Source organism: Globicephala melas, chromosome 9 (genome assembly GCF_963455315.2).
Source record: "Globicephala melas chromosome 9, mGloMel1.2, whole genome shotgun sequence".
NCBI classification, from domain to species: domain Eukaryota; kingdom Metazoa; phylum Chordata; class Mammalia; order Artiodactyla; family Delphinidae; genus Globicephala; species Globicephala melas.
In genome coordinates, this window is record NC_083322.1 from 62848240 (window position 1) to 62992418 (window position 144179).

Below are 144179 nucleotides of genomic sequence, written 5' to 3' on the forward strand. Positions count from 1 at the left end.
CTATTAATGGAAAACATATCGAGTAACTATGTGAACTTATGCCACCCACCTTCACTCCCCTGAGCCCACTACCATGCTTTATTTTATTCTCTTCCTTAGAGAAATGTCCACTAGGATAAGGATTACACCTTCAAAATAGGTAAATAAATAAATAAAAGGAGTGTATCAGTTAAGATAAAATAAAACTTGAATTAAACAAATGCTCGACTGAAAGTGCCTTACACAATACAAACAGCCATTTTCCCACATTGCAAGAATCCCAAAGTTGGACAATTCCAGAGTAGTAATTCAGGAATGTTAACATGAGCCCAGCTCTTTCTCTTTCATCATCTCTGATCTGTATTCTTCAATGCATCAACAGTGTGTCCTGCCAAAGTCACAGCATGTCTGTCTCAACTCTGGAAACCACATTCTCACATACCAGGAAGGAGGAAGAGAGAGAGAAGCAATTGTCTCTCCTACTTCATTTTTTAGCAGCAAGGGAAATCTTCCTCAGTAGTCACCCAGAAGACTTCTTTTATTCTCATTGGTGAAAATTGGGTCATAGGCCCACCCTGAAATGAACCACTGGTAAGGGTGAATAGGTCAACTCTAATTGCTTAGCCCAAAGTTTACCCCCTATCGCTGGGGGAGGGGCACGCCTTTACTGAGCATATTGCTGCCAACCTAAAATCAGAATGAACATATGTAAGAAAAAGAATGACTGTTGGATGAACTGCATACCACTTCTGTCACCAGAGCTAAGCAGTTTAAATTCTCATGGACAAACTTGTTTGGGAAAGGTAAAAAAGCAAGGATGGAGAGTTGATAAAGATGGCATGCGAGGTGAATGGAATATGAATTTTCCAAATACATATTATGATAATGCTGAAATCATTCTCAGAAAAAAAAGTTTCAGCATAATTGATTTTTCAAAGTTTATCCCACATAGGAAGATGATATGCATGCACGGGGAAGGAGGAAATATAAATCTTTGAGAGCAGCGATCACACCATTGACTGCCTGTAGGTAAATGGAATCTCAATACTTTATCAGTATTTACTTCCATCCTACTTTGTCTAGCCTTTTCATTTGTCAGAGCTTGAAAACAGGCTACTCTCCATAGCCTGACATTATTAATCTGGTCCTGACCAACATTTAGAGGTTATCTCCTTTACTACACCTGTCCATCTTTCACTTTTCTAAATTGTACTAAAATATACATAACAAATTTTGTGATTTTAACCATTTTTAGGTATAATGTTCAGTGGCATTAAGTACATTCATATTGTGCAACTATCACCACCATTCATCCCCATAACTCTTTTCAACTTGCATAACTAAAACTCTATATCCATTAAAAAATAACTCCCAATTCTCCCTTCCCTCATCCCCTGTCAACCACTATTCTATTTTCTATCTCCATAAATTGGCCTACTCTAGGTACCTCATAAAAGCAAATTCATACAAAATTCGTCATTTTCTGTCTGGCTTATTCCACTTAGCATAATGTCTTTGAGGTTCATCTATGTTGTAGCATGTGTAAGAATTTCCTTCTTCTTTAAGGCTGAATAATACTCCATATATATGTATATATATCCTTTTTGAATACTTGCCTGGAGGTGTAATTTAATAGAAATTTGGTTGCTGTTTTAGTCTGTTGATACTGGTAATATTTATATCCTTGTAGCTGAACTGGGTCAGAGATTTGATTGTAAAGAACAACTTGTCACTGAGGTGTTCCTATGATAATGGGTACCGTAAAATATTGTATACTTGTACACTGAATCCTGAACCAAGGGAGGAGTTACAATATCACATCTTTGATAGCCATACTGCACGACTGTGTGCACTCCTCCTGGCAACTTAATCAAGTGGCAAGTACTCTCAATAGCAGCTTCAAGAAAGGACAAGGAGGTATTTTTAAGAAACAACCAGTACTTCCTTGCACCAGGGCCAAAAGTATCTTGCAACTATTGAAAGTTTGTAGAGAAGAAATTAAATTACTGCTTAGAAGTCTAAGGCCCTGTTCCAAACCTAATGTGTTGGTCCCTGTAAAGTATATAAGAACAGAGGTTTAAACTCAAAAATCAAGAAATAATATTAGATTTCCATTATCCACTCCCCCTAAAAATAAAGACAAATCCTGAGTTACATAAATCACTTCCATTTAGCATTATACTAACGAAGACTTCATGATTAACTTATTGTGATACTGGATAATAGTAGTAATTGGAGAAGAACTGATGAAGAATCTACTTTTCTCCACTTAACTTGGTTAGCAAATGACAACATAGATGTATAGGAGATCAGTTCCGAAGATGTGTGGTGCAAAATTAGACACTGAAATAGCAAATGCCACTTAGCTTAAGTGCACTAATATATTTCAACAGCAAAACACATCAAAATGTATTAAGTATATGAATGGCAATTTCTTCAATTTTTTGTTTCGTCTGAAGCCCAAAGACATCATCTACTTCCATATTCCAAAATGGTATGCCAGACCCTCTAGGGCAGACTTTTGAATTTATTCAAAAGTGAAAATTATTTTCACTTTAGAATTTATTTAAAATTATTTTGAATTTATTTTGAATTTATTTAAAAGGCAAGAGTCTGGCTAAAGCAACACATACCAGCAGACTAGAGGGGCAGTTAAAGGCCACACAAAAAGAAACAGTGCAGAATTGTTTTATATTCTTTCAAAGAAAGCCATCTGCAAGAGAAAGAATAACTCTATAGACAGATGCTGTGAGGTCTACTCACTACTGGTTGTCCAGAGGATATTGGAGGCTGTTCTGCCAAAAAGGGGATGGTATATGTGAAAACTACAAAGCCTCCTTCCCCCCAAGAAAGAAAGAGTGACTTAGGCACACACCCAGCAATAAAGTGCCAAATCCAGTCTACAACTGAAAGGTTAAATGAGAACTCCCTGGCTCATTGTCTCTTATTTCTCTCCCCGTGTTTGATGCTGGATATGTTGGAACTACAATTAGCAAGCTAGGAAGAAGTGTACGAGTAGATTTGAAGAGAAAGAGTAATCTGATCACTTTCCTCTTTCCTGAGGCAGTCTTGCTGCACGCAGCTGGTTCAAACTGGGAAGGGGATTAAAATTAAAATAAAGGTTAGAGTATTGATAATTACACTGAACCAGACATTATTATTGAACAGATTGATAATTGATTTAAAGTTAGAGAACTTTTTATTATCTGAGAGTGATGGGTAAGTTATGATCCATATTAAGACCATATTCAGAGCCAGAGAGTGAATGAGTCATACAGAGTGGGTCCTACTGGCCAATGAATATATGGGGCACTAGAGGTGCTCATTGCTACTGAAATGACATCGCTTCAAAGCCCTTTTATTGAGTAAAGCTAATAAATAAATAAATACTGATATTTCCAATTCCATGTTCCAGTTCATACTAGTATTTCCATGTTCCAAAATTAAGGACAGGAATTTTTTTTTTGTCTTCTTGATTTAGAATGATGTAAAATTGTGTTTATAATTGAAAATGTTAAACATGTTTTGGTCTACTGCATTATTTTAATGTTTACTTCCACAGAGGACAATTGACAACACTTGTTCCCATTCGTGACACAGGTACTAGGTCTTCTTAAAATAAGTGTATGTAGATAAAAATGTATCAATTTAAAGATAAGCATTTAGTAAATTATAGTACAGATGATGAAATTTGACAGAAATTGTGAAGATTATGTTCAAGTGACTGAAGTGTGAAAAATATTGGTTGACTGAATATATACTCTTACCTGGACCACATTTTCAACAGATGTGTAATGAAATCACTCTTCATCCCCAAGTCTGCTCTTCTTGCTCTATTTCTTAGCTTGATATATTGACATTACCATCTATCCAGTCTAACGGTGATTCTTCTCTACTCCTTTCCATTACTGTTGCCCATTCATTGTGCTAATAATTCATAATTTGGTCTCTTTCTATGTCTATGATACTATATTTGATCTCTATCTGTATTTATGGTATTCTAACTATAATATCACTAGAACATGCACATAGTTTACATATTCATTTCCATTTCTATATCCTCAGCTAATCCCCATTATTTTATTTAAACTAATTATTAAAAACCTTCTGTCTCATTTCTGTGTAACTCACATCGTGCATCTAAGCTACTCTCACACTGTCCCCAGAGCTGTCATTCTAAAACACAATTCTTATCACATAACTTTCTAGATTAAAAAGTCTTTTATCAATTTTTCATTATCTATAAAATAGAACTCTAACTCTTAGTATGGTAAATGGTGTCTCATATTCTATCCCTGAACTAAATGTCCAACATCATCACTTTCTTCACACAAATCCTAATTTGGCACTCAGGCACACAAGGTTTTGTAATAATAATTTTCCTTTGAAAAACTGCTACCTCTGACAGAACTGCCTTTCTTCTCTACTTTAGTTGTTAAATTCCTGCTTCCCCTTTATGATGTAACTCTCTTACCATCCCTTCTATAAAACCTTTCCAAATTCCTAAAAGCATATTTCAGTATTTATTCCTCTACAATACCAGTTAGTTCTTTATTATAGAACACCCTGCATTGTATTATGCGATACACGTATATTTTCATTTTTATTACTGTAGACTCAGTCTTACTCATGAGAGGCAACTCAATACATCATTTCAGATCTAATGTTCTGTGGTCAAGCAGACCTGGGTTAAAGTTCTAGAGTATGTGGATTTCTGGTAAATGTCAGAGGAATGAATGAATAAATTAATAAAATGAGCTGAGAACCATCCCATACATCAATCTATTCTTTACCCAAAGAAATCCCTCTCCTTTCAAAGGACTAGTGCATTCCATGAAGGTCTCATTCCCTTTTATTTTTATTTATGAATTTAATTTAATTTAATTTTGGTATTCTTTTCCTTCTTTTAACATCTTTACTAGAGTATAATTGCTTTACAATGCTGTGTTAGTTTCTGCTGTATAACAAACTGAAGCAGCTATATGTATACATATATTCCCATATCCCCTACCTCTTGCATCTCCTTCCCGCACTCCCTATCCCACCCCTCTAGGTGGACACAAAGCACACAACTGATCTCCCTGTGTGATGCAGCTGCTTCCCACTAGCTATCTATTTTACATTTGGTAGTGTATATATGTCAATGCTACTCTCTCACTTTTTCCCAGCTTACTCTTCCATCTCCCCGTGTCCTCAAGTCCATTCTCTAAGTCTGCGACTTTATTCCTGTCCTGCCCCTAGATTCATCAGAACCCTTTTTTTTTAAGATTCCATGTATAAACCATATATACTATGGTATATTCCATGCTATACCATGCTATACCGTGTTAGCATATGGTATCTGTTTTCTCTTTCTGACTTACTTCACTCTGTATGACAGACTCTAGGTCCATCCACCTCACTACAAATAACTCAATTTCATTTCTTTTTATGGCTGAGTAATATTCCATTGTATATATGTGCCACATCTTCTTTATCCATTCATCTGTTGATGGACATTTAGGTTGCTTCCATGTCCTGGCTATTGTAAATAGTGCTGCAATGAACATTGTGGTACATGACTGTTTTTGAATTATGGTTTTCTCAGGGTATATGCCCAGTAGTGGGATTGCTGGGTCATATGGTAGTTCTATTTTTAGTTTTTTAAGGAACCTCCATAGTGTTCTACATAGTGGCTGCATCAATTTACAACCCAAAAGTACAAAAGTTCCCTTTTCTCCACACCCTATACAGCATTTATTTTTTGTGGATTTTTTGATGATGGCCATTCTGACTGGTGTGAGGTGATACCTCACTGCAGTTTTGATTTGCATTTCTCTAATGATTCGTGATGTTGAGCATCCTTTCATGTGTTTGTTGGCAATCTGTATAGCTTCTTTGGAGAAATGTCTATTTAGGTCTTCTGCCCATTTTTGGATTGGATTGTTTGTTTATTTCATATTGAGCTGCATGAGCTGCTTGTAAATTTTGGAGATTAATCCTTTGTTAATTGCTTAGTTTACAAATATTTTCTCCCATTGTGATGGTTGTATTTTCATATTGTTTATGGTTTCCTTTGCTGTGCAAAAGCTTTTAAGTTTCATTAGGTCCTGTTTGTTTATTTTTGTTCTTATTTTCATTTCTCTAGAAAGTGGGTCAAGAATGATCTTGCTGTGATGTATGTCATACAGTGTTCTGCCTAAGTTTTCCTCTAAGAGTTTTAGAATGTCTGGCCTTACATTTAGGTCTTTAATCCATTTTGAGATTATTTTTGATATGGTGTTAGGGAGTGTTCTAATTTCATTCTTTTACATGTAGCTGTCTAGTTTTCCCAGTACCACTTATTGAAGAGGCTATCTTTTCTCAGTTGTATATTCTTGTCTCCTTAATCAAAGACAAGGTGACCATATGTGCGTGGGCTTATCTCTGGGCTTTCTATCCTGTTCCATTGATCTATATTTCTATTTTTGTGCCAGTACCATATTGTCTTGATTACTGTAGCTTTGTAGTATAGTCTGAAGTGAGGGAGCCTGAATCCTCCATCTCCGTTTTTCTTTCTCAAGATTGCTTTGGCTATTCAGGGTCTTTTGTGTTTCCATACAAATTGTGCAATTTTTTCTTCTAGTGGTCTGAAAAATGACATTGGTAGTTTGGTAGGGATTGAACTGAATCTGTAGATTGCTTAGGGCCGTATAGTCATTTTTACAGTGTTGATCCTTCCAATCCAAGAACATGGTATATCTCTCCATCTGTTTGTATCATTTTTAATTTCTTTCATCAGTGTCTTATAATTTTCTGCATACAGGTCTTTTGTCTGAGGTAGGTTTATTCCTAGGTATTTTATTCTTTTTTGTTGCAATGGTAAATGGGAGTGTTTCTTTAATTTCTCTTTCAGATTTTTCACCATTAGTGTATAGGAATGCAAGAGAGTTCTGGGCATTAATTTTGTATCCTGCTACTTTACCAAATTCATTGATTAGTCCTAGTAGTTTTCTCGTAGCATCTTTAGGATTCTTTACGTATACTATCATGTAATCTGCAAACGATGAAAGTTTTACTTCTTCTTTTCTGATTTGGATTCCTTTTTCTTCTCTGATTGCTGTGGCTAATACTTCCAAAACTATGTTGAATAATAGCCATGAGAGTGGGCAACCTTGTCTTGTTCCTGATCTTAGAGGAAATGGTTTCAGTTTTACACCATTGAGAACAATGTTGGCTGTGGGTTTGTCATATATGGCCTTTATTATGTTGAGGTAAGTTCCCTCTATGCCTACTTTCTAGAGAGTTATTATCATAAATGGGTGTTGAACTGTAGAAAGTTCTTTCTGCATCTATTGAGATGATCACATGGTTTTTATCCTTCAATATTTTAATATGGTGTATCACATTGATTGATTTGTGTATATTGAAGAATTCTTGCTTTCCTGGGATAAACTCCACTTGATCATGGTGTATGATCCTTTTAATGTGTTGTTGGATTCTGTTTGCTAGTAGTTGTTGAGGATTTTTGCATCTATGTTCATCAGTGATATTGCCCTGTAGTTTTCTTATTTTATGACATCCTTGTCAGGTTTTGGTATCAGGGTGATGGTGGCCTCATAGAATGAGTTTGGGAGTGTTCCTCCCTCTGCTACATTTTGGAAGAGTTTGAGAAGGATAGGTGTTAGCTCTTCTCTAAATGTTTGATAGAACTCGCCTGTGAAGCCATCAGTCCTGGGCTTTTGTTTGCTGGAAGATTTTTAATCAGTTTCAAATTCAGTGCTTGTGATTGGTCTTTTTATTTCTTCCTGGTTCAGTCTTGGAGGGTCGTGATTTTCTTAGAATTTGTCCATTTCTTCCAGGTTGTCCATTTTATTGGCATAGAGTTGCTTGTAGTAATCTCTCACAATCCTTTGCATTTCTGCAGTGTCTGTTGTTGCTTCTCCTTTTTGATTTCTAATTATATTGATTTGAGTCTTCTCCCTTTTTTTTCTTGATGAGTCTGGCTAAGGGTTTATCATTTCTGTTTATCTTCTCAAAGAACCAGCTTTTAGTTTTATTTTCTTTGCTATTGTTTTTCTTAATTTCTTTTTCATTTATTTCTGATCTGATCCTTATGATTTATTTCCTTCTGATAACTTTGGGGTTTTCTTTGTTCTTCTTTCTCTAATTGCCTTAGGTGTAAGGTTAGGTTGCTTATTTGAGATGTTTCTTGAGGTAGGATTGTATTGCTATAAACTTCCCTCTTAGAACTGCTTTTGCTCCATCCCACAGGTTTTGGGTCATTGTGCTTTCATTGTCATTTGTTTCTAGGTATTTTTGGATTTTCTTCAGTGATCTCTTGGTTACTTAGTAGCATATTGTTTAGACTCCATGTGTTTGTATTTTTTACAGTTTTTTTCCTGTAATTGATATCTGATCTCATAGCGCTGTGGTCAGAAAAGATACTTGATTTCAATTTTCTTAAATTTACCAAGACTTGATTTGTGACCCAAGATATGATCTATGCTGGAGAATGTTCCATGAGCACTTGAGAAGAAACTGTATTTTGTTGTTTTTGGATGGAATGTCCTATAAATGTCAATTAAGTCCATCCTGTCTAATGTGTCATTTAAAGCTTGTGTTTGCTTATTTATTTTCATTTTCGATGATCTGTCCATTGGCGAAAGTGGGGTGTTAAGTTCCCCTACTATTACTGTTTTATCGATTTCCCCTTTTATGGCTGTCAGCATTTGCCTTATGTATTGAGGCATTCCCCTGTTGGGTGCATAAATATTTACAGTTGTTATATCTTCTTCTTGGATTGATCCCTTGATCATTATGTAGTGTTCTTCTTTGTCTCTTGTAACAGTTTTTATTTTAAAGTCTATTTTGTCTGATATGAGAATTGCTACTCCGGCTTTCTTTTAATTTCCATTTACATGGAATCTCTTTTTCCATCCCCTCACTTTCAGTCTGTATGTGTCCCTAGGGCTGAAGTGGGTCTCTTGTAGACAGCATATATACGAGTCTTGTTTTTGTATCCATTCAGCCAATCTATGTCTTTTGGTTGGAGCATTTAATCCATTTACATTTAAGGTAATTATCGATATGTATGTTCCTATTACAATTTTCTTAATTGCTTTGGGTTTGTTATTGTAGGCCTTTTCCTTCTCTTGTGTTTCTTGCCTAGTGAAGTTCCTTTAGTATTTGTTGTTAAGCTGGTTTGCTGGTGCTGAATTCTCTTAGCTTTTGCTTGTCTATAAGGGTTTTAATTTCTCCATCAAATCTGAATGAGATCCTTGCTAGGTAGTATAATCTTGGCTGTAGGTTTTTCCTTTTCATCACTTTACATATGTCCTGCCACTCCCTTCTGGCTTGCAGAGTTTCTGCTGAAAGTTCAGCTGTTAACCTTATGGGGATTCCCTTGTATGTTATTTGTTGCTTTTCCCTTGCTGCTTTTAATATTTTTTTCTTTTTTTAAAATTTTTGATAGTTTGATTAATATCTGTCTTGGCATGTTTTCCTTGGATTTATCCTGTATGGGACTCTCTGTGCTTCCTGGACTTGACTATTTCCTTTCCCATGTTAGGGAAGTTTTCATCTATAATCTCTTCAAATATTTTCTCAGATCCTTTCTTTTTCTCTTCTTCTTGGATCCCTATAATTTGAATGTTGGTGTGTTTAATGTTTTCCCAGAGATCTCTGAGACACTCCTCAATTCTTATCTTTTTTTTTTTTTTTTATTCTGCTCTGCAGTAGTTATTTCCATTATTTTATCTTCCAGGTCACTTATCTGTTCTTCTGCCTCAGTTATTCTGCTATTGATTCCTTCTGGAGAATTTTTAATGTCATTTATTGTGTTGTTCATTATTGTTTGTTTGCTCTTTTGTTCTTCTAGGTCCTTGTTAAATTTTTCTTGTATTTTCTCCATTCTATTTCCAAGATTTTGGATCATCTTTAGTATAATTACTCTGAATTCTTTTTCAGGTAGACTATTTCCTCTTCATTTGTTTAGTCTGGTGGGTTTTTACCTTGCTCCTTCATCTGCTGCCTATTTCTCTGACTTCTCATTTTGTTTAACTTACTCTGTCTGGGGTCTCCTTTTTGCAGGCTGCAGGTTCATAGTTCCCATTGTTTTTGGTGTCTGCCCTGAATGGGTGAGGTTGGTTCAGTGGGTTGTGAGGCTTCCTGGTGGAGGGTACTGGTGCCTGTGTTCTGGTGTGGGGCTGGATCTTGTCTCTCTGGTGGGTAGGGCCGTGTCCAGTGGTGTGTTTTGGGGTTCTGTGAACTTAGTATGATTTTAGGCAGCTTCTCTTCTAATGGGTGGGGTAGTGCTCCTGTCTTGCTACTTATTTGGCATGGGGCTTCCAGCACTGGAGCCTGCTGGCCCTGGGTGGAGCTGAGTCTTAGCATTGTGACGAGATCTCTGGGAGAGCTCTCACTGATTGATATTACATGGGGCCAGGAGGTCTCTGGTGGTCCAATGTCCTGAACTTGGCTCTCCCACCTCAGAGGCTCAGGCCTGACACCAGGCCAGAGCACCAAGACCCTGTCAGCAACACGGCTCAGAGAAAAGGGAGGAAAAAAGAAAGAAAAACATAATAAATAAAATAAAAATATTAAAAGAAAAAAAATAGTAAAAAGAAGAGAGCAACCAAACCAGTAAACAAATCCACCAATGATAACATTTGCGCTAAAAACTAAACTAAGATAAACAGAAAAATCAGAAACAAATCAGTCATAGACAGCAATCCCCAAATCTACAGTTGTTCCCAAAGTCTACTGCCACAATTTTGGAATGACTCCTTGTCTACTCAGGTATCCCACAGATGCAGTGTAGATCAAGTTTATTGTGAGGATTTAATCTGATGCTCCTGAGGCTGAAAGGAGAACTTTCTCTTCTTTGTTTGCACAGTTCCTGGGGTTCAGCTTTGGTTTTGGCCCCACCTCTGTGTGTAGGCTGCCCTCAGGCATCTGTTCCCACCCATACAGGATGGGGTTAAAGCAGCGGCTGATTATGGGGCTCTTGCTCATTCAGATCAGGGGGAGGGAGGGGTACGGTAGTTATAATTGGAATGTAGGGCGAGCCTGCAGCAGCAGAGGCCGGCAAGACATTGTAACAGCCTGAGGAGCACAGTGTGCTCTCTCAGGGAAGTTGTCCCTGGATCACAGGACCCTGGCAGTGGCAGGCTGCACAGGCTCCCAGGGGGTGGGGGGAGTGTGGTGGATAGTGACCTGTGCTTACACACAGGCTTCTTGGTGCCTGCAGCAGTAGCACTAGCATCTCATGCCCATCTCTGGTGTCTGAGCTGATAGCCACGGCTCATGCCCATCTCTGGAGCTTGTTTAGGTGATGCCCTTCCTTCTGTGGGCAGACAGGTAAGGAATCCCCTCTCATTGTGCACCCTGAAACAATGGTCTCTTGCCTCTTAGGCGGGTCCATACTTTTTCCCGAACTCCCTCCTGGCTAGCTGTCAGGCACTAGCCCCCTTCAGGCTCTGTTCACACAGCCAACCCCAGTGTTCTCCTGGGGTTTGACCTCCAAAGCCCCAGCCTCAGCTCCCAGCCTGCACCCATCCCAGCGGGTGAGCAGACAAGCCTTTTGGGCTGTTGAGTGCTGGTTGGCACCAATCCTCTGTGTGGGAATCTCTCTGCTTTGTCCTCTGCACCCCTGTTGCTGCACTCTCCTCAGTGGCTCCGAAGCTTTCCCCCCACGCACCCCCTGTCTCTGCCAGTGAAGGGTCTTCCTAGTGTGTGGAAACCTTTCCTCCTTCACAGCTCCCTCCCACTGGTGCAGGTCCTGTCCCTATTCTTTTGTCTCTGGTTTTTCTTTTCTCTTTTGCCCTACCCAGGTATGTGGGGAGTTTCTTGCCTTTTGGGAAGTCTGAGGTCTTCTGCCAGCATTCATTAGGTGTTCTGTAGGAGTTGTTCCACACGTGGATGTATTCTTGATGTATTTGTGGGAAGGAAAGTGATCTCCACGTCTTACTCCTCTGCCATCTTGATGGCCCCCATCTTTTTTTTTTTTTTTTTTAAATGAATCTCACTTAGTGTATAGAGATGAAAAATGAATTTAGGAAGACTCTACCAAATGCCCATTTTGCACTTTTTGGTAAAATACTACTTGTTAAATGAGTGGATTGAACTAGGCAATATATGGTCCCTCCCACTTCCCACAGTCTTTGACATCAAGGGGCATATCCCTGCTGTGTGGTAGGCTTATGTTTAGCTGTGCCTTATAAAGATTTTATGACATCATTAAAACTAAAATTGTGCATCATCTAATTATGTCATTAGCACATACAAATTATGTGATTAGAGCCATTTACATTAAACATGCAATTAGATCAAATTATGCTAATAGGGAAATGCAGGATAATTAACTAAAATTAATTTTAAAAGCAGAGAAATTAACTCAGTTAAATTACATTCACATATCATTACATATTTAGAAATAAGCAAGTAAATGCTCCCGTTTTTCTGTACTAGTTCAGGCCCTAATCAACATGTCTTCCTGCCTCCTTCTTCCCTCTCCAATTCCAACTCCATATATAACAGAGTTACGGGTCCAAAACACAGATCCAGCACATTTCTTCTGTGCTAAGACTCTTCAGTAGACCTTTTCCTTGTTAGATACCATCCATACTTCTAATCTTTAAGAGTAGGATTGACCTTAACTTTCAGTGAGTCTTCCTAGTGAATTATCAGACCTGAGGGTGGTTTGGGGAAACTTTTGAAATCTTAGTTGGCTACAGACGTTAGGGGACTCTTGTGTGGATTCTTCCCTCTAACTCTGCCATTAGATTTTAACTCCTAGCTCTTGGAGTCAAAATTCTTGGGCAGTCTTGGCAGTATGGAGGATTGTGTCCTTAACCTTGAGTTTGACTAACTCTGGGTAGTAGCTACTGTTCAATTATTTGCAATCATTTCAATGAATGAAATTTATTCCTCAGAATACTTCTTAGGTTTCTTCCTATAGGCTTTAATATGTAAAACTACCATTGCAATTCTATTGAAAGCAGTTTGTAATTCCCCAACATTATCCTATTAAGGGTTTCCTTGAATTTGTAAGTTTGTGTCTTTTGCCAAACTTAGGAAGTTTTCAGCAACTATTTTAATATTTTTCTAGCTTTTCACTCTTTCTTCTCTCCTTCTGGAACTCTCATGAAACAAATCTTAGAACTTTTGTTATGAAAAAGGTCCTGAAGCTCTGTTCATTTTAAAATATACTTTCTTGTAATATTCAGAGTGGATCATTTTTACCGATCTGTCTTCAAGATCACTGAATCGCTCCTTTGTCATCACCATTCTACTCTTGAGTCCATCTGTAAGTTTTTATCTGAGATTTCTAGCTTTAAATTTTTCATTTTATTCTTTCTTATGTATTTTATAGCTTTGCTGATAATTTCTATTTTAATTTATTGAATGTTTGTGATTGCTCATTTGACATTTTTAGAATTGCTGCTTTAAAAACTCTTCAGATAATTCCAATATCTATGTCATCTTATTTGGGGGAAATGTTGATTTTCTTTTTCACTAAAAGTTGAGATTTTCATGATTTTTCTCATCCCAAGTAATTCTGCATTGTATCCTGGCCATTCTGAACATTACATTATGAGCCTCAGGTCCTGTATAAGTCTTATGGATAATGTTGATAATTTTTTGTTTCGATGGGCAATCAACATGTAGGTCATGATGGTTTGACAAGCAACAAACTACAAGTTCTAACCCCCTTCTGTACAGTGGTTCCAATGTTAGTTTAGTTTTCATAGATTTTGCAATACTGTTCAGATTTCTCCCATGTATGTACCACTCAGTGGTTCATCAGACATCTGCATAAAATCTGTGTATTAGCTCAGTCTTAATGTCTTTAATATATAAATTAGGTTCAAGTCTAAGAATGTATAAACTGGAGTGAACCCAGAAGTTCATTAACAACTTTATGGGTCATTCACTTTCTGAAATCATGCTATCATTCTGATAATTTGTTTCCCTGCTATTCTTTTTTTTTCCCCCCCTGAAATTCCTCTGGCTAGAAACCGTTCATTTCCACAACTGTGTCATGCCCAGGGCCAAATGGCAGGAGAATAGAGAGTAACAAACAAACAAAAAGCAATGAGGTTCTGCCCCGCCCTTTTGGAACTACAGCTTCTTCCTACAGAGGGAGGGTCCATACCCTCAGAGTTTGGGGTCCTGCAGAAACTCAGTGGCACCATTCTTACTGCTGTCACAGCTGTCACCATAAAATTGCTTTGGGGCTGGGATGTAAGACAATAGAGGAAAAAGAATGAGAATAAAACAAAACAGAGGATTTTCCTCTACTTTTTCTGAGCTTGAGAGTTCCATTTACCATTCCTTGAGCCAGGATTAAAAGGTTTCTCCTGAGGCTCTAACTCTACCACAGTTCTCATGTCCATATATCTGAGAACATTAATGGTAAACTCAATGTTGGTTTGGTGGCACATGAAATTTTGGCGTCCTTCCTCAATTTACATGCTTCTGATTATTTTTCAGAGTTCTCAAATAGCAATCAATCAATCAATTAATTAATCAATCAATAAACTGGTAAAATTTTAAATGGCATCTAAATATGGAAACTGTAGTGACTGACAAACTCCAATAGAATTGTGAATAATAACATGTAGATAAATTATTTCCATGACAAATTTTATGGAAAATAAAATTCCAAAATTGACTGAATAATTAATATAAAACACACAATTATCTATAACTTCTTTATAATTTTAATCAATAGGTTTAAAAAATCCACCCCCCGAAGCACAAGAATTTGAAGATTTATAGGTAAATTTTACCAAAACTTCAACAAATTGTCCAAAATCTAGGCAGAATCTGAGGACTTTTAAACTTTATATATTAAGCTTATCTTACTTTAATATCAAAATAGGTCATGGCAAGAATACAAAATGAAAAATGTAGCCCAAATTCACTTGCGTAATAGTTGCAGAAGTCCCACCTAAATATTAGCAAATCAAATACAAGATGTACACTTAAAAGATACTATGGTCGGGGCCTCCCTGGTGGCGCAGTGGTTGAGAGTCCGCCTGCCGATGCAGGGGACACGGGTTCGGGCCCCGGTCCGGGAAGATCCCACATGCCGCGGAGCGGCTGGGCCCGTGAGCCATGGCCGCTGAGCCTGCGCGTCCGGAGCCTGTGCTCCGCAACGGGAGAGGCCACAGCAGTGAGAGGCCCGCGTATCACAAAAAAAAAAAAAAAAAAAAAAAAAAAAAAAAAAAAAAGATACTATGGTCAAGTAAAATTTAATCCTTGAACTGTGAAGGTTATTTAAACTTAGAAAATTTAATAATGTAATTCATGCTTTTAACAGAATAAAGGAGAAAATCCATTTAATTATTCTAAAGTATGCAGAAAATCACCATCACTAATAATAAAATCTCTTAGGAAAAAATGAGAATATAAAAGAACTTCTTTAGTTTGATAATTGGCATCTACCCAAAACTTAGAGTAAACGTCATATTTAAAGTCAAGAAGAAATGTATGTTAGCCATATTGTGCTACATACATCCTATTGATTTTTTACTAGTTTACATAATGAAATACTATGTGTACATAAAGAAACCTTTTTTGATCTACTTTAATATTAATGGTTTTCTATCCTGTTTTCAGTTTGGGGACAAATTCCTTAGTTTCTACACAGAAGTTTCTCTTTGCTGGATCTAAGGAATAAAATTGTATAACACTGTCCATGCTGTTTTTATAATACTGCATGGGGCTCTATGTTATTTAATGAGGCATTTCTCTTCATCAATCTGAGAAGCTCTGAAATGTTTTCATGCTGCGCACAAAGATGAAAATTTATAGAATATGCTTGACTAAAATTTTTCTCTATTTTTATCTCTATATAAATCAATAGATTTGAGAAGTTGATGATCTACTTAGCATTTAGCTCACATCTTGCTCATAAGGATTTAGATAGGTTACTGAGAAAAATACTCACGTACTATTAAATTTGAAAAATTATTCTAATTATATAGATTTCCTTTCTCCTTTGCCATGCCAAAAAGAAAAGAACAAATAAATCGACTATTGTGAATTCAGAGTTTGAATTCTTCACAGATTTTTGTGGTTTAATTTCAAATATCTTCCTAATGGATATTATCTACATGATGGAAAACATGTTAGCAGAAAAATATAGCACAGTGTAGTTACAGATACCACTGTCTCAGACTGCAAAAAAGAAAATGACACCCAGGTCTGACAGATATAGTTTTAGACTGCACACAATACAACTAAATCAGCTGTATAGTAATGATAAGCATACTGAGCTAAATTCCTTTTAATGTCATTCATCTGTCCACAAATGGAAAGAGTACTAATGCAGAAAAAGTATTACCTTCATTTCATTTCATTTTTACTTGCTGATGAAGCTTTATTTCATCATATATTTAACTTATCTAGTTCCTTATAGACTGTGCTCCTGTATTCCATGGCTAAGACAGACAAAACACCATCATTTCAAATGTTGGCCCTTTTATATCTGATTCAAATGACTTCATGAAGCACCTCTGTTCAGAGCTGGGTAGGGGTGCAGCTGGGGGCTGGATCACCGTACATTTTCTATGGTGGCAGAAGTCAAATAAACCTTTTATGCATAACTTAGTCTCTTCCTTATGAAACAAAACACAAAGGCAAATTACATTTTAGATGTACAAAAATAGCAAGCAGACAGTGGATTTTTTAATAGCATCCATTTTGTTCAATTTCTACACTGTCTTAAGCTGAGGCAACGAGGTTACAAGGCTTAATAGCCAGTTAAGCCAAGAATGCTAGTTGTGGTCAAATGAGTCACTCATCATCATTAGAGTACATATGCAGGGAATTTGGTCATTGTGCTCCCAGCTGGCAGCTTTTACTAACATCTGGGTTATTAACATCAGAATCAGCAATCTAGAGAATTGTTCCTTCTAACACATCCAGCTAATCCTGGACCCAAATTAGTTCTCTTCCAAACCCACCTGCAGTAAAATCTAGCAGTCAAGAGGATTACCCTTGCACAGAATTGTTCGAATTAAATGTAAGTGTATATTAGGATTAAATATTCCAGAAGAATCCAGGCCTGGCTTTCTATCTGCAGAGACTTTCAGTATCATGTTCTTGGAAAGTGAAAAATCAAGATGCAAAAATTCACTTATCAGTGAGAAAATTCAATGAATATTCAGAGATTCTAACTGCTACTTAACCAAAGCTATTTGAAAGAAGGGACATTTTCCTCATAGTTGAGATAAGCAATCACAACTTGAGAAGTATCTTATCATAAATATTTGGACAGTTTTGTAACTGTTTGCTTGTATGGAATACACTCATAACAGGTTTAAATGGCAGCTTTGATATACTGTTTTAGCTACTTGACTTGAAGATGGTTACTGCTTTGTTCTTTAATCCAGATTGAGAAAATGTTTACAATGTAGTGAAAGGGATCTAAACCCTCTTCTGATTTTTTTTTTTTTTTTGCAGTATGCGGGCCTCTCACTGTCGTGGCCTCTCCTGTTGCGGAGCACAGGCTCCGGACGCGCAGGCTCAGAGGCCATGGCTCATGGCCCCAGCCGCTCCACGGCATGTGGGATCTTCCCAGACTGGGGCACGAACCCGTGTCCCCTGTGGATCTTCCCAGACTGGGGCACGAACCTGTGTCCCCTGCATCGGCAGGCGTACTCTCAACCACTGTGCCACCAGGGAAGCCCCCTCTTCTGATTTTATAACTTAACTTACTGTATTTACAAACCATTAAGATAGTTTAATGTCAGAACATTTAAAAATGTGATTTCCCAAATGGGTTCTTAAGATTTAGTTGATTCTTCCTGCTAAACTCCCTGAGGGAAGGGATTACTATGTGACACATACATTTGCACATAATTTGAGATTCTGGGTGATCCTACCATAAAACAGTGTGGGTTTTGTTTCTAGTCTTGCAACATGGCTTGCATCATTGCCATTTTCTCTGATCGTGTATTCCTTACACAGAAATGTGTGTTCTTTCCCACTGAACATTGATTTTGGTTCAAGCACACATTTGACCAAACTCAACTCCATGCTATTTCTATTAGATTTCCATTCATGAATATTGTGTCCTGATCGAAAGTTTCTCACATTGTCCCATAGTAGTTAAACAAATTACAGTACATTTGTATCATGGGATTCTAGTCATTCATCAGAAAATCATTTCAAGTGAATCTTTGTTTATGTGGAAATATGACCAAGAAAAACCGTTAAGCAAGAATGCAAAATATTAAACACTAAACAGAGCATAATTGGGTCTGTTCCCGTCACTGTGTTATGTGAAATATATATATGTATATATGAATGCACACAAATATATGTTACATATGTGTGTGTGTGTGTGTAAATACATGTTTTTCACTGACAAGAAGGATATTCACCAACATGTTGGCAATAATTACCCTTGAGTGGTGGAATCATGGATGTTTAACTCAATCTTTCACCTTAATTTAATTTTCAAAAATTTCTCTAATGGAATTAATTGTTAATATTGAAAAATTGATAAAGTCATTTAATTTTTCTTAAAGCTACTCCATCCTGCAAGTCTTTCGTGGTTCTTTCAGATAGAGTTAAATGGCTCTTTCTTTCATCCTCTAAAGGAACTTTGTTCACTTATCATATCAGTATAAATATATGTTTCCTTGACTGATTCTACTAAGAGATTTTGAGTCTCTGAGGAGTAGGGGTTGTGATAAAATTGTCTCTGTATTCCCTAGAATTAGCACAGTGCTTGACTCACATGGCACTAATCATAATTTGGGGAAGGAATGAATGAATAAATCATCAAGCTAAGTTTGACCAAATGCATAAAAAGAGAACTGAAATTGTTCAGATTAAGTCTAATTATCAAAAACTACTTCATGTTAAGCTAAATGCCACAGGTATGTAACGCATTTCTACCTTTTAAATTAAAATAGTTCATCCAGAACCACACATACTATGAGACCTCAATTGGTATTGATTGAGATAATTCTCTGAGAAGCATGACTTGGCCCAGTAAATGACACAGAGAATCTTAATTCAGATCATGTTTCTAAATGATAACTAAAGCTTCAAGTGAACCTGTTAGGTGGCAATTCTATTTAGAGAAGAAAATTGGGGCTAGGCTTCTAAGTTATTTATTATTTATATATCACTCTAAATTAAGAAAATCTGCAGTATATTATAATTTGAAATATCCTTAAGTTTCATTCTAGTATCATAACATAAAACCATAGATTTGTACATGCTTAAAATAATAATAATTGTAATAATAATATATACTATATTAGATCTCCTAATTATATTTGTTTATACATATTGGAAGTTTAAAATAGAACAAATATTTCTTTTTTCACTGTTTATAAAGCTTAATCCTGGCAACTATAATATTAATTATACTTCATCAATTTGTTTGACTAGGTCCTTGCTAACTAATTTACATGTCTTTTTGATCATCTTAACAATTGCAAGAGTAGTTATTATATCATGTACATTTTACAGATGAGAAAACTGTGATACAAGAAGTACAGTTTCTCCAGGATCATAAAGACTGGTCTTTAGTACTGAGGCTGCCTGATGTCAGTATCTGTGCTTTTAAATGCAATGCTAAAGTGAGAAAAATTATTATGACCAGAAATATAAAATTCTCCACCTGATGGAAAATATTCAAGCTTGAGTGTTACATGTCAACTAGTAAATTTTTTACATAGTTAGAAATTAATTCTCTATATTTTAAAATTATTTATGTCAAAATGATCTGGATCAAGACTTCTAGAACACAATAAGGATTAATTAAATGATGTCTGAGAGGTACTATTGATTCCTTGTGAAAAAACAACATATAAAATGTGAAAGGTATTATATTAAAATACTTATTTCAAGAAGGGAACCATAGGTAAATGTTTAAGAGTATATTTTTTCCTAGATAACAAAGATAATGCATACCCTAAAAAAATAAGAATTATATATTAAGTATTATAGAATTTTTTCAAATTCCCATATTATCCTACTCAGAGAATTTTGGTCCACCAGAGATAGTCTCTGAAAATAACTATCACTAGATGTTTGTAAAATGAGATAAAATGCATCTTGGGAATGGAGCCTACAATACAAAGCCAAGATCAAAGGCACTATCATTACTTTACTAAAAAAGCAAAACAATCTGCAACAAGGAAACTTTCATATCTTAAAAGAAAGGTGAAAAAGGATCTCAGGAACTAGAAATGGAGCTGTGTTTATCAGGCTCCAATGATAGAATGTTGTTAATGTTGTTCAGACTTTTATGTTGTTCAGCCATTAATGTTTTAATGTTGTTCAGACTCAGCATCAAAGAATGAAAAATCCCAGCTGCTCTCTTCATTAATTATGAGAAATATAACAGTAGTCCTTGCCTAAAATCTTGAAAAGAAAGCCATGTATTTGTTAGTAATATTTTTAAATACTCCCAACTATTATGGGTTTCTAGGTGAATCTCAAAGTGTTGATAAATATCTTGCTTGTCTGAGTGAGTGTTAGTCCACACACCAGATGGGGAAAGGGGATTATGATAGGCAGTGGGATCTCTTAGAATTAACTTCTGACGGGGATGTAAGCAAAGTCAAATTTGACTTCATGTACTGCCATATATGACACCACCTGTAATCTGGCAAACACCTCCAGAAACCTGAAAACATCTCCTTTTCCCAAGTGAAAAGATTTCATACGTTTTACGAAAATTGTTGTTTGTACCCTAAGTATTTTTTACAGTTAAATACATTCAGTAGGGCCTTATTAAAATAATAAATGTGGGCTTCCTTGGTGGCGCAATGGTTGAGAGTCCGCCTGCCGATGCAGGGGACACAGGTTTGTGCCCTGGTCCGGGAAGATCCCACATGCCGCGGAGTGGCTGGGCCCATGAGCCATGGCCGCTGAGCCTGTGCGTCCGGAGCCTGTGCTCTGCAATGGGAGAGGCCACAACAGTGAGAGGTCCATGTACCGCAAAAAAAAAAAATAATAATAATAATAAATGTGAGAAATGAGGTAAAGATATCTAATGTAGGTGAATTATTGAATTAAATATATATCCATATGCTAAAAAATTACACAGCTTACACAAATCTGTCTAAAATCATTTTAATGACACAGGAAAATACTCATATATTCCAAATAAAATACTATGTATCAATAATTTCTTAGATGTTTCCAGTTTCACCATCAACCGTGGCAGTTAGCTTCACCACTATGGTACCCTGTTATCTTTCATGACTAACATATAAAATTCCTCAGGAGATAAATTATATCACCACAGAGTACAACAAAGAGGAACTGAGAAGTGAACTTTAGACATTTAGTCAGTTCACTTTCAAAATTTCGAAATCTTGCACACCTGCCTTCATATGGGCACTATTCAAATGCATGCCTCAGCTAAATTATAAATTTTCACCAGTCATGGGCTTTCAAGTTTGCTAATAAATGCATGAAAGTAAAAATTTTATATTTATGAATGCCTGAACCATTATGAAAAATATCCCTCAAAACCTTCTCTAAGTCTACAGGAAAATTTCCTTTCTTTAATTTTTTTTCTATTTGCACAATTTCTGATGGGAAAAAAGTGTATATTAATATACACCAATGCTATCCTGGAAGAGGCTAACTAGCAGCAGGTAAATTCAGGACTTTCAAGAGTCGTGCTCTTAGTTGAGCCATCCTGACCTTTGATTTTGCCAGTGTTTTGGAGGGGATGCTGACTCATGTTCACAAAGTTCCTAAGAAACCAATGTTTAAGACCACTGTCAATAAATTCATTATAAGAGAAATAAAGGAGTCAGATGGATTGAACATTTTTGTTAGTCTAATTAGTAAATTCTGTCTTTGAAGACAAGTTAAGTAGGAACCTTATTTATTATGAGATGGCTTGAAACAACCCTCAGAACAGAGTAGTTTTCTGATTCAAATATGCAATGACTCCAGAGAACCTGGTGTCTCCCACTCACTAAGAGGGATGAAGCTGAGAAGACTTCCAGAGTTCAAGTCTCTGATGGAACATCTTCTTCCAATGCCATTGCTTAGAAGAATGGACATAACCAAAATGATTTTTCTGGCTTCCGTTTTCCTCATTTTCCCTTACTAATGAATCACCTCTCAACAAACACTCATATACATATTTATTTGAACCCTTTCTTGAGATGTGTTAATATCATCAGTCCACTCTTTATATATTTCTGTTTAGAGCCATTAAGTATTGTATTTTAGAAAGAAAGAAAATATTTACAAAGAAAATCTAACCTAATTAAAAATTAACAACAATAACATATAGTTTCTGCCATTGAATAAGCTACTTTCTGTAAGTTTTCACCAATTCTAACATTTGAGGTTATCCCTCCATTGCTGTAAATATTATACTTTCTTCAATACAGACCAAGTTTTTATTGTTTTTGTTTCTATAAGTCCTGCTCTTTTGCTCTTTTCATAATAAGATCATTTAGTCTTCCAGTCTCCACATTTTTTCTTAATTCTTTCAGATTAATCTACCACAGCACTCAACTCTGCTTATTATTTCCAGTTTTCCTTTCAAACCTGAATTCTGTGTCAATACAATTGGATTTATAGCTGAGGACTGAACCACAGTTGGGCACTGATACAATTGCATTATGTTCACAACAACTTAACTGTAGAAGCCATTTGAGCCCCATTCATCCTGAAGCCTGATTCTCAATTCTGGCACACCAATGGTGCCTCCTTTGCTTACTGCCAGAGCCTGTTGTCTGCCAGTATTTTAGACAGAGATTACACCTCAGACAAAGGGAGAGCTGTGTAACAATGATATTACAATTGGACCATGGAGATATCTAATTACGCTTTTCATCTGAGAACTTCAAAGAAACCTACTAACTATAGTTAATGAAGCCTCAGGGTTCCCCAGGAAGACTTGAACTTGGGTCGTATGCCTCTGAATGCTATTGATGGTCTGAATGAGGATTCACTTCTTCTCTTTCACCTTAGCCTAACATTGCATCAAGTGTTGATAAGTCAGCCCTGTAGTAACATTTAAGAAAATAAATCATGAAACCCTTGTCTGTATGCAACCACGGAGACCTGGTCCAAATACTTGGGATCAAGTACTGAACTACTAAAATACTAGGTATCAGGTTGAATCTGATACTTCTCCCTTCAACAAGAAACTCTCTTCCTATGTGTTCACTGCCACTTTGAGAAGATGAGCAATAATATCAAGTACCAACAAAAAACCATTTGCTTTTTTCCTGTCTAACTCAATTATTAAATGATCCGTTACAAGATTGCCTTTTATTCTCTCATAGCAGGTGTTTCAGACTCAGATAATGAGCCTTATGGTGCAAGAATTGCATCTTTAATTCCAGTTAAAAGCTGGACTCCCAACCAGCTGGGCAGAAGGGTGACTATGGTAATTGACTAGTGACTCAAATCGGAGGAGGAGCTTGGTGAGTCATCCATGACTTAATGCTAAGCTTCTTATAACCAGTAGACTATTTTAGCAATTTTAAGAGAATAGTCTACGAAAGCATACTCCTGCTGGTGCTGATATGACAGTTGAAGTAGTGAAAGAAAGATCTGGAGTCTTTGTGAACAACACCAAAATATCCTAATGAAAAGGGAAATATTCAGCCATTTTTGACTTTTGGTCTTCTATGAGGAAAGCATCAAGTGAACAAAATTTGTTTCACTCTTCATCTGAGTGTTGAGGCAACATAGGACAATTCTTTTCTAAACAAGAGAGTACCTGTGATCTTATTGGGCTGGGATGTTGAATTTTAATAAGAAAAATGTATTAAAATATATAAATACTAGATTTTTTAAACTGTTAGTTAAAAGAAAGTGATTCTAGTGATTTAAAAATTCCTATAGTATGATGGCCAGAAAACTCACCTGGGCTACTTCAATATTTATTTTGGATAATATATGCTATATTACAGAATAAAAGAAGAAAAATGAAAAAAATAAAGAAAATTTCCTTATGAGAGAGATTACTAAATAACCAGAAATCCTCTGAGACAAAGTGGGAAAGAAATTTACCTATAAGCAAATATTTTACAACTAAAAGGATGGCCGCTGAGAGGGAAAGAAGACAGGACAGAGGTGGGAAGAGAAAAGGGTGAAGAGTGATGTTTTTTTATTCCTTCAGAGAACATTATCATTTTTTCATCATTAAACCCACAAAATATTTTCAAAGTGTTTTTATGTTACTTCTTTCTTTTCTTCAGAGTAGGAAATACAAGCTTAAAAAGGAAACTGGCAAATAACTCCTCTTTTTCAAGGAATTTAGAAATTCTTAATGACAGATTTGTATCTCTGGAAAGAAAGTAGATTGACATACATGAAATCACTAAGATAATACAACATTTATAAGGCTTATGGAGTAGAAAACATCAAAAGTTTTAAAATGTAGATATCAGATCACTCTGAGAATAAGGGAGAGGCTTGGCTTAATCTAAATGAAGGATATCGCTACAATGAAAATTCTGAAGTGAATTTCAAGTTTCTCTTAATACAAACATGTTCTCATGCTTTGGAAAATCTAAGGATCAAGTTGAATAAATACATACTCCTGGACTTCCTAATTTTGCTCAATTACCTTTCTTTTTTCTCCATAATGCTTCAAAGAAATGCTGAACTATAATCATAAAATGTTATATTCTATGGGAACTTTAGTATGAAACCACAGTAACTTAACAGTTTATGTTGTTCTAAATAATAGTTTTATTATCAGAAAAATAAATATTTATTGAGGGCTAGATTTCAGAATAAAACCAATATGACTCAAGTGATGCTTATTTTAATATAAATAACGTGGTTCACTTTACTACTTTTATACATGATGCATATTTTAAACTTTGATTGCTCCAGAAAAATCCAGAAAAATCTTTATGATAGAAATTTTAAATAATCTTTACCTCGTACCAGGGCCACAAGAATAATAGTTAAATGGTTCAATAGTTAACCATTTAGTTACTAATGGTTTTACAATAGTTAAAGTTTATGTTGTATAACCTCGTGGCACATTACAATTTCCAATTTTAAATAAAATAACAATGAAGAGGGGCTTCCCTGGTGGCGCAGTGGTTGAGAATCCACCTGCCGATGCAGGGGACACGGGTTCGTGCCCCGGTTCGGGAGGATCCCACATGCCGCGGAGCGGCTGGGCCCGTGAGCCATGGCCGCTGAGCCTGCGCCGTAGCCTGTGCTCTGCAACGGGAGGGGCCGCAGCGGTGGGAGGCCCGCCCGCGTACCGCAAAAATAAATAAATAACAATGAGGAGAAGGAGAAGGAGGAAGAGGAGTCAGCAGAAGAGAAAGATGGTAACAGCTGGTATTTGTTAAGTGCTTACTTGTCTATGGGCTCTGCAATCAGAATGTCTGGGTCTAGTTTTGACTCTGGCACTTACTGGGAAAGTGACCGTGGGAAAATTTGGCCTGTAGTGACAACCAGCTCTATATTTCATAATTGATTTGGCCTTGCTCCTTCCCCACTTTGCTCCACTCCACCTCCCTCTCCAGTAATGAGGTCACATACCCGCCTTTGCTTCAGGTTCTGTTTTCTAGGGAACCCAAGCTACCGTGGTGGCTTTGTCAGTACAATCTGCTACCAGGGCACATTGAAGCCCACCAGAATTCTAGCACTCAATAAAAATCCCTTAAACGTAACAGTGTTCCTGGTTTTTTTTTTTTTTTTTTTTTTTTTTTTGCGGTACGCGGGCCTCTCACCGTTGCGGCTTCTCCCATTGCGGAGCACAGGCTCCGGACGCGCAGGCTCAGCGGCCATGGCTCACGGGCCCAGCCGCTCCGCGGCACGTGGGATCTTCCCGGACCGGGGCACGAACCCGTGTCCCCTGCATTGGCAGGCGAACTCCCAACCACTGCGCCACCAGGGAAGCCCTCCTGTTTTTTTTTTTATAAGTTCCATTAACAAAGGCTTGTAGTTCTTTAAATTTTCTTTCTTTCATTGCAATGAAATCCATAATCTTGTTTTGTTGTGTATAAGACTCATCTCACTTACAAAAATCGGTTACACTGGGTTGTGACAGTTTACTTATGAAGTAAACTACCATGTAGACTTTATTTTATTGTCTTTAGATGCAATCAATACAAGCACATTAGAAAGAAGATTAGTCTGAACCTAAGTTAGCATGGATGAGGATTCTACACTGGCCTGGTTTTCTCATTATAAATTATTTTTCTTTAAAGGTCTTTATTAATGAACGTAGGAAACAGAGGATGGAGAGAAAGAAGGAAGAAGGAACAATCCTTAGAAGTTAATGTTAAAGATTGAGAACAGGCATCATTTTAAAAAGTAGCTTACCCTTACGTGAATCATATAGCATAGTGTTCATGCAACATACATGTACAATTTAAAGCATGAGAAAAAAACAAACACATTAACCCACCACTCAGCTTAAGAAATAGAACAAACACTACAAATGCTTGAGAGGACTCTTGCACAGATGACACATTTAAGCAGGAAGGCAAACCCCATGGAACCTCCTGGTACCGCAGTTCTAAATGTACAACTTTAAGGGGAAGCAATTCTCTTGAAAGAGTTTTATTTTCTTTGGGGGGAGAGGGAGTGGTACAGATAACAGTCCCAGACATGTCAACTTGATAGTTTTTTTTCTTTTTTGCAGTTTTAGAAGAGATTATATTCGTGAAAACAACTAAGTTAACATTTTTCTCCTTTCACTATTTCCTTGAATACTCAAACAAACTAAATTGCATTCTAAAGGTATTTTAAAACTGCCTGAATTGAAAAAGATTGTGAAAGATGCTTTCTGACTGTGTGTCTTTTGGCAGCAATAGCAAATTTGTTGATATTCTTATTATCCCAGATATTAAAAATCAAGCATTTTCAGGATCCTAGGAAACTTAAAGCATTCGATTATACTGTCCAGTTGTTCAAAATTGTCTCTGAAGTATGTGAAAGTGAAATAAAAGGGAATGTCTAAAACTAATACAAAATTTAAAATTGTACATTCACATTGAATATCCATAATTCAGAAAATCTACCTCTGTCTTTAAAAAGGTGAACTATTTTTTCAAAAGTCCTTCTCAATGTTATAAACATATTTGGTGTCTAAAGTAAAAAAAAAAACACTAAAATTTTATTTTCAGTCTCTTTTGTTTTAATATGGCTTTTGCATCTTTAGATCTTGATTCAGTCGCAACTTGTGCCACTTCACGGGCAATTTGCCTGAATACCGCCTGCGCACTTCCTCTCACAGTAGCTGAGGGGGTGACTTGGATTCGGACACTCAAAACTTATCTCTCAGTGGGGTGCAAGCTCCTTATGTCACTCTTCCCGCCTCCCTGCTACCACATTACTTGTGGTTAGTTTCATGCTGAGCACATTTTCTTTCACATTAATACTCAGTTATTTTTCAAATGGCTTTGCAGAACAGATGTTCTCATGTGAGTTCCCATCTTTCTTCTTTCTCCTGATATTTTTCACAAAAGACTTCCCTGCTATTCCTCGTTTATTCCCGGGATGGGAGTGGGGGAGCGGAGAATAAAGACTCAACCTAAGTATCCTAAAAAAACTGTTCCTTAGATATCTTCCTGCGTAATTTGTCCCCATCTATTCCTCCTGATATATACCTTTGTGGAAAAGAAATTTGCTTCCTGATTTTTTATCTACTCCTATGTAAAATTTTCTCCTGAAAACTAGTATATTTTCATTTTAATATTTTTTGATTAGAGAGATTTTTACACAGCACTGTCAAGGTAATCTGTATAAATATTGCTTTTATTCCAATTTTCATCCAGACCTAAGCCAGTGGTCATGACTTAAAGAGAATTAGCTTCCTATATCCCTTTACAACCTCCTTCTGTTGGTTCCATTTCAAATTTTAAATGTCATATACCCCCATCCTTACTTTCCGTCACTTAGCAGAGATGACTTCTAGCCGCAAGATTAATCAATTAAAAAGTTCTTAAATTTTTCTATTTCTGAAATTCATTTACTGGGGAGAGACACTGTAATCTTTGAAAGAAAATGAAAAGTTTTTCTCTTACTTCTTCAAGAGTAAGAGAAAAAGATAGTTTTGCATCCAGAGATCCAGAAAGAGTTGGATCTCTGGCCTTCCCTCCTGTTGCTAATCTTCTCTGCAAAGTTGTGCAGTGTAAGATGAAGTGTATCTACATTGCTCCTTCATTTTTCAAGACTAACTTGACTTTAAATTCAAATTAAAAAGAAAATTGTTGAGAATTCATTTATTTCAAATAAATTATCATTAGTTCATCCCATAGGTACAAATCCTCATTTTGAGAAGATTTATTTGAATCTAACTTGTTCCTTATGTCTCTGAAGTAAACTCTTGACAAAAAATTTACAGGTTGCCACCTAGGTAGGGGAGAAGCTTGAGTATTGAATCAGAGACCATTAAAATTGATCAATATGGTCCAATACACAGATCAGTTTCTCTCTCTTTCTCTCTCTCTCTCTCTCTCTCTCTCTTTCTCTCTCACTTTCTCTCTCAGCACAGAGGATTAGTAAAAGGAGAGTAAAAGGCTTCCAAATAGTTCTGCATTAGTAGATTGTAAACTTCAATTACTTCTCAAAAACGTTTTTTAAGAGAAAGGGAAGTGGAAATCTTTCCCAGATAGATTATAATTCAAAATCCCTATTGCAAAGGTATTTAAACATTTTTCATTAATAATAGTAATCCAGAATCCTAGAGTTCCCTGTCACTTTAAAATGCCAATTTGTTAAAAAAAAAAAAAAAAAAGAAAGAAAGAAAAAGAAATCCCCAACTTCCTATAGGCCAGCATTAATACAAAGTCACTTTATATCTGAAACATGCCATCAGCCACCTCTTTCTGAGAAGGAGGGCGGCATGCTGTTAATGTATGGCTGTCACTCACACACGTGGCTGTTAGGCAATGGAGGTGAAGAAGGGAACCATTAGTCTGCAATTCTTAAAATTTACATCCCCTGTAATTTTCAGTGAATGCTTTGCTTTTTTGGCATGTAAATTAGACAGAACCACAACTGCTGCCACCAGTTCATGGCATTTTCCTAGAATGAAGGTAGACAGCCCAGTTAGCTGTATTGAGACCCAAAAAAAAGAGGCGATTTTGTTTTCCATCTTGATTTTCCTATAATGGTCAAATAACAGAAATTTGTTTATCCCATCTGCATTCTTTAATGATCATGAACAGTGCCAGATCCCAGAGAGAATGTACAACACTCTCTGCTCTCTGGAGCTCAGTGTTATTCTCTGTCAGGAAAAATATACAAGTTGGCTTTCGTGTTTGTAAAATTCAATTCCCAGAATAGTAGGTTATAAATGGTAATTACCATAAAATACCCCACATTCAGATCTTGTTCTAAGAAGAAAGACCTGATATTTGGGATTGATTTTTTTCCTATCTTATTTCTAGAAATACACAAATGTGATGTATTTGCTCCTCACTCTATTCTTTATCGCATAGAGTTCATAACCGTGCATGCTATTTCACGTAAGAAATGGAAGAAAACAAAGCATTGGCTGAATTGTAATATAGCAGTTATGAGACCAAACAGCTTCACAAGAACTAATCCTCCCTTCATCCTGACATTTAAAAACACATCCCTAGGGCTTCCCTGGTGGCGCAGTGGTTGGGAGTCCGCCTGCCGATGCAGGGGACACGGGTTCGTTCCCCGGTCCGGGAGGATCCCCCATGCCGCGGAGCGGCTGCGCCCGTGGGCCATGGCCGCTGAGCCTGTGCGTCCGGAGCTTGTGCTCCGCAATGGGAGAGGCCACAACAGTGAGAGGCCCTCGTACCGCAAAAAAAAAAAAAAACCCAAAAAACAAAACAAAACAACAACAACAACAAAATCACATCCCTAAAGGCCTGGAGAAATGAACTGTGAGTCAGGTAATCTGAGTTCTAAATTCTAGCCTTGCCCAGGGGACCTGTGGTAAGTTGCACAAATCCCCTGAACCTAAATTTCCTCATGTTTAAAACGAGAACGTTGGACCTAATAATCTCTAAGTATGAATTCTAATAGCCTTTGACACATTTGAAGTCAACGAGAAAGACACTGGAAATGGCAGAACTCCAGTTTTCACTTTGACATTCTTCTTCTAAATCCTCTGCTCTGTTCTGAATAGTTCAGAACCACTACAAGCTCCTTGGGTTCATGAAGCCTTGGTCTCCTCATCTGTTAAGCACAGGGGATACCTCTGTCCTTAGGCCCATGTTGGCATGGGCACCCATGCAGAAGGGTTAGGCAGTCTGCCAAGCACCCGGTAAGTCCTCGACAGATGATGACTACTGTTATTATTTCCTAAAATCAGTGATAGTGCTTAAAACCATTTGTTTTGCTTTCTTGCCTCTAACAATTGTTTTCTAGGAGAAGAGATCTTCCCTCATTCTGGTGTAATAGCTTAAAGTATGACTGGTGACTGTAGAGCTGTACCTATGTGACAAATGCACAGCAAACTCAGAAACATTCATTATTGACAAAACAAGGGACCCCTATGTTCATCATAATAATAAAAGAAAAAGAGACATAGAGTCAGTTCTGCTATAATGCAGCATGTGTCACTGAAACTGTGCTATGCAAAATAGCATGATAGGGCTTCCCTGGTGGCGCAGTGGTTGAGAGTCCACCTGCCGATGCAGGGGACATGGGTTCGTGCCCCGGTCTGGGAGGATCCCACATGCCATGGAGTGGCTGGGCCCGTGAGCCATGGCCGCTGAGCCTGCGCATCCAGAGCCTGTACTCCGCAACGGGAGAGGCCACAACAGTGAGAGGCCCGCGTACCACAAAAAAACCAACAAGAACAACAAAAGAGCACGATAAAAAAAATACTATGTGGCTTCTGGGAAAATCAGGTTAGGAGGACAACACTCAAAAAACTTCATCAGTGACACATGAAAAGACAAGTAGTGATCTAATAAAAACAGTAGCACAGTTAACTGATTAAGAAGTACATTAATACTACAATAAATATGACACTTTACCTTGAAAATGACATGACGTTGCATTTGGAAGGGTTGCAGCCTGGAGTTAGTGTGGAGTCCAGGGAGCAGTGTGCCCTGGAATCGGAAGGAGAGTTGTACACTAGAAGGCGTGTCTGGTTGTGGCTCATAGCACGTGTGATGGACTGAGGTGGCTGGCAGACAGTTGAGGTGTGTGCACGTGTGAGTCTGGTATATTCCTGGGGGTCTTCATTCAGCTGAGAGCAGCCTTCTGCCTTCACATAGCATTTCTTGCTGACAAAAATCAGATATAAGCAAACATGAAATCTTCATTATGCTCAAATTGTTCCCTAATGTATCAATCACTTTGGAACAAATTTGTACTTTCAAAACAAGTGTTATAGCAGAAATGACTATATATAGATTCCAGGTAGTATTTCTCCTCAAATCTATTCTTTATTGAGATTATGCATATACCTGTGTGTGCATGTATGTACATACTACACTGAAGAATAGAAAATGAGAAGAATTTTCGTGTATATGTCTATAGTAAAATTATTCAGGGTTGAGTATTTTGCATAGTGCTGCATTTTTCCACCATAGTAAAGAACAATATTTGTGTTAAAAGAAAATCCAAATACCAGAAAAAAATAGGTCTTACAAAATCCTTATAAGCACTCTTTTGCTTTGAACCTTTTTCTCAAGTTCCATGTGTGTCTCAATTTCCAGCTTCAGTGAAAACAAGAGAGTAGGTGGTAGGGAAGGAGAGATACAGAGAAGAGAATAGAGTAATGGAAATTCAGTTTAAAATGCAGACAAATCTGCCGTTTCTGCTTGATAGCCCATAACATTTCCATGTAGTGCACTTTGCATGGCAGAATAGCTGCTAGTAATAGAATTCTCTCACAGTGGAGGTTAATTACTTTTCAGCTACAGCAAAATAAATTTCCTGTCAAGCCCATGGACAGGAATATGCCAGTGTCCCCATTTTTACCTGCGGTTTTAATTCAACATTAATATCTAACACTTGCTTGCATTTAGTGGGCTGTTCCTCTGAACAGTAGGAGCCCCAAAGGAATATTGAGGGATTGTCAGTTATGTAGTATCAAATGTGTGTTAAAAAAGTGCTCGGCCTCTCCCAGAGTACACTATAAGGAAGATTAACTGAGCTGCCTCTCACTTCAGAAAACAGGGCTGGCCCTCCTGGTGATGTGGAAAAGTGCAGCTTAACACAAGACAGGAACCGGGAAAGTGCGACTTCCTCAGTCCACAGTGGAGCGCACCCTGGCTTTCAGTTACGTCTCAAACTGACTGTTGGGAGGCTCTAAAAATCATTCATTTCAGTCTATTCTCCATTTTAATAAGGACAAGTCTTCTGCACAATGCACTGAACTTTATAGGATAATGTATCAACAGCTTCTTTTAATTATCCTGTTTGGGAGCTCAATTTTTTTTTCTCCCAAATGTAACCTCTTATCTATGACCTTAGTCATGTCCTATCATTGAAACAGACACTGTCACAGCCAGTTAATCAACGCCAACTTAGGCAATCCTGAAGGACAGTGGGAATAGAGAAATGAGTCTACATTGCTTCCCACTGCATAGACAGCTACACAGAATGAAAAAGCAGAGTGTTACTCCATCAAAAAGACTAGAGTTCATAGCTAAAATATTTGTGATTGTCAATTAGGAAAGAATTGATATGATAAGATATTTTCACATGTATTCTTCTTTCTATAATACAGCTCTTCATTTTCAAAATTCCCCACCCTGCATTCTCTTCCCATGAAAATTTTTAATTCTATATATCTGAGTACCCTACCCATAAAACCCTTCCTGATTCAGCTAATCCTATGTGGTCTCACTTTTCTTTGAAATGCTATAGAAGTCTGTTTTATTCTTTCCTGTGGCACTTATTATACTGTCTCATATAATAACTTTAATGCAATTTTTAACCACTCTCTTTTCCAATTAGATTGCAAGTACCTTATGACAATGTTTATTTTGCTTTTAATTTACTGCATCCCCTAGCATGATGCCTTGTTTCTAACGAATCCTCAATGAGTATTTGTTGAACTGACATTTCTTAAAGTTTAATCCTCTTCTGAGACAGAGGAAATTGGAGGAGGAGATACTCAGTGCATTAGGAAGTCTTAACTTTTCTATCTGTGACACTTTGTAATGAATTTATTTGCAATTCAGAATTCCAGTAGAAAATGATATTTGAGTGTGGATATCTGAGTGTTAAAATATTATAAAATGTTGAGTCAAATATCCACTTATGTTCTGCTGGAGGTTGGGAAACTAATAACCAATACTCTTCTTTTCCCTTCTCAAGGTTGAATCAAACAGAAAATAAAATACCTCGGACAGACTGATGGAGGTATCAGTTTTACTAAGCTTAAATGTGATGGTAACATGTGGCTGAGATGACACTGTTAAATCACGTTTCCTAATATTTCATGCCTAGACAATTCTATGTATTCTTCAGAAGAACAAAAGTTAACACCTGTCTGCTCACCTAAAGCAGGAAAAAGGAGAAATAAACAACTTTTGAATAGTAAGTTTCAAGTACCCTCGGGGTAAAACAGTCTGTTATAAAATAAATCAGGGGTCACAAACTTTTTCTGTAAAGTGCCAGATAGTAATTATTTTAGGCTTTGTGGGTCATACAGTTTCTGTCCCAACTACTTAACTCTGCTGTTAGTGGTGGTGTGAAAGCAACCATAGACATATGTACATGAATGAGCATGTCTGTGTACAAACAAAACTTTATTTATGGGCACTGATATTTGAACATCCTATACTTTTGATGTGCCACAAAATACTATTCTTCTTATGATTTTTTCAAAACAATTTCAGCTCCAAGATCATACACTGGCCAGATTTGGTCTGTGGGCCACAGTTTGCCAACCCTCAAAATAAACATTAGAGGGTCACAAATCAAGCCTTGGTAAATTTAAGAAAATTGAAATTGTATCAAGTATCTTTTCTGACCACAATGCTATGAGACTAGATATCAATTACAGGAAAATATCTGTAAAAACTACAAACACATGGAGTCTAAACAATACAATACTTAATAACGAAGGGATCACTGAAGAAATCAAAGAGGAAATAAAAAAATACCTAGAAACACATGACAATGGAGGCATGATGACTCAAAACTTATGGGATGCAGCAAAAGCAGTTCTAAGAGGGAAGTTTATAGCAATACAAGCCCACCTTAAGAAACAGGAAACATCTCGAATAAACAACCTAACCTTGCACCTAAAGCAATTAGAGAAAGAAGAACAAAAAAACCCCAAAGTTAGCAGAAGGAAAGAAATCATAAAAATCAGATCAAAAATAAATGAAAACAAAATGAAGGAAACAATAGCAAAGAGCAATAAAACTAAAAGCTGGTTCTTTGAGAAGATAAACAAAATTGATAAACCATTAGCCAGACTCATGAAGAAAAAAAGGGAGAAGACTCAAATCAATAGAATTAGAAATGAAAAAGGAGAAGTAACAACTGACACTGCAGAAATACAAAAGATCATGAGAGATTACTACAAGCAACTCTATGCCAATAAAATGGACAATCTGGAAGAAATGGAAAAATTCTTAGAAATGTACAACCTGCCAAGACTGAATCAGGAAGAAATAGAAAATATGAACAAACCAATCACAAGCACTGAAATTGAAACTGTGATTAAAAATATTCCAACAAACAAAAGCCCAGGACCAGATGGCTTCACAGGCGAATTCTAGCAAACATTTAGAGAAGAGCTAACACGTATCCTTCTCAAACTCTTCCAAAATATAGCAGAGGGAGGAACACTCCCATATTCATTCTACGAGGCCACCATGACCTTGATACCAAACCCAGACAAGGATGTCACAAAGAAAGAAAACTATAGGCCAATATCACTGATGAACATAGATGCAAAAATCCTCAACAAAATACTAGCAAACAGAATCCAACAGCACATTAAAAGGATCATACACCATGATCAAGTGGGTTTATTCCAGGAATGCAAGGATTCTTCAATATACGCAAATCAATCAATGTGATACACCATATTAACGAACTGAAGGAGAAAAACCGTATGATCATCTCAATAGATGCAGAGAAAGCTTTTGACAAAATTCAACACCAATTTATGATAAAAACCCTGCAGAAAGTAGGCATAGAGGGAACTTTCCTCAACATAATAAAGGCCATATATGACAAACCCACAGCCAACATCATCCTCAATGGTGAAAAACTGAAAGCATTTTCACTAAGATCAGGAACAAGACAAGGTTGCCCACTCTCAACACTCTTACTCAACATAGTTTTGGAAGTTTTAGCCACAGCAATAAGAGAAGAAAAGGAAATAAGGGGAATCCAAATCAGAAAAGAAGACATAAAGCTGTCACTGTTTGCAGATGACATGATACTATACAAAGAGAATCCTAAAGATGCTACCAGAAAACTACTAGAGCTAATCAACGAATTTGGTAAAGTAGCAGGATACAAAATTAATGCACAGAAATCTCTGGCATTCCTATAAACTAATGATGAAAAATCTGAAAGTGAAATCAAGAAAACACTCCCATTTACCACTGCAACAAAAAGAATAAAATATCTAGGAATAAACCTACCTAAGGAGACAAAATAACTGTATGCAGAAAATTATAAGACACTGATGAAAGAAATTAAAGATGATACAAATAGATGGAGAGATATACCATGTTCTTGAATTGAAAGAATCAACATTGTGAAAATGACTCTACTACCCAAAGCAATCTACAGATTCAGTGCAATCCCTATCAAACTACCACTGGCATTTTTCACAGAACTAGAACAAAAAATTTCACAATTTGTATGGAAACATAAAAGACCCCGAATAGCCAATGCAATCTTAAGAACGAAAAACAGAGCTGGAGGAATCAGGCTCCCTGACTTCAGACTATATTACAAAGCTACAGTAATCAAGACAGTATGGTACTGGCACAAAAACAGAAAGATAGATCAATGGAACAGGATAGAAAGCCCAGAGATAAACCCATGCACATATCATCACCTTACCTTTGATAAAGGAGGCAGGAATGTACAGTGGAGGAAGGACAGCCTCTTCAATAAGTGGTGCTGGGAAAACTGGACAGGTACATGTAAAAGTATGGGATTAGAACACGCCCTAACACCATACACAAAAATAAGCTCAAAATGGATTAAAGACCTCAATGTAAGGCCAGAAACTATCAAACTCTTAGAGGAAAACATAGGCAGAACACTCTATGACATAAATCACAGCAAGATCCTTTTTGACCCACCTCCTAGAGAAATGGAAATAAAAACAAAAATAAACAAATGGGACCTAATGAAACTTCAAAGCTTTTGCACAGCAAAGGAAACCATAAACAAGAGCAAAAGACAACCCGCAGAATGGGAGAAAATATTTGCAAATGAAGCAACTGACAAAGGATTAATCTCCAAAATTTACAAGTAGCTCATGCAGCTCAATAACAAAAAAACAAAGAACCCAATCCAAAAATAGGCAGGAGACCTAAATAGACATTTCTCCAAAGAAGATATACAGACTGCCAACAAACACATGAAAGAATGTTCAACATCATTAATCATTAGAGAAATGCAAATCAAAACTACAATGAGATATCATCTCACACCAGTCAGAATGGCCATCATCAAAAAATCTAGAAACAATAAATGCTGGAGAGGGTGTGGAGAAAAGCGAACCCTCTTGCACTGCTGGTGGGAATGTGAATTGGTACAGCCACTATGAAGAACAGTACGGAGGTTCCTTAAAAAACTACAAATAGAACTACCATACGACCCAGCAATCCCACTACTGGGCATATACCCTGAGAAAACCATAATTTAAAAAGAGTCATGTACCAAAATGTTCATTGCAGCTCTATTTACAATAGCCCGGAGATGGAAACAACCTAAGTGTCCATCATCAGATGAATGGATAAAGAAGATGTGGCACATATATACAATGGAATATTACTCAGCCATAAAAAGAAAGGAAATTGAGCTATTTGTAATGAGGTGGATAGACGTAGAGTCTGTCATACAGAGTGAAGTAAGTCAGAAAGAGAAAGACAAATACCGTATGCTAACACATATATATGGAATTTAAGAAAAAAAAATGTCATGAAGAACCTAAGGGTAATACAGGAATAAAGACACAGACCTACTAGAGAATGGACTTGAGGTTATGGGCAGGGGGAAGGGTAAGCTGTGACAAAGTGAGAGAGAGGCATGGATATATATACACTACCAAACGTAAGCTAGATAGCTAGTGGGAAGCAGCCGCATAGCATAGGGATATCAGCTCGGTGCTTTGTGACCGCCTGGAGGGGTGGAATAGGGAGGTGGGAGGGAGGGAGACGCAAGAGGGAAGAGATATGGGAACATATGTATATGTATAACTGATTCACTTTGTTATAAAGCAGAAACGAACACACCATTGTAAAACAATTATACTCCAATAAAGATGTAAAAACAAACAAACAAAAAAAAAACATTAGAGCTCACTGAAATTTTAACTCAATATTATCAGTCCCCTACCCTGACTAAACCTACAAAAAAGGATTGATAGTTAGCATTTGTCTACTTTATAATTTCTGTAGCTTAATTTCTGAATTTAAGTTCCTCCTCAACTAACATCAAAGATTTGCAAAAACTAATATCTATGAGGGTTTTTTAAATCTACAAAAGGAAAGAAGATGGTGATCAAGCATCGTGATTATTGGCAAACCAACATTTCATTTTACCTTCAAGCAGACCTTAACGCTAATGTATTTACAAGAGAAGTAGGAAAGGTCAGAGGCAGAGGCCTGCTCAACTGCAGGACTTTAAGGATCAGCCTAATTTAGGGGCACAGGACAGGGACTTCGAAGCGCTATGAGGGGTACCCAATTACCCAAGAAAATGTTAAGCAAAGGCAAACTGGTGACATTTACTTTCCTGCTTATTTTGTGAAAGGGCAAAGAAGTACAGTTTCACTTGACAGCTTCACTGTTTTCTGTGGGAAACAAAACTGGAAGTTTCTAAGGGCCAAACACTAGCTCTAGTTAAATTTATCCCACAGTTCCCCACTCAGGTTACCACATATTGGCAGGACAGGCACCTGCCTTTCGTTCAACGGAAGCACGACCCACCCATTTCCAGCTCTCTTCCCACATGGCAAAAGTACATTAACTGCTCCACCTTGATTCTCTTCCCTCCTCCTTTACTCCGTTTACCCCATTTTTGTTCTTTTGTCATTTTCACTAGTAGCAAACAGAACATTTTTAGATAAGGAGTTACGTTTTATCTTCCTTCCATTCTTCTTCCCAAGGAATAAAAGCTGCTGGCAGTTTGTTGTGTGTGCTGAGATTCATTTTAAATATGAACATATAAAGATGTGAGAATTTTAAGTCCTAACACTTAGAGTTATTTTCATTTTAAATTTTGCATTTTAAATTATTGCATTCTGCTATTTTTTTCCTGTAACTTACAGCAGTTGTCATCTATGAATATGTTATGGACAGCTTTCTAACTCAGTACAAATTTCTTTTTTTCTTTTTCTCCTGCATAGTTTGATGGCAGGGATAAAGCATTATGTATATAGTGTGCCTCTAGTGGGTGATCTGTGAAAAGATTTCCACTTTCTCTTTTCCTTTAAAATAAAAACATATAATGAGAAATTTGGACTACATAGTCTATACAGTTCTTTTCAATTCTAAATTTATGTGATTTTATGAGTGCATTTCTACTGTATTCTGTCAGGTGCTCTACCAAGTGTAGAGAGAGGTCTTGTATTTTTATCAGTTGTTTTTAAAAAAATGTATATAAGGAAGAAAAAAGAAGAATATGCCTGAAAATGCGACGTCAGTTATAATAAAAGAATTATCTATAAAAAAGTTTAATAATACATTTATTTTTTAATATTCTGGTTATTAGAAAACCTAAATAATTAATAAATATTAAGAAAGTGACTAAACATGTAGGTTAGACAGGAATATAAATTTTACATTATTCAAACACATGTGGCTTTATTAAAGGAAAACCACTATTTTAAAAATTCACAAGAAAGTTTCAGTCTGTTTCTAATTCTTTCCTCTCAGAAGTAAATTGCAAGAGAGGCAGAAGGAAAGGTAGCAAAATTTCATATATGTACATAACTTCTAAACTCAATTCTCACCAATACATGAGGGCTAAAATTTCAAGTGCACATATGAGCCTCTTAATGGCACAGATTCCCTTTCTGGGCAGAAGGCCCCCTAGGATAAAACCAAAGCAGTTGCTGCTGAAGAAGAATGTTGTGGTTTATGCATTGTTACTCTGCTCATAATTTATCCAGAGTCTGTAATTTATAGAAGGTCTGTTTTTCACCTCATTCATCACAGAGAGACAGTAAGGAGAGGAAAGCTGTACACATAAAAACTAAAAATCTATTTGCTGCCCTTGGCAAGCTTTCATTTCTTGTTCAACTCAGTTTGTTGTGTTTAACTCTTATTGGTTTATTCTGAGTCTGCAAAAGAAAAATGAGCCTGGTGTGTTGATCTCCTATAGAAAACTGCCTCCCAGAAAATCTCCAGACTTACTTGTCATTTTGTGTCCTTACTGATGATACCAAAAAGTAGGATTGCTGTGGGCCAAAAAAATAACAAACAATAAAAACACTATAATTTTTCCACAATATTTCCTATTTTGCATTTGTATTTAAAGTAACCAATGTTGTTTTATAAATTATTTGAAATAAATATAGCAGCCAAATTTTCTCTTTTCCTCTTTGCAATAAATTGCTACAGAGAGGCACTATGATGTAGAGTTTAAAAGCTTACAACTCCTTTCATCTGAGTGACCTTAAGCAAGTAACTTGGACTCCCCAGGCTTCACTTTCCTTACTTATAAAGGAAAGTAATAATATTACTCCAATTTTCTAGGGGAATCAAAGTATTAGGGGAATTATTACTTATAAAGCACTTAGGAGAGTCCTTAGCATACATCACAAAAGTGATAGCAATTATTACAAATCTTCCAGAGAACTTTGGTTACTCTGTCTGCTATAGACTGAATGCTTGTGTCCCCTCAAAATTCACATGTTGAAGTCCTACTCCCCAGGGTAGCTATATTTGGAAATAAGGCCTCGAAGGAAGTAATTAAGATTAAAAGAGGTCCGAAGGATGGGGATCTGATCCCATGGGATTAGCATCCTTCTAAAAAGAGACACCAGAGAGCTTGCTTTCACCCTCCATGCACTACCAAGGAAAGACCGTGCGAGCACACAGTGAGATGGCAGCCATCTGCAACCCAATGGGAGAGCTCTCACAAGATGTCAACCCTGCTGGCACCTTGGTCTTGAACTTCCAGTCTCCAAAACTGTGAGAAAATAAATTCCTGTAGTCTAAGCCAATCTATGGTATTTTGTATGGTAGACTGAGCAGAGTAAAACACCGTCTATTTTCTAACACCATTTATAAAATTAGCTGGACAAATTTTGTTTTATTCATTGAGATTTTTATTTCAGGTTTTTATCATGTTTTTTGGGGGGTTTCTTGTAGACATAGAAAAACTTATCCTAAATTTTATATGGAAAGGCACAGGCTCTAGAATAGCTAAAACAATCTTGAAAAAGGAGAATAAAGTGGGAGGAATCACAGTCTACCCTTTATTAAGGCTTACCTGTAGATACAGGTAATACTGTAATATTGGTGGAGTGGTAGACACATAGATTAATAGAATAGAGAAGCCAGAAATAAACCCACATAAATATACTACTGATTTTTGACAAAGTTACAAAAGTAAGTCAACAGAGGAAATATAATCCCTTTCAATAAATGGTGCTGGAACAATTGGACATCCATAGCTACAAAAGTAAACTTTGACCTAAACCTCACAGCTAATAAAAAATTTAATTCAAAAGTCTCATAGACTTAAGTGTAAAAACATGAAACTTTTAGGCAAAAAAAGAGAAAATATTATCTTGGGCTAGGCAGATAATTTTTAGACTTGACAACCAAAAGTATAATCCATAAATTGATACATTGGATCTCATCAAAATTAAAGACTTTTGCTCTGTGAAATGGAATGGAAACATTTACTCTGTTCAGAGGATGAAAAGATAAGCTACAGATTGGGATAAAATATTTGCAAACCACATATCTGATAAAGGACTAGTTTCTACAGCTCTAAAATTTAACAATGGAAAAAAAAATAGATAATCCAATTAGAAAATGGAGAAAAAAAGGCAGGAACTTACATGTCACAGAAGAATATGTACAGGTACAAATAAGCACATGAATAGATGTTTGACATCATTAGCTATTAGGCAAATGCAAATGTAAGCTTCAAAGAGATATCACTGCATACCTATTAAAATGACTGAAATTAAAAAAAAAATGACAATAGCAAATGCTGGAGAATATGTGGAGAAACTGGATCATTCATACATTGCTAATAGGACCTTAAAAATGATACAACCACTCTGGGAAAGAGTTTGGCAAATTCTTATAAAACTAAATGTGCAATTACCACATGACCCAGCAATTGCATTCTTGGACATTTATCCCAGACAAATGAAACTTATATTCACACAGCAACCTGTATGTGAATGTTCACAGAAGCTCTACTTGTAATAGCCTAGAAATAGAAACAACCCAAATGTCCTTCAATGGGTAAATTGTTAAACAAACTGGTTCATCCACACCATGGAATATTACTCTGCAATAAAAAGGAACAAGCCATTGGTACTTGCAACAACTTGGATGTATCTTCAGAAAATTATGCAGACTGAGAAAAGTCAATCCCCAAAGACTATATACTATACAATTCCATTTACATAACATTTCTGAAATGCCAAAATTATACAGATGAAGAACAGATTAGTGGTTGCCAGTGGTTAGGAACGAGGGTAGTTGAAGGAGATAAATGTAGTTATCAAGAGGCAGCACAAGAGATGCTTGCGACAATGAAACTGCTTTTTGTCATGACTGTGGTGGTGATTACATGCATGAAACTAGTGATATCTGAATCGTATCAAAGGATCATGTCAATGTCAATATCCTGTACTATAGTTATGTGAGATTTTACCATTGGGGAGAACAGGGTGAACAGTACAGGATTTCTCTGTATGTCTTAACTTCATGTGACTCTACGATGATCTCAAATGAAAATTTAATTTAAAAAGTAAACGGGGTTAAAATAAAAAATAAAACAAGAGTGGTCATATAATCAATTTGTTAAATTTGTAATCATCAGGCAATCCAGACATTATGGGTACATGATTCAGGATTCTGTACAGCATGGTGTCCAGAACGTATATAGTTCATACGTTTAGTTATTTTCCTAATCTGTTCTACTAATGTTATATCTTTCTTGTCCTTGAAAACTTCAATTTATAATTGGACTTGATAGAATAATTAAGACTACAGGAATTACGAGGCAGGGCATTAGTCTCAAGTCCTCCAGTTAAAGAAAAGTTGAACTTTTGACATGGATATAAAGCAGGCCCAGAAGGCTGCTGTTCAGCATAGTTTGATTCTTGGATTCAATTTCTGAACACTTTGAAGTCATTTTATGCCACTTGACATGAATCATTCATCTCAGCGACAATTTGTTAGTTAAATGTCAGCTTCTTGGTGTTCGTCTATAGACTTCACAGAGGGAACACAGGCTGTCTAACAATATTTTAAAAGACACTTCTAGCTCAGGCAGCATGCCCAAACAACAGAGGACACCTTCTACTGAAGAAGATCCTGGCTGTAGGAAAGCTTTGTTATGAGTAAATATACTAAAAATAAACAAATAACACATTTAAAGCACTAAATGAATTGTAACATAATTCCTGCTGAGAAGAAAATCTTCCCGGTTTTTAAAATATACATTCTTTCTTTCCCATTTCTACTAATATGGTAATTCAGAAGTATCTATTATTGTAATTTGTAAAAGACATAATGGGGATTTGTTGCTTCGAGTAGCTCTCTGCACGTGCTGCACACTGTCCACTTTGAAGATACCATCTTGTCTTTGGTTCCAAAGACAGCCTCTGTGATAAATGAGTCAGCAGAATCAAGCTGAACAACATCTAGGCCGTATTAATTACAGGTAAATCTAAAGAATTAAAATAGTTGTTTTCAGACTTAGTTTCAGTTATAAAACAAAGACAATAGCAGATCATAGTCACAGATTAGTAAGAGGATGTTGGTAGCATTTTAAACAATCATTATTTTACATTCTCTTTTAACTCCCAAAAAACCCTAAAACCTTTTTCCTTTAAAAAGTATAACAAGTGAATTTGTATTCAGTCTTGTCATGAGATCATGTGTAATCGCCACCTAGACATCAACATAACCTGTGATGAAATAAGAAATTTTTACCATACTATCACTTAAGGCAGGACAATTAACATGTGCTGTTATTTTAATTTTATCGCCCCCCAATTTTAATTATTACAATAAATGCACATGGTTTCAATAAGCAAATTCTAAAAAAAGTAGTAAATCCTTTGATGGAGCATGCACTGAAAATACAGGTATGCGGCAGCTTACTTTGGGGGGACTGGAAATAAGAGAGAGATTAACTTTTATATTTTGGGACAATAGTGAAGCCAAGGTTTAAAAAATTAAGTGCAGCTTGAACAGTTTCTTTCAAAACTAATCGTAGCTCTTTTGTCATTCTCTGCATGCTCAGATTTCTTCCATATAATATACAATTATTAATAAGAACTCTATCTTCTAATCTTGGCTGCCTTAAAAATATTAGCAGAGGCCATTTATCATCATATTTCTTATTAAAGCTTGGGAGAAATCCCACACAGCAGAGGATCTTGGAAGTTGGAACTGTGAAGAAAAATCGCTGTTATTTTCTCACTGATTGTGGCTACTGTCAAAAAAAATTACTATTACAAGATTTACCTGTATTTTAATTGACAATTTTCACAGATCCAGTGATTTAAAATTCCATTCCATGTCTTCTAGAATTATTCGTAGTTGCCTCTTTCCCCTCTTTTATTTAGATGTTTTACAATTACTCAGGGTAGTGTTTCGAGTTTCCCAACTCAGCTGTCAAGACAAAATCAGTTCTGTATAAAGATCCGTGGAACAGCCATTGGGCACTGCACCAGTGTGTGCAAAACAAAAACAAGACCTAAGTTTGGTTTGCTTGGGGGGACAACACAGTCAAAAATCTGATGTGTTCCTTCAATTATTATTTATTCCTCTTTACTGTTTTTGTTCTACTTGTTAATAATTTCTTGGAAATATTTTTCTTTTCCATATTTTGCTCTTCAGGGATACTTTTCAGCAAATAATTGATCATTGCTCTCATTCATAAAGAGCTTACATTGGTTTTCATTTCTAAACATTTGATGAAACTGAAATCAAATATCCCACTTTCAGTTATCTAAATCTTTCCAGAGTTTCCCTATGTCATAAAAACATAAATAATACAAATATATATGCTTCTTTCCTTTTTTCCAGCATCCAGGTTAGCATAGTATAAACCACTGATAAGCATTTTACTTTTTTTTTGCTTAGTAATATATCTTGGAGACAATTCTTTAATGAAACATAGAAAGCATCTCCATTCATTTACAGCCATGTATGTATGCATCACAATTTAACTGGTTCTTATTGATGAACGTTACGGTTGTTCACTTTTTTCCTATTCCATACCATGCTTTACTGAATAACTCTGTGCATTTATTCTTTTATTGCATTTGTCTGTAACTGGAGGATAAATTTCTGGATATGAAGGCTATGCTATGTAATATTTAAGCAATATTATAAAATTGCAACCTAGGACAAGGTTTTTCAACATCCACTCTAATGACCCTTTGGGCTAGATCATTCTTCGTTGTGGAAGACTATCCTGTACCTTGTAAGATGAGTAGCATCCCTGGCCACACTATATGCCATTAGCACCCCACCCCCTCCCCTCTGCTCTGTTCTGCTCCATTTGTCATACCAAAAATGTCTCCAGATATTGCCAAATGTTCCCTGGGAGAGCAAAATCACCGCAGTTAAGAACCACTTCTCAGGGGCTTCCCTGGTGGTGCAGTGGTTGAGAGTCCGCCTGCCGATGCAGCGGACATGGGTTCGTGCCCCGGTCCGGGAGGATCCCATATGCCGCGGAGCGGCTAGGCCCGTGAGCCATGGCCGCTAAGCCTGGGCATCCGGAGCCTGTACTCCTTAACGGGAGAGGCCACAACAGTGAGAGGCCCGTGTACTGAAAAAAAAAAAAAAAAAAAAAGAACCACTTCTCTAAGCAGTTGTATCATTTACAGCACTACCAGCTGAGTGAGGCTATTTTCCTTACCAACAGTGTGTGATATCAAGTTTCAGAATTTTTAACACATTGATGAGGAAGGGAATGGAATCTCAGTATCATTTCAATTTGTATTTCTCATAGTATGAGAGGATGAGCATCTTGTCATATATTTTTGCCTCTTCTCTGAATTGTCTGTTTATATTCTTTATACTTTGATAGTCTATTTTCCCTTTATATTTGTTTATCATTTCTTATACATTTCTAGATGACTTTTATATATTAGAGAAATTATTTCTTTGCAATATGAATTGAAATGTTTTTAAAAGTTTGTTTTCTGAATTTTATTAGGCGCTTTGATGATGCAGATTTTTATTGTTTTATGTAGTTGTATTTATCAATATTTTTATGACTTCTGAATTTTGAGTCATAATTAGAAAGGATCCCCATTCCATGATTTTCAAGGAGATCATCTATATTTTTGTCTAGTACATTTATAGCTTTATCTTTTATGTTTTTTATCATACTTGAAATTTATCTAATGTTCAGTGTATCAACCTTGTTTCTGCAGATTTCTTTATAGTAATTTTTAAATTACAACATTCTTTTATAGATCCTTTCCTTTTAACTAGCAGAAACATATGATTAATCAAAAGACCATGGATTGAGCAGCCACTGGCAGGTATAGTCTAAAACTACCTTGTATTTCTTACATGAATCTTTAATTCTATCAAAAGGGTCTGTTTAGTAGAATCAGTCTTCTAATTTTAAATGCAAAGTTTTATAATGTTTTCTCTTTTTAATAGTAAAATTATATTTTCCCATAGTTGTGTGGGTTTTGTTTTTGTTTCTGTTTTGCAACAGGCCAACATTTAAAAGCTCAAATGGAGATTTCTTTTAAGAAAAACTTTACTACTATAATATTTGAAACATATGAGATGACATATAGGAACTCTCTTTGGGAGCTTATTGGCTTTTAATATAAGAAGTATAAACCATATCATGTGAGGATGTGCCTATGCCTTTAAAAGAAATTCTTTTATAATAAAAATCATTGCAAATAGACAAAAACTTCCCTCTGAGCCAGGTTTATTTTTAGGTAAAACCATAGAATCTAATCAGGTTTCTTGTTATAATGTAAAGTGGAAATATAAAGATGCCTGATTATTTTGTGTTAGGACCAACCGTTTCATTCTATCACCTGTCTTTTTCTATCACCTCCAGTGTGATATCCTGGAATGGGGCTCCTGACACATAATGGAAAGCTTCAGAGGAAACATTAATATGTTCCTTAGTTCAAGTAGTCCATGTTATCACAGAAGCAAATGAAAAGTCTCCCGACCTTTTCATTTACTTTTACGACAACATGCTCTGAGAGGAAAGATTTTTGCCAGCTGTTTTAGTTTTAAATTACAGTGCAGTGATTGGTTTCATTTCTAGGTCACCCATAGCAACCATTATATGCAAGTACAAGTGAGCAATGGATGCATGGGAAATTCTCAAGAATTTAAGTTCAAATGCTGTAATTTATTACCAAGAAGGTTTTTTTAGTTTGGATCTGGCAGGATAGGGGAAATTCACATTCTTTGTTCATTAGTTTCTTTTTTTGGGCGGTGGGATGTCTTTTAAAAATTCATATCCTTTAAAAACTATTAATTCTTTATGAATAACCCTTCTAGCAGTACAAACAGGATTCAGATAGTTTTGAGGTGTGTCCCACTGGCCTCCTAACAGGCTTCCTGGTGGAAGTAAGAAAGTTTTGAAAAGAGAGTGAAAATCAACATCTTACACCTGCTTCTACCTCCATTCTTTAGAACCTCATATTAGAAGTGACAGGTCTTAATTCATGCTGGTATTGCTATTTTTTACCTGACTCTTTTTTTGCTTACTTGTTATTTGCTTATTATTGTTTTTCTACATCTAATTTATTTCTTCCCAGTTCTTCTCAGGAGCCTAGAAGCCCAAATGAATAGAAAACCTTGGCTTCCAACAGCTTGGCACTCCCCAGATGTTTCTACACATCTGGCTTCACACTGATGCTTGAGAGTGTCTTGGAAGAGGGAGTTCACCTCAATAGGTAAATTTTTAATCCCTGAGGTTCTTTATTTTCCTACTATTCAATGATACTACAAAACATTTTTGATAAGTACTTAAGCCAGAGGTTTGCCAATTTATTAATAAAGTGTAGGATAGCAAATATATTAGTCTTTGTGAGTTATATGGTCTCTGTTACAACTACTCAAGGCTGCCATTGTAATGTGAAAGCAGCCATAGACAATACATAAGCAAATTGAATATGACTGTGTTCTAATAAAACTTTATTTGTACATGCTGAAACTTTAATTGCAAGAGTCATAAAATATTATTCTTCCTTTGATTTATTTCAACCATTAAAATAATGTAAAAACCATTCTTAGCTTGAAGCACACAAAAAAAGAGCAGGAGGGTCATATTTAGCCCACAGACCATAGTTCACATATTCTAAACAGCGATTCTTCAACTTGAGTGTGCATTAGAATCACCTAGAAAACTAGTTATACTGATAGGCCCTACCCTCAATATTTCTGATTCGGTAGTTTTGGCTGGGGCCCAAGATTTTCTATCTCTAAGAAGTTTCCAGGTGATGCTAACATTGCTGGTCTGGGGAACACATTTTGAGAACTACAGCTCTATATCAAGGGTTGGCAAACTTTTTTGTAAAGGGCCAGATAATAAATATTTTCAGCCTGGCGAACTATACAGTATCTATTGCAACTACTAAACTCTGCCATAGTAGCACAAAACTAGCAATAGACGATACATAAATGAATGGAGGTAAGGTATTGTAATAAAACTTTATTTACAAAAACAGGCAGTGGCTGGATTTGGTTTATGAATGTGGTTTGCTTACCCAGGATCCAGAAGACTTCCTCTTAATCAAGAGTAAGAAAGGAACCTATTAATGTTTTTTTGATGAATAAGCTTTAAAAGTCCTTGCATAACTTTTTGAGCATACAATGATAAAAATATTTTTAATTGTATTTTTTTATAAATAGTTTATCAACATTCAAGTAAATACATCTGTGTCAGATTTCACTGCTGATACTGAGAAATAACAATAGAAAAAAATCTGAGCTAACAGAGAAAATGTGCATGAAAAAAACATTGCTTTTTTTCCTCCTTTATTGCTCTGCTGGCTGCTAAGAAGTAGGTTTGATTCCACTCATATTTTAGAATGAGAGGATAGGAATATTATAGAGAGCTACAGGTTTGTGGCTGGATGGCTCACATCAGGATGAGTAGACGCTGGGAGTCCTCTAAACAGCAGAATTCAAGGACTTTACCCTGAAGTGCAGCGCTGACACTAATTATCCTATTTCTTCCAAGGACCCCTCCCCCTTCAATTCTTCCTAAGAGAATTCTCTGGTATTTTGCCTTGTGTAAATGCCTGGTGTATATAAAGTTGCCACTCACAGAATTTCGGTTAACACCCCTGTTTTCAGATTCTCTCCTCTCCTCTGTCCCTGACATACCAGCTGTCTTTGAGTCTGAATACCTTAGAACTGATATATAATATTACTTCTATACATATACAATGCCCTCAGATTTGGTTTGCAGGGAACTTAGTGAAAATGACAATACATTCTGGGGGAAAAAAAGCATCCTAAAACTCCAAAGAATTGACTGAAGTTTGTATCAAAGAAACAAAAATTAGCTTATCAGTAAACACTGCCATGTCTAATAGATGAACTTAACAACAGAGTGACTAAGTTAGCAAGTTGTGTATTGCTAATATGTTTGGCAGATGCAAACTTTTTGACTTCTAGAAACCCAGGCTACTTTTTATCAGTCCAGTCTGGGCCATCAGGCTCTATTCTTTCTTCTCTTCTCCCAGGGGAGCCATGCTATTCCCTCCAGACCGCTTACACCCATGTTTGTTATTTTCTCATCATGTTGCAAGGATAGTAGAACACCTTTCAGTAGAAACTCTACCTAACTGCCGTATTTCAGACAGGTTCTTGAATTTCTTTAATATCTATTGGTAAGATTTCCATCCAGATTCCAAGTGGATTACAAATGCTGCAAAATGCTCTTGGTTTGATAGAGTGTGACGGCTCATGTCAAAGTCAATTGCTGTCAAATCTAATTTATTACTTTATTGAAAAGTTGGACATGTTGAAGTTCAGCTTAATTGAGATTGCTCATTACACGCTATCTTCCCTGAGTGGAAATATAAAGTGAATGCCACTTTAAGTATAGGAGGTGAAGTTTCTGCAATAATGTAAAAATAGCGTATGATGAGATAAGAATCCTATGTAAGGCACACTATTATCAGCAACCACAACTGCTCCTACTGTAGCAGTTCGGTACAACACAATCTCTGCAAAGGAAGCCAAAGCAATCATAAGCATTTTTATAGCAAGGCTGTTCATGCTTATATAGTATTCAATGCGTCAGCACTTTAATTATAAACTCTCTTTTGTATAAGTTTAGAGCCAAGCTGTAAACGTCCCAAAATTATTTTTTTTCCAAAATTATTTTTAAAAAACTCATTTGTGTTTAAAATAAAATAACTTGAGAATATTTTTAAAGGCTAATCAGAGTTTGTTATTAAATAGCAAACACATCAATTAGTTTGTGCAACAGAAAGGCCCCTGGCAAAAGTAGATCACCAATAAAAGAAATATTGAGCAATTCAGAAATGTTTAGAAATATAAAGTACTCACAGGCAACTGGAAAATTATTAGATAATATAAAATATTTTGCTTTGAAATTTTTAAACAATAGATTAGAGCCCCCATTATAGACACCACAGTATCCTACACTTTTATTTCACAGCATTTACAAAAATTGCAATTAATTAAATACTATTTGAGTGTTTTTTAAAAAATGTTTCTCACAAGACTACAAGTCCGGGGAGACAAAAATCACACCTCTCTCAGTTTTATTCCCAGTCATGTACGTTGACTTTTGCCCATAGTATGTGTTCAAGCTGAATGACAAAACTTACATTATAAAAAGCACTTGTATATTTTAACAAATAAATTACTGATCAACAATACACACCAATATCATCACTTTAATCACTTATTTTATTCTGTCATTTCAGTTTCTGAGATATATTTTCTTTTACATATGAATAAAATCATATTTATAGAAAATTAATTTCACTTGAGTGCATATGGATATCTTTACCCTCTCTAAATAATTTTCTTGTATTTATTCTGAATCATTTTTCTTGTAAGTCTAAAACAATCAAATCTAATTTGAAGAGGAATAACTTACTGCATTCAGATATAGATCCAGTTATTGAATAAAACATTCAGCCCAGCTTTTGAAAACTTTACTGTTTTCAGCTTTAATGAAGTATAATTGACAAATAAAATTCTAAGATATTTAAAGTGAATAATGCAATGATTTGATTTCATCTAGTTAATTAACACATCCATCACCTCACATATTTAGCTTTTTTTTTTGTGAGAACATTTAAGTTCTACTCTCTTAGTAAATTCAATTTTTTCAACTATGCAATACAGTGCTACCAACTGTAGTCACCATGTTATACATTAGATACTCAGACCTTACTCATCTTGTAACTGAGAGTTTGTGACCTTTTACCAACCACTCCTTGTTTCCCATCACCCTCACTCAGACTGTGGCAACTACTTTTACACTCTGTTTTTAATGACTTCTACTTTTGTTTTTTACATTCCACATGTTAGTGATAACATACAATACTGTCTTTCTCTGTCTGACTTATTTCACTCAGCATAATGTTCTACAGGTTCATCCATGTTGTCACAAATGACAGGATTTCCTTCTTTTCTAAGGCTGAATAATATTCCATTGTACTATATATATATATATATATATATATACACACACACACACATACCGCTTTTCTTTATCCATTCATCTGTTGACAGATACTTAGGTTGTTTCCATACTTGGATTATTTTGAATAATACTTCTGTGAACATGGGAGTAGAGATATGTATTCAAAAATAATGATTTTATTTCCTTTGGATATATTCCCAGAAGTTCTAGTGCTAATTTTTTGAGAAAACTCCATACTGTTTTGCGTAATGACTACAACAGTTTACATTCCCATCAACAGTGTATAAAGGATCCCTTTTAAAACAGATTCAAATGGTGAAGTTTACATACAACAACATCCTAATCTTCACCATCATACCTAAATTATCATGTGAAGTGTTCTACATAACCACAGAATCAGTAATACTACATAAGGTTGCCTATCATTATTACATAGGGGGCAATAATGCTGCAGGAGGGTGGGGGGACAGGTTGGAAAGAATGCTTTCATTGTTATTAATGCTACTATTACACAAAATTATATTATGATTAATAAATTTTAGTTTAATTCTCTACTAAAGTTAATATCCTTAAAAGTTAAATGAGTAACAGCAATACTGAAAATGTTAAAAGCATTTTAACTTCAAGAAACAGAATTTGTAAACATATATTTTGCTCTTTATGTGGAGTCATGATGAAATAATGCTAATATAAAAAAGGAAATAATCTTTTAAAATATCCAGGGTATCTAGACCCTGTTTGTACAGTGATAAAACCTGATCAAATCATAGAAGCTCACATTACAGTTGACACAGTTTTTGTCACTTGTACAACACTGTTTCTAGTCTACTCATCATATCATGAATTGAGAATAATTCTTGCTTCAATTTCAGAGCTAATGGCTGTTGTTAGATTATATCACAACATTAAAACTATTTAACTATGAAGTGCTTTCTATAGGAACTTTTCTATAACATTACACACAAAGACATATCTGTAGTTTGCCTGACAGGGTATCTTAAAGATGAATTGTTGCTCAGAATGGCTAAAGAAAGGAAAAGAAGTTTACGCAAAGGAGTCATTCGAAGACTGTAAATTTGGTGAATCATTATAATGATGGACTGGCTTTACTATCTTCAGCTAACACACACATCTTCTTGTCTAGAATAGTGAAACTTGCTGTATTATAATTTGGTGGTATGGAATAATACTAATCATGTTAGCTTCAGTAAAAAAATGCATACACATTTTGACATGAAGAAATATCAAATATGGCCTAAGGTTATTATATAACAAATTGGATATATTGACTAGATATTGTATGCTAGTTTGCATTATACAGTATGCGTTCAGTTGAGTCCTATTAAGGCTGCTACAACTTTTTTTAGGACTTTTCTTCAGAAAGCTTCTATTTAGCCATCAATCATTGTTTAAACATTGCTTTCTCCATCAATGTCAAGGTGTCGTTACTGATGATAATTATTTTCTGTATGTGGAAATGTGTATAAACTTTACAAGTTCACATAAATATCACATTTTACTTTACAGTCATTATTTAAAGGAACTAGGGCAGAATTGGATGGGCTAAATGTTATTTCTGACTTTTCTCCCCAGAATTTTAAACACAATGTGTGGGCAGTAAAGTTGCAACTTCTTGGAAAACAATACAAAACACATTGTATTGTTTATAATTGTGCTACAGTTATCTTAAATCATACACATTTCTCTTTCTTGCTCCTATTTCTCTGTTTAAATGTGTCACCTGTGTTTGGTACGTGTTCCATCATGGTAGACAAGATCCCAACAATATTGCAGGAGTCCACCATATTAATGTTGAATATTGAATTATTCTCTTGGAAGTATAGCATAAATGCATATATTATTTGCTTTCATTTCAGATTCAGATATTTGGTGTATTTTCTCTTTGTTCTTCCCATCAGGCACATAGATGATCTTTGACAATTGCTATAGCGAGGTCACGTTTCATAGTTATCATAGGCTTTAGACATCCAATCAGTCAAAGACAATTTGAAATCATAGGTCATATTGTGGTTAAAATATTATTTTCTTGAAAAAAAGCAAGCTGCAGTGGTAATGCAGATTAATAAACATTTTAATTAATCTAGCTATCTCTTCTTAGAAACAGAGTTGTATCTTTCTCTGAGTGAGGACATTTTTATCCATCTCCTGCTTAAATAACATCAACCAGGTTGAAAACTGATTGACTGCAACATGTTAAATTCAACTCAAGAACACAAGCATCTTATCTTCTTACAACATTGTCATTCAAGACTCTAATCAAGACCATAGTGAAGATATAGGTCACTTACACTTCAAGGTTTATAAAGGCAACTGAAGACTGCTTACAGATCTATTATAAGGAATTGATTTGGATATATACAGAACTGTCTTACTCTTCAGCCTCTGTTATTTATTGCACTTGTAGACTTGAGAGACATAGTTTCCCTATAATCTTATTCATGACATAGAATAATGGAAACATAGAATCTTGGAATTAGAAGGGAAAGTAAGAAATGGGTTTCCAAATGTAGTTTGAATGATTTGAAAGATAGTGATTTTACTATCTCAGAAGTTGTTTTCTATTTACGGGCACCTCTGGGGTGTTCCCTGAGGATTGTTAGGTGAATGATCTGGATATTTGCAGAGGACTAATGTAGTATATAGGCAGATAAAGGCAATGAGAAATCAGGTTTGTCAATCTGATTTGGTTCTTATTATAGGCTGGTGAAGACTGAGGACATTCAGGTCCACAGACAGCCATCTGGTACTGGACTTGCTTTTCTGCAGGTCACCTCAAGCCATCTCCTAATTTTTCTTCCAGTTTTCTCTGTACTACAAGTACCGGTGTGCCCCAACTATATACCCAAACTCATTGCTTATAACAGTAAATCATAGTTAAGATCAGACCATAATGTTTAAAACAAGTTTAGTATTATCTTGGATATTTTTATAAATTAATATTATAAAGCATTTAAAATTAATTTACTGAAATAAACCAATAGACACAAACCCTAAAACTCGATATGAATATCTCTGGGAAAATAAACCATTATCCTCTACAAATCAGTGGCATATTCTTCAGCAGTAGCAACTTGTCCAAAAAATAATACACTTTCCTTCTCTCCTTCTCATATCAGTAATCACCATAAAGTGCAGTATGCTTACCAAAATATTTCTCACACCTTATCCTATCTTCTCCATCCCAATACTATAATTTGTGTTGAAAAATTCATTTACCAACTTAAGTTTCTTCCCATTATTTAAAAATGTTCATAATGGGAGACAGTCTATCATAGCTGTTAAATATATGGGTTCTGGAGTTAGACAGTGCTAGGTTCAAATTTACATTTGACTGGTGAGGTAATCTTTGTCAAGTTACTTAATTTCTCTAAGATGTATCTACTTGCTAAAAAAAGCGGGATAATGATAACTGTACAATAATATTTGTAGGTTAAGTAAATCATATCTATATGTGTATATAAGTAAAATTTAAAAAATACTGTCTAGCATAAATAGGCATTAAATAAGTTTCTTCTTCTTTTTATTATTCTTATCTCCAAGATTCAGCTCAAATATCTCTTACTCAGTTTTCAGTATCTCTGGAAAAAGTCAATCCTTACATCTACTCTTGTCTTATGATGTCATCTTACAATCAAAGCTCTAGTATAGTAGTTACCATACTGCATCACTATTATTTACTTCTCTGTCTCCCTGGAAAAAATGTCCTTGAGGGAGAAGTCTGTGACATTAATCACTTACCCTCAGCTACCAGCATCATGCCTCATACAAAGAACATATTTAGTATTAATGGCCACAAATCCTAGGTACCAAAACGTTGCTACCATCTTCTAGTGACAATTAATGTATTTATGGGGTCAAAACAATTCAATAAGCACATGCTTAGTTTCAGGTAACACAATAAAAGAGCAAAATCTTCCATTACTCCTTATGAAATAAAATCCCTTATGTTGCTTTTATACCCACACTTGTTACTTTAAAGGGAAATTTAATCAACAAACAGAAAATCACAGTAGATATACAGGATTCTTTCATTCAAAAATGAAACAGATATAGAAAATTTCCCCTAACATCCAAGCTAAATTTTAGTAACATTTATTTTAAGGTATAGTTAACTTAAAAAAAAATCTGGAAATAAATTCTAAGAGTAATCTTCAAGTGGTAAGATACATAACTGCTATCAGCATATGCTATTGGTGTTGATAAGATTAAAATGATGAAATTTTAAGTAACTATCAGAAGAACAATTTATGCAACTTGGAGACTGTCCAAATAAAAACCATATATGATAGTTAATCAATAATGCTGACATCTGCTTTCCCTAAAGATCCATAAGTGAATATTGGTGAAGGTTATTAAAGTAATTGGATGAGCAACTACTTTAAACATATCTTTAAATGATAGAAAATGGTATTTAAATTTCTCTAGGAAATAGATCCTGAAATAGATAATAGTAAAAAGATTTTAAAATTCTAAACCTATCTATATTTTAAAGTGATTTCATAAGTTAAATTAGTAATAAGGCTTAACTTTAGGAAGAAAAACAAGAAAAGTATACAGAAAATCTCCATAATATTATGATATATGACATATATATTATGTATATTATGATAAACAAGTGTTACTGTCTACCAGATGCAGCTAAAATGAACTAAAATAGTAAGAATATATATAAATAAAAGATCTAAAACAGGCTTATTCAAATGTTTTTAATGGAATTTTACTAATCATTACTTCTTATCTCATCTTTTATAATAAACTCTATAAATTATTTTTTTTTAATTCACCACATGGAGGTTTTACATTAAAAGGCTTTGGTAATAGAATTGTAAGCACAATTGAAACGTAAGTCATAATGGACATGAACATTTGAAAAATAGAATGCATTAAATCACTAATTTAGCTGATGATCAAGAAAGGGAAGCAGGAAAGTACTGAAAATCTGTGTATATTTAGAGTGACAGATAGACCATGTTGGAAACTTATACTGTGGAATGAAATAAAAATAGTGTTATTGTTAAAGCATCCATAGCTTAATAAATCTGGACCCCAGACTAGTTGGTGCCTCAAAATGTTAAGACAATTTAGAAACTACATTATTTCTTTTTTAATGTAAGTACTTCATTTTCTAATTGAAAACAATACAGATTTATGATTTTAGTAACTGCAGACTAGATAAGTTAGACCTTTCTTCTGAAAAAAAAAGAAAGAAAACTGGAGGGAAAATTCTGCTTGAAGGCACAAGACAGCTAAGAAATAAATAATTACCCGGCCAAGATCCAGGAGAAGATAGAAATTCAGATATAAGGTCTCAATATTTGGAACTTTTAAAATCTTTGGGTGTTTGCTAATTCTAAGAGATTTTGAGTACGTCAATTAACAGCCTCCTTATGCTAAAGGAGCAAAGGTGGGAGAGCACGGCCACCTAAGTGTGGGAGGGCCTGGAAAACTCCTTGAATTTGCTTGGGACCCAACAGGGCTATACACTTTGAAAAACAAAACCAAACTAAACTAAACTAGAAGTAAACTGGCCTTCCCAAGGACCCAACTCCAAATTACCTTAATGCCTGAAATTGGATTAAGATGTGCTCAGATTGTTAGTGCTCCAGACACATGAGAGAAGTAAATATAAAACTTTGGGTATGAAGATGACATAAAGGCATAAATTATTTCAAATTTTAAAAATATAGTGTGTATCACAAAATTATAAATAAGAAGTGACACAGAGAGACAAAAATCACATAGATTAGAGTAATAACAAACAGAAGAAAGAGAGCCACAGGTTTTCCATATGTTAAACTAATTAGGCATAGACTAACAATATAAAATAACTAAGTTTAAAGTGTCAGGGTAAAAAAATTTCTTTGGAAATTTTGGAAGAAACATAGGATATCTGGAGAAGAATGAAACAGAAAATCTAGAATCAACAGTAAAAGTAACTAAAATTAAGAACTCAATGGGTAATCTGACACACAGCTCAAAAAAATAAAATATTCAGACTGAAATGTGGAGAGAAAAAAGAATGGAAAATAAAGAAAAGAAAGTATTTGACATAAGGCATAAGGTGAAAATGTATAATGCACATGTTAGATTCCCCAAAGGAGAGGAGAGAGAGAATGGGGCAGGCTCAATATTGAAGAGATGGTGGCTAAGAATTTCCAGCAGTAGTGACTAACATCAGCCACAAATTCAAGTGCTAAATGCCAAGTTTTAAAAAGAAAAGAGAAATATGGTTCAAATCACATTATAGTAATATCTCTGAAAACCAAAAACTAAAGTAGAATATCTTACAGGAAGCTACAGAAGAGAAAACTGATTGCCTTCAAAGAGAAAATAATAACACAGAGAGCTTATTAACCAATTCAATAGAGAGTAGGATATAATGAAATGATATCTTTAAAGTGCTGAAGGAAAACAACTTAAATTAGAATTCTATGTCCAGTACAAATATTCATTAAGTATAAAAGTGAAATAAATAAACTTTCAGAGAAGAAAAACTGAGAAAATACATTTCCGGAAAATTTGCCATAAAGGAAAATCTAAAGGGAATTCTACAGGAAAAAGAAAGAAAATGAACACGAATAGCATCTTGCGAGAAAAGATAAAGAGCAAGAAAGGGGAAAATATACTATCAATTGGTAGCATTTACATACATTAACAAACATTACTGTAGCATATAACTAAAGACGCAATAAATTGGAATCAAAAGTCCTTAAAAGAAGGAAAGGGTCCAATTATCATTAGACTTTGACAAGTCAAGATTCATGTCATAATCTCCAGGTTAAACACATAATAATGTTTTTAAAAAGTAGAAAATGTGTGAACAAAAGAAACTACAACAAGCATAAAAAATAGAAAGACCTCAGTAAAGTAAATTTAAATTTTACTGATGTTACATTAAAGATAAATGGATAAAACTAATTAAATGCAAAGGTTGTTCTACTTGATTTAAAAGATCACAGTTCTGTTTATTGTTTACAAAACAGTAAGATGCAGAAAAGATAAAATTAAAGAATGCAGTAAGTTATGACATGTAAAGACAAATTAAAATAAAACTAATATAACTATTAATATGAGACATTAGGACAAAAAGCATTTCTAGAGAAAGGGGGTATTTCACAGTGATAAAAGAATCAATTTAATAGAAATGTATAACGATTTTAATTTTGTTTGCAACATAAAAACGTAGGCTTACCATATATGAAGCAAAACTTTATAGAACTAAAAAAGGAAACAGGCAAACCTGTAATTCCATTAAAAAGCTTTAATAGAATTATATTTTTAACTGTTTAACTACAGAACAGAAGCCACAAAGTCAGTTATAAGTGATTAGAAGACCTAAACAACATGTTTAGGAAACTTGACTTAATGTTAATTTTATAGTGTGTGTGTGTGTGTGTGTGTGTGTGTGCACGTGTGTGTGTGTTCACTAAATGTTATGGCATTGCAAACAAGACTGCAGAATGCCTTTTTAAATTTGCAACCACATAAGGAATTTCAGAATTTGAATTGATATATACTATATACTCTGACCACAATGCAATTGAGTTAGAAACAATACTAAAAAGTTATATATATATATAGTAGCACATATACATGATGTAGCAGGGAAGATTCGTATTTGCCAGACCATGAGAAGATGGAGGTTCTTGGCATTATGCCTAATTTCCCTTCCCTGGCACTGGCTGACCAACTAGTCATTGGGGTTAGGGAACATAGAGCAGTTTATATCTCTGAAGAAAAGGATTTATACAAAGTTGCCAGTGATGAGGACTTCATTAACGTTGGCCTCCAGCAATTTGGACAAAAGGTTTAAAAGTTGAAGGAGCCCTCAGAATCAAAGAGCAAAGAAGAGTTGATGAAGAATCCATATGTAAAGAAGATCATGAAGGACACCAGGAACATTGTCAACAGTATATAGCTGATGAAATGAGACGCCTTTTGACTCTTACATTCCTAATGGTAGCCTCTATTAGGATTTCATCAACCTGTTTGGTTTTGCAATACTGGGTAAGGGAAGTGTTCATGGCCATACATAATATAATATATATAATGGAATATAATTCACCCATGAAAAGAAGGAAACCCTGCCATTTGTGACCATATAGATGTTCCTGGATGACATTATGTTAAATGAAATAAGCCAGAGTCTACAACCTTAATTAAGCAATGCCCCAGCTTGAACTTCTTATGGCCTCTCTATTCTATACACAAACCTGTACCACCCACAATCTTCCTCATCTCAATTGATTATAATCCCGACCTGCCAGTTGCTCAGTTAAAAATTTCTGAGACATTCTCAATGCATTTTTTTTCTTTCATGCTCTGTATTCAGTCTACTAGGAAATCTTATTGGTTCTATCTTTAAAATATATCCATAATATGACCACATCCATTGCTACTTTTCTGGTAGAAGCCACTATTATCTCTCACTCAGATTATACTAACCCCTAAATAGTCTTCCTGTTTTCACTCTTGTTCCTCTAAAATGTATTCTCAGCAGAACACAGAGAATGATCCTTTAAAATTACAGTTCAGATCAAATTACTTCTTTTCACAAATTCCTGCTACAGTTTCCCATTTCATTCATAATTAAATCCAAACTCCTAAAGATGGCCTGTACACCCTGACTTAATTTCTCCTACCCGTCCGACCCTTCTACCCTCATTGTTGCTATCATCAACCCCTATCTCTTTTCTAACTTCATCTCCTATTTCTCTCCCTTTCTCTCATTCTGTCTCAGCCATACTGGCCTTCCATTTTCCTTAAAGAGCAAGCATCCTGTTTAAAAATCATAGGGTCTTTGCATTAATTCTGTCCTTTGCTTGGGAGCTTCTTCTGTCAAATATTTGCTCATCTCACTTGTTCACATGCTTCAGGTCTTTGTTAAAATTTCATTTTCACTGAACATTCTATTTATAAATATATCTAGACACTGACACCTACATCTGTAGACTTTGATCCCTGTGCTCTGCTTCATTTTGTATTTTTCTATAGCACATATCACAATTCTGTCAACTGTTCGTTGTTTCATTGTTTTTTAACACTCAAGGTTCCCAAGCACCTATGGCTTGGCCTTATACATATTTCATGAACAATAAATATTTGTTGGGAATTCCCTGGCGGGCCAGTGTTTAAGACTTTGCCTTCCAATGCAGGGGGGTGTGGGTTTGATCCCTGGTCGGGGAGCTAAGATCCCACATGCCTTGTGGCCAAAAAACTAAAACATAAAACAGAAATAACATTGTAACAAATTCAATAAAGACTTTAAAAATGGTCCACATCAAAACATCTGTAAAAAATTAAAATAAATATTTGTTGAATAAATTAGATATATTAAAGGAAAAAATAGATCAAATATCAGTTTCAGAAAATAAAATTAGAGAATATTTGTCCAAATTAGGACAGAGAGACATCAAAAAAGGATCAGAAGCATAAAATCACAAAGAAAAATGTAGATATTACTGAAAACCTTAAATTTTTAAAATTTTATTTAGAAAAAAATGTATAAACAAGTGAAAAATATCTTCTGGATGCTAAATATGTATAATATCTGCATATTGATAAGAAAAACAAACAATCCAGTAGAAAAACAGGTGAAATGTATAAACAGCATTTTATAATCGAGAAATTCTAAAAAGCAATGAAATATTTGAATGTTTTTTCAAACAAATTGAAGCAATAATGAGACACCATTTCTCCCAAAACATTGACAAAATAATAAAGGATGATTGCTTCCAATAACAGTAAGAATGCAGAACCAGAACATTGCTAACGGGGGTATGATAGATTTAGCCCTTTTGGAAAGTAATTTGAAAATACCAACCAAAAATTAAAATACAGATATTGTTTGATAAAGCAATTACACTTATGGAAATTAATTATCTAGAAATATATGAGTAGATAAAGATACAAATAAAAATGTATGTCTAGATATATATACTGAAGCATTGCTTAGAGTGACAAAACTAAAAATAACAAAAATACCCATAAAGAAAAGAATGGACTGAAAATTTGTGATGTACATCCTTACAGAGGAAAATTGTACAGCTCTTAATGAAGATAGATCAGTCTAACAGAGATGGATTGGTCTGAGTCTACTGAGCTAGAAGGAGGTTTAGAATGTGCTTTGGTTTAACATGAGGAAAGTAAGTTGCAGAGTAATATCTAAATATGGTATTATTTAGGTAAAAATTTTACAAAGAACAATAATTATGAAAATATTGACATATTAATAGTTAACATAAATATAGGGAAAGGTAAAAGGGATAAAAATGAACTGTTGGGGTGAGAATGGTGGTAGGAAATTTTTAACTTTATCTTTTTAGCTATTTAGAGTTTTCTTTTTAACTTGCTACACTGAGTAAGTATAAAATCTGCTCTTTAAAACTAAAAGAAAATGTAAAACAGTGGAATAGTACACATTTTAATGTCAGACAAAATCAGATACAAATTTGATGCTCATTGCTAAATTCCTATGTGACCCTAAGTAAGCTAATTAATCACTCACTAACCTCATCAGCCCAATAGGTGTTAATCAAAGGAATTATACAAATCAGTTATCAGAATATAAGGGCAGGATGTCACCTGATGAATAATGGATATTAGTCTTATTATATGGATTCTTGGATTTTATACAATAATAAAGTCAAAGTATTGTAATTGAGTAGTGAGATAATAAAATTAGGGGAGAAGAAGGAGAAGGAGGAGGAGAGTAGATAAAGGAAAAGAAAAGTAGAAAAAGGAAGTTAACAGTTATTATGAACTTGCTATAAGTCAGACAATAGCACCAGGACTGGCATTGACTAAATCTTTACAATATATGACTGCATGTATAAAGTACTGACAACTAGTAATGAGTTAGGTACCATTATACTTTCAGTTTTACAGAGTAGGAAACTGTAAGTTATAATTTGACTCACTATAATAAAAAAAATACAAGAATTATCTTGAAAAATTAGTGGCCACTGTATTTCAAAAATGGAGTATCATGCAAGGCTAAGATATGGCCAATAATTTTAATTCTTTGGATCCTTTGGAAAACATTTTATTCCCAAGAGAAAGCACATTACTTATTAAATGCTTTTTATCCTCATTCTGGAGGATACTCATTACTAGAGTGGCAGTAACTACCATGACTAGCTAAATTAATAAAATATTTTCATAAATGGGAATTTTTAAGTGAATAAATATATGAAATCACAAAATACATTATTTCAATCTAATCATTTACAAAGGAAATTCCTTGGGATTGAAAGGGGAAGAAATAAAAAGTCTACTTTTTCAGTAGAAGATACAGAAATCTTTTTTGATAGCAAGGAAAATTTTATGAATGCATTAATATTTTTGAATTTTTACTTCTTTTTCTTAATAGAGGTGAAAAATGCCAAGAGATATTTAATATTAACACAATTTGCAACAGCATGAAACTTTGTACTTTAACAGCTTGCACCTAGTGAAAACTGTACTGCAAATACATATTTATGAGCTTGTTATTTTAGTTAATTATATACTCGATTAGAAACCATGATAGAGCTGGCAGTTATTATGACTACAAATAAATGTTTATTTTTTGTGGTTCTATATTTTATAAGATAATGACTTAACAAGAGCTAAGGAAATTTAACCATTAGCCTTTGTGAGTCAGCTAATGCTATATCTTTTAATAGCATTCTTTGCCTGGCGGGTTTAATAAATATGTGGTTGATGCAGTTGAAAATTCACTTATAAGAACTGGATACTTAGATTTTTTCAAAAAAAGTAATTTTGTAGGGTTTTTCATTTACATATGGCAAAATCAATAAGTCTTAGTCCCATAAAAATAAAATTCCAGGGCTTCCCTGGTGGCGCAGTTGTTGAGAGTCTCCCTGCCGATGGAGGTGACACAGGTTCGTGCCCTGGTCAGGAAGATCCCACATGCCATGGAGCGGCTAGGCCCATAAGCCATGGCTGCTGAGCCTGCACTCCGGAGCCTGTGTTCCGGAATGGGAGAGGCCACAACAGTGAGAGGCCCGCGTACCGCCAAAAAAAAAACAAAAACAAAAAAAACCACTAGGAAAAAGGATATGTATAATGAAAGCTTAAAAGTCAATAGAATTATATTTCTTAAATGTCCAGCATACCTCCCGCATATAGCATGTAACCATTTTTTTTTTACTTTCCATGCTTCATATTCCTTATTTTTAATTTTTATTATTCAGTGAAAGAGAAAGGGGACATGGAATGATCTTTAACAAACAAAACGCAGTATTATTTATAACAGAACTTAGCAAAGTCATTCTCCTTCCTGGTTCCAATATAAAAAGAGAATGGTTTAATTCTGCCCTTCTCCCAGGGCACAATTATCAAAAAGTGGCCCTTGTGAATTCTTATCCCAAAGAATATAAGGATACCACTTATTCAGAAATTATTTTGGGAACATAGGCTGAGAAAACTTTTGCAATTATCAGAATTATACTAGGAGATATTTTAAAAGAAGTTCTTTAGGCTTGAGAGAAATACCTGATAGAAACTTGGATCTATGTAAAAATAAAGATCACTGGAAATAGTTAATATGTGATTTTTAATAATCTGTTTTCTTTCACATTAATTTCATTAATGGACAACTGAGTACTAAAGTAATAATAATAATGATGTATTTTGGAGTTTATAATATATGTAGAGTCAAATATATAACAAAAATAGCGCAAAGAATGGAAAGTAAAATAGAACTATACTTTCGTACGATTATTACAATACATATTGGTTGGACTTTACTTCAAAGTAGATAGTGATGTTACTGATATATTGTAATCCTGAACTAAAATAATAAAATAAAAATGAATTAATTAACACACATAACTAAAAAGCTGTTAGAGGAGATAAAGTAAAACACCAAAAATACTCAACTAATCCAAAAATAAGGAAAGGAGAAAAATGGAACAAAGAGCAAATAAAGAACAAATAGCAAGATAGTAGACCTAAACATATTAATAAATTACATTAAATGTAAATAAACCAAATACTTCAATTAAAGGACAATTTTTTTATTAGAGTTAAAAAGTAGAAGTCAAAAAATATTGTTTAAAAGAGACAGATTTTAAAGAGAAATATTTCAAGAGAAGTAGTATCACTAAGGATATTTCATAATGATAAATGGGTCAACCCAATAGGAATCTATTACAATCCTAAATGTATATGTAACTAAAAATAGAGTAAACAAACAAAATTATATAAAAATTCTACAATAATTATGGAAAATTTTAATGACTCTTCCTCTTAAATTAATGAAACAAGAGACAAAAATTATTTGTCAAGGTGTATTTTACTTAAATATTTTCAACTTTACTTAATTAACATGTAAAGAACACTATAGCCAAGTACTACAAAATACAAATTATTTCATGCACACAAAACAAGTCTCAATAAATTTCAAAGATTTTATATTATGCAGAGTAGGTGCTGTGACAACAATAAATACAACTAAATTGGAAATGAATTAAAAAATTTGTGGGAAAATCCCCAAATATTTGGAAATTAGCCTATATTTTACTAAATAAGCCTTAGGTCAAAGACCTCACACAGGAAATTAGATATCAATTCAAATTCAATGAAAATAAAAACACATAGTCAAAATTTGTAGGATGCATGTAAAACAGTGCTTAGAGAAGAATCATAGCTCTAACTGTTCATGAAAATAATTAAATCAATGATCTAAGCTTTCACTTTAAGAAATTACAAAAGCACACCAAATCAATTGGAAAGTATGCAGGAGGAAGGGAATAAAGAGTGGAAATAAATGAAATGGAAACATACCAATATTAGAGAAAAATTAACAAAACTGAACATTCATTCTTTTCAAAGAATCAATGTAGTTGATCAACTACTGACTAGACTGAATAGAAAAAGCATTGTCAAAAACAGATGCGAAATTAAAGTATCCTTATGGTTTCTAGACACATAAGCCATTTTTTGTCAATAACTTCAACAACCTTAGATGAAATGGTCTTATTTATAGGTAAAAGAACATGACCAAAACTGACACAAGAAGATAAAAATTAAAAACCCATATCTAAGAAATTAAATTCATAGTTAAAAATCTTTCCACAACAAAACCTTTAGGCACAGATGGCTTCTCTGGTAAATTCTCTCAAATATTTAAAGAATAAATAATATTAATATTAGACAAACTCTTTCAGAAAGTAGAAGAGGAAGAAACACTTCCCAAATCATTTTATGAAGGCAACAAAATCTCAAATTTAAAAACAGACAAGACCATTGTAACAGAAGACAATTCCACATACAGGAAAGCAAAATCTTTAACAAAATATTAACAAAGCAAATCCAGAAATGCAAGATTGAACTTTGAAACATCAATGCAAGTAAGATTAACAAAATAAACAGCAATGATACAATCATTTCAATGGATGTAGATTTTTAAATTAAAATCTTTAATAAAAATTTTGAAAATGTTTATAAAATTCAACATCCATTCAAAATAAAATTTTAAAACTATCAGAAAACCAGGACGAGAAAATATCTTTATGACCATGGATAGATAAATATTTCTTAGAACACAGAAAGGTATATAATTATGGAGGTCAAAACTGATGAATTGTACTTCATTAAAATAAAAAAAAATTATGCAAACTAGAAACACTGCTAATAGAATCAACACCTAAATCAAAGCTTGGGAGAATATATTTGCAATACCTATATATGACAGAGAACTTGCATCCAGAGTATATAAAGAATCAATTAAGGGCTTCCCTGGTGGCACAGTGGTTGAGAGTCCACCTGCCGATGCAGGGGACGCAGGTTCGTGCCCCGATCCGGGAAGATCCCACGTGCCGCGGAGCGGCTGGGCCCGTGAGCCATGGCTGCTGAGCCTGCGCGTCCGGAGCCTGTGCTCCGCAACGGGAGAGGCCACAACAGTGAGAGGCCCGCGTACCGCAAAAAAAAAAGTATCAATTAAAAGACAAACTTCCATTTGAAACTGACAAAAGACTAGAAAAAAACAATTTGCAAAAGAAGACTTAAAAGTGGCCAATAGACATTTGAGAAATTATTAAGGATTACTAGCTTCATATGCAAATTAAAACAACAATAAAATATCACTAAAGGTCCACTAGAATGACTAGAATTTTAAAATATTAACACCAAGTGTTGGCAGGCATGTGCAGAAACTTATCTGTTTAGTCCTGTGGGAGTGTGAAACAGTACAACCATGTTGGAAAACGTTTTTGGCAGTTTCTTACATATAAATTTAAGCCTATACCTATCCTGATACACAGAATTTTTCTCTTAGATATTTGCTGCAGAGAAATAAAAGAGGTATGTTTTTAATATCATTCTTTTTCTACTTTTTATCTTCCCTCTTTTGCTTGTGTTTCCAACAGATTTTACATTATATTTTACCCACTGAAACATTATGTAGGCTATTGACCTGTTATTTGTATAAACAACAATAATAAATGGAAACTAGAACTCAGCTTTAGGGAATTGGTTAAATATATTGTAGTGCAGATAAATGATGAGACATTATTATAAACATTAAGAATTTTGTTTTAAAAACATGTTTCAGATAGGAAAATATAACTTGACTTTTCAGCATTACTATTTGCCACAGCTGCAGTCTCATCTTGAAAACTTTCTTCACTTGGTCTGTGGAACACCATTACCCCTTTGGCTCTTCTACATTACAATGTGCTCCTTCTTAGTGTTCTGTGTTGGATTCTTTCCCTCCAAATGTTGAAAAGCATCAGGACTTACTCTTCATACCTCTTCATTTCTCTATCAGAACTCATTCTCTAGTGACCTCATTTTTTTTAAATAACTTTAAATATATCTGTGCATGGAAGACCACTAAAATTATATCTCCAGCCTGAATGTGTCCCTTGCACTCAAACTGTTTATCCAACTAAAAATGCCATCTTTACTTAGATATTTATTAGGCATCTCAAACTTGTCATGCCCAAGGCAAAGTCAGTTTATCTCCTCCCTAGCTTTCTGCACCTCAGTAAATGGTGTGTTCCACCCATCCATTTGCTCAGGGTCATAATTCTCATCCCCCCTTCTTTTTTTATACCCCACATCCATTCCATTATCAAATCCTCCTGGCTCTATCTTCAAAATGTATCTCCCATTTAACCATTTCTCTCCAGTTTTGCTGCTACTATCCTAGGTCAAGCCATATATTCTCCCTCCTGTTCTGTTTAATAACCTAACTGATCTCCCTACTTGTACTCTTGCCCTTTCATTCTACTCTGCATACAGCAGCCAGAGTGAACTTTCTTAACATGTCAGGTTATGTCACTGCCCTGATCTAATATGCTCCACTGGAAGAACTCCAAAAATGTTAACAAAGTCTTCTTGATAGATTACAATTAATCTGGCCTTAATGTTTACTTCTAGAGTTGTAATTTTCTACGATTATCATATAATCATCTATTGCTTCTAAAAAGAAAGAGCATATATAAATTGGTTTGGCAAATCAAGATGGTAAAAACACTCAACAGCATAAAAAGAAAAGAACATTGAAAGGAGATAAAAGAAATGAGAAACAGTTTGTTCCACTGCAATACATGAATATTTTATTTCATTTCTGAAATGGTGAAATTAATAAGACTGTACAGAAATAAAGTGTCAGGTGAATACCTATTATCTTTTATTGTATATGAATGTAATTGCTATTACATGGTTTACTTCATAATATCCAAGTGCATATTAAATTCTTTGTATGTATGTTCATAACATTAAAAAGATAGTCATTTTATAATGACTTTAAATGTGTCTTCCAATGAATTTCTCCCAATGGTCCTAATTTTTAATTTCTTGGTCCTAATTTTTAATTTCTTTGTTCTCTTAATACACACATACACACATATATATAAAGGTGTGTGTGTGTGCGTGTGTGTGTGTGTGTGTGTGTGTGTGTGTGTGTGAGATCACAGTTAAGCCCTCCAATTGAAATCTGAATAGGACAGAGTCCCTAATGATTATCCCCTTCATAATAAAAATATTAATTTTATTTTATCTAGGAGTTAAGCCAATTTACTTTGTTCCAGACTGTGTAAAACATTTTACATACATTGTTTCATTATACTCTAAAACAAATGTATGATGTAATATTATTATCCCAGTTTCTGAAATTTAGAGAGGTTAAATATCTTGCCAAACGTCATACATTAAGTAATAGTAGTACAATTTGATTCTGGAATCTTTGTACTTCTGCTACTTCCCAATATTAATACAACACCCTATTAATACAAACTGAGACTGAATTTGCTTTTTTGTTAGGCATCTCATACCACATACTTATATTAATCTTACTGTTTATAAAACAAAACAAATAAAAACAAAAGAACAAGAGAAAATAAAAATATCTAACGCCTGGAACACAGAAGATTCTCACAAAAATGCCACCTCTATGCCTTTAAATATTTCTGTTTAAAACATATAGACTAACTTAAGATGTGCATCATTCTTTACTTCTGTAGACCTTCTCTGTCATTGTTATTGTTGTAACAGAGATATTCTCAGTCTTACAAGTCAGGATTGTTATAATAAGAACTTCTTAAATAAAAATACTGACAAATGGACTTAAGCTAATTTTTGTTCTTGCCTAAAACATTAAATTGTTTCTTCATTCATGCAATGATGACATATTATTTGCATATTCGTTTTGTAAAAGCAAAATTAACCATTCCCCAAAATAAAATTAGATGGTCTCTTAATTTTCAGCCATGACCTCATTTTTTTCCTCTTTGAAATCACAGCAAAACGCCACCTACAGTAGTTCATATTCTACCTAGTTATGAGTTTTGAATTCAGTGCCATATAATTAGTTTCTTTTAAAAGTTTTGTAATCCTGTCAAGACAATTCCTTTGGTATCTTGGCAATTTAAAGTTGCTATGTTTCAGAACATGTGCATTTTCTTTGAGAATAACAACTATTCCCAAATTAGACCATTGTTTTAAAAAATTTAAAAAAAGGCTTGTCCTAAGTGGTGTTCATATATGTGATATTTGCAAGTTAAGGAGATCTATTTTTAATGGCATGCTATCTTTATATATAATTCCAACAAAGACATGCAAAATAATACACTCTTTCAATCATTTCTATGTTTAAAGGGTGCATGCAAAAGACACAGTAGAAGAAGAAAATGATTTCTCATATGAATCTTGAAAAATACAAAATTTGGGATTATTTTGTACATGTAATTTTTATTCAGCCTAATTATTTTCTTAACAAAGATACTGTGACGGATCCCCTAATACTGAAGGAAGGAAAATCTGGCATCTATGTTTCATGCAGACACCACAGAGGTCTCCCCTCCCAATCAAACGTTCTAGTCTAACACTACCTTGCAACAGAACTTAACTGTCCATCACAAATTACTCAAATATAAGTCACCCCAATATCTATGTTTCTATTCTAGAACAAATGGAATCCTCACAAAGTTTTTTTTAATTCCCATAAAAATAACCTGGTTTTTTATCCACTCAGCTATGCTGACAACTCTATTCTAATTGAAAAAAATAATGCCATCATTTAACAAATCTTACAACTATGTTTGAATTATCTCACATCAATCAATTACAATTACAAGAATAAAGAGTGCAGAAATTAGCTTTAAAACATTTCCAGTTACTTGAAATTTGTAATTATACTTTTTGTATTGTATGATATTATACCTAAATGTCTCCAGACATAAGTATCTCAACAAAAAGTTAAATAATTTTAATTTCTTACATATACAAAATAACAATCTGAATTTTTCCCTAGAATTATAGGAAAAAACACTCTAATAGATGTTTCCACTATTTTCTGTAGCCTCCAGATAATTACTTATGCTCATAAGCTTCCTTCTCTATTCCACATACCATCTACTCCATTTGATTACACATATTATCTACTCCATTATTCTATTCATGCCCTGAAGCTTTCATCTCATATATTGTGATTAAAACCCAACTATTATTTTTCATAAATAATAACAAGCTCATTTGAGTTATTGAGTATAGCAGAGATTTATTTATTTTTTCCCCTGAGGATATGTGATATTTACATATTTAACTTATGTAACAACAAAACTTAGCTGGAAAAGCAGAGAAGAGATGGAAATTTACATAGCTAAACCAGAATCTTTTTGAAAAAAGAACAGAATAATGGAAGAACAGTTCTAATGTTTCCTGAGATTTATTTTTGTTTTGGTGATATTGTTTACTTTTCCCGACCCAATTAAAGATAAAAGTTTCTATATTTTATAAACTTTAATTTACTCTTTGTGAAATTCTCTTGCTGCATCCCCCCCCAACCCTTTGAGAACATATATTACATATTCTACTCAGGTTACTGGGTTTCCTTGTTCTTATGAGTGAGATACCAATGCTAAAAATTTTAGCAAACATTTCCTTGAATATGTTAGAAGATGGATTTGTAGAATCACATTTTCACATTTCTCTGATTTTCTTTTAATTTTGGAAAAAGAATCGTGGGAGTTGAGGGAACACTTGTTATGTTGGCTAATGCGGCCCTTCCCTTTGGCAGAGCCAACTAAATACCAAGTGAGGGCTCTGATCGAATAATTTTTCATCAGTGAATTACTATCTGTTGCCCACCCAGGTCTGAAGTTGAAACTGAGTATAGGTTTTCATGTATTTACTACTGAGTTGTGTGAATAAAAGTAGGAGAGCTTGAAGACAATTTTCAAAAAAATAAATGCAAAGATTTAGCAATTTAAATATTGAAGAAATAAAGTCAATGCTCAAGGAAGTTATTCTAAAATGCAGAATATTGCCTGTGGAAAACTTAGACAATCATGTGGTGTAAAACCAATGTTTATTCTTAAAATTGTTTGTTCCTAGAAAAGCTGGAGAAAGAATAGCAAGTCCTTATCAGTATACTTTTCCAGTAAAAAATGCCATAAGAAGATAATCTCAACTAATGAAAGATCCATCTTACGTCTTTTTAACACTTATTTTTTATATTAATTAAAAAAAACTATACTTGTTTTTTAAAATGTCATTTGTGAATTAAAGTCATTTAAAAATAGCCTAAAGGAAAATACATAAGGCAGTTCTACCAGCCTCGTTGCTAATTTCTTGTGCACCCAGGTACCCTGATACTTTCAGGTTTTGCACTAGGAAACTTCCCACAGCTTTTCACTTGGTTCAGTTTCTCACCTATTTCTTCAAAAATCCCATTCCTAAAGTACCAGAACTCTGTTACTCTCAGTCTACCTTACTCAGTTTGATTTTTTTCATAGCACTCATTATATTTCAGTGAATCTATAATACAACATGCAGAAGAAGCATCATTAGTTTACCACATTGTGGCTTTAGAAGATGTACACAAATTCTCTCACACTCCTCCATTCAAAAGATAAGCCTAATTCTCATCCTCTTGAATGGGAGCCAGATGAAATGATTATTAATGAATAGGATGTGCCAGAAGAGGCAACGAGTCAAAGTCTCTTAGTTGCCTGCTGTGAGGGAAGTAAGCAACCATGGATATAATGAAGCCTGTGAAGATGCCCACATAGGAAGGAGTGAGGCTTTCTTCTAACCATCAGCACCACTGACTTGCCATCTCTGGGAGTGTGTCATCTTGGAAGTGAATGGTTTGGATCCAGTCAAACTTTCAGATGACTGCAGTCTCAGGTGACATTTTGACTACAATCTCATGAGAGAAGACAAGCCAAAACTGTGCAGCAAAGCAACTCTGTAATTCCTGACTTATAGAGACTATGAGGACAAAACATGTTTGTTGTTATATTAAGGCATTTAAATTTGAGAGTACGTTATTAAAAAACAATATATAGCTAGCTAATACAATCACTATTGAAAAAGTACTGCCAATGGCACTAACAAAATCCTCTTTTATCACTTACAATTGCCATTTTATATTTAATGAAAGAAATCTTTGAAACTAATTTAGACGTATATTTTAATCATATGTCACTCTCTTGCATACACATAAATGAAAATGCAAGTGGAAGAAATTGGAGAAGATATACCTAAAACTTCATTTTAGTATCCAATTTCTCTGACTATACTTTCAACTCAGGATTATCAACATCTGTGTTTTTCAACACAATATAACCTGCAGCGCCATTAGGAGTATTGATGAGGGGAATTTCTTGAAGGAATCCTACATTATTGTCTCTAAGAATTTCTATAATCTGGTATATTTGTAACTTTACATAAAATAGGTGCTTAAACAGGATATTATCTCATTTTAAAATTGTCCAAGTTTTAGGTGTATGATGTAGAGGAAACTTCTCCTTTAAAGTATACTTCATTTTGCTTTCGTCAGTACCAACTCATGTATGACTATTTTCTTCTCTGTATAAGCCAAATACATGTCTCATGTCTGTATTCTAAACACAATATCAAGAAATAGGAACTCTCCCTCTTGCACATACTTTCCAGGAACTGTGCCCATTTTTCTGAGAAATTATGTTTTCATCACCTCAAGTATGAGTGACTATGTAGTCAGAAAACAGAAGCCAGTTCCCCCAAATTGGTACCTACCAAAGGGCTTTCCTGTGTAGAGTGACCACAATTAATAATAGTTTTTCAGTTCCATGAAACTCAAGGTAGATATGACTAAAATGAACAGGCTTCCTTGGAAAAGCCAAGCAAGAGGTACATATATTGGTTAAGTGGAACATTAATATATTAATGAAATTGATGACATCAGTGATTTATTTCATTGACAGAATTTAGAATGAGATTCATTTATCATTATCCCCTAGTCATCCATCAGCAGTATATGGCCCCAAGCATTTAGCCTCTTATTAGCAATTTAAGTTTTTTTTGTAGTAATTATACTGGAGAAACAATGTACTACGTTTGTGGTTCATTTGATTACAAGTAAAATATAAACAAAATTAATATTTTATGGAAAACAATCTTTTATATTCTTCAAATGATTGTTCTACTACTTTTTAAAATATATTTTATACAGTTCAATCTTCTGTTGTCCCCAGATTACCTGTTTTGAGAAGACAACTAATATTAATTCTATAGTAATACTCTTTTCTTCAAAAGGAAGTATGAAAATAAAGTCCCTGGTAAAAATGGATGAATATTAGGTAATGTCCACTTGATGTGTAAGATGTCCAAGACTTAATCAGATAACATCAATAAAGTGCACATACACACACGTGCATGCTCACACACACACATACACACTCCTCAGAGATATTAGATAAGTAAAACCACAGATTAGCCTGAAAACCCGCTCTGCTTTTTCAAAGTTAAAGCCCCTAAAGAACCATTTTGGAATTGGAAGGATTCAATGAGACAGTCTCACAGCAGACAGATTAGAAAGCAGCAAGAATCACAAGAAAGCAGCCTCTGGAAAACTGACCAGAATTTATAACATTTAGATCAAGTTCTGAACACATGGCACCTAAAGAGTCTATACTGCAGATTAAGTTTAGTCCTCTCTTATTTTCTTGTTGTCTAATTTGTTCAAGCTAAGAATAAAGGTGACCGTTTTCTCTTTACCACTCAAGGAAGTTTTTCCTAAGGAAATTCCTGAGCTGTCTCTCAATGACTTGGCTTGCTCTATCACTTTTCCAGCTGCTAGTAAATAACAAATAGTAAGTACAGGATAATGTATTGTGCTAGACATTTTGTGTGTGTGTGTGTGTGGTACGCGGGCCTCTCACTGTTGTGGCCTCTCCCGTTGCGGAGCACAGGCTCCGGACGTGCAGGCTCAGCGGCCATGGCTCACGGGCCCAGCCACTCCGCGGCATGTGGGATCCTCCCGGACCGGGGCACAAACCCATGTCCCCTGCATCGGCAGGCGGACTCTCAACCACTGCGCCACCAGGGAGGCCCCGTGCTAGACATTTTAAAGTGAATTCTTTCTTAAACTTAGCCATAACAAGATATTAAACTATGTTGAAATGAATGTAATTGAATTATTTTAAAAATGGAAGGGATCTAAAATATAAGCATATATAATACATTGTGGTATCCCACCAGAAAAAGGTAAAATGGTAGGAGGGCAGGTGTATGGGGTTTGGAACAGATAGAGAAGCCAGAAGTTGTCAGGAAACCTTCAAAGAAGAGCTGAAATGTGCCATAAGAGTTTAGATTATTTTTAATGTGTAGGAGTGCATTATACAGGAGGATTGGGTTGAGGATATTCTAGGCATATGGAATAAAACATGCAAAGTTCTGCGATAACCTCAGAAATAGTGAAAAGTTCAATGGGGAGACAATATAGGATGCATGATGGAGACTACATGGATAGACAGGAGTATAATATAAGGTACACAGACAGAGGGTACATGAATGGCTGAGTAAGGAATATAGGGTAGGGTGCATGATGGAGGAGGGTACCAAGATGAATGGGAAGAGAATGTAGGGTTCATAGAAGTGAATTTGTCAAAGGAAGCCAGGGCAAAAACATGAAAACCATGTGGATGTTACCACAGAGTTTTGATTTTATCCTTCAGGCAACGGAAGAGCCACCAGCCTTATGCTGGGAAAGAAATGATAAAATGTGAAAAGTATGAAAAGCTCATCCTATAGCTATATAAAGAATGGCCAGGAAACCAGAAACGGCTAGGCCACCAAAATAGTCCAAGTAAAACTTGTAGACTTCTCACAAGCATTAAACTCAAAGAGATAAATCCTTAATTATAGAATTTTAGGCGTTATGACTTGGAAAGACATTGTGTGCATAAGATTTTAGATCACCACTAATAAACTTATTGCCAGGTACCAAGTTAACAGAAAAAGACAATGGTAAGGTCAAAACACACCTGCTAACCAAAACCATGTTAGCTTCTCCCCTCATGAGTTTGACAACAGAATTGTGAACATATATTTCAACATATTTTTAAAATATGTATTTAAAAATTTTTTTTGTTGGAGTATAGATGATTTAAAATGGTATGCTAATTTCTGCTGTACAGAAAGGTGAATCAGTTATACATATACATATATCTACTCTTTTTAAAATTCTTTTCCCATATCGGTCATTACAGAGTATTGAGAAGAGTTCCCTGTGCTAAAATACACATTTATTTTTTTTTGGCTGCGCTGTGCGGCATGCAGGATCTTAGTCCCCCGACCAGGGATTGAACCCATGCCTGCTGTGGGGGAAGTGTGGAGTCTTAACCACTGGACCGCCAGGGAAGTCCCTAAAATACGCATTTTAAGGCATTATGTTAGGTGCTAGGGCATTAGGTTAAGGTATTATGTTGGATGCTACGGCATGAACTTAGGTGCAGGGGCAGGGGTGGAAATAGAATAAGGATCATGAAGTAAAGATGGAAAAAAAATAGGGCTGCTGGTAGACATGAATTAATCTTTGTGGTACTGTTTTCTCAATAGTTTAAATGCTTTTTGTACCATTTTAAAATACACTAATATGGTTTGGAAAGAGAAATAATTTTAGAACCCAAGCACCAATAATCTTAGTGACAAAGGGCCTCCATAAGATGAGAATGAAAGGAATCAGAAAACATTTTTGTGCTGATCTACTTGACAGGAATGCTTTATGCCTTACTGACTGATTAAATCAGCTCCTAGTGCTATTGGAGTCTAAAATAATGGCTGAGGAAATTAGAATGAGTCTTAAATTTACTGATAATTTTGGCAATTGTTGAAATCTGGTCCATGTGCAGCTTAGCTCATTATGCTTCAGTGGTTTCTAATGTACAATGTACTTTTAAGATATTTTTCCCCAGATAGAAATTGTCTGCCTTACCTTCAGCGAAATTGTATCCGCAATGAAAGATCAGATTAAAGGGAATAAGTGCAATGCTTATAAATTTGGATTAAGAGAACACAGCTGAAAGGGTGCTTCAAATGTATCTTTAAACCTAAGTGCAAAATTTCCATATATACCTTGAAATATGTATTGGGGTATTAAATGTGCTCAGTAAGCTAAGCAATGTGTTAGATAATTAATAAACATTTAACAGCATTGATTTTTATAGCCAGCTTTATTGAACTTCTTATCAGTATTGAGCAGATGGGTCATGACTATGAAAAGTTATATTTTAATCATGATTACTATATGTGGATTATATTTGAAAAACACTGTTCAGTGAAGCATTTACGAATGTAATTTAATGCACAGAGCAATACCCCAAAGTTAAGGTATTTTTCCTGCATTAAATGTAAAGGTACTTAACTGATGTACAAAGAACATTATGGAGTTGTTTAAACATAATTTTAAATGAAAAAAACAATCCCCTATATGAAAGAACAAAGTAGTATGTACAACGTCAGTTAGGAGTAAACAATTCGATTGATTTTTTTTTATGTAGTACATAATAAATCTATTCTCATTACTCTTTAAAATAATCCTTAATATTTATTAAGAATTATGTTTGGAATTTTATATAACTACTGTAGAAGTGTGTAGTTCTAAGGTAATAATCTTTCTTAATGATAGCCACTGTGTAATGTCTTAAATTGCAGTGAAAACATACACAAACACACACGTGCATCAAACGTTAATTGAACCCTGTCACAGGACTGAAAATATGTGAAAAGGTCTGACAACTTGTGTTTTTCCCCAAAGGAATATATTTGTTAAAAATATTTACATATTTTGGCCATTGGTTCACTATGACACAAGTATATTTAAGATAAAGTAATAAAGTATCAGTAGCGCATATGTTAAAACCAAAACAAGTTGAAATTGAATCTATCACAATTTCCAAGAAAGGTAAAGAGGCCTCTAGGATGGTCCCCAATGATCTGTACCTCCTGGTATTCAAACCTTTGTGTTGTTCCAACCAACAGTGCTCCCGAGGTGTTCAATGTGACAGTAGCATATGGCAGACATGATAGTATGTCACTTGAGATTTGATTATAAAAAGACTGAGTGTTGCATCTTAGATTCTTTTTTTCTCTCATCATTCACTCTGAGAGAAGCCAGATTTCATGCCAAGCAACCCCAGAAGAGGTCACTGTAGCAAGAAATTGAAGTCTTTGGCTAACAGCCAGCCAGAAACTTGAGGTCTGTCAATAACCATGAGAGAGTTTGGAAGTGGATCAAGCCTTAGAATAAAATTGTGGTCACATCCTTGAGACCCTGAATCAAAACCACTTAGCTCAGTCTCTCCCAGATTTTTGATTCACAGAAAATGTAAAATAGTGTTTATTATTTTAAGCTGCTGACTTTTGAGTTAATTTGTCAGGTAACAACTAATAAATACACCAAATGGCATACCTAGCCACTAGTAACGGATAGGAACAATGTTTGACAGTATGGAGTGCACATAAAAGAACGCGAGAGCATGAGACTGGTTATTGCATTTACAACTTAGTTTATATACATGAATAACATGAGCTAATATGGAAAAAATGTACAACTGTGTACTAAAATAATGCTACTAAGGAAATGACATTGAAACATAGGTAAGAGGGTCACTTTTGTTGTGAGCCTACATAAAGGTTCACAGAAAAGCTACAAGTACACTGATGTGTGAATGATGACATGAATAGGACAGGTTAATGCATTACAGGCTGAAGACGAAGTTCATACAAAAGCATAAAACTGAAAAAGGGCAGAAAGAAGGAACCTAGTTGGGCAAGATACTTAGTGTTTACCTACATATGTATGTAACTACATTGCATATGCAATGAATTAAAGAAATACTACTTTTCTTTGAGAAAGAGAATGGTTTCAGATCTAGCATAAGTTATATGATTTAAGGCCTCAAAACATCTCTAAGCTTTGGTTTATGCTTCTGTAAAATGAAAATAATATTACCACAAAAATACTTTTTCTAACTTCAAGTATAATGCTCTTTGTACCAAAACAAATCCACCTTCTTGGTCTGACTTTAGACTTTATAGTGGATTAGCAACAGGACATATTTTTCTTCACTCCCATATCATCCAATTCATCTAGATCTACTGCTCATTTTGAGTCGATTTGTTTTTATAGAAGATTTTGACATGCTAACTTAATAGCAAGAAAAGAATTCTAACATTGCCAGCTGAATAGAATATTTCTGTGTAAAAAGGGGATAGTCAAGGATCTGAAAATGTATGCTTTTTGAAGGATGACTTAATTATAAAATAAGATTTCTTCATATTTTCGGTCCTGTCTTATAGTGTTAGTCATTGTGATATACACGTGGTTTTGCAAAAAGAGCTGTACTGTCAGTTGGGATGACCACGCAATGCTACACCACTGAAGATCTAGTAATAACAATCAATTGAATACATGCAAAAAAAGAAGGAAAAAAACCTGTGTCTGAGAAACAAAGATAAGACCAATACAATCTATGATATCAGTGAGTTTATATTTTAGCTCAGTCATGGATATCAAGTTATGTCTAGCATTACAACTCTGATAACATGGTAGTAACCACCTGGATATCTGTGTTGAAGAGGAGCTTAAGGTTATGCCTGGGTTTGGAGGGAAATGGTGCTGTGATCATTTTGGAATGTCTGCCATTAGAACAAGAGAGGAAAGAGGTGGTACTCTAGTCATCATATCTATATCTGTAGAAGAGGTTAAACACAGAAACAAAGAGAACCATAGGTGATAATGTTAGCCCAAACTGTGATACACTTAATAACTGTTATTGGAAATTTTTTAAAGCTTAAGAATATTAATATTTGATTATTAGGGGAAGGCTTTAGATGAAGAAAGCTCAAATTTAGCCTTAAAGAATAAGTTGCATATTGTTAGATAAATCTTTAAAACATGAGATCTACCCTTCCAATATAAAATGCAATGCTACATCATTCAACATTTATTCTCACTCAACTTGGTTTTACCATATTATTTTCTTGGATTGTCTCAGGATCCTAAGAGGATCATGGATTAACTTATTTTTAAGTGCTATCTTTGGTCAATGTTATTTTGATCTCAGTAGTAATATATTCAGTACTATCCAAATACGTGACAAACTAATGCATTTCTCTCTAAGTAATAGATACCTGAATAATAGTGAGTTGAATAAAGTTGGTTTCTTTTTTTTCACAAATGAGAAAATTCAGAGAGGAACAGTTTCTGACATTCCTTTGGCTGTTCAGTGATAACACAGTAGCTCCATCTACTTCTACCTCCCTGATCTACCAAAAGTATGTGAGCACCTCATCTCACATTTACTAAGTTATTGTAATGACTCCTATACCTCAAGACACCAAGTTCAAGCTCAAGGTAGAAGAATAGTGGAAGATTAATGGAGAATCTAGACATATCTAACTTCTTTTAATAGGGCATCAGATTTCACTATAGGTTTCATTGTCCAGAACTTAATCCTTTCTGGCTGTAAGGGAGCCATCATCCAACATTTACATCTTACATTGCTTACATTGCTATTCCAAACAAACAAAGTCAGCACATAGTAAAGAAAAAGGGACAAATGGATAATGTAGCCAAAAAAATGTCTGTTTCACTGAGTGCAATATTACATAAAATGGTTGCAGTATGCCTCCAGAAATTATTTCCAAGAAGCATTTAGTCAATGATGTTATACAACATCATTGTAAAGAGAATTATTATTCATTCAACAATCATTTATAGAGTACCTACTATGTGACAAGCTCTTTGTCAAGCTCTTGGGATACAGAAATTCTGAGGTTTATTTTAGAAACACGTTAGTTGTGAAAAACCAAATATAGTACACTTGACATTTTAATAAAATCTTTGAAAACAGAAGCTCTGAGTCCCTCACAGCTACAGTAATAATTTAAATGTCAATATATAAAACCAATTGTATTTTTATACCTTAAAATAAATACCATTTACATTAGGATCAAAAAAATCAAATCCCTAAGAATGAATCTAACAAAAGATGCCCAAGATCTCCACACAGAAAACAGCAAAACATTCATGAGAGAAATTAAACAAGATATATATATGAAGAGTAATTCCATGTTCATGAATTGAAAAATTCAGTATTTTAAAGATTCCACTTATACTTAATTTGATAAATATGTCTAATTCAATTCAGTGAAAAGCCCAACATATTCTTTTTGGGTATTTATCAACTGGTATTAAAATTTATATGAAAATGCAAAATCTCTAGGATAGTCAAGAAAATGATGAATAAGAAAAGTTTAGGATTTACCCTACCTGATCTTAAGACTAACTATAAAGATACAAAAAATAACAAAGTATGCAATTGACACAAAATAAACAAACAGATTAAAGGAGCAGAAGAGAGGGCTCAGAAATAGACACCCCTTTGGTGATCATTTAATATGTGACTAAAATATGATTGAAGCAGACACGAAGAATACACATTGTATGACTCCATATGTATAAAGTTCAAAATCAAGCAAAACTAATCTATAGGTTAGGAATTAACATAGTAGTATTTGGGTAAGAGGACAGTAACTGGGAGAAGAAAGAAAAGAACTTTGGAAGTTCTTGAAATGACCTATTTCTTGAGTTAGGTGCTGGGGTGTTCACTTTGTGGAAATTCATTACACTTACAATTAGGGCATTTTATTTATGTTTGTTATACTTCAACAAAAAGATTACATAAAAATCAATAATTATTGTATCAGCAATAACCAATACACATTTTATTTTAAAAAATAGAATTGATTCAATTTATTAAAAAAGAAACCAGCTGTAAGATATCTAAGAATAAATTTAAGATGTGCAGAATCATTAAGAATTACAAAATGTTATAATAGAGAAGACTTGAATAAATGAAATATATACTCTGCTCACAAATGAGAAGGCACAGTATCATAAATGTTGATTAAACCTCAAGTTAAAATACAAATTCAATAGAAAAAAATATCAACATCACTTCTGATGAAATTTCCCCAAATGACTACTTTACACAATAAATTTCAAAATAGCCAAGATTCATCTAAAAAATAAAATAAGGAAGGGTATTTGTCCTAACATGTATTAATTAAATTTAAAATCTTAACTCAGAGACAGACAAACAGATCAAAAGAACAGCAGAGTTCACATAAACATACATACATGGAAACTTAGTGTATAGGAAACCAGCAAAAAATAGATAAACTACTCAGTATCTGATGTGGTAATAATTGACTTTTGGTATGGTGATGATTTCCTACCTTGAAAAATATTCAAAAACTAAATTCCAGATCTAGTTCTATTAAAAACTCCAAATAAAAAATTAAACTTTATAACTGTTTGAAGAAAACATAAAATGGTATCTTTATGATCTCTGTGAAGGGAAGTGTTTCTTAGAAAAGTTGCTCAAAACAGAAGACACTAAAAGTAATAAATTTGAACATATCAAAATCTAAATATTCATCTAACAACAAAAAATACCCATAAAGGGGGGGACTTGCAAGAAGGAGGAGCAGTAAGACACGGAGATCACCTTCCTCCCCACAAATACATCAAAAATACATCTACACGTGGAACAATTCCTACAGAACACCTACTGAACGCTGGAAGAAGACCTCAGACTTCCCAAAAGGCAAGAAACTCCCCACATACCTGGGCAGGGCAAAAGAAAAAAGAAAAACCAGAGACAAAAGAATAGGGATGGAACCTCTGGGAAGGAACTGTGAAGGAGGAAAAGTTTTCACACACTAGGAAGCCCCATCACTGGCAGAGATAGGGGGTGGCGGGGGAAGCATCGGAGCCAGGGAGGAGAGCGCAGCAATGGGTGCAGAGGGCAAAGCAAAGAGATTCCCCCACAGAGGATCAGTGCCGACCAGCACTCACCAGACTGAGATACTTGTCTGCTCACCCACCGGGTGGGTGGGGGCTGGGTGCTGAGGCTCCGGCTTTGGAGGTCAGATCCCAGGGAGAGGACTGGGGTTGGCTGTGTGAACACCGCCTGAAGGAGGATAGTGTGCCACAGCTAGCCGGGAGGGAGTCTGGGAAAAAGTCTGGATCTGCCTAAGAGGAAAGAGACCATTGTTTCAGGGTGCAGGATGAGAGGAGATTCCTTCTCTGCCCACAGAAGGCAGAGCACCGCCTAAGTGAGCTCCAGAGATGGGTGGAAGCCACAGCTATCAGCTCAGATCACAGAGATGGTCATGAAACGCTAACACTGCTGCTGCGGCCACCAAGAATCCTGTGTGCAAGCACAGGTCACTATCCACACTTACCCTCCTGGGAGCCTGTGCAGCCCGCCGCTGCCAGAGCCCTGAGATCCAGGGACAACTTCCCCAGGAGAACACACGGCACACCTCAGGTTGTTGCAACATCATGCCAGCCTCTGCCACAACAGGCTTGCCCTGCATTACAATTATGACTACCTTACCTCTCCCTCCCCCCATCCTGAGTGAACAAGAGCACCCAAATCAGCCGCTGCTTTAACCCCCTCCTGTCTAGGCAGGGAAGAGACACCTGAGGGTGACCTACACATAGAGGTGGGGCCAAAATCAAAGCTGAAACCCAGGAACTGTGAGAAAAAAGAAGAGAAACAGAAACCTCTCTGTGCAGCCTCAGGAGCAGCAGATTAAATACCCAAAATGAACTTGATGAACCCTGCATCTGTGGAATACCTGAACAGACAACGAATCATCCCATACTTGAGACAGTGGACTTTGGGAGCAACTGCAGGCTTGGCGTTTGCTGTCTGTGACTGATTTGTGTCTGATTTTTATGTTTATCTTAGTTTAGTTTTCACTGCTTGTTATCATTGGTGGATGTGCTTATTGCTTTGGTTGCTCTCTTCCCTTTTTATTTTAACAATTTAAAAAATTTATTTATTTTTCTTTTTTTTTTTTCTCCCTTTTCTTCTTAGCCATGTGGCTGATAGGGTCTTAGTGCTCCTGCCTGGTGTCCGGCCTGAGCCTCCAACGTGGGAGAGACGAGTTCATTGGACCACCAGAGACCTCCCGGCCCCACATAATATCAGTTGGCGAGAGCTCTCCCAGACATCTCCATCTCAACACTAAGACCCAGATGCACCCAATGGCCAGCAAGCTCCAGTGCTGGAGGCCCCATGCCAAACAACTAACAATACGGGAACACTACCCCACCCATTAACAGAGAGGCTGCCTAAAATCATACTAAGTTCACAGACATCCCAAAATACACCAACGGATGTGGCCCTGCCCACCAGAAAGACAAGATCCAGACCCACCCACCAGAACACAGGCACCAGTCCCTTCCCCCAGGAAGCATACACAACCCCTGAACCAACTACACCCACTGGGGGCAGACGCCAAAAACAACAGGGACTACAACCCTGCAGCCTGCGAAATGAAGACCACAAACACAGTAAGGCAAACAAAATGGGAAGACAGAGAAATATGCAGCAGATGAAGGAGCAAGGTAAAAACCCACCAGACCAAACAAATGAAGAGGAAATACGCAGTCTACCTGAAAAAGAATTCAGAGTAATGATAGCAAAGATGATCCAAAATATTGGAAATAGAATGGAGGAGATACAAGAAATGTTTAGCAAGGAACTAGAAGAATGAAAGAGCAAACAAACAATGATGAAGAGCACAATAAATGAAATTAAAAATTTTCCAGAAGGAATCAAGAGCAGAATAGCTGAGGCAGAAGAACGGATAAGTAATCTGGAAGAGAAAATAGTGGACATAACTACCGCAGAGCAGAATAAAGAGAAAAGAATTGAGGAGGCCTCTGGGACAACATTAAACACATCAAAATTCGAATGATGGGGGTCCCAGAAGAAGATGAGAAAAAAAAAAGATCTGACAAAATATTTGAAGAGATTATAGATGAAAACTTCCTTAACATGGGAAAGGAAGCACTCGAACAAGTCCAGGAAGCATAAACGGTCCCATACAGGATAAATCCAAGGAGAAACAAACCAAAATACATATTAATCAAACTATCAAAAATTAAAAACAAAGAAAAAATATTAAAAGCAGTAAGAGGAAAGCAACAAATAACATACAAGGGAATACTCATAAGGTTAAGAGCTAATCTTGCAGCAGAAACTGCAATCCAGAAGGGAGTGGCAGGACATATTTAAACTGATGAGAGGGAAAAACCTACAACCAAGATTACTCTACCCAGAAAGGATCCCATTCACACTCGATGGAGAAATTAAAACCTTTACAGACAACAAAAGTTAAGAGAATTCAGCACCACCAGGCCAGCTTTACAACAAATGCTAAAGAAACTTCTCTAGGCAGGAAACAGAAGAGAACAAAAAGACCTACAGAAACAACCCAAAACAATTAAGAAAATGGTAATAGGAACACACATATCGATAATTACCTTAAATGCAAATGGATTAGATGCTTGCAACCCAAAGAAATAGACTGGTAGAATGGATACAAAAACAAGACTCATATACATGCTGTCTACAAGAGACCCACTTCAGAGACTGAACCACGAAGAAATAGAAAATATAAACAGACCAATCACAAGCATTGAAATTGAACCTGTGATTAAAAATCCTCCAACAAAGGCCCAGGACTAGATGGCTTCACAGGCAAATTCTATCAAACATTTAGAGAAGAGCTAACACCTAACCTTCTCAAACTCTTCCAAAATACAGCAGAGAAGGAACACTACCAAACTCATTCTATTAGGTCAGCATCACCCTGATACCAAAACCAGACAAAGATGTCACCATAAAGAACAACAGGACACTATCACTGATGAACATAGCTGCAAAAATCCTCAACAAAATACTAGGAAACAATATCCAACACCACTTTAAAAGGAAAATACACCATGATCAAGTGAGGTTTATCCCAGGAATGCAAGGATTCTTCAATATATGCAAATCAATCAATGTGATACACCATATTAACAAACTGAAGTATAAAAACCATGTGATCATCTCAATAGATGCAGGAAAAGCTTTTGACAGAATTCAATACCCATTTATGATAAAAACCCTCCAGAAAGTAGGCAGAGCATGAACTTACTTCAACATAATACAGGTCATGTATGACAAACCCACAGCCAACATCATTCTCCATGGTGAAAAACTGAAAGCATTTCCACTAAGATCAGGACCAACACAAGGTTGCCCACACTCATCACTATTATTCAACATAGTTTTGGAAGTTTTAGCCACAGTAATGAGAGAAGAAAAAGAATTAAAAGCAATCCAAATCAGAAAAGAAGAAGTAAAAGTTTCACTGTTTGTGGATGATATGATATTATACATAGAGAATCCTAAAGATGCAACCAGAAAACTACTAGAGCTAATCAATGAATTTGGTAAAGTAGCAGGATACAAAATTAATGCACAGAAATCTCTTGCATTCTTATACACCAGTGACAAAAAATCTGAAAGAGGAATTAAGGAAACACTCCCATTTAACAATGCAACAAAAAGAATAAAATACCTAGGAATAAACCTACATAAGGAGACAAAAGACCTGTATGCAGAAAATTGTAAGACACTTATGAAAGAAATTAAAGATGATACAAACAGAGGGAGATATATACCATATTCTTGAATTGGAAGAATCAACATTGTGAAAATGACTATACTACCCAAAGCAGTCTACAGATTCAGTGCAATACCTGTCAAATTACAAATGGCATTGTTCACAGAAGTAGAACAAAAAATTTCACAATTTTTATGGAAGCATAAAAGACCCCAAATAGCCAAATCAAACTTCAGAAATAAAAATGGAGCTGGAGGAATCAGGCTCCCTGAAGTCAGAGTATACTACAAAGCTACAGTAATCAAGACAGTATGGTACTGCCACAAAAACAGAAATATAGATCAATGGAATTGGATAGAAAGCCAGGAGGTAAACCCACACACATATGGTCACCTTATCTTTGACAAAGGAGGCAAGAATATACAATGAGAAAAGAGAGCCTCTTCAATAAGTGGTGGTGGGGGAAATGGACAGCTACATGTAAAAAATGAAATTAAAACACTTCCTAAGCTCTTCAAGATGGCGGAAGAGTAAGACGTGGAGATGATCTTCCTCCCCACAAATACATCAGAAATACATCTACATGTGGAACAACTCCTACAGAACACCCACTGAATGCTGGCAGAAGACCTCAGACCTCCCAAAAGGCTAGAAACTCCCCACATATCTGGGTAAGGCAAAAGAAAAGAGAAAAAAACAGAGACAAAAGAACAGGTTTGGAACTTTTACATTGGGGAGGGAGCTGTGAAGGAGGAAAGGTTTCCTCACACTAGGAGGCCCCTTCATGGGCAGAGACTGAGGGTAGCGGAGGGGGAAGCTTTGGAGCCACGGAGGAGAGAGAAGCAACAGCAGTGTGGAGGGCAAGGCAGAGAGATTCCCGCACAGAGGATTGGTGCTAACCAGCACTCACCAGCCCTAGAGGCTTGTCTGCTCACCGGCCTGGGCAGGCGGGGGCTGGGAGCTGAGGCTCGGGCTTTGGAGGTCGGATCCCAGGGAGAAGACTGGGGTTGGCTACATGAACACAGCCTGAAGGGGGCTAGGTCGCCACAGCTAGCCTGGAGGGAGTCCGGGAAAATGTCTGGAGCTGCCAAAGAGGCAAGAGACTTTTTCTTGCCTCTTTGTTTCCTGGTGCGTGAGGAGAGGGGATTAAGAACACTGCTTAAAGGAGCTCCAGTGACGGGCGCGAGCCGTGGCTATCAGCACAGACCCCAGAGACGGGCATGAGACACTAAGTCTGCTGCTGCCACCACCAAGAAGCCTGTGTGCAAGCACAGGTCACTCTCCACACATAGCCTCCTGGGAGCCTGTGCTGCCCACCACTGCCAGGGTCCCGTGATCCAGGGACAACTTCCCCAGGAGAATGCATGGGATGCCTCAGGCTGGTGCAACGTCATGCCGGCCTCTGGCACTGCAGGCTCGCCCATCATCCGTACCCCTCCCTCCCCCCAGCCTGAGTGAGCCAGAGCCCCCAAATCAGCTGCTCCTATAACCCCATCCTATCTGAGCAAATAACAGATGCCCACAGGCTACCTACATACAGATTCGGGGGGGGGTCCAAATCCAAAGCTGAACCCCGGGAACTGTACAAACAAAGAAGAGAAAGGGAAATCTCTCACAGCAGCCTCAGGAGCAGCAGATTAAATCTCCACAATCAGCTAGATGTACCCTGCATCTGTGAAATACCAGAATAGACAACAAATCATCTGAAATTGAAGAAGTGGACTTTGGGAGCAACGATATATATATCTTTTTCCCTTTCCTCTTTTTGTGAGTGTGTAGGTGCATGCCTCTGTGTGTGATTTTGTCTGTATAGCTTTGCTTTCACCATTTGTCCTAGGGGTCTGTCTGTCACTATTTTTTTTTTTCCTTAAAAATTTTTTTTCTTAATAATTATTTTTTATATTCTATTTTAATAACTTTATTTTATTTTATCTTCTTCTTTCCTTCTTTCTTTCTTTTTCTCTTTCCTTTTATTCTGACCATGTGAAGGACAGGCTCTTGGTGCTCCTGCCAGGTGTCAGGGCTGTGCCACTGAGGTGGGAGAGCGAAGTTCAGGACACTGGTCCACAAGAGACCTCCCAGCTCCACGTAATAACAAACAGCGAAAATCTCCCAGAGATCTCCATCTCAATGCAAAGAACGAGCTCCACTCAAAAACCAGCAAGCTACAGTGCTGGCCACCCTATGCCAAACAACTAGCAAGACAGGAAGAAAACTGCATCCATTAGCAAAGAGGCTGCCTAAAATCATAATAAGGCCACAGACAACCCAAAACACACCACCAAATGTGGACAAGCCAAACAGAAAGACAAGATCCAGTCTCATCCACCAGAACAAAGGCACTAGTCCCCTCCACCAGGAAGCCTACACAACCCACTGAACCAACCTTAGGCACTGGGGACAGACACCAAAAACAATGGGAAAAATGAACCTGCAGCCCACGAAAAGGAGACCCCAAACACAGTAAGTTAAGCAAAATTACAAGACAGAGAAACACACAGCAGATGAAGGAGCAAGGCAAAAACCGACCAGACCTAACAAATGAAGAGGAAATAGGCAGTCTACCTGAAAAAGAATTCAGAATAATGATAGTAAAGATGATCCAAAATCTTGGAAATAGAATGGAGAAAATAAAAGAAACGTTTAACAAGGACCTAGAAGAACTAAAGAGAAAATAAACAGTGATGAAGAACACAATAAATGAAATTAAAAATTCTCTAGATGGCATCAATAGCAGAATAACTGAGGCAGAAGAAGGGATAAGTGACCTGGAAGATAAAATAGTGGAAATAACTACTGCAGAGCAGAATAAGAAAAAAGAATGAAAAGAATTGAGGACAGTCTCAGAGACCTCTGGGACAACATTAAACACACCAACATTTGAATTATAGGGGTCCCAGAAGAAGAGAAAAAGAAAGAGACTGAGAAAATATTTGAAGAGATTATAGTTGAAAATTTCCCTAATATGGAAAAGGAAATAGTTAATCAAGTCCAGGAGGCACAGAGAGTACCATAGAGAATAAATCTAAGGAGAAACATGCCAAGACACATATTAATCAAACTAACAAAATTTAAATACAAAGAAAAAATACTAAAAGCAGCAAAGGAAAACAACAAATAACACATAAGGGAACCCCCATAAGGTTAACAGCTGATCTTTCAGCAGAAACTCTACAAGCCAGAAGGAAGTGGCAGGACATATTTAAAGTGATGAAGGAGAAAAACCTACAACCAATATTACCCCGCAAGGATCTCATTCATATTGACAGAGAAATTAAAAACTTTACAGACAAGCAAAAGCTAAGAGAATTCAGCACCATCAAACCAGCCTTACAACAAATGCTAAAGGAACTTCTCTAGGCAGGAAACACAAGAGAAGGAAAAGACCTACAATAACAAACCCAAAACAATTAAGAAAATGGTAATAGGAACATACATATCGATAATTTCTTTAAATGTAAATGGATTAAATGCTCCTACCAAAAGACACAGATTGCCTGAATGGATACAAAAACAAGACCCGTATATATGCTGTCTACCAGAGACCCACTTCGGACCTAGGGACACATACAGATTGAAAGTGAGAGGATGGAAAAAGATATTCCATGCAAATGGAAATCGAAAGAAAGCTGGAGCAGCAATTCTCATATCAGACAAAATAGACTTTAAAGACTATTACAAGAGACAGAGAAGGACACTACATAATGATCAAGGGATCAATCCAAGAAAGACATATAACAATTGTAAATATTTATGCACCCAACATAGGAGCACCTCAATACATAAGGCAAATGCTAACAGCCATAAAAGGGGAAATTGACAGTAACACAAGCATACTACGGAACTTTAGCACCCCGCTTTAACCAATGGACAGATCATCCAAAATGAAAATAAATAAACACAAGCTTTAAATGAAACATTAAACAATGTATGGACTTAACTGATATTTATGGGACACCCCATTCAAAAACAACAGAATACAACTTCTTCTCAAGTCTTCAGGGAACATTCCCCAGGATAGATCATATCTTGGTTCACAAATCAAGCCCTAGTAAATTTAAGAAAATTTAAATCATATCAAGTATCTTCTCCAACCACAATGTTATGAGACTAGGTATCAATTACAGGAAAAAATCTGTAAAAAATACAAGCACATGGAGGCTAAACAATACACTCCTAAATAACCAAGAGATCACTGAAGAAGTCAAAGAGGAAATCAAAAAATACGTACAAACAAGTGACAATGAAAACATGATGACCCAAAACCTATGGGATGCAGCAAAAGCAGTTCTAAGATGGAAGTTTATAGCAACAAAATCCTACCTTAAGAAACAAGAAACATCTCAAATAAACAACCTAACCTTACATCTAAAGCAATTAGAGAAAGAAGAAGAAAAAAACACCAAAGTTAGCAGAAGGAAAGAAATCATAAAGATCAGAAATAAATGAAAAAGAAATGAAGGAAACGATAGCAAAGATCAGTAAAACTTAAAGCTGGTTCTTAGAGAAAATGAACAAAATTGATAAACCATTAGCCAGACTCATCAAGAAAAAAAGGGAGAAGACTCAAATCAATAGAATTAGCAATGAAAAAGGAGAAGTAACCACTAACACTGCAGAAATACAAAGGATCACGAGAGATTACTACAAGCAACTGTATGCCAATAAAATGAACAACCTGGAAAAAATGGACAAATTCTTAGAAACGCACAACCTTCCGAGACTGAATTAGAAAGAAATAGAAAATATGAACAGACCAATCACAAGCACTGAAATGGAAAGTGTGATTAAAAATCTTCCAACAAACAAAAGCCCAGAACCAGATGGCTTCACGGGTGAATTCTATCAAACATTTAGAGAAGAGCTAACACCTATCCTTCTCAAATTCTTCCAAAATATAGCAGAAGGAGGAACATTTCCAAACTCATTCTATGAGGCCACCATCACTCTGATACCGAAACCAAACGAAGATGCCACACAGAAAGAAAACTACTGGCCAATATCACTGATGAACATAGATGCAAAAATCTTCAACAAAATACTAGCAAACAGAATCCAACAGCACATTAAAAGGATCATGCACTATGATCAAGTGGGGTTTATCCCAGGAATGCAAGGATTCTTTAATATATGCAAATCAATCAACGTGATACACCATATTAACAAAGTGAAGGAGTAAAACCATATGATCATCTCAATAGATGCAAAGAGAGCTTTTGACAAAATTCAACATCCATTTATGATAAAACCCCTCCAGAAAGTAGGCATAGAGGGAACGTTCCTCAATATAATAAAGGCCATATACGACAAACCCACAGCCAACATCGTCCTCAATGGTGAAAAACTGAAACCATTTCCACTAATATAAGGAACAAGACAAGGTTGCCCACTCTCACCACTATTATTCAACATAGTTTTGGAAGTTTTAGCCACAACAATCAGAGAAGAAAAAGAAATAAAAGGAATCCAAACTGAAAAAGAAGAAGTAAAGCTGTCACTATTTGCAGATGACATGATACTATACATAAGGAATCCTAAAGATGCTACCAGAAAACTACTAGAGCTAGTCAATGAATTTGGTAAAGTAGCAGGATACAAAATTAATGCACAGAAATCTCTTGCATTCCTACACACTAATGATGAAAAATCTGAAAGTGAAATTAAGAAAACACTCCCATTTACCATTGCAACAAAAAAGAATAAAATACCTAGGAATAAACCTACCTGAGACAAAAGACCTGTATGCAGAAAATTATAAGACACTGATGAAAGAAATTAAAGATGATACAAATAGATGGAGAGATATACCATCTTCTTGGATTGGAAGAATCAACATTGTAAAAATGACTCTACTACCCAAAGCAATCTACAGATTCAGTGCAATCCCTGTCAAACTACCATTGGCATTTTTCACAGAACTAGAACAAAAATTTCACAATTTGTATGGAAACAGAAAAGACTGCGAATAGCCAAAGCAATCTTGAGAAAGAAAAACGGAGCTGGAAGAATCAGCCTCCCTGACTTCGGACTATACTACTAAGCTACAGTAATCAAGACAGTATGGTACTGGCACCATAACAGAAATATAGATCAATGGAACAGGATAGAAAGCCCAGAGATAAACCCATGCACACATGTTCACCTTATCTTTGACAAAGAAGGCAGAATATAAAGTGGAGAAAAGACAGCCTCTTCAAGTGGTGCTGGGAAAACTGGACAGCTACATGTAAAAGAATGAAATTAGAACACTCCCTAACACCATACACAAAAATAAACTCAAAATGGATTAAAGACCTAAATGTAAGGCCAGACACCATGAAACTCTTAGAGGAAAACATAGGCAGAACACTCTTTGACATAAATCGCAGCAAGATCCTTTTTGACCCACCTCCTAGAGAAATGGAAATAAAAACAAAAATAAACAAATGGGACCTAATGAAACTTCAAAGCTTTTGCACAGCAAAGGAAACCATAAACAAGACCAAAAAGACAACCCTCAGAATGGGAGAAAATATTTGCAAATGAAGCAACTGACAAAGGATTCATCTCCAAAATTTATAACCCGCTCGTGCAGCTCAACATTAAAAAAACAAACAACCCAATCCAAAGATGGGCACAAGACCTAAATAGACATTTCTCCAAAGAAGATATACAGATTGCCAACAGACACATGAAAGGATGCTCAACACCATTAATCACTAGAGAAATGCAAATCAAAACTACAATCAGATATCATCTAACACCAGTCAGAATGGCCATCATGAAAAAATCTACAAACAATAAATGGTGGAGAGGGCGTGGAGAAAGGGAACCCTCTTGCACTGTTGGCAGGAATGTAAATTGATACAGCCACTATGGAGAACAGTATGGAGGTTCCTTAAAAAACTAAAAATAGAACTACCATACGACCCAGCAATCCCATTACTGGGCATATACCCAGAGAAAACCATAATTCATAAAGAGTCATGTACCACAATGTTCATTGCAGTACTATTTACAATGACCAAGACATGGAAGCTACTTAAGTGTCCATCGACAGATGAATGGATAATGAAGATGTGGCACATATATACAATGGAATACTACTCAGCCATAATAGGAAATGAAATTGAGTTATCTGTAGTGAGGTGGATGGACCTAGAGTCTGTCATACAGTGTGAAGTAAGTCAGAAAGAGAAAAACAAATACCGTATGCTAACACATATATATTGAATCTAACAACAACCACAAAATGCTCTGAAGAATCTCGGGGCAGGACCGGAATAAAGATGCAGACGTACAGAATGGAATTGAGGACATGGGGAGGGCAAAGGGTAAACTGGGATGAAGTGAGCCAGTGGCATTGATATATATACACTACCAAATGTAAAATAGATAGCTAGTGGCAAGCAGCAGCATAGCACAGGGAGATCAGCTTGTTGCTTTTTGTCCACCAGAGGGGTGGCATAGGGAGTCAGGGTGGGAGACCAAAGAGGGAGGGGATATGGGGATATATGTATACGTATAGCTGATTCACTTTGTTATATAGCAGAAACTAACACAACATTGTAAAGCGATTATACTCCAATAAAGATGTTAAAAAAAAAAAAGAAAAAGATCCATGATTGTTCCCTGAGGACCTGTTAAGGATTGCATTAAGGCAAAAATAATACTGTTGTAAATTTAATGCTTAAAATGTCTTCCATTGTTACTACCATCATAAAATCATGAATTCTGGTTCCAGTTTTTAACTGCTTAAAGGACACATTATTTCACTAATATCAATCTCCCCCATAGTACCAAGTAGAATAAGAAAGCATAAATTTGTTGTAACAGACATGTTTTAACAAATTAAAATAAGAAACAACTCTGCTCTTCTTTAGCTATAAAAAAAAAAATCACTCCTGTTTTCTTTTTAACAAAATTGCAAAAGGAGAGGGAAATACAGCTGCTCTTCACAGATACCTTAAAAACTTTAGCCATTTTTTACATAAATATATTTACATATATCTATATGTTTACACACACACACATATATATATATATACACACACATATACATATGTAGTGAGCACATTGTATGTATGGTGAGCACAAGAAGCAGAGTGTAATTTGATTCCTGCTGCCTAAACCTCTAACTACCCTTGCTTATTTTCTCAAACCTATTCTCTTAATCTCTTGTCAATTCTTTGAGCATCTTCCACAGATATTTTTCTAAGTAATTCTTTTTTTTTAACTAAACATAGAGTTATTTTCTGTTACTTGCAACTCAAAACCTTACTGATATGCTAATAATTAAGGTAAAAATTATATAATTCTATTGAAAACCTTAGTAAAACTGGCACATAGTACATAATTTAGTGATGGTAGTTATTTTATTATATTTATTACTATTTTTTGTGATAATTTTTCACAAAGGACTTATAAATGTTAGAAGTATTCAAACATCATCTTCACATTTTCCTCAGGAAGAACATCCCTATGTGCAAAACACATTGCTACGAACCTAGAATAATACATGCCTGTCTCGTTTAGCATTTTATCTCAAGTTCTTAGCAATGTGCTTTGTACATTGGGGAGCTCAATAAATATTTGTATAATGGATGAATTAATAAAAGCCTGGCTGAAAGAATGAATAAATTAATGAATGTGTAAGGATGTTCTTATTTTTCATGTACTCTGCTCTAGGCTTCCTGAGAATCATGTGTGGAATATTGTACTAAATGCAAACAAAAACTGCATGAGTTAGATGCTATTCAAGTTCATTTTCAGTTAAGAAAATTGAGGCACAGAGAGATTAAGCAAGTTTCCCCAAATCACAGAGTTAATAAATGACAGTTTTAGTTCAAACCCAGGCAGTCTTATTCCAGTACATTCTCTTACTATGTACTGTTTGTGCTTTCTTTGGAGTTACTTAACTGGAGAAAGGATCACGAAGAAGGAAGAAAGGAAAAAGGTGGAAAGAATGCAAGGAGGAAGAAATAACTAATTGCTAACAAACCTCCTTTAAAAAATCCTATTATTTTAACCCACTTTAAAAAAAAAATCTTACTTGGCTCACACAGAAAATATTATGTTGAAATAATTATAAATTTAAGCATACATACTGCAAATTAGCATTGTTCTGCCATGTCTTGGTAATAAACCATATCAAATCCATACTCATCTAAAACTAAAAATAAATTTTTATTTTTATCACTATTACGTTTGTTGTATTTTAAACCAAATACAATGTAATAGTTTCTCTCACAAAAGCTTTTGACTTAATAGGAAAATGTTGCCTGATAAAGTTTCACTCACTCTCAAAGGCCAGAAACATCACTTGAAATGCTAAAACAAATTATCATTTATGAAAATATCATTTAATCATTTCATCTTTTCCAGCTAGGATCTATGGTAATCCTAGAAAACAGAAAGTAGCAAGACAAAGTGATTGATGATAAAGTCCATGGGACCAGCTGATGAACACTGAAACTATGATCACCATTACACTTTTCACTAACAGGACTCCAGCAGCCTGACAAGGCTATCTTTTGGCTGTGAGTTAAAACAGGGCAGGCACAGCTGGAAGAGCTGGAAAAATTGCTTTGAGGCCCTGTTTACTCATGCAGAACAAATGCTGTAGGAGAAAAAATGAGTCCCAAGTTTAAGTAATTTTGGGTAATGAAGCAAAACACACTCCCCCATTGAAGATCCACATGGTACATTAGTATATTAAGTATATAATATCATATATTAAGATTATGATAAGTCATACAGTAAAGGAAGTGATTCAGTTTTTTTTATTCCATGACTTTCAATTTTTATTTGACCACAAACCACTATTTTTATATAAAACATTTAAACTTTCAACAGCACTAGTGTTCCTTGGAACACACAATGAGAAATAATGCTTTAAGAAATGCCTGAAGCACCCTGATAAACTATGTGCCATAAGACAACAAGAGAAAAATGGTAGTGGTAGCAACTTAGTTTAATTTCTTCAAATTCCCCCATTAAACATACAAAATAACTAAGCAAAACAAAATAAAATGACAAGATTTAAAAAACATATGGTAAAACGTTATCACCAGGAACCACAATAGATAAATAGATGTGTTCCAACTATTAATAGCTTTAAGACATGATTGATGCAGCATATTAACAAATAAATCATATTAATAAATAATTGAGATATTTGGAAAAATATCTCAAAGTATGAGGCCATTTTTTAACCACTTCACAAGCGAAAGAAGAGGGATTTCTAGAGCAACAAAGCCAAAAAGGAAATGTTGATCCATGCTTACTTCTAAAAATATAAGAGAACATTTTTACCTAAATATAAACACTAGAAAATGATTACAATCAAATCCTACACAATATTATTATAAAAAAAGAAAAAAGTAAGAAATTGCATCTCCACACAAAAGGAAAGAGCACCAGAAAAAAATGTTCAGAAAACTAATGAAAACTTAACAATGCATATTTCAAAACAGACCAAAAGAAATTGAGAAAATGGGAAAACCTATGAAAGAATCATGGATAGTGCCGTAAGAAAATTGAGGCAAATATATAAAATATTTCAAAAGAGAAGTTATAGAACTGAGAAAAACATTTTAAAATTAAAGAAGAAGTCATTTCAAAAATGAAGTGTAAAATAAAATAAAAGTAGAAGAACAAATATTTAAATAGGAAAAGCAGAAGATGGGAAGGATGAAATTTTCCAAACTTTAAAAGCAAAGAAGAAAGAGATTAAAAAAAAAAAAGAATTTCAGAGAAAGTAGTAGAGAACATAAAGAAGATCCAATAAACAAATAAGTTTCTTAAGAAGGACAAATTAATGGAACAGAACAAGTATAAAAAAGTATGACTAAAGAAAATTTTACCAAAGAAAAAGAAATGTTAAACTATATGTTGAAAGAACAAACTGCATACCTGAAAAAAAAATCAAAGCAAGATGACCAAAACTGAGAAAATTTTAATACAATTATTGAACTGAAAAAAGAAAAATAAAATCTTTTAAACTTCTAACCAAGAAGACCAAGTTAAGAGGAATGAAAGAAAAACATATTATTATGAGAGGTTTTTGTTGTTCATTTGATATCTTTTGTTTTATTTAACAGCAACACTTTATTCCAAAGACACTGGAATAATGTGTTTAAGTTACTCAAGGAAAGAAACAGTAAGCAAAGTTTTTACATGCAGTTAAGGAGACCTTTCAGTAAAAAATGAAAAGCATGCTGCTGTCAATGTGGAAGAACACAAGAATGTTTTATTAATCTATTTTTGAGGATTATCCTAGAGAATGAGTTTCATACAGCCAAGGCTAGAGAGCCATTGACTTATGGACTGGTGGTGATTCATTATATATATTTATATATATGATTTACTGTAGAACTAAGATAAATGATGAATTAAAGGAAGCCAGTATAGAATACAATGGCTCTATGCTCTGATTACTTGTTTTGATAAATGGGACAAAAATGTGAGAGTAGAAAAACTAAGATAAATTCACTGATTAAACTATAATTAAAAGCATATTATTTAAAATGAGATGACGAGAAAATAGAGAGCAGAGGGAAAGACATGGTTACTAGCTAATTTCAATATTATTCATAGAAGTGAACCTTTTCTTGCTTATCAAAGGAGTAGGACTAAGGCTATTATATAACCATTAGAACAATACCAAATAACGTGGAGGTAGGAGGGATCATTATTATGTGATAGGACAGGAATAGAAGCTAGACTTATTAGAATATATTTTGATTTGCAAATTTGATTTTGGTTAACTGCATTTTACATAATTTAAAATTCAAGACCCTAAAACTGTAAAGGAAATAAAACAACTAAACTCATCATGTGTTGAACTTGTGGTGTAAGTACACAAAGACCATTTACTTCAAATTACGTTAATACAATATACTGTAATTTGATTGTACAACTTTAATGAGATATATCCTAGGGACAACAAAATTTTTAAATCTTACTTTGTAAACTCTTTTCAGTAATAATCCTGTTGGCACTTTTTTACTTAGTTTTATTCTGAAATTATTTTGTGAGTATATGGGATAAAGCAAATGAATATTTAAGCTGATGTTCTTTACAACTGGGATTTTCAGCTTGGAAGAAGAAAGAGATCTGAGATCTGTGACACTGGGATAATACTCCGTATTACTGAATTTGATTTTGAAATGTCAGTATGAACTCATAATGCATTTTATCTTTTATCTTTTATCTTTTAAATATATATTTATATATTTATATATATTTATATATGTATATATACACACACACCCACACTCACTTGATATCTCTGTTCCCAGGGAAAAACTAAAAACAATGTACCAATGTAGCTAGACCTTTTAACCATTTTTTTTGGGGCTGTGCCTCGCAGCTTAGTATATCTGGGTGGCAGTCCACAGACAATATTTCTTTTATCTACATGGATAAACCAACTTTTTAAAGTAAAGTTACAGGTCAAATATGAAAGTAGGAATTAGCATTACTCATAGAATGAGGAACTAGGTTCCTATTTTTTAGAGACACTAATTAAAAGGCCTGCTTCTATGCATTTCTGGACTGAAATATGTAACCATACTTACACATCTAAAGCTTATAATTTCTATAACAAAAGCATCACTGAGAAACAGTTAATAGTGCACACATGCATATATATTACTTTGAAAAAACTACTTCATAATGATTTTTTAAATGCCTCCTGTGTGTTCCAACTTGTTTCCTATGAGCATTCTGAGTAGGAATTATCACACTCACTAGTTAGCATTTCAAATAACTATAGCTGTGATGAGCTGAACAGAGTCAGATAAACAAGTTAAATATCGTCTTTGCCACATAATACCTGTGCAAAGTTGGAAAACTTATTTAATTTCTTTTAACGTAAATGTCCTCCTCATATAAAATGGAAAACAATATTACATATATTATTTATAACACCCAGCACATAGTAAGTACTCACTAAGTAGTTATTATTAGTAGTCATTATATTGGAATTTGTATATTTCTGAAATAATTCTTCAACTGCCTGTAGAAAGATCTAAAAATGAATTTTTCACTATTAAATATTTTTCTATTTATAGTCACTTGAGTTCATGTTATCTCAAAACCATTTATGGAGAAAATGAATTAATTCACTCAATATATGAATACAAATGGGCTTACACATTCATTTTTCACCTGTGGAAACTTCCGTACAAAACCTTGCTTCAGTCTTGAGTGAAAATGAATTTAATGGTCTGCCTCATCAATAGCCCCATTATCACAAAGCTGCCATGCAAGTCAGTATAATTTAGTACAGTTGCCATTCTGTCCGTCTCTGCTCAAAATTAAGCCAGGATCAAAAATAGCAAATTGTTTTACAATTCTTCACAGCACATTGACAGAACAGTATCCATAAGTCCTGCTGCCCATATTATTTTAGCTCTAAGCAAGTCATATAGAAATTTTATTCATGGCTTAGATGCTCCAGAGATATGGTTTTCAAGCTGGTCTCAACATTATAATCAAGTGTAACTTTTTAAGAAATATTTATGCCCAGACTCAAATCCAGAAATTCTGATTTGTTGGGCTTGGATTGGAGTCAGGGAATTAAAAATTAAAATTATTAAAAAGCAAATAAGTAAATGCTCAGGGGATTTTCTTTGGTGAGAAAGATTAGTCTCTTGCAACTCAAAGTTGGTCTGTGGACCAGAAGCTTTGGCATCATCTAGAAACTTGCTAGAAATACAGAATTACAGGTCCTACCACAGCACTGCTGAACAGAACCTGCATTTGACAAGATCCCCAAGTGAATCATACGCACATTATAGTTTGCCGAGTACTGTCCAAGTTTGCCTAGAATTCACTGAATTTCCTTCCACTTAGGCTATAAATTGGGGCTCTACACAAGGTTCACTAATTAATCTTTTTGGTTACATTAGTAGAAAAAGTAGAAAAAATGAGATGAAGGTAGTATTCACACAGTTATAAATTATTTCAAGCCTGATAAAAGAATATTGGGGTGCTTTAGAAAAGGAAACTCAGAGCATTTTTAAGCTTCATCATCATCATCATATATGGGTATCCAATTTTTCCACTGGAGTACAAGAAATGTCATCTGAATCATACGTTAGAATTATAACTGAGCATTTAGATGAAGAGAAAGTAAAATTTTGGAATTTTTAAAACAGATTGAATCACGTAGTTTATATTCAGTTCCTAAAAGAATATGCATATCAATATCTACAGATAAATACATATGGTATTCATGTTATGTTCATAGAGGCTGTATAGAAATTATCACAAGTCCACACACTTCCGAATCATGACTCTCTTCCTTGAGAATAACCAACATAGGTTTTAAAAAAAACTGAGTGAATTTATATAACATGAGAATTTAATTGAAAGTTTTTACTTTCATTCCTTCCATTCTTAACTGTACAGCAGAGTAATATTTTAAAACATGAACCTGATCATTAAACTTCCCTGTATAAAATTCTCCAAAAGCATTCCATTCCATTAAAAACAAAACAAAACAAATAAACAAATGAACAAACAACCCATCTTAGTCTGGCATAAAAAGCGCAGGCTAGCTCTCCCCTTCACTTACACACAGAGATCCACCTTTTTTCCCTTGGTCACACCAAGCTCACTTCCTACATGGAGCCTGGGGACAGTTCCCTCTGCTATAAGGCTCAGCCCTCTGGCTTTCCCATGCTTGGCTCCTTCTTGTCATTTAAATCAGAGACCTGCTCTAAATACCCAACCTACAATAGCTACCTAGCCACCCTCTATCGGACATTTCAATCTATTTTCTTGTTTATTAAGTTACTCATTTTTTATTTTCCATTTTACCAGTTAAGGATATAAGGCTCATGAAAGAAGGGGTACTGCCTCTAATGTGCACTACTGTAACAAGAAATTTTAAAGAAGCATTGTAAAATTATAAACCCCATAGAAAAAAAATAGAGGCCAATCAGAATCAGTTAGATGGGCATGTGTGAAATTTTAATATTAAACATTAAAATACCTCATTTATTAAGCATCTACTATACCAGGCTCTGTACTGGGACGTGATACACACCATCTCTAGTTCTCACAGCAGCACTCAAATAGAGACAAAGTCGGCACCATTTTACAACAGATGAATTTGTGACTCATAAAGATAGTAGGATTTATCAACATCCCCATGACTACTAATATTGAAACAAGGATTTAAACCCAGAATAATGGGTACCCAAAATACCCAACCCCATGCTTCCTCCCATTAAAAAGGTTGATGGTCCATATAAAAGAATCTAACAATTTTAGGGCACCTCTTAAGAGTCAGGAACTTTTAAATATAATATTGCTCATAGCTTGATTCTATTAAGATTAGTTCTATGCTATCATAATTCTATGCTGTACATCAGAAGATAATATGAGATGTACTTACATGTATAAAGCTTGTGATATAAAAATTTATTTACTCATTTAGGTTAAAGCATAGATATGATACATTAGCCAGGAATTAATTAGACCTTTCCATCATTAATTCTCTCCCTGAAAATTCTACAACTCATATTTAAGTACTCAAATTTCTCTCTTTTTAAAAACAGTTCTCATTTCAGCACAGTTATAGATTTTTAGAAAAATTGTGAAGAGGGTACGGAGCGTTCACATATACCTCACACCCAGTTTCCACAGTAATGTCTCATGATAGTATGGTATATTTGTTATAATTAATAAACAAATATCAATAGATTATTATTAACTCAAGTCAATACATTATTCAAATACCCTTGGAGTTTTCCTAATGATCTTTTTCTGGTCCAGGATCCTATTCATGATACAATGTTATATTTGTCATCATGCCTCCTTAGATCCCTTTTGTTGGTAATAGTTTCTCAGTTTCACTGCTTTTCATGACCTTGACAATTTTGAGGAGTAAGAGAACTAAACAGATATTTCACAGAATATCCCTAAATTTGGATTGTCTGGTACTTCTCTCATGATTACACTTAGGTAACATGTTTTTAGGAGGAAGACGACAGAGTAAAGTACCATCTTCATTACATCTTATCAAGGGACTATTTATTATCATCATTTAACATTGGATATCACTATTGATCACCTGACTGAGATAACATCCATCAGGTTCTCCACTGGATAGTTAATCTTTTTTCCCTCTTTCCATATTTTGTTCTATGGAAGGAAGTCACTATGTACAGCCCACACTTAAGGAATGGGGAAATATGGCCTCCCTCTCTGAGGGAGGACTATCTACATAAACTACTTGGAATTCTTTTGATTAGGAGATAAGTCTACCCCCCCATATGTTTGTTTATGTAATCATTTATTTACATAAATATGGAACCATAGTTTATTTTATACTTTGGTTTATACAGATGGCCAGTGACTTACAATTGCTCAACTTACAATTTTTCGACTTTACAGTGGTGTGAAAGCAATACATATTCAGTAGAAATCATACTTCCAATTTTGAATTTTACCTTTTCCTGGGCTAGCAATATGAGGTATCATACTGTCTCATGATGCTGGGCAGTGGTGGTGAGTCATAGCTCCCAGTCAATTATCATGAGGGTAAACATACACTTACAATCATTCTGTACCCATACAGCTATCCAGTTTTTCACTTTCAGTACAGTAGCCAATAAATTACATGAGATACTCAACAAGATACTCAACATTTTATTATAAAATAGGCTTTGTGTTAGAGGATTTTTCCCACCTACAGGCTAATGTGTTTTAAGCACGTCTAAGGCTGGCTAGGCTAAGCTATGATATTCAGTAGGTTAGGTTATTAAATGCATTTTCGACATGATATTTTCAACTCACGATGGGTTTATAGGGATGTAACCCCATCATCAGCTGAGGAAGATTTATAATCCAATATAGCTTTCTTATTCCAACTTTGGCCATTGGGAGCTCTTTCAGTAAGCTCTTATGGCCCTTTGGCATATCTCCACAATTGTGTGTTGTTGTGTTTTGTTGCTGCTGTTTTTGAGCACTTCCTTACTCTCTGACTCTACAGGATACTCCAGGCTCATTTTGTACAGTTTTTGCCGAAGTCTTAAATTCAGCCATTTTCCCGAGGATCCCTGATTTATTTTATTGGAGAACAGGATGAGAAGCCAAGAACTGGGCTCTAGATGTGCTCATTGCTACTAGAGTGCTATTGCTTTTAGGCCCTCTCAGCCAATGAAGAAAGGATATACATGTGTTTATACTTACCTATGTATATAAACGTACCTATGAATATTCTAAATGTAACCATCTGTATCTACATTAAGCTAAACTTGAGTTCATCCTTATGTTTCCAACTCTAATGCATGACGACATGGATCATTCTAGCCTCATATTCTTGATTATCTGTTACTTCTCATTTCCATAGTGAAGAACCTGGATCACAACATCCATTTAGTCAATTGTTCAATTCTGGAATACATGTATAGTGGTATCAGCGTTACTAACCTGTACCCCCATGGGAAAAGGCTTTATCAACTAGGGTGCATTGTTTATGTAGACTTTATTTTGCCTTCAGTCTTATACAATCCACTCATTTCCAAAGTTACTTAGGCATGTACATTTTTCCACATACCCTTAAAGAATATTGTTTTGTACACTTGCAATAGTTAGATGGCTTTGTCATATTTTGTACTCCATCCTGGGAACTCACAATCTCCTAAATGTTTTTTTAAGTCTGCATACAGTAAGTTCACTTTTTGCTCTGTAAAGTTCTATGGGTTTGACAAATGCATAGTGTGATATATCCAACATTAGAGAATGAATAGTTTCACCACCCCCTACTTAGGAAAATAGTGAATCAGAAGCAAAACAAAAATTTAAATAATACAAAAAAGCAATACTGCATACCTGAATATTTTGCAGAGATTAGTGCCACATTCAAGTCTTGAAGGTTACAGGGGTGGTGCTCGGCCAGATCCAGCAGATCTAATGGTGCAAATAGGGATGCTCTTTGGATCTTCTGGCAGGCTCCTACAGGGGAATCACATTGCAGACTCAGGATTTTTGAGCAAAGCCCTACCATCTTCTGTGGATAACTGTTCCTGTTTTTGAAAACAGCTTTTGGCTTGCTGTTGGGCCTTAGTTGAAACTGAATACTTAATCATAGGCCATCAAATTCCATGTGACCTGAACTGCTCATTATAAACTTAGTGCTGTCTGATCCACTAAGCCACAAAGTCAGGCAGGCACAGTAGCAATCCATCATCAAATGGAAGTAATATATATGGGATCAGACTCAGGTAGGCCCTAACGGGACAAATAAGTTACATGATGAAGTGGCACAAATGCCCATGGTCCCCACTTCTGCTACATTATCTTCTGTCTCCCAGTCTACATATATGGCCTCATGGAGAGTTCCTTACAATCACTTGACAGAAGAAGAGAAAACTTAGGTCTGGTTTACTGTTGGTTCTAGGCACACAGAACCAACCACCTGAAGTGGACAAATTCAACACTATAGTCCTTCTCCCTGAATAACAGCGATGAAAGGAAACACTTCCAGAGAGCAGAACCTTGAGCAGCGCACCTGGTTGTTCATTTAGTAATTTTTAGTGTTTAAGGGGCATTATTGAGACCCCTGAATCCATAAAATATATGTTTCTGAAAAGAAAAAAATTAATAATTCTTCAAAAAGTCCTTAAATTTTACTTAATTATTAGATATGAGAATATTTTGCACTACATTATTAGGCTGAGTTTTTGGAAAAGAGAATCAAACTTAAAAAATCAAAATGTAATTGTTCTCAAAAACGTTCAACCAGAGATTTGCTGTGAGCATAGTCAAGGTAATACCAATATAGAATGTATTTTTGTATCTCTTTTCCTCATAGCCTGTTATGTAATCCTTAGGGGGCAAGTAATTTTTCATAATGATAGTAACTTCAATAGAGTTTAAAGTGGCTGGAAGCCCAGGCCATGTCAAACTTTTATGTCAAAGAAATGGAGCGCTAAAGAGGGGTGGCAGAGGAAAAGGAAAACAATGGAAAAAAAGAACAAATGTGTGTGTGTTCCATCATTGTAGACATGCAATGAAAGTGAAGTATACCAAGTTTAAAACTATTACCATGAAATTTGCTTCTAGCTTTTTTTTAGTGTGAAGAGTGCTATATACTCTGGTGTGTGGTGACAGAAAGTAGAGAATATTTCGTTGCTAATTATCCCTTCTAACATTCCAAACACATTTGACAGCAGTATGGTGAGGGAACTCAGTGATCTACACCTATTTTTGCACTTTGCAAATGGTTGGCATAATGTTTTAATCAATATAAAGCAAAACTTGCACAGTCACAGGGAGAAAAGCAATTGCCTCCCTGCCATAGATCCCAACAAAGTAATATCCTTTCCAATATCAGAAGGTGGGCCTGGTGTAGAATACAATATAATAGCAATTGTATGTTATTCTATCGTTTATAAAGACTTTCCACATAAAACATCTCATTTACTACTTGCAGCAACTCTTTAAAAGAGGAATCATTATAATTTGTCCAATTCACAGTTCATATGTAATGGGACCTTATTGACTACCTGAAAGAAAAATCTTCTTACCGTTGCATAATCAAGAAATCCCAAAAGTAAAGAAAATTGTAGCTGAATATTAAAGACCCAAGTAGACACTTTCTGTCCTTTTATGTAGCACAGAGATGGCTGACCTAAGATGACCAGCAGCCTCTCCCAGAGAGAAGAGTCACTCTTTTCCATATTTTCTGATGTTCACTGATGAACACTCCCTCTGATGTTCACTCCCTCCTTGCTGAGGATAGACACATTTTAAAATATTATGTTCTAACAGATGACATACCTAGGAGTCTTTTTTAGAAAAAGTTCCCTTGCTAAGTTTGGGGATACCCAAATGTTGTTTTGATAAAGTTATATTTATGTTGAGTCCTTGAAGGAAACTATAGGCCATATGAAGAATAGCAAGATATCATTTTTGATTACTAAAAATATTTTGAGGATAGGTGAGCAAAAAACTTAAGCTGTATACAAGGATTACTCTCACGTCCTTAGAGATATGGACTCTGCTTCATTCATCTAGGTAGCTCTTGTATGAGAAATTAACTCAATTCAATGGTAGTGTACAAGTGTACTACTATGAAAATCACTGTGGAACATTACTGTCATGGAACAAAATGGCTCATAGACAGAACTAAAGTAGTCAAATCATACAGACTATTAAATCAACTTAAGAAACAAGAGTAAAGCTTGGGTAAGTTAATACACTTAGGATAAAGTACAAATGGATGGAAGAACCACACTATCTGAATCCTGAGTACCTAACATTTATTTATATCCCATCTATGGCCCACATGAGCCATTCCCAGTAATAGCATAATGTTTTAATTACATGTATTATATGTTATCTGTATTACATGTACTTATCTTAATTACATGTATTATATATAACTATATGTTTTTAGTTATAAGGACCAGGGTTGTGGTTAAACAAAAAAGATCACAGACAGAAGGTTCCCTGGGCCCATGATGTAACCTTGCTCTACCAGAGAGACACAGAGACAAGGCTGCCTGACTAAAATCTGTAGCTTGCTGAATAGCATGGGTTTTATTTGCATTTGGGGATACAGGACATATGGGGTTAGACAAGGTATCACCAGTGGGTGGTCAGATTAAGGCATTGTGGATATTTAAATATTTACAATAACATACAGACATGGATACAGATATAGATACAGATATAGATATGTAGTGGATATATACAGTATGGTATACATATTTATTACTCCATGAATATTAAAAATCTCTGCTTCCTTTCATCCCTTTCTATGCATTTTTAACATACCATATTGTGTATTTATACCTAACACATCTTATGAGTTTCATCCATCCCATTAGCTTTCTTCTTTTCTAAAGCAGAATTGAATATTCAGAAACAATAAAGAAATTCACATTGCAATAGCCCCAGACTTATCACTTTGGATAAGCCCAGTAATGCATTTTCTTATGCAACCATTCTCCTTTTTGTTTTTGAAAGGTCTCCACCACAATGGCAACAAATGATCCTTACTCAATAAAAAAAGGATTTTCCCATACCCTATATAAAGATCGTCATAACATCTGGAAAATTTATAATATAAAACATAATTAGAATATGAAAGATAACTTGTATATGAGAAAGGAAATCATAAGACTAGTTGTAAAAGGGTGTGTATTTTAATATTGTAAAAGCAAATATTTTGTTTTGCTACCAAAATCATGTTAATCCATTACAGTAAAAAATCCTAAATTTTGAATAACACCATAATGTTGTACAAGATTTTACATTTCACTGATGAATTTGCCTACCAGGTCAACCTTACGTTAACACTGGTATCTGAGTACATGCATATCAGAGATGTTCTATTTTATGTTACTGAGCTATTCATTACTCTTCTTAAAGTATAACACTACAAGGCATTCTTAGTAGAATTTTGTGTTTCCATTTTGAGAGAATTTATGCGATTATATGCTAAAGAAAATGGTCCATCTAAAGAGAGAGAAAAGTAAAATGCAATCATAGTAACATAGAGTTTATACAATTTTTAGAAGAATACATGCATTCTACAGGATTCTTAGGCTGTCATGATAGATCAAAAAATTATATCAGTGAGTTATTTGAGAAAAAAATGATATAAATTTTAGTGATTATTCAGAGGCTAAATGACATTAGGTATTAGATATTACGTATTAACTCCTTAAACTGGTTAGAATATATTAACAGTGTGCTGAAGCATTAAATAAATGGACTTCTCTAACAACTTGCTATCAGTAAATCATTAGACAATAGGAGCAATTGGCACGAGGATATATTAATATGTTTGCAGTGCTGGATGAGTGGATGATATCATATGAAAAATATTATATATAAATAAAATAGATATAATATGTAATATAGGTATAAAATAAACATGTATACAAACGTTTACATTTAGTAAAAGGCACTCTTTTTTAGTGCTTTGTATATAGTATTTTCCCTGTACAGCACAAATCTTTGTTTTTTGGTTCACTCTCACTAGCAAGCCAACAACCTTTTAAAATCGGTGCTGTCATCAACTATGAGCACTGTCAGCTGTACCATCTTGTCTGCACTAGGAGTTCTTTAAGCCTAAAAATACTCACTGCCAGAGCACTCATCTAAAGCTTTATTTGGAATATGCAAAATTAATTTGGAGAAAAGAGGAGAAATTATATTTGTTCTATCTAAGCTATAATCACATATGTATTTTATGGCTCAACTTTTGTTTGGGGATTTTTGATTTGTTTGTATGAATGTATGTCTCTCAAGAGGACCATACACCAATTTATTTTTATTTCTTTAAGGTTTTTTTACAAGACACATATAAAACAGGATTTCTCCTGTGTATATTCCCAGGTCACCATGTCAGACAGCATTCATCACATCTAATTTTCATCATTTAATTCCCTCATCCTCAGTTTCAAAGGAAATTTTTGTTCTTTCCAGATTATTATGATCAAAAAATTACGGCTCATTGAACCATCTTAAATATCTACTGGTATGGAATCTAGTCTGTTAGAAACCATCACCTTATAACCAAATTTTACTCTTCAATCTAAGTAGTATTCATCATCCTATCTGGGCTATTTTTTCTCCAAGCTCAATCTCTTTCACTAAATACAGAGGGCAGATTAATCTTAACAGAAAGCTTTCAACTGTAAACTTTAATAGCACTTTAAAGACCTTCAAAATGGAATTTCTTCTTTAATTAAGAAGATGTTACTTTGTACATCATAATTGAAATACATCAAAAAGTTCCTTGTTAAAGCTCAAGATATATTACAAAGCGATTCTACAGCACGGCTTCAGGTCTCTGCTAATTGGAAGAATGACAGATCAAATTCCTGAGAAAGTAATGTCAGTTGGAATGCTAGAGATGGAGCAGTTTCTTTAAATTATATACTCAAAACAATTAGGAAAACATGTCAAACCACATTGTTTTATTTTGTTAAAATGCAACACAAACTAAAATCAAACATCAACAATGTGCCGTCTGTCTTTATGAGTATTGTGTATATGAGGACATGCATATATGGAGAGAAATCTAATATTTCAAACTTTATGTCACAAGTTTATGTACCTTCAAACTCACCAGTCTGGAAATTCTCTTGGAAGAAAGAATAAACTTTTAGAATCAAATCAAATTTTATCACTGAAATTCGACATGAGGGACTTATTGTAAATAACCAACGTGTTTTAGAAACTACCATTTTCATTAAAGTTCTAAATTCTCAGTTGTCTGATTTTTGGAGACTTCCCAATTACGAGCTGCCTTTATTTGTTGATTAAAAAGTGTTTACCAAAACCAAAACATTTATTTCTACCTATATTTAGTAAAAGTTGTTTGTGCATATTACACACTGTTTAGGGCAAAGCTAACATATTTCTCTATTCAACTCTCTCTACCATATTCTGAAGCTACTATTTTCAATCTTCTTTTCAAATGTTTCACTGAAAACGTACCACTAGCCCCAGGTGCTCTTGGAGGACTACCTTACAGAGACCTTATCTAATTTCTCCTAAACCCTTCCACATCCTTGTATCCTCCACCTCCTACAAAACAGAAGAAACAAAGGCATGCTCCTCCTCCAAAGACAACTCCCTCTGTGGACCTTCTCCAAAATCTGCCTCTATTAATCATCACTCCCTGTCTGTTTTCAGCCATCTTTACTGTATTCAACTGCTCCCTCTCAACTGCATCTGTCTATTGGCATCTTAAACATGCTCAGTATTTTGTCCATTTAAAAAAAAAAGGGCAGGGGCTTCCCTGGAGGCACAGTGGTTGAGGGTCCGCCTGCCGATGCAGGGGACATGGGTTCGTGCCCCGGTCCGGGAAGATCCCACATGCCGCGGAGCGGCTGGGCCCGTGAGCCATGGCCGCTGGGCCTGCGCGTCCGGAGCCTGTGCTCCGCAATAGAAGAGGCCACAACAGTGAGAGGCCCGCGTACTGCAAAAACAAACAAACAAACAAAAAAAAGGGTGGAGAAGAAAAAAATGTCTCCTTCTACCCAATGTTCCCATCCTATCCATTACTACCATATTTATTTTTCTACTTCTTTATAGCTATACTTCTAAAAAGAGTTGCCTTTTTAGACAACTATTCACTATCTTCATTTGCTTCTGTATCACTCACTCTCCAACTCATTCCAGTTTGGCTACTGCTCCCACCACACCAAGTCCAGTTGACACACATCAATTCTCGCCTTATGCTCTTGCCCTCTCAGTGGTATTTGTTACTGTTCATTTACCAACTCACTCACTCACTGCTAGTTATTAATTCCTGGAGGGCACACTATATGCCAGGCCTTAAACTAGGTATAGGGGATACTAGAGTGAATGAAAGGTACACCCACCATAGCCCATAGAGAAGAGATCCATAACAAAAAACTAAATAAGTAATACATTAGATGAAAATAAAGCAAAGGAGAGAAAAAAGAGTAGCCTGGGGTGAGTCTGGGTGGGAAATGCAAATTTAAACTAAGTGGTAAGAAAAGATTTAATGTTAATGTGACAGGGAAGTGATGGAGTGAAGCTGAGGGTGAACGGGAGAAGGGCTTTCCATGACAGAGAGCAGCAATTTTAATGCCTAAAGTCAGAACATGTTGAACATTCTCTCCTGCTGTCCCCCTGGCTGCACATTCCTGGTTCTTTTTTCTAACTCTCATTATTTGTCTTTTTGCTTGCAGGCTTCTTCTCCTCTACCCAGCCTTTAAATGTTGGAATGCCTTAAAAATATGCTTGGCAGGGCTTTCCTGGTGGCGCAGTGGTTTAGAGTCCGCCTGCCAATTCAGGGGATACGGGTTCGTGCCCTGGTCCAGGAAGATCCCACATGCCGCGGAGCGGCTGGGCCCGTGAGCCATGGCCACTGAGCCTGCGCGTCCGGAGCCTGTGCTCCACAACGGGAGAGGCCACAACAGTGAGAGCCCCGCGTATCACACACAAAAAAAATATATATGCTTGGCATTCTTCTCTTTTCTTTTTTAAATTCCCCTTTTGATATTTCATACAAAATGATGATGTCAATAATCATCAACATGGATATCTCTAGCTAAAACCTATCCTTTGAGATTATAACTTTCACATCAAACTGCCAACTTGGCCTTGTGCTTTGGATGTCTCCAAGGTAACTTACAATCGATCTTCTGCAAGAAATATGGTCTTCCTTCCACTGTTCTCTAGCTTAGTGAATGACACTATCTTCCTTTAAGTTTCTCAAGCCAAAAACTTGACAGTCATCATCAATAACTCATTCCTTTATCATACCACAGCCCCATCATTCACCAAGTTCTTTCATTTGAACACATTTAACATGTCTCTATTCAATTAAATTCTCTCCATCTACATTTTCTCCTTTCTAGTCCAAGAAACCATCATCTTTTACCTGGAATACTGAAACATTCTTCAGATAATTCCCATCTTTAAAATGATCTTCATATTGCTGCAAGATTAATCATGTATTTCATCCTATTGCTTAAAACTTTCAGTAGTTCCCCATGCTCTTATGACAAAATCCAAAGTGCTTAATATGGGATACAAAGCCACACAATCTGATCTCAATAACCTCTCTGACCTCATCAGTCATAATTTCCTTCTCCTTGTTCTGAATTCTTGATAAACTGACCTACTTTTAGTTCCTCAAATAGGATGTGCTCCTACACTAGGATCTTTGTACATGTGCTGCTGTTCCTCATATTGGAATTTTATTCTCAACCCCTTTGCCAACCTAATCCATTTTTATCCTTCTCACTCCATTTCAAAGCTGAATTCTTCACATTAATCATGACCCACCCATCAGAATACCTTGGAGTCTATGTTATATACTTCTGCAGACCATGTACTTTTCTTATCAAATGTCAGCACACGTTATTTTTCATGTATGTGTGCTATTGTTTGCTGAATGTCTACCTGCTTAATGTAACTGTGAATTCAATAAGGACTGGGACTGTTTTGATCTTGTTTTTACTGCTGTGCACCTAAAACCTAACACATTGCCTATCACTGAGTACACATCTATATATTTGTTGGATAAATAAATGGATAAAAGAGTAAATGAGTAAACACATGTAAAATGTCATTTACCTTTGCCACGAGACTGTCTTTTAGCAGTGGTTGGTGGTAGCTTTTGTTTTGCCACTGTTCCTTTAGGCAAGTTATAATAACCTCATTAAATCTTAGTTCTGTCATCTATAATTTGAGGAGAATTATAGTACCTACTGCACAGGTTAAAATTAAAGTAAGTTTACCCTTGTAAAGGACGTAGAGTAGCACCCTGCACATAGTAAGTGCTCAATAAATAATAGCTTTTGTTATTTTTTTATCATGTCTAAATCGCTTAAAGCAAATCTGTAACTCCAAAATTCCACTTTGATTCTTAATTAATTCAGTAGTTCATTTTTTTTAATGAAAAGCATAATTCCCCAGAGATTAGGATAATTTTTTAACTGCAATCATTATATTGAACTGCCATAAGGTATAAGTTTTCCTTATAAGGTTTTAATTACTTCATATGCATGTGGAGTGGAGAGGTCGCTCCAGTTCTTACAGTTTATCATCTCCAACAGGTTTTTACTTTTCTATTTTTTTTTTTTTTTTGCTGTCGGAGAAGAGATCAATGAATTAATGACTCTCCAGCAATGCAATTAGCCCTCAGTAAATCCCTGATTGAGAAATAAATGAGAGAGAGAAAAATAGGGAATATGGCACCAGTAAAATTAACGCTGTCCCCTTGACCAGTCAAAAATCACCCTAGAATAGCAAAGGATATAAAACAGAAATGAAAACTCTACCTTCTACAGAACTAAAATACACATGTAGTCCCAAATAACAATAGAAAAGTAAAGGATGTGAAATAAAATAAAAGTGATGTTGCATGCAGACAGATGTTCAGAAAGAAAACTGGTGGAACACTGTTCTTCAAATGTAGATGTCATATTCAGGAGCAGAAGCCAAATATTTATTCTTGAATAAGAAGAAGAGAGTACTTGGAATATTGGCAGGACATTTCCTGGATCAAGTTTGTCACAAAGAATAAGCAAAGATGAAGGCACAAAAAACCACAAGAAGCTAAATACTTCTGTATGGTTTCCAGGAAGTAGCCTCTTAGTAAGAGAGAAGGATAAATATTTTGCACTATGAATAAGATAGCTGACAATTTCTGTTGGTAGAGGCAGCTAAATGTTAGATAGTACACCCAGAGAAATTTAAGAACTTTATTGTAAACCAGGAAGAACTGCCACCAGCATGGAAATCATCTGTGTCCACAATTTTACAATACTCTCCTTCAAAGAGCTCATCTAGTAAGAACTTACCTTATTTCACTTAAGGCTTAAGTAAACAAGAGTTAGCATGGACTTTATACAAAAGTACTGTAAGGAAAAAGAGGAGGAGGGAAGGAAGAAATTGGGTAAAAAATAGTGGCAGATTAAAAACACTCACTAGAAAAATTTGCCATGAATCAGATAAAATTGTTACAAAAATTATTCAAATGAGATCACAGACCTAAATGTAGGATGCAAAATTATAAAACTCTTAGAGTATAACTTAGGAGAAAATCTAGGTGACCTTGGGTTTGCCAGCAATTTTTTAGGTATAACATCAAAAACACAATCCATGAAAGAAAAAACTGGGAAGTTAGAGCTCACTAAATTTTTTCCAGGTTTATTAAGGTGTAATTGACAAAAACAGTAAATGTTTAAGGTATACAATGTGACGATGTGATATGGGCATACATTGTGAAATAATTGCCATAATCAAGCTAATTAACATACACATCACCTCACATAGCTACTTTTGTGTGTGTGTGGTGAGAATACTTAAGGTTGAGTCTCTTGGCAAATTTCACGCATACAATATAGTATTAGTAACTATAGTCACCATGCTACACATTAGATCCCCAGAGTTATTCATGTTTTTTACTGAAAATTTACCTTTTGACCAACAAATATCTCCTCTTTTCTCCCCCACCTTCCAGCCCCTCCCTGGAAACCACCATTTTACTCTCCGCTTCAGTGAGTTTGACTTTTTTAGAGTCCACATATAAGTGAGAGCATACAGTATTTATCTTTCTGTGTCTGGCTTATTTCACTTAGCATAATGCCAACAAGGTCCATCCACGTTGTCAAAGATGGCAGTATTGCCTTCTTTTTTATGGCTGAATAATATTCCATTGTATGTACATATACATACATAATATATATCTCACATTTCCTTTATCCACTTATTCACTGACAACCACAGTGTTAATGTGTAAGATTTTAACCAAATTACTCTTTTCCCATGAGTACAGAGATTGCCTCCTCTTCCTCAAAAATGAATTGTGCAACAAAAATTAATTATAATTAAGTATAAAAAGTGAAATTATACGGATCATATAGTTTGATAATACACAGTATTATAAATAATTTTTAAAGCCTACACCTAACCAAAATTGTATTTTCCTTGATAATTAAGACAAAACAGCATCAAATCTGAGTATTCATAAATTATTTAAACTGAAAACTCTTACTCATGAAATTTTATGTGGTAGTGGCACTGGAGAAGGAGAGACTGAGAAAGACAGAAAGAAAGACAGAGACACAGAGGAGAGCGAGAGAGAGAGAGCAAAACACAAAGAGGGAGAAAAATAAACCAGGTAAATAAGCTCACAATATTAGCAAGCAATGAGCTCAAAATGTTAGCAACTGAAGAAACAAGCAATCAGAACAAGCAAATAAACAACAAGCAAAACCAGATGATGAAATGATAAAGGTAAAGAGAAAATTCACATTTAAATTTATTAATATTAAAAAATACTCTTAAAATATACGAAAGGTCAACAAATATAATTGATAAATGATTAAAGATTTCAGTGAAACGTCTAAAATAAGAAAATTAGAATGGATTTTTAAAAGTAATGAGAATTTTTTAAATTATAGGACAATATAGCCCATCCTAATAACTATTATATTCTTTAAAAGAATCAAGCAATAAAAAAACTGCATATTACAGAAAGAATAAAGTGACCCACTAGACAGTTTCAAATCAATTTTCCTAAAGTAATTTCATTAATAAAAAACGATTTATAGTTTTAAGTGTGTTCTCTTATTGCAAGCAAAAATGATAAGCTGGTTCACCAAAAGTGAGAAAACATAAGTAGCACTGCCCTTTGATGTAAAACAAAGCAAGTCTCAATAAACAGCATAAAACCATTACCATTTATGCAGATTAATTCTATGTCTAAAATGAAATTATATTTGGATCATCAATAAAAATTAATAAAGAAATCACAATTATTTATAATTGTAAGGCACACATCTAAATAATTATGGGTCAAAGGAGAAATGCATTTTTCACAGAACTAGTACAAAATATTTTAAAATTTGTATGGAAACACAAAATACCCTGAATAGCCAAAGCAATCTTGAGAAAGAAAAACGGAGCTGGAGGAATGAGGCTCCCTGACTTCAGACTATGCTACAAAGCTACAGTCAGCAAAACAGCATGGTGCTGGCACAAAAACAGAAATATAGATCAATGGAACAGGACAGAAAGCCCAGGAATAAACCCATGCACCTATGGTCTATTAATCCATGACAAAGGAGGCAAGAATACAGAATGGAGAGAAGATAGTCTCTCCAATAAATGGTGCTGGGAAAACTGGGTAGCTGCATGTAAAAAAATGAAATTAGAACCTTCTCTAACATCATGCATGAAAATAAACTCAAAATAGAATAAAGATTTAAATGTAAGACCAGATACTCAAAAACTCCTAGAGGAAAACAAAGGTAGGACACTCTGACATAAATTGCAGCAATATCTTTTTGGATCCATCTCCTAGAGTAAGGGCAATAAGAAGAAAAATAAACAAATGGGACCTAATTAAACTGAAAAGCTTCTGCACACCAAAGGAAACCATCAACAAAATGAAAAGAAACCTACAGAATGGGAGAGAATATGTGCAAATGATGCAACCGAAAAGAGCTTAATCTCCAAAATATACAAACAACTCATATAACTCAATATCAAAAAAACGAACAGCCCAATTAAAATATGGACAGAACATGTAAAACGACACTTCTCCAAAGAAGACATACAGATGGCCAAAAGGCACATGAAAAGATGTTCAACATCGCTAATTATTATAGAAATGCAAACTAAAACTAAAACGAGATGTCACCTCACACCAGTCAGAATGGTCATCATCAAAAAATCTGAAAACAATAAATGCTGGAGAGGGTGTGGAGAAAAGGGAACCCTCTTACACTGTTGGTGGGAATGTAAATTGGCACAGCCACTATGGAGAACAGTAGAGAGGTTACTTAAAAAAACTAAAAATAGATTTATCATATGACCCAGCAATCCCACTCCTAGTCATATATCCAGAGAAAACTCTACTTTGAAAAAATACTTGCACTCCAATGTTCATAGCAGCAATATTTACAATAGCCAAGACATGAAAGCAAATTAAATGTCCATCGACAGATGAATGGATAAAGAAGATATATAAGAAATATTACTCAGCCATAAAAAGAAGGAAATTATGCCATTTGTAGCAACATGGATGGACCTAGAGTTTATCATATGAAGTGAAATAAGCTAGACAGAGAAAGACAAATATCACATGATACTGCTTATATGTGGAATACAAAAAAATAATTCAATTGAACTTATTTACATAACAGAAAAAGACTGAAAGACATAGAAAACAAACTTATAGTTACTAAAGGGAAAGGGGGGTGGGGGGAGGAATAAATTAGAAGGTTGGGATTAACATATACACACTACTATATATAAAATAGGTAACCAACAGGGAACTACTGTATAGCACAGGGAACTCTACTCAATATTTTAAAATAACCTGTAAGGGAAGAGAATCTGAAAAGGAATATATATATATATATATATATATATATATATATATATATATATATATATATATATAAAACACTGAATATATATATCACCGAATATATATGTATCACTGAATATATATATAACTGAATGACTGTGCTATACACCTGAAACTCACATGATACTATAAATCAACCTATTCTTCAATTAAATTTTTTAATTAAAAAATATTTTAAAGTTAAAAAATATATATATATGCTTTATAAAAAAAGAAAACTTCTTTAATATTTAAACATAAATAAACACTACATATCAAAATTTGCCAAAGTAGCAGTAAGAGTTAAATTTTGAGCCTTAAAATGTGCTTACTGAAAAAAGAGGAAAAAACCTTGAAAATAAAGTTCCTTATTCAACAATTAGAAAACTAAAAATAGAATAAGAACATACCTGAAGAATATGAAATAAAGGGGTATTAGTTTATTAATGTTGAAGAATGTAATGAAGAAAAAAGAGTCAATATAAATAGCCAACAAACTAAGGGTTGAATTCTGAATGTACTGTAAAATCAGTAAGAAATGAAAGACCCAAATATTACTTGCACCAACTTGAAATTAATTGACATTTATATATCACTTCTCCCAACAATATCATATTACAGAAAGAGCCACCTAAAGGCTGGTTGGGGTGGTGAGGCCTGAGGTATCTGTGTGGCTGACAGGGTCTTGGTGCTCCGCCAGGTGTCAAGCGTGTGCCTCTGAGGTGGGAGAGGCAAGTTCAGGATATTGGTCCACCAGACACCTCCCAGCTCCACAATATGAAATGGAGAAAGCTCTCCCAGATATCTCCATCTCAACATTAAGACCCAGCTCCCCTCAACGACCAGCAAGCTACAGTGCTGGACACCCCATGTCACACAACAAGCAAGACAGGAACACAACCCTACCCATTAGCAGAGAGGCTGCTAAATTCATAATAATGTCAAAGACACCCCAAAGGACACCACTGGACGTGGTACTGCCCACCAGAAAAACAAGATCCAGACTCATCCACCAGAACACAGGCACTAGTCCCCTCCACCCAGAAGCCTACACAACCCACTGAACCAACCATACCCACTGGGGGCAGACACCAAAAACAATGGGAACTACGAACCTGCAGCCTGTGAAAAGGAGACCCCAAACACAGTAAGTTAAGCAAAATTACAAGACAGAGAAACACACAGCAGATGAAGGAGCAAGGTAAAAACTGACCAGACCAAACAAATAGAGAGGAAATAGGCAGTCTACCTGAAAAAGAATTCAGAATAATGATAGTAAAGATGATCCCAAACCTTGGAAATAGAATGGAGAAAATACAGAAAGCATTTAACAAGGACCTAGAAGAACTAAAGAGCAAACAAACAATGATGAACAACACAATAAATGAAATTTAAAATTCCCCACAGGGAATCAATACCAGAATAACAGAGGCAGGAGAATGGCTAAGTGACCTGTAAGTTAAAGTAGTGGAAATAACTATTGCAGAGCAGGATAAAGAAAAAAGAATGAAAAGAATTAAGGACAGTCTCAGAGACCTCTGGGACAACATTAAATGCACCAACATTCAAATTATAGGGGTCCCAGAAGAAAAAGAGAAAAAGGGTCTGAGAAAATATTTGAAGAGATTTTAGGTGAAAAATTCCCTAATATCGGAAATGAAATAGTTAATCAAGTCCAGGAAATGCAGAGAGTCCCATACAGGATAAATCCAAGGAGAAACACAACAATACACATATTAGTCAAACTATCAAAAATTAAATACAAAGAAAAAATACTAAAAGCAGCAAGGGAAAAACAACAAATAACATACAAGGGAATCCTCATAAGGTTAACAGCTGATCTTTCAGCAGAAACTCTGAAAGCCAAAAGTGGGTGGCAGGACATATATAAAGTGATGAAAGGGGAAACCCTAAAACCAAGATTACTCTACCCAGCAAGGATCTCATTCAGATTCAACGGAGAAATTAAAATCTTTACAGACAAACAAAAACTAAGAGAATTCAGCACCACCAAACCAGCTTTATAACAAACGCTAAAGGAAATTCTCTAGGTAAGAAACACAAGAGAAGAAAAAGACCTACAATAAAAAACCCCAAACAATTAAGTAAATGGCAATAGGAACATATATATCAATAATTACCTTAAATGTAAATGGATTAAAAACTCCAACCAAAAGACACAGACCGGCTGAATGAATACAAAAACAAGACCCATATATATGCTGTATACAAGAGAACCATGTCAGACCTAGGGAAACATACAGACTGAAAGTGACAGGATTGAAAAAGATATTCCATGTTAATGGAAATCAAAAGAAAGCTGGAGTAGTAATGCTTATATCAGACAAAATAGACTTTAAAGTAAAGCCTGTGACAAGAGACAAAAAGGACACTACATAATGATAAAGGGATCGATCCAAGAAGAAGATATAACAATTATAAATATTTATGCACTCAAAAGAGGAGCAGCGCAATACATAAGGCAAATGCTAGCAGCCATAAAAGGGGAAATCGACAGTAACACAATCATCGTAGGGGACTTCAACACCCCACTTTCACCAATGAACAGATCATGCAAAATGAAAATAAATAAGGAAACACAACCTTTAAAGGATACATTAAACAAGATGGACTTAACTGATATTTATAGGACATTCCATCCAAAAACAACAGAAAACACTTTCTTCTCAAGTGCGCATGGAATATTCTCCAGGATAGATCGTATCTTGGGTCACAAATCAAGCCTTGGTAAATTTAAGAAAATTGAAATCATATCAAGTATCCTTTCTGACCACAATGCTAGATATCAATTACAAGAAAACAATCTGTAAAAATAGAAACACATGGAGGCTAAACATTACACTACTTAATAACCAAGAGATCACTGACAAAATCAAAGAGGAAATCCAAAAATACCTAGAAACAAATGACAATGAAAACACAATGACCCAAAACCTATGGGATGCAACAAAAGCAGTTCTACGGGGGAAGTTTATAGCAATACAATCCTACCTCAAGAAACAAGAAACATCTCAAATAAACCACCTAACCTTACACTGAAAGCAAGTAGAGAAAGAAGAACAAAAAAACCCCAAAGTTAGCAGAAGGAAAGAAATCATAAAGATCATATCAGAAATAAATGAAAAAGAAATGAAGGAAATGATAGCAAAGATCAATAAAACTAAAGAAGGTTTTTTGAGAAGATAAACAAACTTGATAAACCATTAGCCAGACTCATCAAGCAAAAAAGTGAGAAGACTCAAATCAATAGAATTAGAAATGAAAAAGGAGAAGTAACAACTAACACTGGAGAATTACAAAGGATCATGAGAGATTAATACAAGCAACTATATGCCAATAAAATGGACAACCTGGCAGAAATGGTCAAATTCTTAGAAATGCACAACCTTCAGAGACTTAACCAGGAAGAAACAGAAAATATAAAGAGAACAATCACAAGCACTGAAATTGAGACTGTGATTAAAAGTCTTCCAACAAACAAAAGCCCAGGACCAGATGGCTTCACAGGCAAATTCTATCAAACTTTTACAAAAGAGCTAACACCTATCCTTCTCAAACTCTTCCAAAATATAGCAGAGGGAGAGAAACCCCCAAACTCATTCTATGAGACCACCATCACCCTGATACCAAAACCAGACAGATGTCACAAAGAAAGAAAACTACAGGCCACTATCACTGATGAACACAGAGGCAAAATTCCTGAACAAAACACTAGCAAACAGAATCCAACAGCACACTAAAAGGATCATGCAACATGATCAAGTGGGGTATAACCCAGGAATGCAAGAATTCTTTAGTATATGCATATCAATCAATGTGATACACCATATTGACAAATTGAAGGATAAAAACCATGTGATTATCTCAAAAGATGCAGAAAAACTTTCAACAAAATTAAACACCCATTTATGATAAAAACCCTCCAGAAAGTGGGTAGAGAGGGAACTTATCTCAACATAATAAAGGCCATATATGACAAACCCACAGCCAACATTGTTCTCAAAGGTGAAAAACTGAAACCATTTCACTAAGATCAGGAACAAGACAAGGTGGCCCACTCTCACCATTATTACTCAACATAGTTTTGGAAGTTTTAGCCACAGCAATCAGAGAAGAAAATGAAATAAAAGGAATCCAAATTGGAAAAGAAGTAAAGCTGTCACTGTTGCAGATGACATGACACTATACATAGAGAATCCTAAAGACTCTACCAGAAAACTACTAGAGCTAATCAATGAATTTGGTAAAGTAGGAGGATAAAAATTAATGCACAGAAATCTCTTGCATTCCTATACACTAATGAATGAAAATGTGAAATAGAAATTAAGGAAACACTCCCATTTACCACTGCAACAAAAAGAATAAAATACCTAGGAATAATCCTACCTAAGGAGACAAAAGACCTATATGCAGAAAATTGTAAAGCATGGATGAAAGAAATTAAAGATGATGCAAACAGATGGAGAGATATGCCATGTTCTTGGATTGGAAGAATCAACATTGTGAAAATGACCGTACTGCCCCAAGCAATCTACAGATTCAGTGAAATCCCTATCAAACTATCAATGCCATTTTTCACAGAACTAGAACAAAAACTTTCACAATTTGTATGGAAACACAAAAGACGCCAAATAGCCAAAGCAATGTTGTGAAAGAAAAACGGAGCTGTGGCAATCAGCCTCCCTAATTTCAGCCTATAAAACAAAGTTACAGTAATCAAGACAGTATGGTACTGGCCCAAAAACAGAAATATAGATCAATGGAACAGGATAGAAAGCCCAGAGATAAACCCACGCACATATGGTCACCTTATTTTAGATAAAGGAGGCAAGAGTATACAATGGAGAAAAGACAGCCTCTTCAATAAGTGGTGCTGGGAAAACTGGACAGCTACATGTAAAAGAATGAAATTAGAACATGCCCTAACACCATATACAAAAATAAACTCAAAATGTTTTAAAAACCTAAATGTAAGGCCAGACACTATAAAACTCTTAGAGGAAATATAGGCAGAACACTCTATAACATAAATCACAGTGAGATCCTTTTTGACCCATCTCCTAGAGAAATGGAAATAAAAACAAAAATAAACAAATGGGACCTAATGAAACTTAAAAGCTTTTGCACAGCAAAGGAAACTATAAACAAGACCAAAAGACAACCCTCAGAATGGGAGAAAATATTTGCAAATGAAGCAACTGACAAAGGATTCATCTACAAAATATACAAGCAGTTCATGCAGCTCAATATCAAAAAAGCAAACAACCCAATCCAAAAATGGGCAGAACATCTAAACAGACATTTCTCCAAAGAAGATATACAGATTGCCAACAAACACATGAAAGAATGCTCAACATCATTAATCATTAGAGAAATGCAAATCAAAACTACAATGAGATATCATCTCACACCGGTCAGAATGGCCATCATCAAAAAATCTACAAACAATAAATGCTGGAGAGGGTGTGGAGAAAAAGGAACTCTCTTGCACTGTTGGTAGGAATGCAAATTGATACAGCCACACTGGAGAACAGTATGGAGGTTCCTTACAAAACTAAAAACAGAACTACCATACGACCCAGCAATCCCAATACTGGGCATATACCCTGAGAAAACCATAATTCAAAAAGAGTCATGTACCAAAATGTTCATTGCAGCTCTATTTACCATAGCCCAGAGATGGAAACAACCTAAGTGCCCATCATCGGATAAATGGATAAAGAAGATGTGGCACATATATACAATGGAATATTACTCAGCCATAAAAAGAAACAAAATTGAGCTATTTGTAATGAGGTGGATAGATCTAGAGTCTGTCATACAGAGTGAAGTAAGTCAGAAAGAGAAAGACAAATACCATATGCTAACACATATATATGGAATTTAAGAAAAAAAATGTCATGAAGAAACCAGGGGTAAGACAGGAATAAAGACACAGACCTACTGGAGAACGGACTTGAGGATATGGGGCGCGGGAAGGGTGAGCTGTGACAAAGCGAGAGAGAGGCATGGATATATATACACTACCAAACGTAAGGTAGATAGCTAGTGGGAAGCAGCCACATAGCACAGGGATATCAGCTTGGTGCTCTGTGACCGCCTGGAGGGGTGGGATAGGGAGGGTGGGAGATGCAAGAGGGAAGAGATATGGGAACATATGTATATGTATAACTGATTCACTTTGTTATAAAGCAGAAACTAACACACCATTGTAAAGCAATTATACCCCAATAAAGATGTTAAAAAAAAATCTACAAACAATAAATGCTGGTAAGGGTGTTGAGAAAAAGAAACTCTCTTGCACTGTTGGTGGGAATGCAAATTGATACAGCCACACTGGAGAACAGTATGGAGGTTCCTTAAAAAACTAAAATTAGAACTACCATATGACCCAGCAATCCCACTACTGGGCATATACCCTGAGGAAACCATAATTCAAAAAGCATCATGTACCACAATGCTCATTGCAGCTCTATTTACAATAGCCAGGACATGGAAGCAACCTGAGTGTCCATCAACAGATGAATGGATAAAGAAGATGTGGCACATATATCCAATAGGATATTACTCAGCCATAAAAAAGAAACTAAATTGAGTTATTCGGAGTGAGTTGGATGGACCAAGAGTCTGTCATACAGAGTGAAGTAAGTCAGAAAGAGAAAAACAAATACCATATGCTAACACATATATATATATAGAATCTAAAAAAAAAAAAGTTCTGAAGAACTTAGGGGCAGGACAGGAATAAAGACGCAGATGTCGAGAATGGACTAGAGGATACACGGAGTGGGAAGTGTAAGCTGGGACGAAGTGGGAGAGTGGCATGGACATACATATACTACCAAATGTAAAACTGATAGCTAGTGGGAAGCAGCCACATTCCACAGGGAGTACAGCTCAGTGCTTTTTGTCCACCTAGAGGGGTGGGATATGGAGGGTGGGAGGGGGATGCAAGAGGGAGGAGATATTGGGATAAATGTATACATATAGCTGATTCACTTTGTTATACAGCAGCAAGTAACACACCACTGTAAAGTTATTATACTCCAATAAAGATGTTAAAATTTTTTTTAAAAAAATCATATTATAATTTGTTTCCAAATATATGTAGAGTTTTCATAAATTAAATCATATGCTTAGCTATAGTAAAAGCTTAAAAAGATAAACTAATTGAAATTATATAAAGTATATGCTAAAATCATAATTTAATCAAACTACCAATGAATAATAATCCCCATTCAGGAAAATTCCCAAGTACTTTTAATATATTTTGAAGTAAGTCATTCATCAAATAAGAAATCCCAATGAAACTGGAACATAGTTTGAATTGAATGAGAATGAAAAGACAACATCAATATTTGTGGAATGTAACTAAGGAAATTTGGAAAGAAATTTATTACATATATGTTAAAAAGAAGACAGATCCTAAATGAATAAATCAACTTCCTGATTAATCAACTAGAAAAAGATGGGAAAATAAACCCAAAGAGCAGAAGAGAAAATAAATATAATAGTAGAAATCAGTGATATTAGCAACACTAACAATATAAAAAATAATTAAAAGCAAACACTCGTTCTTTGAAAGTATCTCTAAAATGGATAAAACACTAGTCAGAATTACCAAGACAAAACTGCAAATATCAAAAGTGAAAAGAAGATATCACTAAGGATTCCATAGATTTTGAAAGGCTATTAAGTGAAGTAAGAAATCTGTGCCCATAAATATAACTTAAAAGAATGCAAAATTCCTTGCAAGACAAAACAGATTAAAACTGAAAAAAAATTTTATACCCTAATATTCCTAAATCTATAGAAATCATTGAATTAAAGGTTATAACCTTCCCAGAAAGAAAATTTCTGACTCAGATGGCTTTCTTAGTAAACTCTACCAAAATTTAAGAAATTCTAGAGTCAACCAGAATATATAAGAGGAGGAAACAGTTCACATTTTTTAAAAAAAATTACTTTTTAAATTTACTTTTTTATTTATAGACTATGAATTACAACATGTTATACATCTGTGTTACTACCACTACAATCAGGATACAAAAAAGTTCCATCACCCCACTCCCAAAGCATTTTGTGCTGTCCCTTTGTAATCACACTCTTCCCCAACCCTGACCTCTCTGAAACAATTGCTCTGTTCATCGTTATAGTTCTGCCTTTCAGTGAATGTTTTATAAATGGAATCATAATCTATGTAACCTTTGAGAGAGACTGAGTATTTCACTCAACGTAATGGTTTTGCGATTCATCCATGCCGTGTGCTTCAATAGTTTGTTCATTTTTATTGCTGAATAATATTCGTTTGTATGGATTTAGCAGTATTTCTTTACATGGATTTGCTATAGTTTTTTTTTTTTTTTTTTTTTTCGCAGTACACGGGCCTCTCAGTGCTGTGGCCTCTCCCGTTGAGGAGCACAGGCTCCAGACGCACAGGCTCAGCGGCCATGGCTCAGGGGCCCAGCCGCTCCGCGGCATGTGGGATCTTCCCAGACCGGGACACGAACCTGTGTCCCCTGCATCGGCAGGCAGACTCTCAACCACTGCGCCACCAGGGAAGCCCTACTATAGTTTTTTTTTATCCATTAGTCCACTGAAGACACTCTGGAATTTGGGATGATTATTAAAAAAAGCTGATATAAACTTTTTTTTTTTTTTTTTTTACAGGTTTTCCTGTGGATATAAGTTGTCAATTCTCAAAGGCAGGATTTCTCAAGCTTGGTGCTATTGACATTTTGGCCACATAATTCTTTGTTGGGGTTGTCCTGTGCATTGTGAGATATTTAGGAACTTCCTTGTCTTTACCCACTAGATGGCCATAGTGACCTCCTCCTTCTGCACTGGAGCAGCCAAAAATGGCTCCAGACATTAAGATGTGTTCCCTAGGTTCTGATGCTTTTTCAAGAACAGAAATTCTAAGATAAATACCCAAGAGCGAGATTGCTAGGTCATATGGTAAGTGTATTATTAACTGTATGAGAAACTGACAACTGTTTTTCATAATGACTGCCCAATTTTATATTCCCATTAGCAATGTACGAGTGATCCAGCTTCTGTGCACCCTTGCCAGCACTTGTGTTTTCACTATTTTTTATTATAGCAATTTTTAATAGTATTCAGTGTCATTTGATTGTGATTTTAATTTGCTTTTACTCAAAGCCTAATGATATTGAGCATCTTATAATGTGCTTATTTTCCATCTGTATGTCCTCTTTGGTAAAATGTCTATTCAGAGTTTTTGTTCATTTTTAAGAGGTCTTCTTTACTTTCTTGCTGTTGAATTTTGCAGGTTCTTATATTCTGGATACAAGTCATCAGATAGGTGATATATGATTTTCAGGAATTTTCTTCCATTCTGTAACTTGTCTTTTCATTTTCTTGACAGTGTCTTTTACAGAGCAAAACACTTTTTTGTCTGTGGATATATAGTCTCAAAAATTGAGAAAAATACCTTACTGAGTAACAAGCAAGTGAACAAGCAATTATGACATAGTCATTTAATTGACATCATACAGAATATTAAAGTTTTTAAAGAAATGGAAATGTCCTAGAAAAATCATGATATAATAGTAAATTTAAAGAGCTCAAGATTCAAAACTGTTTGTGTGTTTATATTAAAATATATTCAAGAAACTGAACTTAATATACTAATAATTATTGTTAATTATTTGGGTGATTTACATTTTTATTTTATTTGAGTGTTTACATTTTTTTTGCAATAACATCCTTACTTTATTTATTTTAACATCTTTATTGGAGTATAATTGCTTTACAATGGTGTGTTTGTTTCTGCTTTATAACAAAGTGAATCAGCTATACATATACATATATCTCCATATGTCCTCCCTCTTGTGTCTCCCTCCCACCCTCCCTATCCCAGCCCTTTATGTGGTCACAAAGCACCGAGCTGATCTCCCTGTGCTATGCAGCTGCTTCCCACTAGCTATCTATTTTACATTTGGTAGTATATATAAATCCATGCCACTCTCTCACTTCTTCCCAGCTCATAGTAAGTTTATTTTTAAAATTCTATATTGTGTCTGACTTTTATAGTCAGCCCAAACTTTAAACAAAAAAATTCCATGAGAATTCCACAAATTTAATTGCTATAGAGAAACTCAAGTTCACTGAATATAGGAATTCAGTCAGACTCATATTTTATTTTATTTTTAATTAATTAATTAATTAATTTTCTTGAAGTATACTTGAATTACAATGCTGTATTAGTTTCTGGTGCATAGCAAAGAGATTCAGTTATATGAATACAGCTTTTTCATATTTTTTTCCACTATAGGTTATTATAAGATAGTGAATATAGTTCTGTGAGCTATACAGTAAGACCTTGTTGTTTATCTATTTTTATGTATAGTAGTTTGTATCTGCTAATCCCACACTCCTAATTTGTTCCTCCCCCACTTTCCCCTTTGGTAACCATAACTTTGTTTTCAATGTCTGTGAGTCTATTTCTGTTTGGTAAATAAGTTCATTTGTATCATATTTTAGATTCTGTATATAAGTCATGATATTTGTCTTTCTCTGACTTACTTCACTTAGTATAATAATTTCTAGGGCCATCCATTTTGCTGCAAATGGCATTATTTCATTCTTTTTTATGGCTAAGTAATATTCCACTGTATATATATACCATATCTTCTTTATCCATTCATCTGTTGATGAACATTTCAGTTGCTTCCATGTCTGGCTATTGTAAATAGTGCTGCCATGAACATTGGGGTGCACGTTTCTTTCAGATTTAGAGTTTTCTCTGGATATATGCCCAGGAGTGGGATTGCTGGATCATATGGTAATTCTATTTTTAGTTTTTTAAGGACCCTCATATTGTTCTCCATAGCTAAACCAATTTACATTCCCACCAACAGTTTAGGAGAAACGTTTTCTCTCGCCGGATGTAGCTCATCTCCTACTACATAAAAAGACTACTTTATAACCTGTGCAACATAGAATAAACCTTTGGAATCACCTATTCTAATGACCGTGTGACTGTACAGTCTAATGACTCTTTGCCTCCTTTGACGGAAAACTCTCTCACTGTCCTCTCAAAGTCAGAACAAATTAAAAGAAAACATAAGAAGATTGGAGGGAATAACTGGTGAATATGCAATGTTGCTATTGCCCTCTATAACAAAAGGGAAGCTACTTAATTCAAATTTGTCATAGTGCTATTAAACTATGGTGCATGCATTATTCTTCAAAACAACAAAAGCTCCTTGTAATCAGGATAGAGTTGAGAGAATATGGATAAATTCTAAACATGAGAATTTTTTTTAATATGGTAGACTTGGCAAGGTTTTCCATGCATTCCATCACTAGATATTGTCATGCATATCAAAAAAGTTTTTTCTTTTTTTTAGGTATCTGTTTATTCTTTTCTAATTAATTCATACTTAGAGCATCTGATTGATTACAGGAGACAAATTTCTAATTAATTCAGCCTGCTCATAGAGACAAGTATTTTCAATTTCTAAAAAAGAAAAGAAACATTATTGATAGTTTTCTCAGCAATCAAGGTGGACCCAGTGCCATCATTTTACCACTACATGAAATTGCCCTCTTCAGGATCATTGATGACCTCAGTGTTGCTAAATCCAATGTAAGTTTCATCAGCCACAATCTTATTTGACTTTTCAATGGTGTTTTATACCATATCTTCCTTTTTGAATATTCTTTCTCCTTGGTTTTAATGGACACTATCTTGCTATATTTTCCTCTTACCTTGCTGCATGTTCTTTCCCTGGATATTTTAGAGCTCCTTTTTTTTTTTTTTTTTTAATCACAAGTGGACTTTCTCATGTGTCAGCAGTTACTGGCCAGTCATATGGGATCTGGCTGGTCTCAGATGACCTCAGGTGAAGTAGGTCAAGTTGATTCTACTTGTCTCTTACACCCTTCCACGAGGCTAGTTCAGACTTATTGTAGTAGTGCCAGCAAGAATCCAAGAGAAGAAGTACAAACATGTTTTTAAGCATCTGCTTTTGTCAGGTCTTCCATTATTCCAAAGCCAAGTCACTTTGCCAAACCCAATGTGAGAGGGTACTCTATAAGTCATTAACTAGACTCTAATGCAATCTATTGACCCAACTCAACATGTCAAACTCACAGTTTATTGTCTACTGCCTACCTTCCCATCCAATCTTAGCCTCCTCTATTATTCTCCACTTGGCTCACTTTCACCTAGTTGGTCATGCCATTTCTGACTTTTCTGTCTGTCCCAACTACCTGCATTCAATATATCACACATTTCTATTGATTCTACCTTATAATCATCTATTGAATTTGTCAAGTTTCTTCCATCTACACTGCCACTAATGTAAGTGAAATATGTCACTACCATATTTTACTTCAATTACTGTAGCAGTTTTCTAACTGGCCACTTTATCCTCAGACTAACCCCTGAAATCCAGAAACCATTAGAAAACACAGATCTTTCTGAAATGTAAATATGATCAGGAGACAAAACAGCTTTAAATAAGCAGTTTCTCATTGCCCTTAGCATAAACTTAACTTCTTAATTTGACCTATAAGAACTTTCATGATCTGGTGCTTACATTTCCAGCTTTGTTTCTAGTGACTCTTATTCTCAAGTTCTTTGATCCAGTTATAATGAATTACTTTTAGTTGCCTGGATATAACACATACTTATTTGCATTTTGGCTAAAATGCACTTTTACATGACTGTTGAGAAAAAAGAACTTTAGTTGTATTCTGCATGTAGAGCCAAGAAGTTAACCTAGGATTTGAAATTTTCTCAATACACACAAGAAAGAAAATAATTTTACATACAGATAATTAATGATGTTCCAGTATTAACTGCCACACAAAACTTAACCCCAAATTAGTGGCATAATGGGGGGAGGGACAGATTGGGAGTTTGGGATTGACATGTACACACTGCTGTATTTAAAACAGATAACCAACAAGGACCTACTGTATAGCACAGGGGACTTTGCTCAATACTCTGTAATAACCTAAATGGGAAAAGAATATGAAAAAGAATAGATACATGTATACGTATAACTGAATCTCTTTGCTGTACACCTGAAACTAACACAACATTGTTAATCAACTCTACTCCAATATGCTTAAAATAAAATTTAAAAAAGACAAAAAAATTAGTGGCATAAAATAATTATAATTTATTATGCTAAAAAATTCCTTGGGTCAGGTATTTGGACAGGGTACAGCAGAGATGGCTTACTTCTGCTCTGATACTTCAGATAAGAAGATTCAAATGCATGGGGGTCATGCAAATGGCTGGAAACTAGAACAACTTAGAGGCTTCTTCATGTATATCATCTGGGACTTGAGCTCAAATGGCATGAAGGCTGGATTTAGCCGGTTCTGTCGATAAGGGCACTTCTTTATGGATTCTCAATATGGTGTAGGCTTCTCACCCCATGGTAACTGAGTTTTAAGAGGGAGCATCCTAAAGAGAGTTTCCAGAGAGCAAGTATTCCATAAGAACCCAGCAGAAGCACATGGCCTTTTCTGACCAAACCTCAGAAGTTCTGAAGTATCATTTCCACGGTATTACATTGTTCTAAGAAATCACAAGCCCACACAGATTCAAAGGGAGGAGTATAGACTCCAAGTCTTATTGAGAGGGAGGTCTAAAAATGTGTCATAGTTAAACAAACTGCAACAGTTTGTTTATTAAAGTTCATAAAATAAAAACTGGATTTCTTGCCACACACCACCAAAAAATAAAAGAAAGGAAAAAAAGAAAAAGAAAAATGCCCATTAAAATTTTATTTATTTGCTGAGCTCTTGCTTACTATAGGTCAAGGACCTTATATGCCAGTTATTCCTCCTCTGTCAAAGTCTCAGCTTTGTATTACTTTTCAGGAAGCCAACCATCATCATCACCCTCTAAGTCTAGGGAAGGTATCCTGTCTCTGTGTTCCCTTTACCATCCTGTTCTGTCCTCATTATTTAAAATTAATAGTACTTCCCTGTTCCTCTCTAGGCCCTAAGTTCGGCAGTGACAGTTCAATTCCTTTAACTAGTAGTTATACAGATCCTTCTATCTGTAGAAGAACCAGGATTAAAAATCAGGTCTTGGTGGTGTTTCTGTCTTAATTTATGGCTTTCTATAGCTAAAGATCAATAAACATGTTGAGTCTTGACTTTATAGTCTCTTATATCACTTATAAAAATATTTGTTTTGCAAACTAGTATACCAAATGTAACATAGTGTTTTGTTTTGTTTAATTGTGCTGTCTTGACTAAGTTTTGAAGTCCTGGCTAGAGACTGTTCAGTCTCTCTTCTTGACATGGAATATTATTCAGCCTTAAAAAGGAAAGAAACTCTGCCATTTACAACTACATGGATGAATCTGTGGGACATTATGCTAAGTGAAATAAGCCAGACACAGAAAGACAAATCCTGTAGGATCTCAAATATATGTGAAATCTGAAAAAGGCAGACTCATAGAATCAGAGAGTAGAAGTAGTGGTAGCCAGAGTTTGGGAAGTAGGAAAAATAGAGGAGATGTTGGTCAAAGGGTACTAACTCAGTTACACAACGAATAAGTTTTCAGGGTCTAGTGTATAGCATGGTGATTATAGTTAATAATACTATATTGGATATTTGAAATTTGCTAAGAGAATAGGTTTTAAGTGTTCTTACCATACACACCCATACAAACTAACTAAAAGAAGTATCTGTTTTTACTTGGGAGCTAACTAACAGATAGATACATATAAGCAGAAAAACATATTATTGTTCCAAAATAAAACATTTATTGGGTACCATTTATGTAACAGGTATAATCAGAGGTACTAGAGAGCATGGCCCTGACACCTACAGTTTACAGATGATCTGAAATCCCTGCTTAAATATATTTGATCCAAGCTTTGGTCACCTTATAAGTACTCTCCTCATCCACAAGCAAAGAAACTATCATGAGAACCATAAAAATGTTACTACCACTGGATGACCAAGAGAAACTGTTAGGAAAAGAAAGGTGAAACTCCAGTGACCAAAACAACATGTTCATGATGCAGGACATCTATAATTCCACTTTCTAATCTCCAGTATACTAAACTGTACTTATTTCTCCAGCTTGAAAATATTGTTTGTTCTCACTTGTACTTTAAAAAAATGGTCCATTTAAATCTATTCCTTCTTCCTAAAGCAGTGAAATATTAAATCTGGAGAGGTGATTTTAAAAAGGCTGAAAACCATTGTTTTAGAAAATTAGCAGGGAGTGTCTGTTCCTCTCAAGCATATGTAGGATCCAGAGTGAGCCTCCCCCAAATGTGCCACTTTTGCCTGAGGATTGTTTTGAACTAAAGGCAATTAAGACCTTGAAAATCCAAGAGAAACTACTGCTCCTCCCTTAAATATCAAGAAGAATTTAAATTGGAGATTTTTCCCAGAAAAGAGTTATTGCCGGAGATAAATTTTATCTAAGAGGCCCCATCTACACTGCTGGGCAAACACCTAATTACTAAACATCTCCTCTTCTTCCTATTGTCCTGTGAATGATCCTCCTGTCTTCAGAATTCCCAGGGCCCCATTCCATGCCTTAGCTCAGGATGGCATATATACCTTATTTTGCCTTTTTATCTCGGTATAAAAAGGCAAAATGAATGTGGGCTTCCCATACACATGAAATTAAATTTGATTTTCTCCTGTTACTCTGTCTCAAGTCAATTTAATTCTTAGACCAGCCAGAAGAACCTAGAATGATAGAGGAAAGCTTTCTTCCTCACTGACACATACATGTTAAATATAATTTGTATTTTAAAAATGACTTTTGCTCCATCATTATGTATTATCAATTTTTCTATGATTAGCATTTGATTCACTCAATCTAGTATGAATTTATATTATTTTCTCATAAATGATATATAAATCAATATATAACAAGGTAGTCACAAAACAAAAGGAAGAAAGAAAGAAAGGAAGAAAGGAAGAAAGAAAGAAAGAAAGAAAGAAAGAAAGAAAGAAAGAAAGAAAGAAAGAAAGGAAGGAAGGAAGGAAGGAAGGAAGAAAGAAAGAAGAAAGAAAGAAAGAAGAAAGAAAGAAAAGGAAAAGAATATGGGAGTGCTCATCTTTCCTGTTGATAAACAGAATATTTAAAATACTCCAGATGGTATTCAGTTGCAGTCATCCATTATGTCATAGCACATTACGTTAAAAGATTATGACAATTTTTTTTAAGTAAGCAGAGAAACATACATAGAAATGAAGAACTCAGAGAAAAAAATGGATTTAAATCTTTTGGGGGGGAAGTCATACAGAAAGGAGAAAAAAGCACACTGCTTTCACCATTGATTTTAAGCAGCTGCTGCCTGAGTGATTAGAGCACAGCCATTCCTTGAGCTGCAGATGAAAATTTCCATATGCAAACTGAGTGGTTGCAAATACTTTCATTACTTTTACGGCTATTTTGTAACCTCAAGCTCATATTTTCTGATTGTCTGCACTATGGCTTTAGCCAAATGTCTGGGTTTAACTGGAGGTAAAGTTCAGAAACAAAGAGGTCAAGGATTTACTGAGTGACTTAATAAAAACAAGCACAGCTCCAGAGCGCCCTTCCTTACACAGGGCTCAAGACTACTTCAAAGAAACAGGAAGATGGGGGAAGGTCTGCACCCACATGCCAATTAGGTCTCACTTAAAATAACTCTACCTATTAATATCTTGAAAATGTCCCAAACTGTGATGCTAATAAATTCCTAATTTGGTTTAATAATGTCCTCAGAAATACAAAGATGCTTAATTTGAAAGACAGAGTCCTATAAACTTGATGAAAGAATGGAAATCAACTCAAGAAGACATAAGAAAAATTGAGTCTTTCTCTACACTCACTTTCATCCACTATTTCTTGCACTCATTCATTCATTCATTTATTCAGCAAACATTATTTGGGGGGAAACGTGAAGCATGGTGGGCACTCATTATTAGCTACTGAACCGATAAATTAGTGAAAGGTAAATGCTTCAATGATATATTTACCTCTAGGGTGTTATTTCTTAGGCTTCATGGAAGCCGTTTCTTAAACAAAAATTATCCTGTTAAATAAATCTACATAAAAATCTAAGTTTTGATAAGGATAAATTAATGATGATTATTTGCCTTAGGAAAAAAATTAATTGTACAAAATGATTCACTACAGGAATCATTTAAGTGGTGGGCTGCTATTCTATGCAAAATAATAATTCATATAAAATGAAAAATAATTTTTCTTTGTGGCAGAATTTCCCTAGCCTTTTCCTCAGAAGGCCTATTCCATTAATATTTAACTTCAGGTGAGCAAGAAATTTTACTTAAGACAACCTGTTTGAATAACTGATCTTAAACGGGTCCATCTTCTGAGGTCTTTGCTTTGCATGATGAGATGTATATAATTGCAGGCAGAGCAGGATTACTTAAACCAATAGAAGAGATTAAAGAGGCTTTGGGAGATAATATAGAGGATGAAGACAGTAAAGTGGGGAGAAAATAATGAAAGAGAACTAAATGCCTACAATGGGGATTTAATGCAATGAATTATGAGGCAAGTCGTTACTTCTCAGTCTTGTTTGTGAGAGGTTGGAAATTCTGGGAGATACAACTAAGATCTTAGCGTGCCCTCAGAGTGTATACAGGTGAGAGCAGACTGCTCCCAAAAGAATTCAATGTAAAATGCACACATAAACCATAGTTTATGCTCTGATCAGTTCATCAAATGTTATTAAACACCTACTAATGGCAGACATAGGGAGGTTCTACAAATACACAAATAGAAGAACCTCTGCCTTTGTAGAAATGACAAGCATAAACAAAATTATGAACTAACCAAGTTTTGACACTACACAAATGTATCATACAAAGTTCTAGAAAAGTGTCTTTTTTAGAAGCACCTCAGACTTTCTGAGGAGATAAGTAAAAAATCATAGAAGAGGTAACAAGTTCAGCCTCAGGAAAAGAACTGTAGAACTGACAAATTAAGGAAACAAAAAATAGAGAAATGGATAAGGTTCATGTAGGAAGGTTCTAAGAAGTGAAAGAGACAAACAGGAAAGAATGAAGTGATGAAAGGCTCCACAGAGTTGGAGAATGACAAGTGGTTATGCAAGCGTGAAGCACAGGATGCAAGCATCCAAATGTGACATGAGATCAAGTCAAACAGAAATAATGAAGGTTTTATGTAGTGTGTGCTACAAAATCTTAACTTCAATTCTTCATGAAAAAGCATGATCATAGAATAAAATGAGGTCTGGGTAATGGGCTAAAACCTATGACCACATGAAGGGGAGAGTCTTGACAACTGTTCCCGCTCCAATGAATGAGGGAGAAAAGAAGTGTCTGATTCTCCTGCATTCACAACTCAGAGATTCCTATTAAAATTAAGCCGCTTTCTTGTAATTAGAAGAGTTGCTTCCTATTCATCAAACATGTACCTGCTCAGAACTTCGCATATATGTATCGTCATACACATCCATAGCACGATAGCCTGTAAAGGAACAAAGTATGGCAGTTCACAGTATAGAGGACTGTGTACTGCTGGATAGGAAGTGACTCTAAGGTACCTGAATGAAGCTTTGGAAAATTATTTAGTTTGCTTCTTTTTATCTTCATGGACCTAATTTAGGATGTTTATTTTTAGATGCTTTTTACTGTCATCTTAATGATCAGGCACTGTAGAAAGAAAAAATTACTCTGACACTTGTTAAAACAGTAATGACAACATTACTCAAGACTATCGAAATAGAGGAGAGAGATCAGGCTCAACTTTGAATACAAAGATATGTGGAAATTTATAGCCAAGGAGCAGAGTAAAATTACTAAGAATAGACATCAAAGGTGGGGGATTCTTGCTAAGTGAACTGTCAGAATTCTGGCTAAAGAGAGGCCAGGACTTCTATATCACAGGTGGGGCATGAGGAATTTAATCAAATATTAGAGTGATCAGACCTCAGTGGTGGGGGAATTCTCTATAAACTGACCTAGCCAGATTCTTGCTAAAATGGGGCCATATATGTCTGACAACGACAGGATGACACAGAAAGTCAAGGTCAAGGCCTATTCAAAAAGAGGCCTCAGAAGAGCCTAACTAAAGTTTGGTCAAGGTCAAGCTGGATTGGGGTGAGCTATAGCAAGCTTTGCTCTGTCTGTTACGCAGATCTGGATAAGACACTCCAGATAAAATGAGATGAAATTCAAAAATCTGCTAAATTGCACACAGCCACTAGGGAGTGAAAAGCTTCTGTACATAACACATCTTTGATCTCATGTGTGTACTATTTGTGATCAAGCAAAGAAGACATCAGACATTTCAACCTTTATGCCAAAACTATATAAATATTTTTTATCCTTTTCTTCTATATAAGGTTTTTTTCCTGCTTCTTTTTGTTTCTAAAGCATATTTTCTAGCTAATATTAAACAATGCTTTATACAAAAAGATAAAAATTCTTCTTAGGTAGCTGTAATTGCCTGTTAAGTTTCTGGAGGAAAGCTCACCTTTAGTTTCCACTCAAATTCAACTTATTAATACTTTCATGCTACACGGAATATACTTTCTTGCTTGGGTCCATAGACCACTTTTAAAGAATAAAAATTAATAAATTCTAAAAGTAGAAATTTATCAGACTGTATTCTTCATTTATAACACAGTTTTAAACAAAACCCACCAAAAAAGCACAGAGCAGTGACAAAGTCCATATGCATGTTTTTAGATATGCTTTGTACATTCCTCCATTCTCTGCAAAAATTTTAATTTTTTAAGTTTATCTGGGTATCTTTTCCAAATTAGCACTTTAGATGTCTTTAAAAGCAATCCCACCAAGGGGAGGAAAGTGGGGGAGGGGGATGAATTGGGAGACTGGGATTGACATATATACACTAATATGTGTAAGATGGATAACTAATAAGAACCTGCTGTATTAAAAATAAAATAAAAGGGCTTCCCTGGTGGAACAGTGGTTGAGAGTCTGCCTGCTGGTGCGGGGGGCGCGGGTTTGAGCCCTGGTCTGGGAGGATCCCGCGTGCCACGGAGCAACTGGGCCCGTGAGTCACAGTTGCTGGGCCTGCGCGTCTGGAGCCTGTGCTCCGCAACAAGAGAGGCCGCGATAGTGAGTGCCCTGTGCATCGCAATGAAGACTGGCCCCCGCTTGCCGCAACTGGAGAGAGCCCTCGCGCAGAGACGAGGACCCAACACAGCCATAAATAAATAAATAAATAAATAAATAAATACTAACCACTCATCACCTTAAAGTATACAATTCAGTGTTTTTTAAAAAAAAATTAAAAATAATAAAATAAAATAATTTTTTTTAAAAAAGCAATCCCAAATAATTAACAGAAAACACAATCAGAGGCATAGGGACTTTGTGGTCACTCTCACAAACATAAAAACAGTCTTTTAAGTAAATACTATTTAAGTATTTTTTAGTATTTATGTAAATACTAACTTGCAAAAAAATTTTTTAATGCAATGAAAGATGATTTTAATATACTGGAACAAAAATCTTAAATAATCAATAAACATCAAACATGGCCAAGTTGTTTTATATTTTGCATGCTAGAGTTAAGGGAAAATGAATAATAAACTAAGCACCCAGCTAAATAATTTAAATAACTAAAATAATCCAAAGGAAGCGATGAGGAAGTATATAATGAACATAAAAGCACACAGACTTGTCAGACTTCCCTGCAATGTCTTCACATTACATCAAACAGAAGGTGTCACCTTCTTGGCATTATATATCAAAGTAACCAAATTCTGGACAAAATCCTGACAAAGTGATTATAACATTCATTGAAAAGATGAAACACCTGTTTTTTGAAATACATTCTCTTTCCTTAGCTCCAATGATATAATGTTCTCCTCATTTTTCTCCACATCTTATGATATTTTCTTTGGTTTTAAACATTGGAGTTCCGCATGTACATGTACTAGGCCATTTCCAGACTCAGTATTCAGTTCATAGAAAACATCCTTTAAGTCATGCTTTAATATATTTCTAAAATCCTATGAATTGCTAATGCATTCTTCAGTGAGACCTCTTGTATGTGCCAACACCATATTCCAGTCTGCTCAATGACTCCACAAGCACATCATAAAAACCTGTTAAACCAATGAGTCCAAAATTGAATTCATCTATTTCCCAATAGCTGCTTGAATATGGTTCCTTATCTCAATTAGCGGACAGTTGTTCCTATTCAAAATATTCATTGGACCAAATGTCCTGCAAGGCCTTATCTCTGTAGAGTTTACCATAATGCCATCCAGTTTCACAAAGGATCCCACACCACGCTGGCCACCTTCCTCTCATTCAACCTCATTGGAAAATTCAACATCAAAGCATTTGGTTTCACCTCCTGAATGTATTTTAAATTTATCCAATTCTCTTCATTTCTTCCACCAATTTAGGCCAAGTCACTATTATCTTTCACCTGAACTCTTCCATACCTTTCTGACTGACCTGTCTCTTTCAGTTTTCTTCTTCTTCCAAATAATTCTTCATGCCACATACCAGAGTGAGATCAGCCTCCTCTGAGACTCTCACATTACTTTAAGGGAAATACCAAAATTCTTAACTTGGCCTGTATGGCTCTGTGTGGTCCATCTACTGCCACTCTCTACTATTTTGTCTTAAACTGTGTGCCCATACTATCTGTTGTAGCTACATTAGCCTTTAATCAGTGCTTAAACAACCCACATAGCTTCCATTGCACAGCCATTGACTCAGTTAGGTTTTCTCCAAATTCTTGTCTAGGAGTTTTACAGTTTTGGGTTTACATTTAGGTCTATGATCCATTTTGAGTTAGTTTTTGTAAAATGCTAATTTTACCAAAGGAATAGAGAAAAAGAACTTCCCAATAAATGATGTGGCAAAAAAATGAACTGGATATTAATAAAGAGAAAATAGACCTATTAAACACACAGAAAGATATTCAATATAATAAATAAAAACTTTAAGAAACAAAGCATATAACATTTTTTACCTATGAAATTATTATAATGTCAGAAAAATCAGAAAACCCCATGTTGATGGACGTATGATGAAAGGAGCACTCTGTTACTACTATTTGGAAAGTCAGTTTTCAGTACAATGGAGAAAAGAGAACCTCTTCAATAAGTGGTGCTGGGAAAACTGGACAGCTACCTGTAAAAGAATGAAATTAGAACACTCCCTAACACCATATACAAAAATAAACTCAAAATGGATTGAAGACCTAAATGTAAGGCCAGACACTGAAACTCTTAGAGGAAAACATAGGCAGAACACTCTATGACATAAATCACAGCAAGATACTTTTTGACCCACCTCCTAGAGAAACGGAAATAAAACAAAAATAAACAAATGGGACCTAATAAAACTTAAAAGCTTTGGCACAGCAAAGGAAACCATAAACTAGACGAAAAGACAACCCTCAGAATGGGAGAAAAAATTTGCACATGAGGCAACTGACAAACGATTAATCTCCAAAATTCACAAGCAGCTCATGCAGCTCAATATCAAAAAAACAAACAACCCAATGCAAAAATGGGCAGAAGATCTAAATAGAAATTTCTCCAAAGAAGATATACAGATTGCCAACAAACACATGAAAGGATGCTCAACATCACTAATCATTAGAGAAATACGCATCAAAACTACAATGAGGTATCACCTCAAACCAGTCAGAATGGCCATCATCAAAAAATCTACAAACAATAAATGCTGGAGAGGGTGTGGAGAAAAGGGAACCCTCCTGCACTGTTGGTGGGAATGCAAATTGATACAACCACTATGGAGAACAGTATGGAGGTTCCTTATAAAACTAAAATTAGAACTACCATATGACCCAGCAATCCCACTACTGGGCATATACCCTGATAAAACCATAATTCAAAAAGAGTCATGTGCCACAATGTTCATTGCAGCTCTATTTACAATAGCCAGGACATGGAAGCAACCTAAGTGTCCAAGACAGATGAATGGATAAAGAAGATGTGGCACATATATACAATGGAATATTACTCAGCCATAAAAAGAAACGAAATTGAGTTACTTGTAGTGAGGTGGATGGACTTAGAGTCTGTCATACAGAGTGAAGTTAAGTCAGAAAGAGAAAAACAAATATCGTATGCTAACACATATATATGGAATCTAAAAAAAAAAAAATGGTTCTGAAGAAGCTAGGGGCAGGACAAGAATAAAGATGCAGACGTAGAGAATGAACTTGAGGACACGGGGAGTGGGAAGGGTAAGCTGGGACGAAATGAGAGAGTGGAATGGACATATATACCCTACCAAATGTAAAATAGATATCTAATGGGAAGCAGCCGCATGGCACAGGGAGATCAGCTCAGTGCTTTGTGTCCACCTAGAGGGGTGGGATAGGGAGGGTTGGAGGGAAGAGTTATGGGGATATATGTATATGTATAGCTAATTCACTTTGTTATAAAGCAGAAACTAACACACCATTGTAAAGCAATTATACTCCAATAAAGATGTTAAAAAAAAATCTTAAAATATACACTCCCATTCATTCAACAATTCCAGTTCTGGAAATCCCTCTTGAATGATTCTATATACTGAAATAGATAAATGCTTGAATTTATTTTTCAAAGTGGTATTTAAAATACAGAATTTGGAAACAACTTAGATACTCAATAATAGGGAACTGACTTATTAAATTATCACATATTCTAACAGGGAAGTGACAAGTTATGACATAGTCATATAATAAATACATATTTTAAAATAAATAAAAATTTAGTCTTTATTTTCAAGTAATAAATAGGAGAAATTCCTACATTTAATCTAAATGCAAAAGCAGAATGAAAAATTACTTAAATCATATGATTGCTTCTATTTAAGCCATCATCACCAAATCCAACACCCATATGAACATCTTTATGCCATACATTCTTTTTTTTTTTTTTTTTTTTTTTTGCCGTACGCGGGCCTCTCACTGCTGTGGCCTCTCCCGTTGCGGAGCACAGGCTCCAGACGCGCAGGATCAGCGGCCATAGCTCACGGGCCCAGCCGCTCCGCGGCATGTGGGATCTTCCCGGACCGGGGCACGAACCCGTGTCCCCTGCATTGGCAGGCGGACTCTCAACCACTGCGCCACCAGGGAAGCCCCATACATTCTTTAAGTATAACAAAACTGCTAGTGTTTGCATTGGATTCAATAATTAGATGTGGTTTTATTTTTATTTATACGAATTCCAGAAAAGGGAGAGGCATTTCCTCTCTTTCTCATGGAAAACAGTATATTCTGGATCATCATGTACTTGAATTTAGTATGTGGCAAGTATTTCTAAGATTCTATCCAAAAAAGTCTTTCAGTTTGTAAAAATATAAAAGGACATCACTTAAGTTTGTATCAGTTAGAAAGTGGTCTCACATGAGAAAATAATTTTAATTTCAACTTAGTAATGAAAGATCTAGGACCATTTATCATAATTTATAGATAATAATATTAACAGCTAAAATGTGTTGAGACAATTGTGTTACGTTCCTTACATGCATTTCTTCACTGAATCTGCACACAACCACAAGAGATAAAATACTATTATAATCCCCCTATTATTAGTGAGGTCACTGAGTCACAGAGAAATTAGGTAATGTATACAGGTCACAAAAATGGCTATTGAAATAAACACCCATGACACATTGAAAGCTTCAGTTTTCAGAACTAATATGTCTCTAAACATTTTAGTTTATATTTCTTCAAAAATGATGTACTAACAATTATCAACATCCCCTTTGAACAGATGAATATTCTTCGATGTATTTCTGCACTGAGTGCCAAAACTGGGACTGCAAACAGATTTCCTGACTCCTGGTCCTGTAGTTTACTCACTAGGCTCTGATGAGCTGGATAAGCTCTCTTGCAAACTAAGATAAATCCTGCTACGTTGCACAGCTGGTACTCAAAAATGTCACTGTTGATTAGATATTTTTAGTCATTTAATTTTTGCTCTATAAGCTAGATTTCACTTCTTCTTCATGACTGACACATATTGTTTCTGCCTTTTTCTTCTGTCCATATTTTTCTTTAGGGGATTCATTATAAGAAACACGACATGTTATTTTTAATAATACATCATCTGCAGAAGGAAAGCAGTGAGAATAAAGGCAGAGTCTTACCCACTAAAAATATTGCTTTAGTTAACTTATCCCAAATTGAGTTAATTTTGTAAAATTTTTGCTCCAAGCTTAAAAAAAAGAAAAACCCTAAATCTGAAGTCTAAGTAGCAATGTAGAATAAAAGCATTATAACTTAATAGATTCGTATAGGAAAATGTGAAGAAAACTCTAAAACCTTACAAGGGAATATTCTGTTTTTTCAACAAATATCTGGAAACTTATTATGTGCCAAAAGTCATAGCTGAGAGTTTCACTTGTGGGAATATATGATGCTTTGTGTAAGAAGCGGGCACAATTTGGATTCATATATCAATTTTATTAAAAAGGAAGAAAAGAGTCATTTCAATTCCATAATGCTAAACTCAATATGCATCATACTATGAAACAGGATACGTTTTATAAGTAAATATGACTAAAGAAGTTGAAATAAATTGAATAAAATTTAAATTCTCTTGATTTGAATCTCACTTTTTCATGCAATGTACATTTTCAATGTACATTTCAATGTACATTGTTTGGTAGGAGATAATTAATAATAACCAGTAAATTTTCAGAAAATATTTGTAACTGTCAGAAACACTACTCTCAGCTAATCATTTTCATTTTTATATATAACCTTAGTCACTTTTACGATTTAAAAGAATGCTCACTGTAAACAAGTCAAATAATATATAAACCTTTAATATGAAAACCATATCTTGATACCAGAGTAAAATCACTTTATATACTATCACATGCATATGTATGTTTATTTCCATGAATAACATATATATATGCACATAAACATTTATAGTATATGACAGACACTGAACTAAGGATTTACATTTATTATCTAATTTAATCTTCACAATATTACAAAAACCCTGTGAGCTAGGAAACTTTGACAATATCCACAGAGTTCTCCACAATCTTTAAAAATTTAACAGAAAAAAAGGGATAACTGAGGCAATGTAACCTCATAATTTTATAATTTATTTAACAAAGTAGTCTATTCAATTTATATATATATGTATATATATATACACATACATATGAAGGTTTTGATAACTAAAATCTCAATTTAAAAAGGCTAGGGAATCTATAGATGAGGGTCATCCCTCAACACCCTTTAGTTCAGCTCACAATTTATATGAAACACTTCAATGAACTTTATTATACTGCTGTACTGAGCAGGTAAAAATGGAAAAATGCTTATTATGCTTTATGAGATAAAAAGAAACTTTTGTTGCATCTTCCTAATTCTTTCAATATGATTTGTAACCCTTGATATTCATCTGATACTTCTGTCCTCAGGATAATCATAAGCAAAAAGTAAATGACAGTGCTTGTTTTAGCTGCTGAAATTTCAGTGTGAAGCAGCGGAATGATGTGGAACTAGATATCCTAACATTCCTCAATGAAACGCCTGAATTTGTGTTTCCATTTATATCAGGTAAGTACCTTTTCACGGAAAGCATTGGCTCTTCCAGCTCCACCCCTACCAAGTCACCTACACCAAATTAAATATGTGTGAAGTCTTCCCTTTTAAGTCGAAATGAAACCAAGCTAGATCCCATGGCTATTACTCTTTAACTCAAGTAATTACATACTTTCATTGGCCTCTGACTAGTGCTGGACCCAGGGCAGTTCAGAGTGGAAATCAGTCTCATTAATCCCCACTTCTATGGTTTGCTCCAAAAACTGTGGGATGGCAACATTTTTCCCCCCCACTATTAACTAAAACAAATCATACAGAGACTCCAATCTATTTTGCCATTTAAATGATCTACTATTGCCAGAATAAATGGATTAGAGAAACATTAATCAATTATATTCAGCACCACCACCTAATCTTGCTACACACCCCAGACAAATGGATTCTTATTCCCTCTGGCTGGGTAGCAGAACAATCCTCAACAATTGGGACCATTGCTACTCAGTCCTGCTTTTAGTCTCATTTCACTTTGCATTGAACATTTAGTACTCAAGAATTAGGTCCTCTGAGCTACTGTTGCCAGAGAAATGTTTCATGATGTTACATAGGAAGTGTTAAGTTTGATTCATTTTATCTCACTGCATGTTATATATCGCATTGACCAGTAGAAGTATATGAACTACGTATGTAATTTTCCATTTCCTAGTAGCCGCATTAAAGAAAATAAAAGGGAAGAGGTGAAATTAATTTTAATAATTTTTATTTAACCCAGTGTATCCAAAATATTAACATTTCAACATGTAATCAATATAAAAACTGTTAATGAGATATTTATATTCATTTTTATACTGTCTTTGAAATCTGATACTTATTTTTCACTTACAGCACATCTCAATTCAGACCAGTCACATTTCAAATATTCAAAAGCCACATATGGCTAGTGGCTGTCATGTTAGACAATGTGTCTGTCTGTCTATCTATCTATCTACCTATCATCTATATCACCTTAAGTCCTCTCTAGAACAGGATAAAACAACTATTTAAAGTATAAAAAAAAAAAAGAAACAATAGCTAATATTTGTGTGGCAAATATTTGCTAAATATTCTAATACATACAAATATATTTGATTTGCAAATTAGCACCATTGTTTTTTGGCTATATCATAGCAATTCCTAAGGTAGAAAGTGTGATATATGTATACAAGAGAAAATTAAAATTTATTTAGACCTAAAATTGACAGTAGCTATTTCTCCATTGAAAGATGAATTACATTATACATAATTTATATAATTAGAAGGTAAATAAATCTTTATCCCAGCTTCACCCCTTAGAAAGACATAAAAATATAATTCCAAAAAACTACTAGAGCTCAACAATGAATTTGGTGAAGTTGCAGGACACAAAATTAATATACAGAAATTTGTTGCATTCTATACATGAACAACAAACTATCAGAGAAACTAAGGAAACAATCCCATTTACAATCACACCAAAAAGGATAAAATATCTAGGAATAAACCTACCGAAGAAGGTAAAAGACCTGTACTTAGAAAACTATAAGATGCTGATGAAAGAAATCAAAGATGACACAAAC